The sequence below is a fragment of the Perca fluviatilis genome, chromosome 20 (assembly GCF_010015445.1).
Source record: "Perca fluviatilis chromosome 20, GENO_Pfluv_1.0, whole genome shotgun sequence".
Lineage (NCBI taxonomy): Eukaryota > Metazoa > Chordata > Actinopteri > Perciformes > Percidae > Perca > Perca fluviatilis.
Genome location: NC_053131.1, coordinates 3,406,989 through 3,551,167, shown reverse-complemented (window position 1 = coordinate 3,551,167; position 144,179 = coordinate 3,406,989). Strand labels below are relative to the sequence as shown.

The 144,179-nt window shown below is 42.5% G+C and overlaps 2 protein-coding genes across 5 annotated transcripts; one reads left to right on the top strand and one right to left on the bottom strand.

Annotated features, from left to right (window-relative positions):
* Nucleotides 1-28,335: 28,335 nt before the first annotated feature.
* On the bottom strand, nt 28,336-49,797 carry vrk1 (VRK serine/threonine kinase 1). Of its 2 annotated transcripts, none has more exons than XM_039786306.1 (13): nt 49,775-49,797; nt 48,599-48,758; nt 48,300-48,355; nt 47,014-47,083; nt 46,293-46,380; nt 43,234-43,342; nt 40,839-40,931; nt 39,563-39,695; nt 37,554-37,674; nt 35,837-35,895; nt 32,668-32,834; nt 28,771-28,864; nt 28,336-28,670 (listed from the first exon to the last, which is right to left on the bottom strand). In XM_039786306.1, the coding sequence occupies exons 2-13, from the start codon at nt 48,756-48,758 to the stop codon at nt 28,504-28,506; spliced, it is 1,317 nt and encodes a 438-aa protein (XP_039642240.1). In that variant the 5' UTR covers nt 49,775-49,797; the 3' UTR covers nt 28,336-28,503. The 2 variants fall into 2 exon arrangements, with proteins under 2 accessions (XP_039642240.1, XP_039642239.1); XM_039786305.1 differs by lacking the exon at nt 49,775-49,797 and adding an exon at nt 49,446-49,558.
* si:dkey-288a3.2 (protein phosphatase 1 regulatory subunit 37) lies at nt 49,532-138,087 on the top strand. 3 transcript variants are annotated; one of them, XM_039786303.1, is made up of 12 exons: nt 49,532-49,620; nt 51,581-51,762; nt 55,209-55,309; nt 76,149-76,191; nt 79,763-79,863; nt 80,054-80,173; nt 83,483-83,630; nt 87,894-88,049; nt 90,477-90,589; nt 93,259-93,400; nt 94,430-94,596; nt 137,495-138,087. In XM_039786303.1, the coding sequence occupies exons 2-12, from the start codon at nt 51,609-51,611 to the stop codon at nt 137,645-137,647; spliced, it is 1,398 nt and encodes a 465-aa protein (XP_039642237.1). In that variant the 5' UTR covers nt 49,532-49,620; nt 51,581-51,608; the 3' UTR covers nt 137,648-138,087. The 3 variants fall into 3 exon arrangements, with proteins under 3 accessions (XP_039642237.1, XP_039642236.1, XP_039642238.1); XM_039786302.1 differs by having other exon boundaries at nt 76,146-76,191; XM_039786304.1 differs by lacking the exon at nt 137,495-138,087 and adding an exon at nt 102,773-102,873 and having other exon boundaries at nt 76,146-76,191.
* The last annotated feature ends 6,092 nt before the right edge of the window (nt 138,088-144,179 follow it).

Below are 144,179 nucleotides of genomic sequence, written 5' to 3'. Positions count from 1 at the left end.
GGGCCTTAAAGAAGAATAATGTCATTTTGAACATGTGCAGTAAACATGTTTTAGTAGAAACCCAAAAATCTTCTCTTAAGGTCTAACATGTTAAATTTACTCCTGTTCCACTCACCCGGCTAAAGACCCGTGCTGATCGAACCTTTTAGTCAATGGCACCTAAACCATTGTATAGGTTTGCTTTGCCTCCACCCTTACAGTCTGCTGTTTCTGTGGACTCTTCTAAAAATCAGATAAAGACCTACCTGTTTAGATAGGAGTTTGGCAGACTACACCTGGTCTGCACTTTCAGTATGTTATCATAATTGTGTATCATGTTCTCATTATGTATCGTGCTGTATTGCTATTGCCCTCTAAAGTACTTTGTGACTTATGTCTGTGAAACGCATTAACACTTCTCGCAAACAACTTTTCAGTGGTTAATTTTGGACCTGCTCAACTTTACTCTGCAATATGGTGGGCCAGAGCAAAAATAACTTCATAAGATAAGATCCAACATATTGATTCCCTAAGGAAAGTTATATTAGCATTTCAACAGCACAAGAAACAAACCAAAGAGGTAGGTAGAGAACAAGATGCAGTTAAGTTTCAAAGAAAATACAAAAAATAATAATGAATAAACAATGAAAACATGATAGTGAGCTACAGTAATGACCTATAGAAATAGCAGTCAGACACTATTAGGGTGTAGCAGCAGGGATTGTGTTGAGTCCCCTTTAATCCCCCTCTCTGTGTGCTTTGTGTATGTAGTTCACATCAGGTACAGTGTGCAGTAAACCAGACATACTCCTATGGTTTTCTGTGTGTTGGTTAGTTTGATAACCTTTAATAACCTTCTGAAGAGCCTTCATTGGAATCTGATTGCAAAAAAACACCTAGCAGGTGATTGGATGAACCAGGGGCGATTCTAGGATCAGAGATTTTAGGGGTGCCTGGCACCCTATTTAACGTAATTTTTTTAAACGTAATTCTACTGTGCTAACTGTGCATTTTAACATAATTTTGAACCATCATGGTAGGGGAAACACTGAATTATGTAACTAGAAAGACACCAACATTTCAAAGAAAAAATACTTTAATGCAGTGAGGTGGGATTATATTGGATATGTATCCATGGAAAAGCAGACATTTCCAAAATGCAGTATCGATAACATTTGAAAATTTGAGATTTATGCAATTTTGACTAATGGCTCACAAGAATTATTTTCTTTTTCTTTTTTTGAAAATATTTTTTAGGGGTGCCCAGATCAAGTTTAGGGATGCTTCAGCACCACTAAAATTGGCACCGGAGCAATCCCGGAAGTGGAACGTCAAGGATATAGATTATTCAGGCTTAAGTCTTTTTTGCATTTGTCAAGCTGAGTCATCAAACTCAAAGTCTGCTGGCTTGTGACGGTAGCTACGAGTAGCAAGCTAGTTTTACAGCTAGTTTGCTCTGCTAATATTGGCAGAGTAATGAGGCATATCAGCCCTATTCCTGAAATGACAGGGAGGTGCTCCGTCATTGCGCCTGTTGTAATTGGATTACAATTAACCAGATTTAACCCTTGTTAATGAATTATTGGGATAGGCAACCCCATTCCATACCCTCCTAACCCCCACCCTCTTTCTCTGGCTCTATCTCCACACAGAGCGGGAACCAAGAGGGAAGTGACAGTGAAGAATCATCACTAAAACTGTGTTTATTACATCCTGGCTGGGCGAGAAGACGGGAGAGAGGAAGTGAAGAGGAAGAAAAGATAACAGGAAAAAAACAAAGATTCTTTTTATGGCATTTGTGCTTCTGAAGTCCCCACACTCCATTGCAACCATAGGCCCCTAGGGAATACTGCCTTTGATATCAAGGAAAGCTGTTCCACTGCGGCGCTGCGTTGGCAATGTGTTGGCGCTGAGTCCAGTGGAAGTGTCCAAGCTCAAAAATCACTGTCGTATTCATCCTAAAATAGTGCATTTGACTAAAGTTTTTACTTTAAAAGCAGATCATTGTTCCAGTGTCTAACTGTAGTTTGTTTCAGCTTTTCTTCACATCTGTGCACATCATATCAAACCTGCACTAATGTACAGTGATGGATCTGTTCCAGATGCTTTTCCCCTCTGTCGCTCTTTCAAAATTAAAGCCTAAAACGCTGATGATATGCTGGCTGCATTTTAATGCCTTTGCTGGAGTTGGATAAGTTACATGAAGTTACAGTTTGTTGTTAAATAGTTATTTTGACCATAAACTGTAGGGAGAACCAGGCCTGTAAAACTGACAGAGCCTAGTTTCCTCACGTTTTAAGTACACTTTAGTACAACTCTGTTTTCTGATCTGCTTCTGTTTTAATCTGCTGTTAATGCAAATGCCACACTTCTTCCATGTCTGCCATGTCTTGATACGTTCATGTAGTCCATTTACACAGCACTAATTCCATCAGTGCCACCACAGTCATCTCATACTCACACTCTGCTGCTCTCACTTCCTCCTCTTTACCAGAAACACTGCTATTGTCCAGCCAGTTCTCATGAACCATACGTTCGAAAAGCTACGAAAAGTTAAGAACCGTTATTCGTATGATTTCCACGGTTTATTTTGCTGTGTGACTGTCTTGCCACGTTGACTGCTGCTGTATAAGCATGTGGCTGGCCGCGTAGCGAGGAGTCCAGGGTGGATGTTGAAACACAGGACTTTCAAGCCAGGGTGCGGAGTTTGCTTCCCAGGGAAAACTAAACCCAGGAAATGCGTGTTTCTTGGGAGCGTTTTAATCCAAGCCACAATCTTTTTCCTAAACTTAACTTGTCGTTTCTGTGCCTAAACGCTGAATGACGCTCACATTTAGTCACCTAAATTTAACAGTAATCTCCGCCGAAATGACTGACAACTCGGTACCCGGCTCACAGTAACCTATTCTCGGGTAACTGAACCACCAACTACCGCTGACCTGACGGAGCACCATGTGGAGCACCATGCAGAGCACCGTAGCCGGTGTCGCAGAGCTCTGTAGCGGCTAAACACGTACTAACTGCTGCTGATACGACGAGCTGTGACGGAGGTCTGTAGCCAGCATCACGAAGCTCTGTAGCGGCTTAAACAACTAGCAACTGCAGCTCTAAACAACTAGCAACTGCAGCTCTAAACAACTAGCAACTGCAGCTCTAAACAACTAGCAACTGCAGCTCTAAACAACTAGCAACTGCAGCTCTGTAGCATGGAGCTCTGTAGGTGATGGCAAGTGACCAGCCGGCGGTCTCCTAGTTTTCGTAAGATATCATACGTTTTAGTGTGCAGAACTTTTCGTACAATATCATACGAACCCGTTCATAAGAATGCGTTGACCGTTCTCCTATTATTCACAATTGCTAAATTGTAAAACTCCCTGCAGATTTTTCACATTAAAAGCCTAGCTATTACCAAACTTTGTATTACGTTCAACTGCTGACCTTTTTGCTTTTTTTTTTTTTTTACAAAGCACATTTTCCTTAATTTCTCAATTACAGATGTTAATAAATGAATATTGACAGAAAGATTGTAGTTACATTCAATAAAAAGACTGGCTACAATGGCAATGGATGTAGATCGTGAGGTGTGGAATCATCCGATATGGACGGAATTCCTAGGCATACTGGGCCGGGAAAGAAAGGGATTTCAGCCACTGGGAAACTTTTATTGTGAAACTTCTGTTCAGGAAATAAATAGAAAGTATAGATAAAAGTAAAAGAAAAAAAGGAAAGTACAAGGGATTGGTAGTAATTAGTGAATGAAAAGAGTTGTTTCTGCTAAAACAAGAAACTGGGAGCAAACTGGGACAGGTGAGTATGACATGGTTGTTGTCTTGTTGGAATTCGTTCTGTAAAAAACAACATGTGAGCCATGAGAGACCAATAGAAGAATAGACTTTATAGTCATTGCACAAGCATGTGTATAATGAAATTTGCTGTGCTGTACCTGAATATAAAGTACTAAAAGTAATAAATACACAAATAAATACTCCATCATCCAACATACACTCTAACATGCGCTCGTGCCCAGTCATCCCAGTCAATAAATATATGAACAAGCATTTTAAAAGCATGGAAACAGTATTCCACGGCTTGTAATTCCACCACCTCGGTGATTTTGAGATTTTATGGTAAAAGAGGATGAAACATGACCATCATGACATGCCCTGGCTTTTAATAAGTCACAATTTAAAAGAATAAAAACGATGCTTGCTAGTGACCACGCTGCACTAAACCAAAATTTGGTAAAGTCGTTTGAGTCTAATAAGCGAGGAAGGCTCGCTCTCGTCTGTTGCGGCCCCCATGCTGTGATTTTGGCTGATGAGATGGCTGGATTTTTTACATGAGCCATTATTCCAATCCATCTTCCTCCTTATCTGCTGTCTGGAGCAGCAGAGTGCAGGTTAGCTGGGGAGAGGCCTGCTGCTTCCTGTCCTCTGACAGCCAGAGCCACAGAGGAGCACGCTGATGAGTGATCATCCAGAGAGCAACACACACTTGTAGCTCATTTTACTGTACATCATTCCCATACATCATAGTGAAACACTTCGTACAATTCCGACCACACACACACACACACACACACACACACACACGCATACAAATAAAAAAGCGTTTGTACGCTGAGGTTGCCCTGTAGTAAAATGAATAATTTGTTTACTGTTTTAGTTTGTTTTGCAACGTGAGGTTTGTAAAAAAAAAATCAACAGTACCTACGGTCATGAAGAACAGAAATCAACTTTGTATTATAAATTCACAGGCAATTTCTAGGTTCGTACCCTTCCTTCTCTTTTGGATAAATCCAAAAAGATGGAGTTTTTCACTTTATTTTTTATTTCTCCTTTCCTCTTCCTACACACACACACACACACACACACACACTGTTCTTACATTTCCCAAGACATTGAATTCAGGGGTCTTCAAGTGTTGTACAACAATTACACACACCATAATTTCTCTTGTAAAATGTCAGCTGTAAATTGTGTATTAAGCATTACACAGCCTACATCATTTAAGACACAGGTGCCTTTCTATAATTATGACTATAAAAATGTGACTCCATAGCAGAGGACTTGTTTAACTAAGGTCTTATTTGGGCTCATCCCTTTCATGACAAAAACAAGACATAATGTTGTTTTTTTATATTGTTATCAAAATGTACATGTAATGCTGTGGAAATAACGTTGTTACTTTTGTTATCCAGTTGTTTCAGGTAAGTGGCAACAAATGGCTGTAATAATGGTTAAAAGAGAATTTACAAATTATTCATAGATCAATTATAGTTGGTAATCCTCTATGGTAGTACATGCTTAACAAGTTGTTTTTGGTCCACATCCTCTGCAGGCCTGTTTTCCAGAAGGTAATTGATCATAGGTCTAACATGAACTAATTGAATAACGGTGTTTATAAAAATGATTGGTGGTTCTTTTGGCTGAAGGTCTGACCGTTTGGGAAGAACCGTGGTAAACCTTTTATTTTTTGTCCCTCTAGGTTTATTTTTTTCACTACCCTACCCTGCGAAAGTGAAAATGTTGTAAAAAGAAAATGATGCAGTCTTGCAAACTTGGCAACAACAGTTTTTGAAATAACCAAATCCCCTTTGACACTTAACAGACTAAACAATTATTGATTTACCAAAAGAAAAGAAAAAAAATCATTTGATACTGAAAATAATAGTTGCTGCCAGAATTAAAGCTTCAGTGGATAGAGAATGCAGAAAAAAACGCCAGGATTTGTTGCAGAGTGAGCTCTCATCCTGCAGCTCTCCCTCTCCCGTCTCTGTCACACGGGCAGTGCATGAACAGCCAATAGCCAAATCTCTCTGAAACGACCTGTGATTGGCCACCGTCTCTCGTCCCCATAGATTTTCTAAAGCCTGAAAACAGAGCCAGAAGAAGGTGCAGAAGTCTAGTTTTATCTCAGACCACTTGACTTACAATATGCTGAAACATTATTATGGAATTTTTGCACGACGACGCCAAAACAAATGGCCTACCCCAGCTTTGATATTAAAGTACTATTACTACTGTACCGGATCAGAACATCTCTTCTATTCCCGGCCCGCTTACAGATCATGACCACCATGACATGGAGCAAAGTAGAAGCTATCGTCACCCGAGAAGGCCGCTATTGTTGCAGCTAATTACCACCAGCAGAGACCAACTAACTTAACCGCTAACTTCAGATGGGCCAGCGGCTGGCTATGCTAGCGGCGCTGACAAGCCTTTTTCCACGCTTGCCGTTAAAGCAGAGGCACAAATTATTCTTGTTCTACCCAGCTGAGATAAGCTATTGTGGGACAGTCTCGGATTCTGGAACCGGACTTGTTTGAGACAATTAACAACAGGTGAGCCGAGTCATGTTAGACTCGGTGCTAACTAGCAGGCTAACGGACTGAGGCCCAGGGGATTATAATACTCAATGATTTTGGGGGCCAAATCGCCAAAGATGGTTGACCACCAGGTATTTAGACTCTATTGTACAGCACTGATCAATTTGTCCACTGCAAGAACAACCTGTTCTCACTCCCAACTCGTGGTCAGTGGCTCTCAGCGTCAGATACCGACGCAATAAGCTCTCTCAAAAAAAAGCCCAAAATACCACGTAGGGAGATTGGTTGGGGTGGTGGATGGGTCAAACAACCAAGGACTTTCATTCAGGAGAACGGGGTTCACGCGTGTCACTGAAACGTTCATTTTAAAACCCTACCCACCATCTTGTCCTGAACCTAACTGCGTCAAAAGTGAGGCGAAGAAGGAGACTTTTAGCGTCAATGCACCTGACCAAGCGTCCATATTTTACGCGATGGGAGTGAGAATGTGTTGGCAAGAACCAGTCTGTGGCCCTTTGACAGGCTACCAGCTGTATATCTGTTTACACTGGATATCTGTTTATTTTAGAATTCATTTTAACATTACTATGGCTACATTTAGTCTCAGATCCTCTACAATTGGCCTCTCAGCCACCCCAGGCTGAAGACTAGGGCTGACCAAGTTTATTTTTTCTTCGGGGCCCTGAAGCTCTGAAAATGATCTGTCTGGGGACATGGCCACTTAGCTCAGTCAGTTTCCTGCATTAATTTACTTTTTAATCATTTTACTTTTATCATAAAGCTTATCCTGACTTTAATTAATTCCCCCTAATAATCCGAAATAACTACTTGGATTGTCCTCAATTTTTTCACCAAATCCGTTTTACTCAGACACCCAGACACATCTTGTCCATTAGCTTCTGTCCTCACTCTCGTCTCCTGTGACTTTCACTCTGTGCTGGACTATTTCAGTACATCACCATGCCCTGGTCCTGCGCTCTCACACAGTCAAACAGGAATTCTAAAACATGGACGTCTATTTGAATGGCCCTCTCCCTAACTCTTGCGGCTGCTTGTGACCTCCGCTAACACTATGCAGCCCAGCGATTGAATCTATTGCCTAATCTAGACTCCACTCTCTGGGCCTCACTCCCACCTCTGCCCCTGACACCTTTGCATGCCGCTCGCCATGTATGTAAGTGGGTTAGCGCTCGGCTAAGGCTACCTGCCTCTAACTTCCATCAGGCTGCGAGGGGTCAGCTGCAGCAGCGGTCTTAGGGAATGTCCTTTTTTTGAATGACATCCATATTGTCAGCAGCGTGGGAGAGGAAGGAAAAGGGGAGGGGGACTTGGGGATCAAGGGGGTTAAAAGAGGCAGAGAAACAGCACTCCTTTGGATTTGAACTTCAACTTGACCTCTGACCTCCCTCTCCCTGGCTCGGATATCAAAACCCAGAGCCATCTGCCTCTTACTGCAGGGCGAGTGGGGAGCGCGGGGTTAATATCATACACTTAGGGAGCAGAATACAGACTGCAATTATCTTCTATTCTCACACAGAATCCTATTATTTGATCCTGGAGTCGCAACAGATGGAAGGGGGCCAGTCACATCCTCTCTCTCTCTCTCTATCTCTCTCTCTCTCTTTGCTGCCATTCCTGTGCAAAGCCAATCTGGAGGGCAGGGCGAGCGAGCATGAGGACATAATGGTGAGAGAGGGCAAGGGGAGGGTGAGAAAGGGCGTGGGGTGAGGCGAGGTTGCAGGGTTGCGGCAGAAAAAAGAGGTGGAGGAGGGAAACCTGAGCCTTGAAGGGCTGGCTTCCTCCCTCCTTCATCTATTCATCCATCACAATGGGGAGAGGGAGCATTTGAAGGCGATAGATAAAAACATGCAGTTTGTAGTAAGAGGAGGAGGAGGAGAGAGGAGCAGGAAACAGCTGGTGAAGTGAGGCACATTCACTTTCTTTTACCTGATTACGATCCTTTGTGAACTATCAGTATCAGGCCATATCTCCTGAAATCATCTTGAAGCTGCACTAAATATATCCATCTTAGCAACGGATCAAATCACTGTGTAATGTAAGAGGAGAGGCCTGTTCTGCAGTTGCCCTCAGCTCTATGAAGTGATTTAGCCTCTTTCAGCTCCTTGTTTTGGTTTTTAAGGCCAATAACTTTACTGTTTGGGTTCACTCTCGCAGCTTTCATCATCTTGGTTTCCAGCAGCAGCAGCAGCAGCTGTTTTCAGTAAAATAAAGCTCGGATAAAGTCACCGTACACTTCTCAGCAGCAAACAGACTCAGTAAGAGACTAACTAATGAACACTGTGGAGCATTGAGCAGCTAAAGAGCCAGATATTTTCCTTAGGAGTTGGTGGAGACAGAGAAAAGGAGTATGAATATAAGATAATATAAGCTTTTTTTTTTTTATTCCGAGTGGAAAAATTCAGGTGTTGCAGCAGCACAAGGGATGATTATCTCTAAATCACGTCCGGACCCGACCCAGCCTGACACGTAAATAGAAGCCTCATGAACCGACCAGCAGGCTAATCGAATATGCTCAGCTGCTGCTGCTGAGCAGTAAAGACAAAAACGGCTGCAGGTGCTATTGTTGATGCATAGACTGTATTAGTTATTTGATATAAAAACGGGCTGAAACGTCATGATTGACAGCTGGGATTGACTCGTGATTGGTCAGGTAGGTGTACGGGCGGGATTTTAATACCGCGGCTCCACCGCCCTGGCTGCAAAATGACAAGATGCAAGTGCCAGTAGTCAAAATACTGTGGCTTTGCTTTGTACAGCGGGAGGAGGTGGAGACGTGTCGTCCATTTTCTTTACCGTCTATGGGGCGCACGTCAAGGTCGAGGGTGGCTAGGCGTCCAGCCAGCGTGCGTACCCAAACATGCGTCTTGCCCACCAAATCCAAAGTAAAGAAAATGTGTTCAGCCAATGGAAAAAATAATCCAGGCTAGCTGTTCCCCCTGCTTCCAGTCTTTATGCTAAGCTAAGCTAACCACGTCCTGACGCCAGCTCTGTACTTAACACACACACATTAAGAGGTATCAACATTCACTCGCTTGTGTAAAATGCAAATTTCCATTTCAATGCAAATCCTATTGATTAATCTAAGGTAATTTTAAGTTATCAATGTATTATTGATTGTAATGCAACTCTTTAAAAGTCTATAAATATTTGCAAAGTATGTCTCCTGAAATAATCCTAAAGCCACAAGACATTTTTCAATGTTTTTCCCTCGACGAATGCCCAGATGTTTTCATTTCAGATAAATAAATCATGAATATCAGACCAGCGTCTCAAATACAGATACGCATACATTCTCGGGAGAAAGGATTGAGGTTAAAAGATTCATTAAATGTATTCCCTAAATACGCCGCTTCCATGTACAAGTGCGCACACACACAGACACACACACACACACACACAGTGAGGGCTATGGGCAGGCATGGTTTCCAGGCAGACATCTGAAAGTGGATCCTTAGAGCTGAATTTCCATGTAGTATCGGGCCCAGGAGAGCTGGTTTACAGGGCAAAGAACCAGCCTCGCTCATTTAATTACCGCCTATCAGTGGCATCAGAGTGTGTAGCTACCAGTTTAAATGGAAAGTGGGATGCAGCGGGCGCAGGCATCGAGGGCAGAGAGCGAGCACGTCGAGTTGCTGTAACAGTTTCATGAATACATTTGAAAGTTTCCTCTCTGTAGCTGTTGTTTATCCCATGGCCCTCCATGCAAATGTGAAACATGGAGTGATTTGGGAAATAAGGCAGGCCACACATGAAATCCACTCTGATGTCCTCTTATGATAACACAGTGCAATGCTTTGTTATGCACTCATAAGTAGAATATTGGTTGGTTTGAAAGCAATATGAATCATAACATAATTAAGATCAGTTATGAGATCTGTTTCTCTAAAAGAAAATGTTTAATACATTCCCCAAGGAAGACGTCTGGGTCGCCAGGCTTTCCACTCACTCAATTCAAACTGTAAACAGAGACGGTAATTTTCATAATAGTGGAGGTAATTTAGTTTTACGACTAGGAACCATAGTGTTTTACAGTGAAGTCTTCAAGGGAAACTTTGCCTTACAACTCAATGAAGTCACCGATCAGTGTTTCAGTGCTTCAGTACAGGCAGCCCAGGGATTCAGCATCTTCCAGAAGGGCACTTCAGCAGGGCTGAGGCCTCCTGACACATGAACCACTACACTGTCAGAAATGAAAGTACATTGAGGTCCATTTATGTTCTCTGAGGTACAACTGCTGGTGATGTACCCCCAAAGGGTCATAGTCACATTTGTACTTTTTCTAGGTTGAAAGGGTACATATAAGTTCTAATGTGAGAAAGGGTCCATGTCTGTACCATGTTTCAAACATGTAGACGAGCTGTTGGACCCCTTGCATTTTGCACATTATTTCTGACAGTGTAGGACACTGCACTGCCCCAAAAATGGACCTCCATATAACATGCATTTTATTAATAGCTATTTCCCTCCTGGCGGCCGGCCGACATCACTCACAGAGGGTGATGTTGCTCCGTCAGCCCATATGCCTACAGAGTATGACATCTCAGTAGATTACCATTACATTTGGTTTTCATAATCATGGACCACAGATCCAATGATCCTTTACACTTCCTATCCGATTTATTCCTATTCCCATGATACCTTTGTGAATAATGGGAGCATCCGCCATGTCATTCCTTTCACTGACCCGGTGTCTGTGAGAGATAGTGGTGTGCTACAGGTGTCGTCTCTTTCCTTAGAGATTTCTGGGAAATAAATGATGTGGGAAAACAGCCTGTCACACCTCAAAGGAAGATTTTGACATTTCGGGAAATATGCTCCAACGCTTTCTTGCTGAGAGTTAGATGGGAAGATCTATATCTAGCAGTCAGCTAACTTAGCTTAGCACAAAGACCTCTAAACCTAATTAGCATATCTATAGTTTGTTTACTCTGTATGCCATTGGCAGAGGCAGAGGTATGATCGAGTTGTCCTGTTCCCACATCATGTATTCCTCCAAATCTCTATGAAAAATGAAGACACCTAGCACACCACCAACTTTCTCAGAGTTAAGTGAAAGGAAGAACCAGAAATCCCTCCCATAATTCACACAAGCTCCATCAAATCTCCACCTAGTCTATAGCTGCTTACACACCAGCCAACGACCGTTGACAGAAAAGCCAGTCGAAATGATCAGTCTCCCCGTGTTGGTCCAAAAAGTGCCACAGAACACACCAAAGAGACGAGATGTAATACGTCTCCATAGCAGCAGGCGGCGCTAATCTGTATTGTTGCCCAAAAAATGAAAACTGGCAGCTGATTGGACGAACGCGTCACATGGGTTTGTTTTCTCCGGAAATTCAAAGCCAGACTGTTATGGCGGCCGTTCAGAATACGATCTCATATTGTACTAAAATAGTTCACTGAAACATGTTTCTGAAAACATTTTAAGCGAAAAATAGGCCGTGCAGTCTTCATTTCAGATCAACAAAGGTCAGTTTAAAAGATTTTACTCAGATTTTGAGAGACTCTAGTCACCTCATTCCGCTCGCCATTTCCGGGTGAGTCCCGACTGTCCTGTCTCCGACTGAACATGTCAGGTCGGCCAAAATGAAGGCCGACAGCCCCCCAGACTGACGACGGCACGGGACACACCGAACAGACTCGAGTCACTGACCTCGCCAGACTGTCCAACGGCCGATAATCTCCTTATAGGTGCTGACACACCAAGGAGATTATCATGACAAGGCACAACTTCATCTACATATAAAGTAAATTGGTCCCAGAAATATGTTTGAAGGATTTAAAGCAACACTTGTTGTTAGGAAGTTTTATTATTCGAGTGACGGGCCTGACTTTTGATCTTTCAAGGTATCATAAAAAGTAATGGCCAGATTTTCCATTAAAGAGTGTGATACACAACATCAACCAGAAGCTATGGCGCCATGGATGCATATTTTGTCAGATTTTCAATTGCAGTACTTAGACCAGCTGGGAAAATGTAAGTGGTCAAAGCACTTTACACAATTCCTTAATCAACTACCCCATAACATAGACACCATTTGAAAAAACTAAAGCCAACTCTATAAGAGACAGGCTCAACCTGAGGACAAAAGGGAAGTCATGCAGGATCTGTTCTCCAGCTGACCGCAACTCTAATGTTTCACCACAACATTGTTCTGTGGCCCCCGGTCTGGGACATTGCCCGGGGCTCCCCACCGGCCCTCAGTGTTCGCTGAATGAGCATGACTTCCCCACGGACCACTGACAAGCTCAACCAGCTCCCAGCCCCGGTCAAAGAGAGCGCTGCCTGGGGCCAGTCTACCAGCCGGACCCTGTCGCCCCCCCTTCCAGACATCTAGGGCAAATAGAACAGGCTCCCCCAGGACTGACTGCCCCTCCCTCATCACACACACATTGTCTCTGGGTCTGAAGAAAGTGGTGTTGCCTCAGAAGGAACCTTTATGAAGGCCTTGTGTGATGTATGAAGGAAAGAGCATCCAGAAAGATTAAAGGGAAAGTCTTACTTTTCAACCTTGATTGGTTTTCTCTTACAGTTATGAAACATATGACACAATACGCTTAAGTCATGATTAGACTTTAGTCACTGGGTGCTGGATCCTTGATATGGATAATAAAAAGGAGAAACTAGGACAGCGCTCCAATTTAACTTTGTAATATCGCCACATGGGCGTTTCTGGCAAGACGACCTTCTTCATCGTGTATAATGGCAATTCCACAATGAATAATTATATAACAATAATAACAGGTGGGGTTAATTAAAGGTGACCCCAACCAGCACAACACATTTTTGTGATTATTCCGAGACCACATATATGCAGCACAAATGCCCGATCTCGCAATGTTAACAAAAAAAGATAAATAATTTGTATAGCCGCCCCATGATTTGGATCAGCTCCAAAATATAATGTGTTCTTCCTTGGCCCGTGCTTCACCCTTTCACCAAGTTTCATAAAAATTGGGCAAGTAGTAATTCTGTAATCCTGCTGACAGACAGATAGAAAAAAAGGAAACAAAAACATTTATTTCCTTTATAAGAAATAAGCAAATTAAATCTCTTCATTCATTCCATTGGGAATGATATCAAGGAAGTATATCAAATACACCTCACATACCACCCCTCTCTCGCTCTCTCTCTCTCACTCTCTCTCTCTCTCTCCATTCTGACTTGAAGAAATATATAAACCGTTTTGCACACTGAGGTTGCTCTTCAGTAAAATGAACGAGTCGTTTTTGCATTTTAGTTTGTTTTGGAGCCACACTATAACATAACAGGTTTGTAAAATAAAATCAACACGCACACACACACGCACGAACACACACACACACACACACACACACACACAAACACACACACACACAGGCCCTCTTGATCCCGTTCTTAAACCTTTCTACCACCGATGTGTTGCCCTTTTGATGTAAAACCTCCTGTTTTTACCTCTTATGAGTTTCTCCTAATGTCAGCAATTGATTTTTAATTACTAAGGGCCCTATTTTAACGATCTGAGCGCGCGGTGTGAGGTGTGAGGCGCTTTTGCTAGTTTGACGGCAGAAGAAAGGGTCTGTGCGCCGGGCGCGTGGTTCTAAAGGGTTGTACTTATTGTCTTCATTAATCAGAGGTGTGTTTTGGGCGTAACATGCAATCAACCAATCAGAGATCATCTCCCATTCCCTTTAAAAGGCGCGTTTTTACCTTGGCACATTGCTATTATGATGGCGCGATCACTTTCCACTGCCTCAAGATAGCACTACGCCCAGAATGCACATGATGGGCGCAGGTGCATTTACTATTTAAACAACTTGGTCTTAAAATAGCAAGACACTTGCGTCGGGCTTTGCGTCAGGCTTTGCGTCAGGCTTTGCGTCGGGCTTTGCGTCAGGATTTGCACCACGCTGCGCCGGGTGCGAGATAGGACCCCAAGACTTCGCACATTCACACACATTACTTTTTTTGTCCAGCTTTCATGTTTTGTTAAAAACCCTGTTCATTTCTGACTCCCATTAGTTGTTTGTCATAATCAGCTGAAGTATGCAGTGTACAGATCATATTAAGCAGAGATAACTAAGGATGTTAAGTTTCTGTATGGGAGGGGCGGGGTTATTTGAACTGGCTCATGGGAAAAAAATGTCTGAACAATTTCTGTCCTAGTTAACAGAAACCTGTTAAGTAGGGTGTCCTAGGGTGTCCTAGTCACCCTGACTGAAAGTCTGTAACGTTTCCTTAGTGATACGTTCCGTGCAGAATATATTGGATATTATAATCTCTGTATTGTTAACCTAGCTGTTGCAATGGAACTAATGTGTAGAATACATTGTTCTTAAAACTACACTGTCCCAAAGAAACATATTTATAAAAACAACTTCTTATTTACTTTTTATAAGTAAAGCCACATTTTTTTGTATTTGTTGTATTTCAACATGACTTCATAAAAAAGTAACTTATGTTGGTCTTATAATGGTCTACTGTATCAACTTACCACTCGGTGCAGTAATTCAACTTGACCTGTTGAAGCTGTAGTGCGTAGTTTCTGTCTCCCCCATGAGGAATTCTAAGTAATGACAACAACACTGCCGGTGCGTCCACATGATACAAGCTTCAGAAGAGGTAATTAGATTCACTCGAGTTTCTGCGTGCAAAAGTCACCGGACGCCCCAATCTTCTGAACATAGTCCTACTGAGAAATCCAGAGAGAGTTGTGTGGAGCTGATAGTCTTAATTAGCTTTGTAGCAACTCATTTGGCAATGGCGTGAATGTAACGGTTGTTAATATCAAAAAGTTAGACACTAAAGCTTTAACAGTTTAAGGCAACGGGTTTCCATGCAAATTTCTAGTAAAGTCAACTAATTTGGGATAATAGTGTAGTATTCTATTGTGTAGTTATTATGATTATAAATCTTTATTGAAGGTTCTAAAAACAACAATGATCCATAGTCTGACACATTTACACAATTAGGCATTCACAGATGAATAGGCAGCTATGGTTCTGGTAGCCGGCACATTCCCCAAATACAGATTCCTATGCAGTTAGCCACAATAGCCCTATGTTGTGCTGCTATAGGGTTAGACTGCCAGGGGACGTCCTATGAGACACTGAGCTCCTCTCTCATGTAAAGGTAAAGTACTAAGTTAGCAAATTTAGCTTCTTCCCCGGAGTCCTTGTGCTTTCTCGCCTTGAACATTTCTTGGTGATTGGTTTGGTAAAAAACAGCATAACCATAATGTGTTTGATTTGGTTGAATCACTGTAAGACATCCTACAGTATGATATTCACTAAGCAGTCATTCGGAAACAGTACAGTCAACAAGCTCCTCTGATTAGCCTCTTATTGATGTCCCATGGCCCTAAGTGCAAATTCCTTAATAATATGTCTACATAGGTTTATTTCCTCCTAATGTCACTCTCAGCATGGTATCCATTAGTCGCTGTGACCAAATTTAGGAGCCATCGCTCACACAGCCAAACCAGAGAGGCATATCTCGCTGCCAGTACTTTACCTTCTTGCCGAACACGTCGGCACATAGCAATCCATGATCGGACTGCGGCGAACAGCGCCATGCTTTGGTCTGTGTGTAGTGAAGTTTTGTCTGGGTGTGAGGTGGGTAATGGGGCAAGACTAAAGTCTAAGTATCATCATGAGGGAGCCACTTGAGTGGTAGGTAATGTCAGAGTGTGTATAGGTTTGCCTAGACAGCATGGGACAATGAAGGTGGTCTTATTACAGCCATGTGAAGGCTCTTGACACTGGACCATCACTGATGCTAATATACGCACACTTTTACTAGGCTACTAGATTTGAACTGCTCCTCAGATCTCTGCAGGGTAAATCCAGACAGCTAGCTAGACTATCTGTCCAATCGGAGTTTTCTGTTGCACGACTAAAACTACTTTTAAACGTTTACACGTTCCACCAAAACAGGTTCCAAGGCTATTTTGCTACTTAGCTCTGTCCGGCGTTTAGCACCGCCCATGACGATTGTGATTGGTTTAAAGAAATGCCAATAGACCAGAGCACATTTTCCTCCCATTCCAGAATGCTGTGTGGACTAGCCAGACACTCCTCCACAGCGCTGTGGAGGAAGGTCTGGCAAAGCGAGACTAGTGTTTCACTAACCTCCTACCGACTTCTGATCATTTACCCGTGACGTAAATTCTATTCCTACAATATCCTTGAAAAAATAGTTTTGGGAATTTGGTCCAAATTTGATCATGTTATGCAATGTCTGACAGGAACACTGGAAGCAATCATCTCTATATCTGCCTCATATCTATGGTAACAACCTATAACGCCCAATGTCACCAAGCTTGCAACTCACTTACTAATTGTTTTTGTTACCATTGACTCCTGTCCCATGACTGGCTGCCACCAGGCCTGTTTTGTAAGTACGAGTATATTGGAAAATCTATTTGTGCACATTATGTCCATAAGAGGGCAAACCAATACAAGGGGAGACATAACAACTTGTATTCAGTGTTGCCAACTTGGCGACTTTCTCACTATATTTAGCGACTTTATTTCTAAAAAGTGATTAGCGACAAATTTAGTGACTTTAGACCATTGACCACACTTAGACCACAAAAGCAAATATATTGTATTTGATTCCCATGCATGCTGCTCAGAGTGATCCCAGTCCACAGCCCAACAGCACGTGTCTCTCTCTCCCTCTCTTGCGTGCAGCAGACAGCCAGCTGACACAACCACGAAGCTTAATGCAAACGATTCGTGATGGTGACCTCACAAATATGCAAATGAGCGACTTTTTGCGACTTTTGGAGCTAGTGCTAGCTACTTTCATTGGAAAAGAGTTGGCAACACTGCTTGTCTACATAAACATTAAAAAACAAATTAATAAAATAATGTCCTATATATAACGTAAAACTTAATTTAAACACCATAGACCTCTCTCTCTTCCTCTCTCTGGAGCGTGCAGCAGGCAGGACATGACGTGGGCCGCGACCACATATCCCGTTTGTAATTTGGTCATATACAAATGAGTCTCTCGCCGTTCCTTGAAATTGTTCGACAATTTTGCCGTCTGAGTCTGAGTGCCCGGATCCCGTCTTTTCTCCAGTAAGACATTTTCATTGCCGTCTTTGTGGCGTCTTCTTCTTCACCCTCGTTGTTTGTTTACTTCCGTTAGTGCCCGCCCGCATGATAGAAACGTCATCAACCCGCCCACTCGCTGTGAACTCTCTGGACGAGCAGCTGGGCTCCATCGGACATGTGCCCAGGCCACACTAGAATATGCGAGGCAGACAGCCATGGTGGCAAAGGCGGGTCTAGAAGGAGGGCATGGGGTGGCTCTGGCCCCCTCCTGAAATATGATTGCTTCCCCCCAATCCATTGGCCTAGAGTGCTGTCAATCTGACAGCACTATATTTCCATTGGATCAAAGTACTGTCACTTTACTGCCTGTTCTGCCAATCTTCCCAGCTCTTGTCACATGACCAATTAATGTTTCCATGGTGACTATCCAAAATTCTGATACCATGGAACCAGCACAGGAACTGATTACTGGTCCCCAGTGTGCCATGCCAATTTAAAAATCCTGAAATCTCCCCAGCGCAGTAGTGCTGTTTTTTTTTTTTTTTTCGCAATTGAATATTAATTTTCACATTCAAATGTCTTGTTTTTTAACAATTTGAATATACTTGAATTTAGAATATTTGGTTGACAGCTGTGTTTAGTATTGGTCAGTGGCATGGATCTACATTGGATCTGATTGTCGAAATTTAATTTCAATGAAAAGATTTTGCTCTGAAACGTTGCTGTTCTAGTTGGGGTGTGATGGGCATTTCCATTTTCCTTCACACTGCTTCTCCATTCACATCACTTTATTTAATCATTTAATCACGTTAGCTTCTGTCTCCCAACCTTCATCAGAGTGATAAGAATCATCCCAAAGGTGAGAAAATAAACTGACAGGTGAGAACTTGCAGCTCGATGCCGAGATGGTTCATTTTGATGACGGGCGGAAACATGTTACTTTGGTTTATTTGGTGGATTGGTAAAATAGACATAAAGAAATGTTTTTGCACTGTTGATTTCAAAATCACACTCAGTAAAGATATAAACTAAGATTTAGATTTTTGATCCCAATCCTTTCGAGATATTGAGTAAGGTGACAAAAGGGCCAAATCCCTCAAAATGTCATGTAATACAAGTCAGTTCAAGACAATTTTATTTATACAGCTCAAAATCACGAATTTACCTCAAAGGGCTTTACAATCTGTACAGCATACAACACTCTATCCTTTATACCTTTATACCTTTATACATTAAACTATAAAACTCTCCGTCAGAGTGTGTGAGGTTATAGTGCTTGTGTTGTATTTAAATGCAATACTTATCACACAGGACTTCAGGACTTTGCTTCAGGAGACTCTCAATTTAGGTTGCTTTCACACAGAACCAGGTGGTGGTGTGAAAGCTCATTCGGATTTGAAAATGTGGGTCTCGGTTCGCTTCCACGTGCACTAGACTTTGGTTGACTTTAGGGGCCCTATGTTAACGATCTAAGGGCACGGCGTGAAGCGCCTGGCGCAGGTGCGTTTAGGGCGTGTACCACTAAAGGGTACGTGTGCCGGGCGCCTGGTCCTAAAGGGTTGTACTTAGTGTCTTCATTAATCAGAGGTGTGTTTTGGGCGTAACATGCAATCAACCAATCAGAGATCATCTCCCATTCCCTTTAAAAGCCAGGCGCGTTTGGACCTTGGAGCATTGCTGTTATGATGGAGGATTTGCTGAGCAGGAAGGAGATATTTTCCATTATCTCTCAATCCTCTGTCCCAAGAAGTATTCCATGTATGTATAGATATACACAATAATACTATTTCACATTGTAAAATTTTAATTTGTAATCTTCTGCATGTGTGTGTGCTGCTGTGCATCCCTGTGTGTGTGTAACAAGCATACTGTGCGCGCGCTGTGCACAAGCTTAGGAGCATTTTACTAATGCTTTGTTAACATAACAATGAAATGCTGCGTTATTGACTTTAGACCAGGTTTTTGTTGGTCAATGGCGCGATCACTTCCCGCTACCTCAAGATAGCAATACGCCCAGAATGCACCTGAACACACCTCCCTGTAAGACCAGCATGCCCAGAATACACCTGAACACACCTCCCTGTAAGACCAGCACGCCCAGAATACACCTGAACACACCTCCCTGTAAGACCAGCACGCCCAGAATGCACCTGAACACACCTCCCTGTAAGACCAGCACACCCAGAATACACCTGAACACACCTCCCTGTAAGACCAGCATGCCCAGAATACACCTGAACACACCTCCCTGTTAGACCAGCACGCCCAGAATACACCTGAACACACCTCCCTGTAAGACCAGCACACCCAGAATACACCTGAACACACCTCCCTGTAAGACCAGCACACCCATGGGCCACAGATGGGCGCAAGTGCATTTGCTATTTAAACGACGCGGGCGCTGGACGGGAAACTAGCAAAGACACTTGCGTCGGGCTTTGCTCTGCGCCGCGCCGGGTGCAAGATAGGACCCTAGGTAAAAACCCGATCCGACCCAAATACAGGAAGTGAACCAAAGAACAGGACAACACTCATCACGGACTGCTTTCTCCTTCGGTACCGTCTCTCTTGTCTCATTCGAAGAATGAAATGCTCGACAACTTGCTACTTCTAAAATATTTGATTGATAGAAAGACCAAAGCAAAACCAGAAATCCCAAGACGTTATTATTTCCGAGACCAGGAAGTAACATTGAGTTTCACTTGGATATTCTGTCAGTTTGGACCTCGTGCCATTTGTTTACAATGTTCAGTGTCTGACAAAGTGCAGTGTGATCGCTAACTGAACCAAATAAAAAAATGCAACAATGTTGCAACTTCACCAGGGGCGATTCCAAGTGGGGTGGCACAGTGGGGACCATTAATCAGTCAGGGGGGGACCAGGTGATTTAATCAGAAAAATCTGCTTAGAAATATAGGAAATATTGGATAGGATAGAACCACACAATGTAGTTTTGCTAATTAAATAAAATAAATAAATATTTATTAATAATTTTGCTTGTTTTTATTTGCACCAAATTGTGTATCCAAATACAATAGCCATTTTGGCCTCTTAAGGCAAACATTTGGATAGTCATCATGGACACGTGTGACAAGGGCTGGTAAGATTTTTTTCATAGAACCGTATAAAAATAGTGCAATACACTTTATTTCCTACAGCAGCAAGTGCTCTACAGTGAGTTCAATGTGTTTCTACTTCTAAACTGGCCTCAACATTTCAACTGTGAAAAGTAGAAACTTCCTGTTGTAGACTTTGGTCACGGGGGAGGCAGCGTTGGGTAACGTTGTTGCTCAGTAAAGTGCATCCTGGTCTTTCTTCCAGTTTTCGTGCAGACAATCCTGGAGCCTTGCATGGTCATGTAAAGTAGTAGATAAATACACACATATCTTGTTGAACGTTTGAGAACCACTGGACGAGACCATGTTATTTTGCTTTGTTACGAGACAAGTGGTACCGGCTTTTGATTGATTTCAACTCCGTTTTCAAGGTCTCGGACAGTGGGTTGGGTTGTGCAATCTCCAAGACGTCCCACGTGTAGAATTCCAGATGTTTGTGGCTTTATGTATGTTAATATGTATTTATTTTCTTTTATTTAGTGTTTTTAGTCAGCCCACATCATGTTTTTCATGTGTGTGTGTGTGTGTTTGGTACTAAGCGCTGATGAACGGATGACCGCCGCGCCCAGCCAACGCCACGGCCAACGCCACGGCCAACGCCACGGCCAACGCCACGGCCAACGCCACGGCCAACGCCACGGCCAACGCCACGGCCAGCAATAATTCAAATAAAGCTCCCATTGGGCCTGCTGTGGGCCAGCTCTGGCACTCTGCTTCTCTTGGAAGAGTTGTTGACACTCCGTCCTGCTCTTCCTCACCGAACACATGCAGCCACTCACAGACACACATGTAATTACAACAAGGAGAATCAACAACTGCGAGACTTGAAGAAACTGTTCACTTTTCCCCCCCCAAGTTCCCATTTCTCTGCTGCTTCTCCTTCCCCTGAAAAAAAAAGAAAAAAAGAAAGAAAAGAAAACATGAAATTAAATGTGTGTGTACATTTTTATCATGTCTGCTATCGCCTTTTGAAAATTGCAGGTAGCGGAGTGTTTAACATTCTCTTGTCAAGCGTCCTCCTGCTGGGACAATAAATGCCTGTCCAGTTTTGCTCACAGCGGCGGCTGCAGATTACAAACAGCAGGAGCACGCCGGAGTCTGAACACAATACCGATAAGGACGCCTGTCTTAGTGCCGCCGCTTTGGCTGGCTTCTCCTCACGCCAGGAACCTGCTGCTTTCTAATATTTACACACAACTACAATGGCAAATGTACCGTAACTTCACCCACACACTCCCCCCCACACCTGGAATCAGTGTGCATATTGTTTTGTTTTTGTCTTTTGGGAGACAGGGTCTTTTTTTTTTTTTTTTTACGAAAAGTGGAGAGGGAGGGCTAAATTACAGCACCGAGTGAATTTTACATTGCATCTTTTCATCCAGGAGTTTCAGGAGAAATGGGTGTGGAGGATTGGAACTGCGTTTTGATGCTACTTTTTTTTAGGTGGTCTAAGGGAAAGACAGAGTTTCTGTTTGACTTTTTTTTAGGTGGCGGTGGAGGGTGAAATGCAGATTTACTGTCTAAGCTGTGACAATTGAAGAGCCAGGGAATGTAGAGGGAAGACACAGGAGGCAACTGACACAGCATATTATTCACAACGGCAAGACAAAGAAGTCCATATGATTTAGATTAAAACACAATGAAAAGAAAAATAACTTTTTTTTTACCTTTTTGTTACCAGTTCTCTGTCATAAATAAAATACATGTCTTCTTTTTTTTTAAATGTCAATACTTTAACATCCTAGAAAAGGAAAATATAATGATACTAAGGATGCTATATCTCCCCAAATATAAAAAAAATGATAATAAAAAACTGTTACGTAGGATTGGGTATTGTTTGGATTTGAACGATTCTTGATTCCGATTCTTTGAGGGCAGATTAGATAAGATAGGACTTCAGACAGAAGTTTCTGTAATAAGGCCGCTGGGCCTCTGCAAGATGTGGGCGCAACAGTCTCTGATAAGGTTGTCACAATACCAGAATTTTAAACTTTGATAAAATACTATTATACAAATACGATACTCGATACCATGGCAATAAGGGGGGAACAAAGTCAGAGGCACACTAAATGTGTTAAAGACCTGCACACCATGCTAGTACAAAGATGGCAGAAGGGTACTTTACAACAACAGTTAAGAGTTTCGGTGAGTTTACGAGGCGCACCTGAATGCACCATGAGTTTACGGGGTGCACCTGAATGCACCATGAGGTCCTGTGTGTTTCCATAACTCACTCACTCACGGGGAAGGCCAAATGTTGCCACACTGCTGACTTCAGGAAAGCAGGAGGATTTAACAGTTCTCTCCGTCTCCGGCGTTGGCCACGGGGTCCAGAAAGGTGCAGCCGCTGCGCTACAGGTACGCTGTTAACATTAACCTGTGTCTTTAGCTGCATGCTACCAGCCAGTTAGCTACGCTGTGTCATATGTGATGTTTTTCTCTAGCTTCAGTACTTTCACTATAAAATGTATAATTAACCAAAATCCTGTAAAACTCATGGTGTTGAAAAAGTATAGAAGTATCAATACTTTTGACAACTCCGCCAGCCAGGAGTAGGTCCAGGCTGGGCCAACTGAGACCTCTTTCACATTACACATCGATCCATTGTTAATATATAAAAAAAAACTACTAGTGCAGGTTTCAAAATCTGAGTAGGGGTATGAAACAGTGGTGAAATTTGCTTTTCCTGAGATACCACAACGTAGTGGCTGGAAGTTAACATTTTGAAGAATACCAAAAGTTCAGCATAATAACCAAAGAGTTATGGAGCAGAGGCACCATCAAAACACTTAGTCCTTCTGACTATAATTCTTTTTGCAAAGAGTCACCCAGCAACCTCTCAACTCAGGCAGTGAAAATGTGCATGCACTTCAGTGTAGGTGACATTCTCTCTTGTGTTTTCGGTATTGTGACCTCAACAGAAACTTCCGTAGGAACAGGAATTGCATCTTGTGGACACACGATTCTCTGTACACCCACATATCCCAAACACAAAAACAAACGGAAAAGGGAATAACAGTTTGACGGCTGCTGAGTTGCGAGGCAGAACACACCCCAGCAGCTGTTCAGGCTACATCAGAACTCACAATGACAACAGATACAACCTCCACACACTGCAGCATTGTGAAAGTTTTCGCAGAGCCACATCTCCTTCAAAACGCCTCCGCTGTCTTTAAAACGATAGTTTGGTTGTATGAGCTACTTGTCCAGAGTCAGTGTGTTAGCTCCAGTAGACGGCAGTCTGGTGACATGCCCCCAGTTTGGAGAAAACAGGCAGGAGTACAGACACAGAAGCTAAGCAGCGTCCTGCTGTGGACGGGGGGGCAGCAGCTAAACACATTTCAGACACCTAAAAAAATGGCAGACAGCTCTTTCCAAGAGGGAACTGCACCGCCGTTTCAGTTTAAATAAACAAGTTGCTACGTTTTGTCGGGGCTGAACATGTCCCGAATTCCATTCTCAAATTTAACACTTGAAATTTTCTCTAAAAATTTATCAGTTACTTACTTTTGGAAATCCACCTGAACGACATGAGCATCCATTTGATCCACTACACAGCACTTAAAGAAAACTCTCTTTTAAAGCTGGTCTGCCTGATGCTCTTTGAAACTTTGGGAATGCAAAGAACACATTAGGATGGAATTTTGGAAATGGTATGTAGCCTACATTTCTGTATTATTAATGCACTAAGCCTAATTAAATCAATCTGACTGATAAATACCTGATACCTGCTGATAACGTTGTGTACTAAAAAGACTTATCTGTGAATCGATGTTCAATTATTGTCTATTTACAAGAATATTATATGTAAATCAAAATATAAATTACATGATTTTCTTTTGCTTGAATTGCATGCTGAGGAAGGTAAAGTTGTGTGTTACCCTGAGCAGTGTCTGCGGGGCTTCCTCTACAGAAGTGTAAGTCCCCGAACAAGCTTCCCCAATTAGTGCTAAAACCCAGGGCAGTAAAAGTCCACAAAGCACTGGCTACTGCTCCTTTAGCTTATTGCTGTGAACACACAGCAATTAAGTACTGAAGGCATTTTAGATGAGCTTCCTTCCCTCATCTATTTTGGCAGATGGACAGTCAGAGGACACAGTTTAAAGTAAATCAATCTGAAACTGTAAAGTGTAACTTTGGTTCTTTTCAACCCTATTTCCCTATGTTTTTGTGTCTAAGTGACTGATGGGAACAACCATCTTTGACATTGGTCCATTATTAAGCGAGATCGCTGCAGTCGGCAGCGGTGAAACAAGCTACAATGTAAGTTAACAGGACAATTGAAAGAAGAAAGGTCAACCTTTCTGTTAAAGAGTAAGATCCTTTTTTAAAACATAAAACATCCACAAAATTGCATTCTTTGCGTATGAAAAGACGTTTTGGGTCATCTTTCCACTTTTCCAACCATCACAACTCTAGTTTTGGTTGAAATAATCACATAATTTACCGATTTACTTGTGAAAATATGTTGGCTCTATACACCCTAAAAGTATTGCTTTTTTAAATGGAGTCTGGTGGGTTTAGAGCTAGCGACCTCAGAGCTGTTTCTGGTTAAACAGAAAGGTCTCAAAGAGGTTTTTAAAAGTATATATCTGTAGGGATCCTTTCCATGATGTTGTCACACACTTAGAATATTAATCTGAGCCTGTCAGCGGCAAAATAAAGAACTTTTAGTGGACCGACATTGACGATGCACATTTGCCCCATAGAGTTACATTGCAGCCCGGTCTGTGGCTGCCGGTTACAGGGTTCACGTTTAATACTGGACCAATGTCAAAGATTGTTGTTCCAATCACACACTTACACACAAAAACATAGGAACATAGGGTCCAGGTTGAAAAAAAAAAAGTAAGTCTCAAGACTTGACTATATGAGGTCCTGAGTCAGGTCATGTCTTCTTTGTGTTTCAAGTCCCTAAAAATGTATTTTCCTTACCGCTTCTGCAATGCAGTTGGTTGCTGTTGGATTGATTCAAAATGTGTCCATGGTCAGAAAGAATGAAAAGTTCATTTGTTGCACACTTTCTTAAAACATACATAGTAATCTTTGGGCTTGCGGAGGATATCACATCATTCCAAGTCAAAAGGCTAAAGTCAAAGCGAGTTGCAAGTCCTTTTTGATTGTCAAGTCTAAAGTCACTAGATTTGTCATTCAAGTCACGTGAGTGTAGCCCACACCTCTGCACTGTACATCTCCAGTCTTGTCTGGGCTCTCATGTTCTTTAATATATCTACTACATGTATTGGAACATGTAACATATAAAATGCCAACCTGATATCAGCATTCTGATGCATAAACCTGAGTGTTGTCGTGTCGGTCACATCCATGACTTTTAAAACGTCGGCTGCAAGAATGGAAAACATCCCAAAACATTCTTGCCTTAGCTGTACCTTACATTTGAGTTTGAACACTTTGGCTCCCCTCCCGCCCCACCCAACCAAAATACCGACAATTGTCACAAACACAGGAAACCCAGCGGCCGGGGGAAACTGTTATCGAGTTATTGGCGCGTGGGCCCGGGGAGGGATGACCTCCATATTATAAGGGTGGTGGTTAGGCCACTGCTGCGAGGCTTTCACGCTCCGCTGGCTCTCCGATCGGAGGCCAACCACAGCAAACACACGGGCATCAGCCGGAGAACACATCCCTGCTACACAGCCTCACCCTGCAAGCACAAAACATGCTAGTGTTAGGTTTAAGTGCTGTCCCTTCTCACCCCCCCCCTCCCAACCATCTCTCCAACCTGCCCGCCCACGCCAACTACATCCATTTGCTATCATTATGTACTACTGCCACCTACTGAGGGACCGGGGCTGTGGCGCCCCAGAGGTCAGTGTCTGTGAGGGGGTGGGGGGTGGGGGGGTGAGGGGGGCTCTTTACTCCTGGAGAGGCTGGAACAATCGATGGCAAGCCACCAGTCGCCACAGGGACCCCCGAGGGCCCTCACAACACTGACATTAGTGGAGATGTTTTCCTCCATGGGGAGGGAGGGGCGGTGGTCGGGAGTTAATGAGGGAGGTGGGGGGCTCCCATCGGGGACGGCAAGAAGCTGGAGGACAGGAGTGGATGGAGGGAAAATGGACAGCTTGTCAGCAGCTTCTCATGTGTGAAATGTTCTCCTGTACCCTCATTTTGAGAGAAATATAACGATGATGATTTGACACAGGTTTCATAACAACTTGGAAAAATGTCTGTCATAGCTGGATGCTCAAAATGGGACATTTCAGAGACGGACAGGAGGACAAAGACGTGCACTTTGTTAATGCAAGCCGATGACTCAGATTTGACCACATGTGTTCAGGAAATGAGATTAGCGTCCTGTCTGCTCTTAAACATATGCTTTAGCATTAGCACCACTGAGCTCAGCAGTGGTGCAGCTGTTCTCTCAAAGGTTTGGCAAAGGCAAAGTGACATTCACACGTATACTGCTCGAGCGTTACAAGTTCTTGCATCTTCAAAAATCCTTCCCTTTTCCACGGTCTCCCAACTCAAGTAATTGTACCACAACTGGGATTGGTCCTGATTGGCTTTCACTTCAGAAAACCACTAAAATCCTTGTCATCAGCTTCAATTGCTACAACTGATTCTTCATTCAAATAGAGGAACTGCCATTCTCGGGACATACTCCTCTAATTCATTCAAATGCTAAGGGAGACATTATTGGCTAATAAATAACTTAACATGCTTATTAGAAAGTCTGAAGCCCAAAATAATTTAGTAATGGATTACCAACATGCATAATGTTTACAATTACAAAAAAGAAAAATACCAATCAAAGGGACTCTTCACACCCTCGCAAGTTCTTTTTAATAGCATGTAACTCTTCTATAAGTGATTCACAAAGCATCAGTACATGATTAACTATTTTTATAAAGCCATTAGTTACAACTCCTTAACCTTTTTATAGAAAGGGCTGGTACCATAAAGTGCTCATGGAGACCTTCTTTTCACTGGAGCATTCACACATGGCTACACCTATCATTAAACTACTACTCAAAACCACACACACACACACACACACACACACACACACACACACACACACACACACACACACACACACACACACACACACACACACACACACACACACACACACACACACACACACACACACACACACACACACACACACACACACACACACACACACACACACACACACACACACCAGTTAATAAAGACAATGGTCTCGTCAAGAGAAACAAATGTGCAGAGAGTTGGACTCATAGTCACCTGACCCCTCCCAAACCTAGCTTATGGGCCGTGTCCCGGTCTGTATTAAGTTCAGAATCTACCAGCCATCAGGCTTGTGTTTCTAAACTGATTTTATAGTGACTATAATAACTGAATTTATCCTCAAACACCTGTGTGATGGTAACGCTGAATGAAAAGTGAAAACTTTCTTTGCATTGACCCTGAAACCTTTAATTAAAACCAAAAGATGGACAATTTAATTTCCTCTTTATTCCAATGGACGTGGCTTCAACCACGCCAAATACAATCAAACATCAACATCTAGCAAGTGCCTAACAGACAGAAGTCATATAAAACTTGAAAGGTTTAAAGTAAACTAAAATAAAGTGAAAAACATATTTGAAAACCAAATCATAAAAACGGAATCATGCTGGAATCAGAGCTGAATGCCAGATGTATTAGGACATGAAATACACACACCCACCCACCCACAGGCAGACACACACACACCAACCCACCCACCCACCCACACACACACCCACCCACCCACCCACTATAAAAACTCAAATACCTGTGTGATGGTAACGTTAAATAAAAAGTGAAAACTTTCTTTCCATTGACCCTGAAACCTTTAATTAAAACCAAAAGATGGACAATTTAATTTCCTCTTTATTCCAATGGACGTGGCTTCAACCACGCCAAATACAATCAAACATCAACATCTAGCAAGTGCGTAACAGATAGAAATCATATAAAACTTGAAAAAGTGACTCTTAAGAGGCAGAGGATGGAGGGAGGAGTGTAGACAGACGTGGATGTTTAGGCGCTGGCTTTTTTGGGTCTGCCTCTGGGTTTCTTGGCAAGTCCGGGTGAAGTCTGGGTGCCCATCTCCACCAGTCTGGATTTGGGGTCACCCAGTTTTCCAGTGCTGGGTACCTTCTTTGGTGTAGGAGTTTTTTTGGGACTTTTCTTCACTCCATTCACTTCTGCAGGGGGAAATTCATCATGGGTAAGCACAATGATGACCTTGACCTCAGAGATATCTGATCTCAGACAAAAATAAAAATAAAAAAAATAAATACCTACCTCTTTTCTTTGTGACTCTTTTTTTCTTGATGGGTCCTCCATCAGTCTCACTCTCTTCTGCTGCATTTGCTGCTTTCTTTCTCTTGGTGGCCCTCTGGAAGGAGAAGAGGAGAAAATGAAGAGAGGGGACATCAACTCGGTGACAACTGGAAGGTGGGTGAACATGTATCCAGCGGTGTAGTCTAATGTACTGTAGTAGGTATACTGTACTGTATATGTATGGGCCAGGATGGGGGGGGCATATCATAGTGGGGGGTCTGGGTGTCCTCCCGCAGGGAAATTTTGAGCGTCAAAGACTTCATTTCCTGCATTCTGACACTTTAATGCGTATACCTGCGTATCACGTAGACTACACCACTGCATGTATATGTAGATGTTACATTCAATTTGTTACCCGGCTGAGACAAAATACATGGAGGATCTCATGGAGGAAATATCTTGTTGGACATTAAACACTCCACTAGGGCTGAACGATTAAACGCATTTGCAATATCTCGATATGTTAAAATGCAATTTCCTAATCAAATCGCAAAGGCTGCGATTTGGTCACATGACTCGCGAGAGCCAAGCAGTCTGCACTCGGCAGAGAAAGCATCAACTTGGCACGCTACCGCTACGCCGTACCTTGACCTGTTGTACAATTAATCAAGGTCCCCCAGTGGCTAGAAATGGTGATAGGTGTAGACCGAGCCCTGGGTATCCTGCTCTGCCTTTGAGAAAATGAAAGCTCAGAGGGGCCATTTTGGAATCTGCTTGTTATGAAGTCATAACAAGCAAGGTTACCTCCCCTTTCTCTGCTTTGCCCGCCCAGAGAATTTGGCCCACCCATGAGAGAGAGACATCATGGCTTTCAAACAAGCAAAGTGGCAGTTGGTCAAGGCCACACCCCCACCCTCCACCTTGCCCCCCCTCTCTCCTCCTCAATAGCTACAGACACAGAAATGGCAAATACTAAGGAAAGCTCATTGTGGGACTGGCTCTAGTGGCTGTAATTCTGCACCAAGGCTGGATTTCAGGAAAGAGACTTCAGATACAGTATTAGGGGACCACTAAGGTCTATATAAAAGAGACTTCAGATACAGTATTAGGGGACCACTAAGGTCTATATAAAAGAGACTTCAGATACAGTATTAGGGGACCACTAAGGTCTATATAAAAGAGACTTCAGATACAGTATTAGGGGACCACTAAGGTCTATATAAAAGAAACTTCAGATACAGTATTAGGGGACCACTAAGGTCTATATAAAAGAGACTTCAGATACAGTATTAGGGGACCACTAAGGTCTATATAAAAGAAACTTCAGATACAGTATTAGGGGACCACTAAGGTCTATATAAAAGAGACTTCAGATACAGTATTAGGGGACCACTAAGGTCTATATAAAAAGAGACTTCAGATACAGTATTAGGGGACCACTAAGGTCTATATAAAAGAAACTTCAGATACAGTATTAGGGGACCACTAAGGTCTATATAAAAGAGACTTCAGATACAGTATTAGGGGACCACTAAGGTCTATATAAAAGCATCCAAAGAGCACCATGTCATGGGACCTTTAAAACGTCTGATTATGGGCTCCACTGTTCTGACCACAGAGCATAAAACAGAAACACTTCCTCCCGTGTGCTTGTAACGCCAAAAACACACCGGCTGAGGAAGCGCCGTGAAGCAGAGCTATTTTCAGTTTGGAGCCCATCTTATCCAGTCTTTTTTTAGGAGCGGAGCGGCTGCGCGCTGCAGCGATCGTTTCTGCGTCTCCTCTATTTCTTCCACGAGCCAGGTAGGTACAGTAAATACATACAGGAAGGCCACAGTGCAGCCACATACAAATAAAACACATTTCAAAATTAAACCCAGGTTTATGGTGACTTCGGCTGTCTTGACTTCTCAGCTGTGTCTAGAGCGAGACACGCGAACAGGCACACGGAGAGAGAGACCGACAGAGAGACAGGCAGAGAGTGGCGCACACACACACACACACACACACACACAGGTAGGGAGAGGGAGAGGGAGAGGGGGAGGGAGAGAGAGAGAGAGAGAGAGAGAGAGAGAGAGAGAGAGAGAGAGAGAGAGAGAGCGCGCTGTGTTCCTGGTGTAAAGTGCGTTTAAACAGTGGAGTCAACAAAGATCAAGGTTTCTCAGAATCACTGCTAATACAGTGCACTTTCCCAAAAACTGACTTCATTACCTCTGTCCTCTCTACAGAAATCAAGGCGACTGTGGCGTCTGCTGAGATAAGAGAAAGAAGAAGTGGCCTCCGAGAGAGTCATGCACTTAATGAAGGCAATCAACTCCTCCGTCCGTCCTCCTCCTCCTCCTCCTCCCTGGGCCTCTATAATGAAGCTACACTCTCAGCCTGAACTATCACTCACACCCTGCCCCCCCTTTTCATTTTTGCCTCCATTTTGACAATTGCTACCTCATGATCACCACACGGCGCCCGCTGAGGTGAACAGATTGGAGGGATAATTACATACAATAACCAGCACCGGGGCCCGGTAACCTTTCGGCTGGCAACTCCATGTCCCCGGTGGCATCTTCCATATGCACAGAGATTGAGAGAGCAAGAGAGAGAGAGACAGAGAGAGTGAGAGAGAGAGACAGAGCGAGAGAGTCACTGGAGATGAAGAACAAATAGGAAGGAATCACTTCCCACTGACAGTTGCAGTTAAGAATGGGTAAGGCACTGGCCCCTATATGTAGGCCTGTAACAATTATTACATCGTTGTCTAATTGCAATTTTTTTTACATAATCGCCATTTCTTTGTTTAGCTAAGGTCCTAAGGGGTATGACTGGTCAAGGTAATTGTTGATTTTGTTTAGATATGCCAAATTGTAATTACAAAGCGATTATTGGCTGGACTGTTGAGGTAAAGCTGTCATTTCTGCCATAGCAATTCCAAACATCCTGGGCTGTTGGCTGACAAATTTTTTTGCCGCTTCAAAAACACCTCATTATCTGGGTCACTTAACAGTGATACAACCAAAAGATGTATCCTGGGATTCATTCAAAACTTTAATTTGTTTGAAAAAGTGACACATAAATGAAGAAATATTCTTAAAAATTTGACTGAAAGACAATTACATTGTTAATCGCAATTATTTCTGAGACAACTAATTGTACAGCAACATTTGGCATGGTTACAGCTCTACCTATATGCAGCAGTGACTAATACAGCCAATGCCTTTTCAGTAGCCTAGTTAGCCAGCCATAGCTCAATACTACAGTAGCCTTCAGGGCTACATGTAGCGCTGGGCGGTACGGCCTATATTGTATATCACTGTATAAATTGAAGCACAAGACGGTCACTGTATATCACGGTATATGCGTTTTTCAATATAATATATAAATTCTTCTGAAGGGGTAAAACAATGGTATGGCACCTGCATGGTGGCTAATACTGTAGCCTACTATGAACCGTATTACCAGGACATATTTTACAAAGTACAGAGTAGGGTTGGACGTGAATATTCAACAATTATTTTGTAGGGTAGGTATTACATTCTTCAATACTGTAGAATAACAGAATCCTTAAAAATAAATTAAACCGAAAGATGCGTGTTGCAGCACAGTGTTTCCATTTCAGCTCAGTGTGTCTTTACTGCATTAGGCTGTTATTCTCACTCACACACACACACACACACACACACACACACACACACACACACACACACACACACACACACACACACACACACACACACACACACACACACACACACACACACACCTTCCCGACGCAACCCCAACGTACCCCTAACTACATGTTCCACGCACTGATAAGCTATATAATAATAATCATATAATAAATCAAGCAGAGAATTCCAATAAAGGAGTATTATTATTATTACTAGCATTACTAAAGTTGTTGCTTGTTTCAGTGTGTGTGCTGACCTGGGCAGGGGGTGATACGGGTGTGGCGGGAGTGAAATTCAGCTTGCCGTCATCTTTAGCCTGGATGGCCTTCAGTCCGGCCTGCAGGATGGATCGGAACTTCTCGTATGGTGGTTTGTCTTGGTATCCCAGAGATCTGACCTCCTCCATGAACCTCTGGATCTCATCTGCAACACAACAGAGAGACAACAGGACACACCAGCTCATCATAAACTCAAACTACTTGCCTCTATGCCAGTATTAGTGGTCCCAGAAAAGGTAGACAGGTGAGGTGTGTCCGTTACATCTTCTTGTTGCTACGGTATACCAAGGGGTGTGCTGCATTTGCCCTGGTCTTTATTTTGTTTGTATGCTGCATATCACCTTTGCTGACCCCGTTAAGTTCGCTCTAGAAAGGCTGGTGCCCGTGAAGTGCTTTGGTCCACGTTTTGTGATGAGGGACTACATAAATTACACTGACTGGACTTCTCTCTCTTCTCCAACACACTGTCGTCACCATAATGTTCTGCTCTGGTCGCAGCGTCCTGCCTAATCCGGTTTGGTGTGACTTTCCTCAGACTTGACTCACAGTCACAAACGCACTCACAGATGGAGTTGTAAACAACACTTTGGTTGTGCTCAGCTGAGCAGAAAGAAGGAGGTGCGACGCTTCGTGTTAGTCTCCTCTGCCTAAGCCGAACACACTGCCTCCAGGTCAAAGTGCCAACATTAAAATGGCAACAAATGTCGCCATTTATAGGCCGAACTAAAAATGTTTACTGCAGCGTGTGTCATTGGACTTCTATCTAATGAGAAGCAAATAGCTCTCCGTTTACAAGGCTATAAATAGTTGGGAATGAACACAAGTGAAAGATGTAATTCACTGAGGTAGCTAGGAATGGGCGGTATTAGTAAAGTCTTTTTTAATGATGCAAGGAACTTTATAGCTATATAGCAATATATATTGTGATACAGCACATGTTTGAGGGGTGTCTGTCTGAAGCAGCATATGGCCGCAATCAGACCAGAGTTCCTTAAAAATTCCATAGTTTTTCAAACCATATTTGCGTGCGTGCGTGTGAGGTCTTTAAGCCCATCAGGACTAGGGTTGGGTACCGTTTGGATTTTTACGATTCCGATGCCGAACCGGTACTTTTAAAACGATTCTGATTCCTAAACCGATTCTTTAAAAACTGAAATATTACATAAAAGAAAGGCTTTTTTATGGAGTTTATTTTTTTTTCAATTGAAAATTATTTTAACAATATATATTAACGTTTTAAAGTACTTAAATATATAATAAGTAAACCTAAGTCACCTAACACACAACTACAATAATTTAACAAATAAAAGTTACACTATTAACAAGTAACAACAAAATAAATGTTGAGTTGGTATGCCAACCAGCTTCAAACTTTAGCAGTTCTTTTGCAGAAAAATATTCCATATTTGCCTTCTCTGGCAAGATACTACACCTCTCCTGACTTATGGCATGTCCTGCACAGGAGAAACCTCTCAGACGGTGTCCAAGAGGTCTGTACACACAGGTAGGAGTTTGAAAGGGCAGACAATTTGGAGAGGCTGTCCTGCCTCCCCCACCACCAGGCTACAGGGTCTCGTCCTGAACGATAGACTAGCAGAGCAAGTGTAATATGTTTTTATTATATTATTATATTTCTTTATTTGATCAGGGACAATGCACAAAAAACAGTCTATAAAAGAAGAGATGTCATGTGCCAGGTTATAGCAGAAAATGCTAATTTCCACCCGCAGTCCCTAGTTACTTTACTAGTGATCACGTGCAGTGAATGGTTAATATGCTTTCACATCTGTTTTGGTGAGCCCAGAGGGAAAATATGGCATTTTAAAAATAGCCTTCATTTACGGTAGCTAGCTAACGGTAGACTACAGAGAAAGTGTGATATTTTTACGTCCGTTTCAGAGCGTGTACAGAAAGCCGTCTATCAGCAGTGATTGTAGAGTGCATGTCGGGGGAATAGCGCAGACACGCACTTCACACCGCAAGCGGGCACGTGCGCCACTCGGCAGAAAAGGGAGAAAGGAAAAAAAAATAAAAATAAAAAGTCTGCCGCTGTCCGGAGCGACAGAGGGAAAATATTTCAGTCGGAACCGAAATTTGCGTTCTAATCCGGTCCAAATACTACCGTTTGCAAAGGTTTCGGTACCCAACCCTAATCAGGACCCAGGACTGGGCTCGGGTCAGATTCATGTAACTTCTCTCCTTTCATTGTGCCATTGTTAGGGTTGTGTGATTGGACGAATATATCTGCTACTAGCGGTTGTTTGTTTGTTTTGGACAATTTTATTTTGCAAATTTAAGAACGAGAGAGAGACAGCGGGGAGAGACAGTGGGGAGAGAGAGCGCGTAGCCGAAATATTTTCACATCTAACTTGGTGAATTAAGGGTTTATTTCAAACCTAACCAGAGCTGGTGATTGTTGAAACAGTGGAAAGACTTACCAAGAGGCATTTGGTGAAGTGTGGTTATTGATAAGTTACAGGCCCTGAACAGCCACACAGGTGTTTGCAGTTAATCTGGCTGTTTAGACCTCTTCCCAGGACTGTGTGGGTGTGTCTAGACATCTAGACATCTACCAGAGTCTCCTGTTAGCTCGGTTTGCACCTGTTAGGGTAGTAGCAAATTACACCTTTATCATTCTTATTGGTAGTAAAAATTTGTGACCTAATAAATTCCCATCTGAGAGCCAGAGCTCCCATCTGAGAGCCAGAGCTCCCATCTGAGCTCTGGCCCACCATCATCCTGAGCAGAGGTCTAATCAGCCAGAATGACTAAAAGGACCTGTGTGGGTGTTCAGCGGCGTTAACAAGGCATTTAAGCTAGTCTTAGTTCGCTGAAAGAGTGAAACTTGAATTCAGAAGGTCTAAGGTTGTATTTTCTGTTCAAAAAGGAACATAGGTGTCAGAAAAACTTCCTTTCATGACATTTTGGTGTGTTTTTGCATGTATTAGAGAGAGCGTGCATCACAAAGAGCCTTAAAGTTATTGATGTCGGCCTCGGGCCGGAGCTGGGCTGAAAAATGGCATACTTTGTCGGGCTGGTGTCGGGGTAGGGCAGGAACTTTAGGCCTGTGGAGGGCTCTAGTGTGCGTATGTCTGTGCATGCGTTGATTGAGTAATGTGTGTGTAGGTATGCGTGCGTCTGTCTTACCTGGCTTGTCTCCTGAGGAGAAACACTTGGTCATAAATTCAGAGATGTTTTCTTGGCTCCTGTAAGGGAAAAAATACAAGCAGCATGATTTCCCCCCGAAAGTTTGAAAATTCTCAGTACTTCAGTCAGGAACACTCTCGTCGTAGATTTAACCATTTCTTGCAACAAATGGAAATACAGTTATGCTTGGCACTGAAGACTCTGCTCTAGTAATGCTTCCTGGATCAGCCAAGCAGCAAGCTAAGCTGAAACAGGGAGCGCCATGCTCAAAAACCACCTGTATGCAAGAGTGGGCCATAATCAAGAAATTAAAAACCATTTTAAACTTTGAGTCATGTTTAGACTCTAAACTAGGAAGGTGGAGGCTGGGGTGGTGGAGGCAAGCGCTACCAGCAGCAGCAGCAGTAGTGTGGGGCAGCGTTGGTGTAGCAAGGATCAGTGATGAGTAGGAAAACACTTAAATGGCCCACCTTGATGTGAGAATGGCTGTGATTGGTTTGTGACTGGTAGAAATGATAATTCTATTAGTGGGCGTATGACTCCCGGTCCTGCATGAACTAACGCAAAGCTTAATTTAAAGGTCCCATGGCATGAAAATTTCACTTTATGAGGTTTTTTAACATTAATATGAGTTCCCCCAGCCTGCCTATGGTCCCCCAGTGGCTAGAAATGGTGATAGGTGTAGACCGAGCCCTGGGTATCCTGCTCTGCCTTTGAGAAAATGAAAGCTCAGAGGGGCCATTTTGGAATCTGCTTGTTATGAAGTCATAACAAGCAAGGTTACCTCCCCTTTCTCTGCTTTGCCCGCCCAGAGAATTTGGCCCACCCATGAGAGAGAGACATCATGGCTTTCAAACGAGAAAAGTGGCAGTTGGTCAAGGCCACACCCCCACCATCCACCTTGCCACTCCCACTCTCCTCCTCAATAGCTTCAGACACAGAAATGGCACATCCTAAGGAAAGCTCATTGTAGGACTGGCCTCTAGTGGCTGTAATTCTGCACCAAAGCTGAATTTCGGGAAAGGTCTATATAAAAGAAACTTCAGATACAGTATTAGGGGACCACTAAGGTCTATATAAAAGAGACTTCAGATACAGTATTAGGGGACCACTAAGGTCTATATAAAAGAGACTCCAGATACAGTATTAGGGGACCACTAAGGTCTATATAAAAGCATCCAAAGAGCACCATGTCATGGGACCTTTAAAAGATAAAACGTTCTACATTGCTTTGTATAATAAAACATTTTCCAAATGTACAAAACCTTTGCCTGCCTACATAAAGCAGTAGAGCTGGGCAATATGGAGAAAATCAAATATCCCGATGTTTTTTTACCAAATACCTTGATATCGATATTGTAGGGTTGACAATTGGTGATTCCACAAAACAAGCACACAATGAGATTTTTGATAAACAATCATCAGTTATGTTGATGATGAACTAAGTGGGTAAAGGCAAATAACAGCTAGAACAGTCTGGTGTGTTCAGAAAATTGCATCACTCTACTGTAATGCCACCTTTAAAACCAGGAAAAGACAACACTTGTGTCACATCAGGATATTTCGATATCCAAAATTTAACACGATATCTAGCCTCATATCGATATCGATATAATATCGATATATTGCCCAGCCCTATAAAGCAGAAAACCTCATGCATTCACTGAAAGACCTCTGTCAGAGATGTGTGCACAGTATGCAGGTGTGCCTCTCCCACCTGATTTTGGAGTCTCGGACATAGAGGGGGTCCTGCAGCTTGTCCTCCCAGGGCAGGCGTCCACACAGCCACTGTACCATGCAGTAGCACAGGATCTCCAGGTCGCTCCGCCTGCATGCAGCTGGAGCCAAACAACCACATCAGCGGAAGCAAATGCTGTCAGCAGCCACGTTAAGCACTGCCATTAACAGCAATACCAGCATTAAAAGAAATCCGGTTGTGAACACAATACCCATTCCAAGAATAACTTATAACAATGTTTCTATCTTACAACAAACCCAGTATAGGACTAGTTCCACATTTTTGGAAATGCATTTGTTTTCCGTCTTTCTTTTGAAATGGAAAGATGAATAGCAATCTCATGTCTATGTGTTCCAAGCATAAAATGCAAACACTGTGCTGCAACATGGGTCTTTTGGTTTAATAAAAGGCATTCTTTTTTGAGGATTCTGTTACAACAGTATTGAAGAAAAAATATATATATATTTCAATCCCAAATTTGAAACGCTAGCCCTAGAGAGTTGGGCATTGTTGGGCAGCAAGTTCAGCTCAGACTAAGAGGCAAGAGACTAACGGGCTGGCTACATTGCATGCATAACGTACGCTTTCGCTATGATCAATCAAACTGGAGACACCGGTGGGTATGCTCCGTGGATATGCGCTCTACAAGCGTAAAAAGTCTTCCATTTATATATTTTTTCTATATTAGAAGAAACGACTTGAGAGTATTGGCAGTTTCGTTTTGAGAGTTTCTGTTTTCATTACTTGTTTCCCTCACCTGCGTCCTCTGATAACAGCTAACCGTAGATTGATGGTTTTGCAGCACTCCAAAAAAACTGAAGAAACAACAATAATCCCCAAAGCAAAAGCTCAGTCTCTCGCCTGTGACTCACACAATCCTACGCCGTGTGTGCGTAGCTGGTGTAGCCGGTTAAAACATATATTCCGCGGCACATACGCTCCGGTAACGATCCGCAGACGTTAACGCGTTCAATGTAGCCAAAGCGTAAGATTTGCTTTCAAGTGTGTATTCACTTTACATGTTATTCCAATTAATACAGCAGAGTTGTGCATAGTTTACATTGTGCCGCAAGTTCAGCTGAGGCACGGCACAGATGTGCATTTACATGTGTATGCACTTTACATTTTATTCCAATGCATTACAGCATACAGCACTGTGAGTGGTTTATTCTTTCTTAACAAAGAGTAATAAAATGGCGAAATACGTTTTGGGTTCAATTTGTTCTAAACCATATCAATAATGCAGACAATTTCACAAATATCAGAAGGCACTTTTATGAACTCAGTGGGTATTTCAGTCACCTACGTGTAGGAATATTGATTTTATGTTAAGTATTGAATCAATATCAAATCGAATTGTGACCCAAAGCATCAAAATCGAATCGAGAGTTCCTTGACAATACCCAGCCTCAATTCTTTATCTTGCAGTTAAGTAGTTGGAAGCAAGTTTTATAAGAGATGACCTAAATGTGAGCAGACACAGCTGCTATGTGCTACAGGAATCAGTTTCTATGTAGCAGCCAATAATGTACATCCAATATGGCCTTCTCTTCTCTTTGCTTCAATAACAAAACAAACTTATTTTTAGGACACATTAATTAGCACATTAATCAACATTTCTATAAATGCACCAGTGTTCGCCAGTCGCCTAATTTTCAACCCTAGTTGCATGCATGTCTTTATGGTGGGAAGAAACCGGAGGAAACCCACACAGAAAGGCCTGAGACGACCTGGGTTCGAACCCAGAACCTTCTTGCTGTGAGGTAGAAGTGCTAACCACTGAGCCACCGTGCTGCCTTATATGAAGCCTGTCAACTGCACAAGTATCCCCCATGAATAATAGAGGTAATGTTTATGTCTCTAGGTTCAATATACGTTTATCCTAGTTGTGTTGCTAGCGTGACCAGTGGCAAAACATTAAGAAAATTGTTACACATATTAGCCATTTTTTAGGGTTATAGAACTACCAGTAGTGTACTTATACCTACTTGCTCCTTTGTGGGCGTCGATGCTTGTGAACTCAATGGTGCCGTCATGACATCTCTTGGGGTCTTCCTTGTACTCCTTTAGCACACTGTCGGGTGCGTACCTATATGCCAGCCCATAATCTACTAAGTAAACCTACAAAAAGACACTGATTCAGACATGCAAACTAGAGATGTTCCGATACCGATACCAGTATCGGTATCGGCGCCGATACTGCCTAAAATGCTGGTATCGGTATCGGGAAGTACTGGAGTTCATGCACCGATCCGATACCACGTAATAAAGCCCTAAAGAAAATCTACATTAAAGTAGTTTATTTATGTTCTTTTCCGTTATAACTGACTGTCAAACTGGAGAATAAAAGAAAGTTCTGGGGCATTCATTGTTTGTGTTTGTTCATGTTTCACAAAGAGTTTAACCTGATAGAAATAATATCACATCCATACAGGGATACAGCTGTTAAAACATAAAATATATGACACACTGGTATCGGATCGGTACTCGGTATCGGCCGATACACAAGTTCAAGTATCGGAATCGGTATCGGGAAGCAAAAAAGTGGTATCGGGCCATCTCTAATGCAAACAGACCTAGCTCAAATTTAACAAGTTATACATTTATACAAAAGCAAGTGTAATGTTTCCAGGAATTGTACTGAAAGCATGGACAGCAGATGATTCCGTCCTTTTGGAATTTAAAATTGTAATTCCACCTACACAAGCTTCATTATTATTATTTTGTTTGCATTGTGTTTATATACTACAGTTGGGTATTGGCTTTAATAAAGAAACACAGAGCAATAAGACCAAAGCTATACCCCAGTAACTCCAGGGGAAAAAACTAAAACAAATAGCACAGCTGCAAATTAAAAAAAACAACCTTACCTAATAAAATCCTGAGGGGCCGATTTTTAAATTGTCATTTATAAATAGCTCTTTAATAACACCACCAATGATACATTATTAATCTTCAAATTAAATATTTTCCCCTGCCTTGTTTGCTAGAAAAAAGCTCTTAGCTGCTGCCATCTAATCTTCCTGTTTGGAACACACACACACACATACACACACACACACACACACACACATCTAATGAAGCAGTGTTGTGTTATGACCAAAAATACAACGACCTACCAGTAGCACCTCAGGTTTCCGAACATTCACAAATGCAGTGCTGAAACGTTTACGGTTGTGGAAGCACATTTCCTTTTCATTTACCCAAGATACAATGTGATGATTTTAGTCATGGGACGCTTTAACCTCATAGGATGCTACTGACCTGGTTGGGATCACTGTGGCTCAACATGAGGTTGGATGCCTTGATGTCAGCATGCACATACTCGTGATCGTGGATGAACTCCAGAATATCCAGCTATGCGAGCAAAGAAGAAGAAAAGAAAAACTTTTAATATTAGTTTTGAAAAAGAGAAACTGCATTGTAATCAGAATGCAACTGCCAGACCATGTCTTGAGGTGGTCATAGCCAAGTGTGAAGGATATTGGTATTACAAAAAAATACCCAAGAGACATTCTACATTATAAAAATGAAACTGTCCTATAGACCTAGTGGCTCAATTTGCATACTTACATCAAAAATTCTGATGGTTCAACAAGGCAGGCCTGCTTGGTTCTTTCGGGGAACGATTGTAAAGATTTACAAAGAATATGCTTAGGTCATTTCCTCTCTAACTGGGACGTTTTGGGACTGATTGGTGGGATTGCTGTGGAATAGCCGATGAGATTTAACTATGTATCAGCTAATTTAAATAGCTTACGTTACGGTATTGTGTCAACAGTTAAAGTGATGGTTCGGAGTAATTCACCCTAGGGTCCTTTGCACCATGACCTCGAGCCAAACACCCCCCAAGAAGCTTTTTTCACCTGGGTCTAACATTGGGAGAGTTAGCGTAGAGTAGCGTTATCAGCTGAATAGCTTAGCGCAGGGGCTAATGGACCCACGTTTGTATCTCGTAAATACCACTAATAATGCCGAAATGATACCAAAACGTCTACACTAGTACATATAGGTTATGTACTCAAAACGATGGATTGTAAAGTTTGTAAGTACACCAGAAGTTTATGTAAATAACACTTGCCTGCTGGCTTCTGCTCTCTGCTGTTGTTGTTGCTGTTAGACAAGTGCTTAGGGACATCTACAAATTACAACACCGAATATATTTTTTTATTTAACTTTTTTTTTTTTTTAAAGTAAGCGCTGTAGTATAACTAGCAGGAGACAAGTAATAATTGAGGTAAGTTTGGAGACTTATTTAATCATTAAATTAATAAATATTTTTGTTGTATCTCTTTTCTGTGTAGTAATTTGTAGACGGCCCTAAGCACTCGTCTAACTGCAGGTAGCAGCAGCAGCAGCAGCAACAACAACAGAGAGCTGAAGAGAGCAGGCAAGTATTCATAAACTTCTGGTGTACTTACAAACTTTCCAATCCATCGTTTTATGAGAGCATAACCTATTTGTACTAGTGTAGACGTTTGGTATCATTTCGGGCATTATTAGTGGGGTCATTTACGAGATACAAACGTGGTTCCATTAGCCCCTGCGCTAAGCTATTCAGCTGATAACGCTACTCTACGCTAACTCTCCCAATGTTAGACCCAGGTGAAAAAAGCGTCGAGGTGTTTGGCTCAAGGTCATGGTGCAAAGGACCCTAGGGTGAAATTACTCCGAACCATCACTTTAACTTCATTTAATATTGTACGAGTTTTCAAATGTTAAACCAAAACAAGTTCCTTCCCAAGACTATTTAGCAGAGCCACCGTCCCTGTGTTCGGAGCTTAGCACTGCCCAAGACTGTGATTGGTTCAAAGAAATGCAAACAACCCAGACCGTCTTTTTCTATCCTGGAATGGATGTGTGGTGTAGCCAGACCTTCCTCCACAGCGCTGTGGAGATAGAGCTGGCTATGTGAGACTAACCCATGCTAGACACATCAGATGAGTCAGCCATCACAGTCTGCAGTGTAGTTCATCCACTCCACTGATAAACCAGAGAATTGTTCAGTAACTTTGACTTCGTTGTTGAAAACAGCTGAAGGAGCATTCTCAGAGATAGGCCTTTAGGTTTTTATTTAATATAGGCTACTGATTTTAGATATGTTTTTCATTTACATGTGTTGCAGCTGTATATTTTTCAACAGGGAAGGAAACCCTGTCTTTGGATTTTATTTTGATTTGTTTTGCTTGTGCTTGGGATATCTCACACGTGGCTTTGACTTACAACTGAACATTTGGCCCACTTTGTAGAAAATACAGAGATATACTTTAATGGCGTATCGTCATGAAGATAGATATGAATTTTGGTCCCCATCGCCCAGCCCTACTTCCAACCCCCATTAATACTGGACAATGCAAGTGATGTGTACATGTAAAAAGTTGTAGGAACATAACCTACTTTGGGGTTTTCCATATAAAGGGAAGATTTTAGATCTAAAAAAAGTGTCACTGTATGGTGTCACTCAAAGTCAGCATATAATTATTATGAAACAGGACATTGATGGTTTCCCCTGAGGCTCTCTGTCTCCAACACATTGCCTCAAAATGGCACATTCAATGACACGACATTCTTGAAATTCCATTGTTGTTTACCACTTCATTGCAATCCAGTGAAAAAACACGAAAGTGACACTAAGCTATTTGATCATGGAATAACCAACCAGTCGAAGGCCGAGCTGCAGGACCAGTTTTCTGGGGAACCGCCTTCCACATTCTTCAAACTTCTTCTGCAGGTCTGTGCCAAGCCTGTCAATGACCATGAACCTATACCTGGAACGTACAAAGAATATTACTTTTAGTACTTCTGAAGTGTCACACAAGCCCCACTTCTAAATTGTTGGCGTAACCGTGTTGAGGCCTCACGGTCAGTTTGATAGTTTATACACATTTTAGTGCTTAGCTGTTTTTCTGCAGGGAAATCAGCCACAGTCTCATTTTAGTATAACCTGTAACTGACAGAGTGATGCCGCAAAAATGCACTCCCATCATCTGTTTAACAGGTGGGAAATTATGCAAATGTTTCCGTTACAATTCTCTCTGGTACATCGTGCCTTCTCTGTTGTGGCCCCGAGACTCTGGAACAAACTTCCCATTAGGTCCTCCTCTACTGCCAAGATCTTTAAGTCTCGTCTTAAAACGCAGTTTTATTCTTCGGCGTAGGATTTAGTTTAGGGACATTTGTATAGAAGTGTGTTGTTTGTACGGTATTCATTGTGTCTATATTTTTATTGTCTTCCTTTGTTTTTATAACATAACTTTGTACCGCACTTTGTTCAGCCTAGGTTGGTTTTAAATGTGCTCTATAAATAAATTGACTTGACATGTAACAATGGGTATTAATATTTTGTATTGTATTTTGTAATATCCCTCTCTTAGTCAAGTGCATACTCCTTTAGGAAACGTAAAATGTTTTTTCTTTATCGCAACAATAACAATCAACCAATAACTCTTCATACTCGCATACAGAAATAGATTGGGCAATTTGTAGTAGAAACTTTTCTAGAGTAATCTTTGTGCCCATATCAGCAGCCATATTGAAGAAACTATTATTTGGCAAACTGTTTTGTAACCTACAAGATAAGAGATACGAGTTCTCAGTTGAATTTTTTTTTTAAATTACAATGGCTAAATGTAGGGCTGCAACAACGAATCGATAAAATTTGATTATTAAAAAAGTTAGCAACGAATTTCATTATCGATTCGTTTTTACGCCATTACACCACTCCCCTGACCCAGAGCTGGTGCTCTTTGGGTGCTCGGAGAATGCTCTCAGGTACTCGCCTGAGATACAACAAGCATTAATGCTTTGCATGGTTGCTGCAAAGTAAAATGATTCTCCTGGACTGGAAGTCCCCCACCTCCCCTTGCTTTTGAAAATGGCTCAACGAAATGACTGAGAAAATCCAGATGGAAAGGATACGCTTCCACAACTCTAAAACACTAAACCGCTTTCTGAGAATTTGGGACCATTCATTGACTATCTTAAAGACATGTAATCCTTTTCTGTAGACATGTGCTCTTGACTGTATTGCAACTTGTATTTTGTAACACCTGGCCATGTAGGTAACGGCAATATTACATTCATTCAAGACATGCTTTTAATTTATCTGGCAGCTGTTTTTTTTGTTGTTTTTTTTTTGTTATTTTGTTGTTTTTTTCTTTTCTGTCACTGTGCTTTGTTTATATAAAACTTGAAAATTAGAAAATAAAATATATATATATATTAAAAAAAAAACTATTACGCCACTCAGTCGCGGAGATAAAAAAAAAAAAAAATTGAGTTGAGCGCAGCGCGGAGCGGCGCGAAAGGAAAGAAAAAAGAGCAGAGAGGGGGTAGAGGAAATACGGAGAGAGACCGGAGAGACCCGTAACGTTGTTCTGAAACACATGGTGGAGGCAGAGAAATCAGTACGACCTAAGTCATCCAAGGTCTGGGAGCATTTCACACAAAATAAATAGAAAACGTGTTAATTGCAAGATAAGCAAAAGCGACACGGCATGGCACGGGCGCACCACGGTGATGAGTCAGCACCTAAAACGTAAACATGTTGGAGTCCTTGATGAGGAGGAAGAGAGTTCAACAGCAGGGTGAGGTCATTGACATATATAAAATGGACCAATAGACCCCGTTGCTCTGGACGGAGACCAGTGAAGGCTATTAGAAGCACTTTTCCGGTGATGGCCAGCATTACTGAGCAGCCTCCAACTGAGAGAGACAACATAATGTGACGTGAGCAACCTGTTTGAAAGTGTGAAGTCTTCTGGTAGCTGTGCCAAGAGAAATCTCAATCATTCCCAATCTTACAGAGACAGAGAGTGTAGGTATATGTAAGGAGATAACATAAGCACAGGCTAATTATTGATCACTAAAATGCTAGTTAACATTAGTAATTAAACCTAAACAGCTAACATAAGTCGAAACTGCCTGTGAGCTTCTCCTGTACTATACGGTAATTCCTCTACTGTGCGACAGTAAGTCGCGTGGTTATGACACAATCGTTAGCCTATTTTTACAAAAACGTCTGCTACGGAGCCATAACGTGAGGTACAAGGTAATGGAGCCTTTATACATTGTCGTGTTTTTTTAGAAATAAATAATGGACAAATAGAGTCTTTAAATGCTTCAGATGTAAAGTTATTCGCTGTCAAAGTGACGTAAAAAAAAAAGAAATGGCGGTCAGCGGAATGCTAACAGGAGGTGATGGCCAGGTAGCAACAAAATGGCGCCATAGATGGCTCGAGTTCTGAAGCGAAGCTTACCCCCTTGGGTAAAGTCACTACACTATCCTACTTCTGTTCCGTTCTGAAGTGAGGAACGTAACGTCCCTCCAGTAGCTCCTCTGGTGCTGGTGCTTACTCGTTATCCAGCTGACTAGCATGACAAGCTAGCGTTAGCTCGTTAATAACAGTAGTAAAGCAGGGGTGGTATAGTTTGCAAGACTAAAGATACGGTTTTATTTATTATGGCCCATTCATTTTTTAATCTGTTGTCATGTATATATTCTGTGCTTTGTCCCGTATCAGTTATTGTTGACAAATATATTTGTGTGTGTTGTATATAAATAAAATCTGGAATTAAAACAGTGGCACAGTACAAGGTTCATTTACACCTGGAAAAAGCCCTCATCAGGCGTTGTTTTCGTCTTTTGTTTTATGTAAGATTAAAGTTAAACTGAAATTGTACGTTTCTCTCTGGGAGCAGCCCTGGCCAAAGACTTACCTTTTCCCATCTTTCTCGTGCAGGCCTGAGCCCCAGTACCTGGGAACACCCAGACTTTTCAACTTGTTAGACTTCATCCAGCTCTGAACTGCAGGACAAGAGGCAATTCATCAGAAATGTTTCAACTTTTTCTAAGAACTTTTTCTGGCCAAAATGTCTCAAAAGTGTATAAATCTCTGAAATGCACACCATGTTAATCAAAGACAGTTTGGTTACTTGAGCTGGTGTATGTAGGTGATGGCTGTGATGCTCAAAGTAATAAGAGTATTATTCTGTGGGGGGAGCCGGGCAGCAAGGCCGCAAGCTAATCTGCCGCTGGGACAAATATTTACCAACAACGTGAGATTCTGGCATGAATAAAATATGAGCCTTTGGTTCCTTAGTAATATAACAGTTAATTGTCAGGGGAGATTGACATTTGGATTGTTATTATATAAAATGCAAAGCTGTGGCCTGGGGGCCAACGGCGCTGCCACCAAAAAGCTCCCCTCCCTCTGTGCCTCAGCTACAAGATTGTCTTTTTTAATTAAGAAAGTTGGCTCTCTTTTATTTGTTTGCCCTGGTGGTGAGGGAGTATGTTGTGTTATGATCACAAGGCTAACTTTAGTTCAGCTTAGTGTCATACTTCGAGCCGTGTGTGTGTGTGTGTGTGTGTGTGTGTGTGTGTGTGTGTGTGTGTGTGTGTGTGTGTGTGTGTTTTAGGAATGATAAGTAGGCTTACTCAGGTCAGGCTTAGCAGCTCTCATGTAAAACTTGAGCTCAGAGAACAGTGGTCCATTGTCACTGGGCTCCTGCAGACAAAACAACAAGCACATTTATGTCTAGATTCGATTTAACGTTTTTCGACCAAAAATAGCACTACAAAAACAAGGGACTGTTGCTACAGGTGCAGGTAAAAAAAAAAAAAATAATGAAATGTGTATGACTGCTGATGGGTCCCTGATGAGTTTGAAGTTTGATAAACATCAGTAGTTTAATTAGGGAGTGCCAGTAGGGAGTTGGGTTGGGAACCTGAGGGTCGCTGATTCAAGTCCCCGTACGGACCGAAGTACGGGCAATTAGATCAAACGATGTGAACGCACTGTATACAACTACAGGCAATAGTTAGCCAGACACGGGGCCTGTTGGCTTGGTGTGTAAGAGCAGTGACACACGGACAGCAGGGCCTGCTGTTATGGAGACATATTACACACTCAAGTCGGCATCGCTTCAGTGTGTTCTGAGGCACTTTTTGGACCTCGGGGAGCCGACTGATCAGTCCGACTGCCTTTTCTGCCGACGGTCGGCCATCGGGTTGGTGTGTCAGGGTCCTGACAGATGATTACATTGAGGAGTATTTCTGTATAAAATTTCTTTCACTTGATTTGGCCATTTATTGTCATTTTTGTAAAGTTAGGCATCTACAGATATTATAAATCCAATGCGTTATTTTTATATATATTATATATATATATATATATATATATATATATATATATATATATATATATATATATAAATAACTTGATTGTCAGTTATAAAATGGGATTTCTCTTCCGACTCGTTGACACGTTGTTGAATTCAAGTCAGATTTCACTCCAGTACGTTTTGATCCTTCCAGTAGATGAGCCAGCCACACTGGTTTAACTTGGTCAGAACTTGAAATGATGTCAGGGTTTGACTGGTCTTAACTCATTCCATATAAATAATGTACTTGGGGTTGCCAGGTAGCAGAAGAACAACACAACTACATGTTGGGCCTTGTGCTAACCCCCTGTATCTATTGTCCACTCAGACTATGATTAGACATACATTTATGCAAACTGGGTAATTCTTGCTGTGTCATCTTACTGCAAAGAGCAGAACTGATTTGGCAACTAAGTTGCACTCAAGGAAGTCGGCTGTGATCGTATCTAGGAGGTAGTATATTGCTCTTTAGGGGAAGTGCACATGTGATGTATATGAAAGAAAAGAAAAAAATGTACACAAGAAAATATCAGTTCATTTTTCAAGATTGTTTAGTCTTACCACTTTGATGACATAATTAGCATCAGCACCCACAGATTTTGCAGAATTCTCATCAGCTGGGAACAGGAAAAGGAATAATTTCACTACTTAGCAGAATTTAAAATACATTTCTGCAATGTCAGACTTTGCAGGTTATATCTTGCACAGTACAAAGTTGTATTTAAATACATGAAATGGCTTAGCATTACAAATGTTGGTGTCTTGAGTGCGAGTTCAGGCATTACGTTTAGTGTGAGAAAAAGGGTTAGGTTGAACTGGTTCACCAGACAGAAATGGGATTTAGCCGAATCTATTCTTACCCAAATATATGAGACCAAATCCCCCTTGGCCGATTGGAGCCCCCAGCTTCCAGGCCTTCTTCCCAGTGTCTATTAGGACTTCACCGGGGGGGAACTCCTCTGCCAGCTTCCTCTTAGCTGGACCTCTGCCTTTGCCTGCCGCCTTGGCTTTAGGAGGCATCTGAAACGCACGTCATCTAAGTTAGCGTTACATGTTAAGGTTAACGTTACTCCAAGCTTTCTAGCCTAATGCATCTTGGGCGTAACGTTAGGTTTTAAGTGTAACGTTAACGTTAGTTACATGCCGCTAACTTGACGGTGTGGGCAGACCAACGAGTTCTCCTATGACGCATGTGACCTAACTCTAACTTATCAAAACCGTAATAACAAATAATAAGTTTCACCTTCAATGCTACATGGATGTCATTTTCTTCTATTTAGTAACAAAGTAACTAACTAGCTAGCTAACCACACCATGACTTCGCCCGTTAACGTTAATAACGTCAACGTTATCTGCGACTTTTACTTTCGACAAACATAGCTAGCTTTAACATGTTAAGGTTAACGAACGTTAGTTAAGGCTAGCTAGTTGTCACTTCCCAGTAACGGTATGTGTAACGTTAGTGGAAAGATAACAGCCCCCTGCCTAATGAAAAAAAAGTGTTTACGGTCGAGAAACGAGTAACTTCAACGTATAGCTAAATGTCGGTTCACGTTAGCTGTTATGCTAACTGCGCTGTCTCGTTAGCATCGATAGCTAACGTCAGCTGCTACATAGCGTTTAATAAGAGAAGCTCCTGGATATCTGCGATGTTGTCAGTTAAACAGACACTTGCACATTGTATTAAATTACAAGATGAATACACACCTTCGTTGTTTATCGTACGTTAAGCCGTATGAGCATGAGGAACAAACTTCCCGCAAAACCACCCGTCAGGAAGTGGCGTCACGACGCTTTGCTATTCTATTGGTCGAGTGCGCCAGAGAGTCTTCGTAAAGTGAACGAGATTAAACACTTGGAAATGTTTGTGTTTACTGAACAGGTAAGGAACAAGTCTCTACTCTAATGTATAGTTACATCTTCGACTACAAATATCACGTGACGTCAAAGTCAGTCGTAGAGCAAGTACAAGATAACACTACATTATACATTATTTGACTGCAGCAATGCCTTTTAAACATGCAAACGTGACTTACTGTTGGGTGTGGGTCTTCGTGCAAAATGCTCTTGAATTTAGCAGTCCACTTTGCGTCGATTTTGCATTGCTCTATCTTTTGCTGTTAACCCGTCCTTCATGCTTCAAGAGTTTTTTATAAATGTGATTGTAGCCTCAGGTTCTTCTCTTCGCTGTGTCAACAGCTGATAAAAAAAAAGAAGAGAAATATGACGTTAGTGGAATTAGGAAACACTCAGGATGCAGCTCCATCTGTGACCTCAGCACTCTGATTCTGACACATAACATTCCCAATTTAAACCTTATAGGGAACGATAAACATCATTATTGGCGTACCTGTATCAGGCAGGCATCAGGTTGCATCTTTATTGTACTCTTCTGATCTCCCAGATGTGGACATTCTGCCAGCAATAATACAATTACAGACTTGAAACCAATGTTTAACCCGTTTATAGTCCCCCTCATTAAAAAAAATCTATCAAATGATTGTTATTGTTATTAGTGCATTCCTTATTTTGATATGCGAGACAACCACACACAATGTTTTTTTTTTCTTCAAATAATTATGTTTTAGCTTTTTTTGGATTATGAACCTCTACCACTAGGTTGACATGTCAGTTTTGAAGGTAGACATGGATACGGTTCAATTTTATTTATAGTATCAGATCATAACAACAGTTATCTCAGGACACTTTACAGATAGAGTAGGTCTAGACCCCACTCAAAGACCCAACAATTTCAGTAATTCCCCCAAGAGCAAACTCCTTTTAGGACGAAACCTCGGTGATGAGGAAAACTCCCTTTAAGGGAGAAACCTGGGACAGACCCAGGCTCTTGGTAGGTGGTGTCTGACGGTGCCGGTTGGGGGTGTGATGAACAGTGGCAATAATAGTCACAATTAAGATAATGGAGCAATGACCAGAAATAGTAGTTGTAGTAGTTCATGGCCTAGCAGGGCACTGCAGGGTGTTACAGGATGTAGCAGGGCACAGCAGAGCGTGGCAGGGCGTAGCAGGCGGAGTCCGACCACCGGGACAGCTGCAACCATGATTTAGATGCCACCCTATTCCAAGGAAACATGCTGGGAGAAAAAAAAAAAACGGTTGAATGTGGATTGACAGCCAAATGGCATTTTCAACAATCTGCACAATTGGGTAATAATTATCTCTTAGTTTGTCACCATGAGTGACCCATTTCACATTACACATATATTGTTAATATGAAAATATTGAGCGGTGCAGCTTTAAACTATGAAAATAACAAAAAGTCAGGTTAATTATACAATGTGTTTTAAACAAGATATCACACCTCAAAATTCTGTTTATGCTCCATAGCACTTATGCCACTTTGGGCCCTCACGCTTCTGCGAATGACCTGCCTCATTTTGAAGCAGAAAAAAATCCCTGGTTAAACATATACTTTCCGTTACCATACCTGGCCATCTCTTTGCATATATTATCTCGAGTCTTGCTGTAAATGCTGAATTTAGATGGGCATGTAAATGTGCAGAGCCTTACCTATTTTGAATTTGTGTCACTTGATACAAACATATAGGGTTTCACTTGAAACCCCATGCTCAACTCATGAATAAGAAATTGATTCTTTAGTGTCTTTTCTTTCCAAGTGATCACAGAGTGGAGAGAGCAGCACTTTACATACATAGAGGGAAGGTGGTACAACTGTTTGCACGTCAACTGTTGCATGCATTTCTGCTGCCTCTTTATTTCTTTTAGTATTAGGTTACTTCAGTGTCGTATGGTGGTGGTTGACATGTTGAGTCTTCGCTGCTTGAAATGAACTGAACCTTTTTTAAATTCCATTTTAAAAGCTCCAGGGTGGAGTCCTAAAGCGAGGGGATGACCCACTGCAGTGACCGTGATGAGCAGAGTGATGATGGAGAAGAAAAACCCACCAAGAACCAGAAGAAGAAAGGAGGAAAGCATGTGTCTTTCCCCCCTGATGAACAGATAGTATCAGGCTTTGCTGAGCACAGGGACGATGGCAGAAAGGGTAAGCTGCTGTTTATCTCTGTACCAAGTAGTGCTGAACAATTTGGGAAACAAATCTAATTGCGATTCTGCCAGATATTGCATTTACGATGCAATTTTTTTGAGCTAGATAGTGCACCTTCTATCATCATGTTAAATAAAGTAATACAAAATAAATGAAAGATCCACTGAAAATGGGACATTTTGTCAAACAATCTGTGATATGTAAAATTATTCCAGCATGTATCTTATGAAAATACAGTTAATATAATAATGAAAAGAGGAATAAAAAATTGATATGTTACACCAAACATTCAACTAAATAATTCACATTTGATTAATCGCGGTCTTCACGATTACCCAATCGCAATCTTTTAAATCATGATTTTGATTTGAAAACGATTCATCGTTCAGCCCTAGTTCTGTGTATCAAACCATCTGGCTCTAGGTTAACCCTAGAACTATTAATATTACACAATATTGAATTGATACCTATCTCCTCATCTGATTGGCTGAAATAACTAACAAGCACATCTACCAAATACTGATCGTCTTTCTAAAGGCGCTGATACACCAACCCGATTATCGGCCGTCGGACAGTCTGGCGAGGTCAGTCTGGCTTTAATTTGTGCCGATTTGCCAGTTTGAAACGGCCAACGGGCAGTCAGACTCAATGACCAATCTGATTGGTGGAGTGCTAGCCCTTGACTAGCGAATCAGTGCACTTATGTTAAAACACTTAATGACGAGTGGGATGAGCGTGACGAACGGCTCTCAAAATCTGACAAAAATCTTTCAAACTGACCTTTGTCGATCAAAAAAACAGATTAAGCAACTGCATGGCCTATTTCTCGCTTAAAATGTTTTCAGAAACACGTTTCAGTGAACTATTTTCGTAAAATACGAGATCGTATTCCGAACGAGCCGCCATTATGGTCGGCTTTGAAATTCGGGAGAAGCCAGACCCACGTGCCCCGCTATGTCCTGTTATGCCCTGCAGTGCCCTGCTACGCCATGAACTACTACAACTACTATTATTTCTAGTCACTGTTCCATTATCTTTATTGTGACTATTTTTGCCATTGTTCATCACACCTCCAACCGGCACCGTCAGACACCGTCTACCAAGAGCATGGGTCTGTCCCAGGTTTCTCCCTAAAAAGAAGTTTTATCTCTCCACTGTTGCACTAAATGCTTGCTCTTGGGGGAATTACTGGAATTGTTGGGTCTTTGTAAATGATAGTGTGGTCTAGACCTACTCTACCTGTAAAGTGTCTTGAGATAACTCTTGTTATGATTTAATGCTATAAATAAATTGAATTTAGACATCTTACCTGGCTCTGTCCAAAGCTAATAATGGACATGATATATCATTTGTTTATCATGTACACAAACGACACTAAGTACATAGTACAAGCATTTTGTGAGAAAAAAGGCGTGAAGAGATCCAAGTATTGAAAAGTATTAAAATCTCTGATGCTATAATTTCCCACTGCAGCCCATGTTAAAGGAGAATTCTGACCAACTTTTACGTTAATCTTGATCGCTATAAATATGCACGTTCTTTCGATTGAAAAAGTACTGACCCGAATCAGTGCAGGCAACATGGAGTAGATGCAGCACAGGTACGAGCTAAAACGGCAGTGGTCGGGGCAGGTTTTAGAGTGCCTTTGTGCCTCTTAACAGACACAAAATGCAATTAAAATGTCTGTGCAACATGAACAGGGCCCTTACGTAACAACATGATGCGTTTTCAACTCAGACATTGTTTAAATTCAACTACCCTGTCTCGATCCTGCCGGTAGGTAGCTCGCCCTGTTAGCTGGTAGCTGCCGTCTGTGACAATTATCACGCAGCAGTTCCGTGTGTATTTGTAGCTCATCCATTTTGTGTGTGATCGATCTGGTGTTGGTGAGTAGGAGGCTTGGCAGTGTCGATCGGTGTGGTAGTTCCCTTAGCCGGGCTAGCAGGCCGACCAGCATCCTTCTTGCTTCTCGGAGCGATCTGCACACTGTTTACCTTTTCCTGCTACACCGGGACTTCAGCGCGAGACTACAGCTAGCCCTCTCTAACGCTATCACTGTACAAGCCACAGACATCATTTGGCCCGTTTCCATGTAGTTACATGATACATTATATGGTCATAACCACTACAGTGCTCAATTACCAATTTTTGAGGGGGAATAAACTTCAAGTCTTCATCACGAAGGCATGACCTGTCCTCTGGAGGACATAGCCAGTCAACTGGGCGCTCACTGGATTGTTTTTGGGAGCGGGAGGCGACGAAGGCGGCAGGATTGAGACAGGGTAGGCGAATTTAAACAATGTCTTGTTGAGTTGAAAATGCATCTTGTTGTCACGTAAGGGCCCTGTTCATGTAGAGACATTTTAATTGCATTTTGTGTCTGTTAAGAGGCACAAAGGCACTCTTTATCTTATGCCCCCAAAACTGCTGTTTTAGCTAAGTGGAAGCGCGTACACATAGCTGCAGCTACTCCGTGTTGCCTGCACCGATTCGGGCCGGTTTTTTTCAATAAAAAATACATGCATATTTATAGCGATCAAGATTAACATAAAAATTGGCCGAAATTCTCCTTTAAGGGGAGGCCCTACAGGTGAATTGATGAGCTTTCGATTTCGAGATCCCCCTGAAGAAAAAAAAAAAGCTTACTGGCTGGTAGCATGCCGCCAAAGACACAACATTAGCCTACCGGTAGCCTGGAGGTTGACTTTCCCAGACACCATGGCCACTTTTGTTACAAACTATCTTTCTGACATCTAGTGGCTCTTATTGTAGCATTGCTGTCAGTGTTGAAAAAGAAAATGTTTAAATCAACAATTGAATCAAATTGTGCCGTTAAAATCAAAAGTCAAATCAAATCGTGGATTTGGAGATTGCGGCACCCATAACATTAACTTGCATTAATAAATATAAAATACTCTGATCTACTGTTCATTTAGTCCTTTAATGTACTGCAGCCTATAATTTCAACAACAGTTTTTTCTGACCTAGACTCACAGCTAAAATCGATCGTCCAGCCCTTAATTTATCTTTGTTTTATCTTCCCTAAAATGTATTAAACTGAAAAGGTTTCAAATGTAATCCAGCTTTTGAAGGATACACAAGGATCAAAAATGTTTAAGTGTTTCCATCATAAAATCCTCTGTAGTCTCTCGCATCTGGAATTTCCCATCCCATAAGGCTGTGGTTGATAAACTGAGATGCCTGATTGGTTGATTTATTGTTCAGACAGACATTCATGTCCTTCTCACTTCACAACACACACACACACACACACACACACACACACACACACACACACACACACACACACACACACACACAGAGAACAGCACAGTTTACCGTATGGCATTTCTTATCCCCTTAAGCACTTTTGAATGGTTGCTGGTGGCTCACTGGGATGCAGAGACATTAAAGCAGTGAATGACTGTATTCTTCTATTTTAGTTGACAGCTGCCTCACCTTGACAGAGGTAATGGTGGCGTACCAGCAGAGCTGCAGCAGACACCAGGTCCAACCCAGAGAGCACATCCTGCAGCAGCTCCAGGTACACAGCTTCACACATCACTGTTAGTCTCTGTACACGTCAGTCAAACAGCACGAGGCCAGTCTTTTTGTTGGGTGCACTGTTAAAGGTTGAGTTCCTGTGGGTGGTGCTGTTTTCAGTGGCTATCACTGCTCATTCTGCAACGCCCTAGTTAATGTATTTCCCAAAATTGTTCCAAACTGAGTATCGCTGAAGTAGTACGGTAATTGCATGGGTAATATTTTAACTACATCATGTGGACAAGATCTAGAGACCTTTTTAAATAAAAAAAAATAAATAGTACTGCTGTGTAAAGTTTGTACTACAAGACTTCAGTCTGTTGTCATGATGACTTGGGGGTGCACAGCTTACATAACTTATCTCAGACAAGGTGTAGTCCAGGGGTTGGCAATCTTTTTAATATGAAGTGCCATTTTAAAATGTTCTTGTTAATCAGTGTTCCATCTCAGCATTAAGCCAGCATCTACAGAGCCCGCTCAGGCAGTGGGTTTTTTTCCCCGTCTGCTCCGCATTCTGTGATTAAGGCAACGAATACTAGCCAATCAGAGAGTAGAGTAGGGCGGGTCATCATGGGAAGCGGATGGGGAAAAAGTCAATCAAACTACTGTAAATAACTTGGGCTGTGCTCTTGCCAATGGCTGTGAAAAAGGTAATTTTGCGTGTGTACGTGCGCAAGGGCGTAGGTTTAATTTCAACATTGGGGGGGACACATTATAACCGTGGGGTCTGGGGGAACACAGCCGAGTCAGCGGACACTTACTGCAATCGGGCCTGGGCTATCACTCATGGAGATATGGTAAGCATTATGGTAAAATTACCGGTATAAAAACCTACTCAAGTAAAAGTAGCTTATGTAAAATTAGTCAAGAGTAAAAGTTACTTTTTAATATCGGGGGGAGATATACTTTTTTATATTTAGACTTATTTATTTTCTTATGTACTGTATACTTATTATACTTTTCTAATCAAATCAAGTCTTCTGTGATTGGATAAGGGCACCAAGCCGCTTTCGATTTACAGTGAAGTTGCTGTATTTCCAAATCTCAGCTATCAACATTGTGAGCAAAATGTTATCATAGCTGGTAGAAACAATGGCTGAATCTGCAAAAACACAACCATAGCAGTAATAAACCATATTTTCCCTCTAAGTCATTCACAATATGATTTGCCCTATTCTAGTCTCATTTAGTTTCCACCAGTTTGATTCTACTGAACATGATTTTTCCCATTAAACCTGAACCCAAAACCATTAAAAAAAGTACTTTGAATTAGTGACAACAGATCCTCATGCAAATCGTCTAAACTCCAACAGAGATGAAACCTGTTAAGTGAAATATTGTGTTAAAAGAAGTGTGTGTAACCCTGTTCGTCTATGCAACATCAGCAACTCTGCTCATGAAATGACTGTAGCGTGCAGTGATATTACAGCACTCCAGAAAGGATCAATAATAACTCTATAACCTGGTGCAACTCAAGCCTTGTGCGCTTTCAGAGCATATCCGGCTGCAAACTTGAGCTGTAATTAAAACATAGGCACCTTCATGCAATAGCACAAGCTTGCAGACGCACATAAATACTGATTTTGGAACACATACTGTACGTAGTGGGTGTGTATACACACATACTAAAATCCCTTGGATAATTTGAATCATTTGGTTCCATCAGCCCTAATCAGGCTTATTGCTGGAGAGCGCTAACAGCATCTCCACTCCAAACAAGAGGCTAAGAGCAGGTTAACTGCAGGGCTCAAGTTAGTGCCATTGCAAATAACACAGCTGCAACGACACACGCAGAATGCCGTACCACTCTTTATGTAAGTTGATATTGAGGGTGAGGCGATTATTGATTAACAAAAATCTATTGTAGCTGGGGATTACCTGATGATCTATGTTCTTTCTTTCTGTGGTTCATCATTTTTGTCTTTCTTTTCCAATTGGTCTGTCATTCATTTTCCAGGAACACGTCTACATTGTGTGTATGTGTGCTGTGTAACGTCAAAGTGCTTGTTTTGATAGAAAAGACTGAATCGTTTTGTAAGAGTTCTTGTTCTAAATCAGGGCAAGACACCACATCATGTAATTCCAAGATTAAAGGTGCCTGTGGAGTTTTCTTGTAAATTAAGAAAGTTTCTGTTTACATTGAGTGCATATCGTTGAGCTCTAACAGACAGTGTTCAAACTATACCGTGGCCTTCGGGGGAGCCCACTTTCTTTCCACGCGGGGGGGGTCATGCGCTTGCAACTTACAATGACTTACAAAGATACATAACAGCTACAATTGTATGCACTACAGGATTTACCCTATTATACTTTATCGACAGGAATAGATAGGGCAAACAGCCAGCCACAAATAGTCTATAAACAAAGCATCAGGCTGTCTTTGAGCTTTCACATGAACAACGGTTAAAGTTACTCAGGCTACTGAAGAATACCAGAATTCCTCCGTTCAATTAGACCCACGGCATCCCCAAGCTTCCATCCTTAACAAACAGCCATGTTATATATGGGCTCTTCCAGTCTCTCCACTGCTGGCTGTTCCAATTTAACGGGGAGAGGACGCGAGAGGGGTTAGGATCATCTTCAGCCAGAGAGGACATTATTTCTTCAGCTTCTTCTTGCGTTGTCACCCCGGGGGGAGGTGTGCTAACAGGGCTTGCAGCAGGTGAATTAGTCGTGCTATTAACGTCATCGCTACACAATTTCTTAGTAAAACCAAAATGAATTAAACTGCCTTGTTTTCTTTTTGCCATGGCTATATGATGCTTACTGCAGAATGGATTTCAAGGATTTTGGCGCTACGATTAATGGCCTCCAACGTTTATATTTTCTACGAATCTTTGAGTTAACATCTTCTTATATACTGTCTATGGTTAACATGAGTTGAATTTGCACCACAGCCCCACGCCCTTGATGCTCATAACAAGAATAGCATGTATAGTTATCTTTATTGAAGTGAATTAGGTTCAAATCACGCAACGCATGAATGATATTTTTGCAGTTTTACACATAATAATCCACGATGATCACATTACACAAAACTGAAATTGCACGTCAGAATGACACATTGTCAATATTTTTAGAGACCCCCCAAAATTTCACAAATCACGTTTTCAGGGGAGCCCATGTCTTATTAAGGGGAGCCGAGCTCCCCCTAGCTCCCCCGTAGTTCGCACCCTGCTAACAGATGTGATGAATGTCTTTTTTTTTTGTGTGCTCCTAAAACATTTACAAAGCCTGAGTCCCCCTACAGACAGATTTTAAAGTGTGTAAAAAAAAAAAAAAAAAAAAAAAAGGCCACAGTATTATCGGACCACTAAGGTCTATATAAAAAAAACTTCAAATAAAATAACACCCCCCAAAGAGCCTATATAAAAGAGACTTCAGATACAGTATTAGGGGACCACTAAGGTCTATATAAAAGAGACTTCAGATACAGTATTAGGGGACCACTAAGGCCTATATAAAAGCATCCAAAAAAAGAAAAAGGATAATTTCCTCCAATATTGTGAATCATATCGCACTCACAATATCAGTCAAAGTAATCGCAATAAGATATTTTCCTCATTTCGTGCAGCTCTAGGGTGAGCCTCACGCCCCCAAAGCACTGCCTGCTTTCTTCCAGGCCCACGTTAATCAATTGGCTTTTGTTTGAAACATACTGTATTTCTGTATTGTTATTTTTGCTAATCACATTTCTCCATATCTGTATACCTGTATCAGTGTCTCTGTGTCCCAAATGGCAGCCCCACCAATAGCCTGGGTCTGTCTGAGGTTCCTGCTTGTAAAAAGTCCATAGTCGCACCAAATGCTTGCTCTTGGGGGGAATTGTTGGGTCTCTGTAAGTTATAGAGTGTGGTCTAGACCTACTCTATCTGTAAAGTGTCCTGAGATAACTGCTGTTATGATTTGACACTATAAATAAAATGTAATTGAATTGGGCTGCAGAAGCAGTGGATCTTTAGCCCGCGGTCTGCAGCCATAGTTTTGTAGTTTTTTTGCAAATGTGACTGACAGTTGGGTCTGGGTCTTTGTGCAAAATGCTCTCGAACTTACTGTAGGAGTCCACTTTGTGCGGCCCACGGTCTGCAGCCATAGTTTCGTCATTCTGTCTAAACCCGGCGTGAGTCACACCCAGACTCAGATGAGGAGTCTGTTGTGCACCAACATCATTTGTTTATGTTGTTGATTAGCTTGTAGCCAGCGGTGGCTGACAGCTACGATGACAGTGTTTTTTTTCCGGTCTCTGTAGTGACAGCCCACTCTGCACTGAAGGTTTCTGTGGTGGAATTTCCAGAAAGACCATGTTGTGTTATGATGAGACTAAAGGGAAAGCTTAGACAACATCAGGTCATTGTTAGGTCACAGGTCAGGGGACGAGAATATCCGGCCAGTCACCTGTTCATATATAATTATTTAGATCTCTACAGATCCAAGGTGTGTAGACAGCTGCATGATAAGGGAGGGTTTTGTTTCAGGAGTGTCTCCTTTTGGAGGTCGGTGGGCCTGCAACACTTTAGCATACTTCCCAGAGAGAGAGAGAAATAGGCTGAACTTAGTCTATATCCACCACGTTCCACTTCCGGGATTGCTCCGTTGGCCCCGGATGTCACTGTTTTTGGCCGGATGTCTGTCCCCTTCCTCTGTCTCTGTGTTGGCGTTCTAACCTCCGGTGGATTTGTGAGGACTATGGTGAACTGCTCCTCAGATCTCTGCAGGGTAAATCCAGACAGCTAGCTAGACTATCTGTCCAATCTGAGTTTTCTGTTGCACGACTAAAACTACTTTTGAACGTTCACATGTTCCACCAAAACAAGTTCCTTCCTGAGGCTATTTTGCAGAGGCACCGGGCCTGCTGCCGATTGTGATTGGTTTAAGGAAATGCCATTAAACCAGAGAATGTTTCTCTCCCATCCCGTAATGCTGTGTGGACTAGTCACACCCTCCTCCGCAGCGCTGTGGAGGAAGGTCTGGGAACTAGGGTTCAGCATCTGTGTTTTAGGCAAATTTGTTTACCTTAAGGGTTCAGTAACGCCTCCAGCATGAGTGTAAATACTCCTTCAGGAAGACAGGAACTTCAGAGAGTTGGGACGGCACTGCACAATAACCCATCGTGGTTAAACTGTGCTTTCTCCTTAAATGTCTCCTCAAGTGAGTGTTCATTAAATGCTCCTGTGTAAGTCGTCAAAATCTCCAGAATCTTCTTCACGTATGTGAAATAAGCGACGCTGCTCCTGAGTCTTTCCTTAACAGTTTCAGGTTTCTTCTCAAGCTTTTGCTTATTAGACGGCGATCCAGAAAGAGCGGCAATGTGGGGTTGGAACCAAGGAACCGATAAGCAGAAATAAAAAATTTTTTAATGCTTCCTCAGGAATCTGAATTTTGGAAACCGATTTTAATTTGGAACTGGAAATTGGAGGGAAAGAAAATCGAGGAACATTCCAAACATTGTGCTACAACACAATGGGCCCTATTTTAACGATCTGAAACGCAAGTATGAAACGCCAAACGCAAGTAGCTTTGTGGGCGGATCTCTGGCGCTGTTGCTATGATACCGGCGGGATAAATGACTCTTGCGCCCGACGCAAATCTAAAATGGGTTGGTCTGAAGTAGCTAGGTGTGGTTTGGGCGTAACGTGAAAATAACCAATCAGAGCGTCATCTCACATTCCCTTTAAGAGCAGGCGTATTGTTCCGTGGCGGATTGCTATTATGACGGCGGATTTGCCTGGCGCACGCCAGCGGGAGCTGTCCGGGATGCGGCAAAGTAATAAATGCCCGTCTTGGCCGGGTGGCGATGTTGCTGCGGCCTCTCGGGCGCATCTCCTCAAGTCTGGAGAGGATTCTGCAGCCATGGAGCGTGGGCCTCCAAACGCACCACCTGCTCCTGTTGTGCCTCTTCCTCTTCCCCCCACTCCATCTCCGTCCACCCGCTCCACCAGGACCACATCGCGCATTACTCCCGGACCAGATTCCGCCGGAGTCTCCAATCCCGCCGTAGTTCAACATCACGTCTCCTTAAGTCCTCTAATATTTCCTCATTTATGTCATCAACACATCCGTGATTCATGGAAATGTGTAAAACACAACAAGCCACAAAGAATGCTGGGGCCTTTTGAGGACTGTAAGTGCCTCCTGATCTATCCAAACACATGAAGCGCATTTTCAGTAATATTTTTCTTTGTAATTATGTATGGTTTGCAAAAATGGGAACTGCTGCATCCATTTAGATGAGAGAAGTGTATGCGCGTTGTGCACACGCTACATTATGGCCAAGCATGCGCCCCTAAAATAGCATCTGAATAACGCGCTACTGACTTTAGACTAGCGCCACTGACTTTAGACCAGGTTTTTCCTGGTCAGTGGCGGAATTGTTTTCTGAAACTGCAAAATAGGACTACGTAACGTTTGCGCTGGAACACGCCTCCTCTTTTCGCTGAACCCCCCCCGGGAGCGCAAATACATTCCCTAATTTACCGACGTGCGTCTGTGGAGGGAAAAGTCCGCTGTGCATCGGGTGCAAAATAGGAATGAGACATGCGTCGGTGTACAAAGGCAATTGCGCTGAGTGCAAGATAGGGCCCAATGTGTCTGTACATACCTTTAGAAAAATAGCCTTTTGACAGTCTGTATTGCTTATTCTCTTTTGAAATATAATACATTAAATTAAAAGTAAAATATGTGTCTGTATTTGCAGATGTATTGCTCTCAGAATGTTTAATTCTACATAAGTGGGACTGATATCAGAGATCCCATATTGGTAAATTTGCACACATATATCACAATCACACTTGCATACACTCTAGTGCAAGCAACAATAAAAAAACCTTCTCACATGCACACATTCTCTCCCTCTCCAAATAAAATCAACTCGCTTATTCTCTTTTTAGCCACACTTGAAACCCACAGTCTGCCATTTATAATTCATTTTATGTACACACTTACTTTACTTGGACCAGCCATGTTAAAGCATGCTGCTCTCTACCCCCCCTTGCATAAATTTGACTTGAGATCAAGGAGAATTATTTGTGGAAAATTAGAGACTTAGCAGTGCTTACATAAAGCATACAGCCGCTGTATTATCTCTGAGGTGCTAATGAACCCAGATGCATTGGAAACGAATGTAGGTGGTCCTCCTGAAAGAGTAAAATATGTATGGTTAAGCATAAGCTAAGAGGGGAAATATTTAGACCAAAAGGGCTGCATGCAAATTAATCCATAATAAGACGATGCAAAACGAAAAGATGAACGCCTAAAGAGCAAATTTATTAAATGAGGTCTTTTCAGGCGAGGGGCGATTCCCCCGAGGACCAGTGTTGAAGACTATTTAAAGCTTTTTTTTTATTGCACCCTTGGGCCCCTTTGCACCCCTTTGAAATATTGTAAGTGGATAAAACAGTGTGCCATGCTTGCTTTTTTTTGGTAATTTAGGGAAGAGCTTAACTGCAGTTATTCATATTCAAATGAAGAAATAACTGAAACACATTAGGAGCCAATACAGCTGGTACTGTAAGGTTGGTCTCCTAGTGCAAGTTTCCCCATTCCATTGACTGATCGATCAGTATGGTGGTATTTAAGTTCAAATGAATAGCAACTGAAAACCGATGAGATTAACTGAGATTAGAGCAGTGACTGACAGGGTGTAGACTTAAACTGGAGCTTATTACGCCTACCCTTCCCATAATCCAAAATGTGCAAGATTCTGTCCAGGCAATAAATACATGCACATTGATATACATATATTTACTGGTACTTTGCAGTAGTAGTTGTAGTTTATTGTGTCATGTGCATACAATTGCCTGGCCCATATGGACTTACTGTATAAGACACCAAAAACACTGCAGTGGTGACACATGTGTGAAAAGAACAGAACGTCTTATGTTTGCATAACATTACATTGCAAATGTTGTCTTCTATTCTGGACACTACAGGAACAATCTGCCACAAAAATGACTCCCTTCCTAAAGCACAGCTCATCATCCTTTCAAGAACAAGAAGTCAGCTGAAATGAAGGGCATTTTACTAAAAAGTATAGCTCTTAAATAATCATAGGGTACAAAATACATAATTGACTTCTTTAGTCTCCCCTACCACATAACAAACAAAGCCTTTCCTGGTTTCTTTAGCTAATGCCAATGTAACTGAACATAACGGTAGACACATAACTTTGACTTTTGGTTAAATTCTGCTTCTAAACTATAGTTATTTTTTTATCAGACAATATTTTTGTTTAGGTTTATATACCATCTTTAAGAAATAATTTCACCTCACTAAACTAGGGATGTCCATGCAAAAAGTCCTAAAGAAAAAAGATAAAAGGTATTTGTAGTGGGTGAAGGCTAGCTGTTTAGGCATATTGACAAGTCTGTTTAAAAGATGAGCATTCTGACAGTTGTGTCCCAAATGTCCCAGAAATGGTCAAATTGCTTTTGTTCATTAAACTAACTAATAAATAAATGGATTTATCATGGGCCGGCTTGGGCCCTTCTGTGTGTTGTTTGTATGTTCTCCTGTGTTAAGGCTCTGACACACAAACCCAATGGCCAACCGTCGGCAGAAAAGCCAGTCGGACTGATCAGTCGGTTCCCCGAGGTCAAAAAAGTGCCGGAACACACCGAAGCGACGCCAACTTGAGCGTACGTTCTGCAGCAGGTGGCGCTAATCTGGATCGTCGCTAAAAAAAATTTTAACTGGAAATGAGGGAACATCTCTTTAGACCTCGTAAACACAGAGCACGCTGTCGTCAGTCATTGTTTTCATCAGAGTGTTGATAGTAGTCAAGAAGGATCGTTGTTGTCATGACTCGCTGTAGGGAAGAAAATACAATGCCTAGTAATAAGAAGATACTGGCATTGTCTGCTCCGGTTTTCTCGTGCACTGATTCAACAAGTCAAATTGGCCAAAATGAACGCCGACGGCTCCTCAGACTGACGACGGCACGGAACACACCGAACACACTCGAGTCACCGACCTCGCCAGACTATCCATAATCGGGTTAGAGTGTCATCGCCTTTAGCGTGGATTTTCTGCAGCTTCCTCCCATGGTCCAAAACCTCAGGTTAGGTCAATTGTTTTACTCTGAATTGCCCGTAGGTGTGAATCAGGCCTCCAGGAAGTGCACCGGGCTTTGGAGCAAATTGAACATAGCGGCCAAATGGTGGAATTACAACTTCCGTGTCCGTCACGTAATGCCATGAGTCGCACAAAGACTTTTCTTATAGACTTACATGGCAAAAGAAATGTCTGTAAATCATTGGATACTTTTTTTTATTTTTTTGTGTCTCGAAATTATTCATTTCTCTATCAGAATGTGATCCATTCGGTCCAATAACATTTGGAAAGTTTAGAAGAGCCGCTCAATTAAATCATTTAATCCCCTTCCAAGTTAGCGAAGCGCTAAACCGGAAGTAGTCGGCTCGGCTGGCAGAGGTCTCTAGTGCGCCTGCTCTGTGGGCCGCACAGTGAGGAAGCAGTGCTGGTCATCTGGGGCATTTTTGGCTCCATGATGGCTCTTATGCACCACTGAGCAACTCTCATGAATGGGGCTCTGCCTTAAACGTTGTGTCCAGTTCTTACAATACATGCATGATGCCCATGTATAACAATTAAAGGTCCCATGGCATGAAAATGTCACTTTATGAGGTTTTTTAACATTAATATGCATTCCCCCAGCCTGCCTATGGTCCCCCAGTGGCTAGAAATGGTGATAGGTGTAAACCGAGCCCTGGGTATCCTGCTCTGCCTTTGAGAAAATGAAAGCTCAGATGGGCCAATCAGGAATCTTCTCCTTATGAGGTCATAAGGGGCAAGGTTACCTCCCCTTTCTCTGCTTTGCCCACCCAGAGAATTTGGCCTGCCCATGAGAGAGAGAGAGAGAGAGAGAGAGAGAGAGAGAGAGAGAGAGAGAGAGAGAGAGAGAGAGAGAGAGAGAGAGAGAGAGAGATCATGGCTTTAAAATGAGTGAAGTGGCGGTTGGTCAAGGCCACACCCCCAGCCTCCACCTTGCCCCCCCTCTCTCCTCCTCAATAGCTACAGACACAGAAATGGCACATCCTAAGGAAAGCTCATTGTGGGACTATCTCTAGTGGACTACTACTGTAATTCTGCACCCAGGCTGATCAAAAAAAACAAACTTCAGATACAGTATTAGGGGACCACTAAGGCCTATATAAAAGAGACTTCAGATACAGTATTAGGGGACCACTAAGGTCTATATAAAAGAGACTTCAGATACAGTATTAGGGGACCACTAAGGCCTATATAAAAGAGACTTCAGATACAGTATTAGGGGACCACTAAGGCCTATATAAAAGAGACTTCAGATACAGTATTAGGGGACCACTAAGGCCTATATAAAAGAGACTTTAGATACAGTATTAGGGGACCACTAAGGTCTATATAAAAGAGACTTCAGATACAGTATTAGGGGACCACTAAGGCCTATATAAAAGAGACTTCAGATACAGTATTAGGGGACCACTAAGGCCTATATAAAAGCATCCAAAGAGCACCATGTCATGGGACCTTTAAAGAATGACTAACTAAAGGCCAATACTGATGTTGTTGCCTATATATGCATCCCTAGTGTCAAGGATAAGTGGTTACGGATAATGGATGGATGGATGGATGGATTGGATGGGTGGATTAATCATGTAAACGAAGCATGATGCGATATCAAACCTTTAGTCATTTGACAACAGTCTCTTTTTATTTAAAGAAATCATATAGCCAAAATACTATATATTTTTAACAGATATCTCCTTTTTTTCATGAAATCACAGCAAAAATATTATTTTATGAGACAGAATGTTTACCCAGACATGGTCAAATAATAGTGTACTCTTCCCCTTCACAAATTCATAGAAATAAATGATTCTGCCAGACTTTAGATCTTACATCAGTTTGTGTGAACTTAAATACTCAATTGTAGATGTGGTTTAGTCCTACTCTGGGAAGTGTCCTGAGAGAACTTCTGTTATGATTTGACACTCTAAATAAAAATTGATTTGATTTGGCTCAATATTCCCTCTTCCCCCATGTGCTAAGGGTTATTTATTGAGGGATTTATTTTAGTTTACAAAGGACAAAAAAACTGTGGTTTCTAGGGTTTATGGGAAGTATTCTCCAACATTCCAAACACAAAAGGATTGTAAATCAAGCAAGCTCCGACTGTGAGTTTGTATTCTTTCCATGATGTTTGGAGAATAAGCTCAGAATTAGTTGCATGTTGGCAAATCTTCTAATGAATAGCTTAGTGGTTGTTTCCCTTGCAGATTATTCAGTTGAGTGGACTGAAGAGAAATCAATTACCACAACTTAACTTTCATTATTTATCCCACAACTAAGGAAAAAAAAAACCCGCCAGAGCCTACATGACAACGTGCCTCTATTAAATTCATAGGGTCAGATTCAATTCCCAGAAATAAATCCGGCTGGGGGGGGGGGTGAAGAATCCCTCCATAAATGAAAAGACAAGAGAAAATCTGTTTTTACAGACCACCGCTGCTTTCTCAGCTCTTTTGATTAGCATTAATGTTGCACTGCGGAAGTCTGCCGGCACAACTGTTATAGCTCTTTCCACACACACACACACACACACACACACACACACACACACACACACACAAAGCTATATTTCTCCCTGCCTGTGGAATTCTAAAGGGAACATTTTTTTCTTTTAAATTAAATGCATGCTGATTGTTATTGCGCCCCCCTCCCTGTGTGGAATAGTCGGCAGCGAGGTAAATGTCACTAACTAAGTGCCACACTTTTTCCTTGGTGGTTGTTAGCAGGTTTTGCATGCAAAATAAAAACGCCCAGAGAGGAGGAGGAGGAGGAGGAGGAGGAGGAGGAGGAGGTGGTGGTGGTGGTGGAGTGGTGTTCCTGCATGCATCTGAATGCGAGCGCTTATCAGTGAACAGCAGGGGGACCGGACATGTGTCGCTCCTCTCATTACAGGCCGAGACGGCGATAACGGGGCGGTTAGTGGCGCATTTGAAATGGCATACAGCGGCAGCCGCGGCGATCACACGGCAGAAAGAGAAGCGGGGAGGATGGGTCAGGATGAGCTAACACACTCCAGTCTGTCAATCAGATGGCATCCACAGACACACACACACACACACATACACACACACACACACACACACACACACACACACACTGGCAGCCACCACATGCTTTATTTAAAACACACCGACTCCACAGCCTTTCCATTGTAGTTTTACACCATTTTGCTTTAATGCCACTTGGGAAACAGCGTGCATAACTGAAAAAGGATAAAACCTTGTCTACGTGTAAAAGAGTCTATTTTGCATTCTCTGCCTCTAATTGAATTCGGAGCAGTTGCAGTTAAACTGAATGGCATGTGTGATGCACTATTGGTGGTGCACTATTAGGCTGAATTGAATTTGCATGGTCGGGTGGTCGCACAAGTAATATGAGTGCTTTTGTAAGTAGGATAATATTACAGGCCTGAACTCACTTGAGTTCACACAGGGGCGACGCTCTGTCACCAAAATGACCGAAAAAAGCCCAAATCATACAGGTCAACAGGTGAAGAATCTTAACAAAGTTCATGCATATGTAAACAATTTGTTAATCATTTGACTGATAATTGCTGTAGATTGGCCATCTTGACTTCATACAGCCAATCCCCCAAAAGGACTGCATTTGTAGAATATTCAGTGTAGCTGTCATTGGCGGTTTAAAGGGTTAGTTCACCAACATCCTAAAAAACTGTATTTTTCCACTTTGTGGAATCTAGTCATACCGATAGTTTTGTTATTTGTCCATGTTTTCAGACGTCTGCCTCCATCCTAATACAGGGTTTCCGCAGGATCTTAACAAGCCTTAAAAAGTCTAGAATTTCAAAATTGTAGGCCTTAAAAAGTAGTCCAAATACAATAACTTATATTGCAGCCAATCAGCTTTTGCGTTGTTGCCGCAAGTGTCTTTCTGATTGTACCACAGACATCAAATGTGTTTGTATGTTTTTTATCTGCACTTCAACAATGCATCTAACCTGTGTTCAGTACACAACAATGTTCAATTCATTTACTTTGCAAGTCATTTTGTGACTTAGCTTTTTTTTGGGTGTCGTGAGATCTTGATTGAAAAGTTTTAAATTTGACTTGGCAAAACCTGCAGAAATCCTGTCATACATTGGAGGAGGGTGGACTTCAGTTTGTGGTGCTCCCGGTCCTCAATATCCTAATATGTTTCTTGGAATTGTGGGGAGAGTTTACATTCTAAACTACAACTATAACTACAACACACACATTTGGACATGGAAGTTGATTCTTGACTGGGGAACTGTATGTGTGACCAACGCATGCCCAAAGTGACCTAGGTCACGTGATGCCACTTTTAGTCTTTTTGTGGCTTCTGTTAGAAATCAAAAAGAATGTAGAATACCTTCAGACTTGTGCTTTAAAAGCAGGAAGAACTTGAGTGCACACATTGTCTGGGAGGATGCTTGTTAAAAGGTATCTATCCCAAACGAGCAGCATTGAATATTTTAGTATGGATCTGTCCATCATGGAAAAAAGAGACTTAAGAAAAATGTAGGCAGAGAAGGAGACGGCAGTGTGTGAAGGAAGGATGTCATGTGAAGACTTAAACGTATGGTATACTAGCCGCATCCAAGGTGGCCGATTTATGGCGCACACGCAGAGGTCGCGCACGGCTCTTTTTTTTTTCAGCAGCGCGCGACAAAGCGAAAACAGGAGGCCTGAACGAGTTCGCCAACAATGTGATGCCAGGACTCTGAGTGACTGCAAGTCTCTCTTGTAAATTTACTGGGTTAAGTTGACTTCTTTTTATGGTGAATGAAAGGCTTGATCCCACCAAGTAGCTCATCCAATCAAATCGAAGCATTGACGGCAAGCAATGCTGATGCCAGTTATGCCGTTGTTTTTCTTCTTCTTCTAGTCCGTAGAAAGAGCAACGTCGGTAGCCTTTGCTCATTAGCGCCACCGCTGTTCAGGAGAAGACTGCAACTAGTGTCACGACCACCGGCGCAGGTATAAATAGTCACGGCGATCCCATGACGTCACATTTGCACGCGCCAGCTGGGCTGCGTCTAGTATATAATAGCCTTTAAGAGCTCAGAGTTTGGGTGTTATCTGCTAATAAAGGCCTGCTGACCACTTTGTGGTCCTGAGAGGCCTTTGAAAAGAGCACTCCAGTAAAAGATCCTTCATCACCAACTCAAGTGCAAACTACTTTGATTTTAAGATCAACCACCTTCCCTGTAGGACATCAGATTCAAAATGTCCAAATTCTTTGAGCGCAACCCCAAAGCCATGACATGTGTTTGACTTTCTTTTTTATTCTATACCAGGGGTCTTTGATGTTTTTTAAGCCAAGGACCCCTTAACTAATAATGTAGAAAATGAAGTTGCATATTAAACTGGGCCTACAGTAACATGTAGGGCAGCCTCAAGCCTTTATACATAAATGAGAATAGAATACTAAGCTATTAAAATACTAATTGTTGGCATAATTTTATAAATCATGTTTTAATGTTAAACATATGTGTGGCACAGTGAATCCTCAGGATGATCTGGATCTGTGGATGGCTACCTTAGTGACTACTTTACCTTTTTTTCCATGTGTCCAAATGTAAATCTATCCATTGTGAAATAATGTGATTAACTGGGAATGTGTTGCATGATATAATAAATTCACATGCTTTTTTTGTCAAGCTTAATATGTTATATTTGGTATACATTTCTTTTTTTACTTGTGCAATGTATCTTCTGGGGGGAGGGGGGGTGGATACAGCACAGTATTGCGTTATTTTCCGTGGCAGTACTGTATGGATACACAGACGCCGAGTATGGATCTGTTGTTATATATGTGTTGGTCAGTTGGTCTGCTTGACATTCCCATTTTTCAGCAATGAAACTGAAGTGAGATGAACAAACAGATGAAATAAAACAGATGTTGACAAAAGTTTCCTTTTGGGGGACATCATTTTAAAATTGGGAAAAATTTGAAGTTGGGGGGAAAAAAAAGGTAATAACTTGCAATATATCACAGAATATAGCAATATGTTTAAAAATCGCAATAATACCGTACGGTGACATAAGTATGGTGATGATGTCGTGTCGTGATTCCCACCCCTAGTATCTTCCCACATATGGCCCCAAAATTCCCCCAAAAGTACAGCAGACTGTGCATGTACATGTCTGCAGATGCATAACCCACTTGTCTTTCTTGTCTGGACTGCACAGCTTGTTTAGATACTGTAATGCATGTATTGTAAGAAGGGTAGGAGTAATCAGCTACATCTTCAGCACAACACCTTTCTCGTCACTGCTATCGCGTTTTGTTTTTAACATTTTGTTGCCGTGTAAGCACTTACTCTAATTGATTTCATCCGAAAGACCAAGGTAAAGATCACATCAAACCAAATGTTTGTGCCACGGAACAGACCCAGTTTCCCTGAACACAAGCGTCATCCATCACATTAGATTTCATTTTTTTGAAATGTTATTGTATTGTATTTTTATTGTAGTGGCTAGCTTGTTATTGTATTGACTTCTTCCTTTTCAGCGATGATGTCTTGAAAAATGCGGTCATTAATAGTTCTCGTAAGCAATCTGTGTCACATTTCAAATTGATCTCCATTGGCTGTGTTCTCTGTGTTTGCCGATATTAATGCTGATAGGATCACATAGTGAGAAACTTAAGAGAGAACTAAATGTAAAATTCAGCAGAGAGTTAAATGTACAACACACAGATCCGGCTGCTGAAGCTGTACGCCGTGACGTTCACACACTCTGAGACACACACACACACACACACACACACACACACACACACACACACACACACACACACACACACACACACCCTTCCAACCAAGCACTCGCCACTCAGCCTTGAATGTGTACATTATTTTTGACATCAACCGTTTAAGGCGACAGTATATTTTACACAAAGTGGCATTAATGAAGTCGCTAAAGGCACGCTATCATATATTTCAAAAGCAGTGCGGACGCACAAAGGCAGTGACAGTGGGAAATACTGGGGAAGTCAATTAGAATTTTATGTACGTTTTTAGATCTCTCTTTTTTTTTTTAAATGATAAATGAAGTTTACTAATTTGGTCTGTGCTCTTTCTAGACACTGCAGCTTTAATTGCTAATTGTTAACAGCGAACGAATACATTTGCATATTAATTAGCTCCCAATTTACATTTTTAATTTGCTGCCTTCAAAGGGTGTGAGATAAAAGGTCGTGTTATTTTAAATAATTTATCCGTTATTGCGAGAAAGGATGCTGAAAGGAAAACGTGGCGGTGATTTTTAACCCCTAAGAGCTCTGAAAATGCACGTTAAAAAAATACCTACAATATATATTTATTAATAGTTTTTTTTTTGTCAGTTAATTAAATGGGCTGAGGAGAAAAGCGGTGCACTCAAACAGTTTTTTAATACAAAGCCACGTAGAGAGGCAGCGCCGCTCTGGACCGTTGAGAGAAGAATATAGAGAATGCACCAGAGATGACTTCTGTGGAAGTCAAGTTTGGGAAACCAGATCTCTGTCTTCTCCTGCTGTGTGTGTGTGTGTGTGTGTGTGTGTGTGTGTGTGTGTGTGTGTGTGTGTGTGTGTGTGTGTGTGTGTGTGTGTGTGTGTGTGTGTGTGTGTGTGTGTGTGTGTGTGTGTGTGTGTGTGTGTGTGAGAGAGAGAGAGGGTGTGTGAGGGAGGGAACGCTTTTCTTTTTATCACTGCATTTTGTCCTCTCTCCCTCCTGACACATCAATTGATTTGGCAGCCGGCGCCTTCGGTTTCCGTCTTTCACCATGAGGCAGTGGCGAGCGGAGAGGGAGCGAACAAGTTCAGAAATTCATTAAGATGAAAAACAGCCGCCACTGTATTTCTTGCGAGGAGGAAGTGCTGTGTGTGTGTGTGTGTGTGTGTGTGTGTGTGTGTGTGTGTGTGTGTGTGTGTGTGTGTGTGTGTGTGTGTGTGTGTGTGTGTGTGTGTGTGTGTGTGTGTGTGTGTGTGTTATGGGTAGCCAGCCAGTTGCCTGCACATTGTTGCTGAGCATCGTTCATTGGCTCAGTGCCACAAACGGAGCGTTTGTTTCACAAGCAGTCGCTAGCCGGACGCCAGCACACAGTGACACTTTTTTTTTTTTGCGGCTGCGACAGACCAAACAAAAATTCTGAGGTGACAGCAATGCATGCAAAGTACATAACATTTCTTTTTTTTTAAAAGAGAGATGAATGGAGCAAGCTGGACACCTGAAACCTTTACTCCTGCTGGAGATTTCTGAAACTTTTCTTGTCCCCATGCTCAAAGCCAACCAGCTTGAGGCGGTTCTGAAAACGCCCCGCCTACCCAGGTGTACAGGGAGAGAGAGCAACAATCCTGGGCAGTGTGTGTGCCCAGCAACACTCACCACTGACAAGTCTGTAAAAACAGGACTCCTAAAACGTTACAATAAACCCAATAAAATAGCCCTCGGGCGCATATTGTTTTCCTGAGGCAGTTTAAATCAGTCATGTGTGAAGACACGTATCTGATGATGTGTTTCTCATGAAGCAAAATAAGGAGCCGTAATGTTGCATTTGGGGGTGGGACGCAGAGCCATGCATGGCACAGAGCCAGGAAAACATCACATACATTTGACTATTTCACAGCTTTTAATCAGGATAAGGTGTTGGGGGGGAGACACGCATCTGCATGAATCTCTAAAGAAGCCCCTTTATTTTCATACTGTGTGTATTCCTAAACGGATTTTAAATGTGTTGTCTGAAGGCAATGTTGTGCAGTCACAGTAGGATAACAATGAAGGAGATATATGATGTAAAACAGTGCCCCTGGTCAATGGTTTTTGCTTTTTTTATATATAGGCTATATATATATATATATTATAGCACTAACTAGAGCCACCTAACAGAATATAATTCCCTATCCCTTACCTCCCGGAGGTAAGGAATAGGACAGAATAACATCTTGTAGCCACACAAAGACGTTGTATGTCTTATGCAAAGGCAGAGTGATGCATATCTCTGTTGTACAGTGTTGAACTGTAGTGTTGTACTCTGTTGTTTAGAACTGTAGTGTTGTACTCTGTGTTGAACAGCTTCCCAGAAATGACTCGGTCATAGTTGTTGAATTGAATTGTTTTTTTCTCTCCTACATGGCACATTTATGACATGTTTTTGGAAGACTCCAATCTTCATAAAAGGGTGAAATAAAAAAACAAAAAAACAATTCACGCAGTAAACGGATAGAATACAACTGTGAAATAAGGCTGTCAAAGAGACCCGCGAATTATTTTATTGGGGATCAAATCAACAACAGACAAACAATCAATCAATAGCGTGATCTGCACTCCTCTCCTGTGTGAGCTCACAGTGACAAAAATCCTGCTCTGTTTATATCAAAGTACCGCATGTTAAAGCACATACACATATACACACATTCTTTTTCTGTACAACTGTGTATACGTGTGTGTGCGTTTGTGTGTGTACGTGCGCGCCGTGCGTGCGTGCGCATGTGTGTACGTGTGTGTGTACGCGTGTACATGCGTGTGTGCGTGTCTCTGTTAAGATGATTACGGGGGGAAATTCAACCACCTCTACCAATTACACACCAGCCTCTTGTATACATAAACAGTGCAATTTATGTCCCATTGATCTGTCTAATTCTTTCAACAGGAGCACATTATGGCCGCCGTCTTTTTGTCATGTGCCTTGCTCTCCTCTCTGCAGCACGAGAGCCGAGCAAAGGAAAGCCTTCCAAGTCCTTTGTACTCGGCGTGTCCCTTTGAACAATGAATCATATTTAGCAAGGAGAGAGGAAACGAGGCGCTGCTCGCAAATAAGAAGGCGGCAATCCAGAGCGCCAGCCAGGACGAGTGGGTGTAGGGAGGCAGTCAGGAGCCAGGCTTCCACTGACACGGAGCCGGTCACAGGGCTGAGACCAGAGGTTCTGGGGCCCTGAGTAGAATCGGGCACCCCATTTACTTTTTGTTATCAATCAGTCTAACAACTTTTAATATTATTAAGCAACACTGAAAGCTAATGTGGCTTGGGAATGGGAATAGGTCATTATTTTTTTGGGAGTATTTATAGTATGAGTGATGTGTTTGTGGTGATGAGTGAGGCGTGTGCATATATTTTATATTTTATAGTGTATTTTAATGCTGCAAACTGGATTGCTACAACTAAGTGTTGTTGTGTAAATATATGCAAATATCTATCTGTCTGTCTGTCTGTCTGTCTGTCTGTCTGTCTATATCTATTCTATCTATCTATCTATCTATCTATCTATCTATCTATCTATCTATCTATCTATCTATCTATCTATCTATCTATCTATCTATCTATCTATCTATCTATCTATCTACCAGTGTACAAGATATTTATAGTTCCTGAAAACGTGCTTTTAAACCTTTGGTTTTTCTTTATAATATTAGCCTAAATGTTCATGTCTAAATCAGCAACAGTCAAAACAAATATTTGTCATTATTTATTAAGAGTTTAACGATCATAAACTCAGCTAATCTGCTTCATCCTGACTGCGTGGAGTCCTGCAGCTTGGTCACGTATGATTGGCAGGCGCCTGGCAACAGAACAAACAGAAGCTCACAACTGTCAGATCCGATCACACTTTGATTTAAATGTTTTAATTCTAACTGATGCACAGAAAAAAAAAAAAAGAGACCATTTTTACTTTCCTTCAGCTGAGCAAAAATGATTTTGTGTTGACATAAGACCCCATCGCTCAGAGTAAGGAGCTGACCGAATGGTTTACCATCTTTAAAGATGTGCATCGTGATGCATACATGTGCAAAACAACAACCCTACTCGAATAAAAAGCATTCAAATAAAAACAAATAAACTCAATAAAATCCTGAAAACAATATGCTGGGTACAATTTCCTTCCTGTGAAAATACAAATGAACACACAGGAAACCACAGAGACTTCATGTTCTTAATCTGCTCACTTTTGGGGCCCCCTGGTGGTTGTGGATGGCTTGATATTCTCTTCTTAGTCTCCGCTAAGGATTTTAGAAATTAATATTCATTTTCACATTTAACAGTTGTCATGCTAAACATATCTTCCAGAACTGTGATCTTATGGGATCATTCTTTGATAACAGAATTTGATATCAGGCATCAGTCTTAACCCAGACGCAGAGGTGGGCATCCGCTCCCCTAATGAATGCTCAGGTACATGTCTGATACATAACAAATATCGACATGAATAACGTTTGGGTTGCAGTAAGGGTCTGGGGTGAAACATGCTTATATTTAAAAAAGAAAAAAAAGAAAAACCGGACTCCTCCCATGTGACAGAATCTGTTTTTGCCATCATCTATAAAAGGAGGCTTTCAACAAAAAACCCCAAAAATCCAGTTTTTTTTGTCAGTAGAAAAAAAAACCAATCTGTGTTTTCCACCATCCGCACAAATCTGCCACCTCCGGTGATTGATGCAGTCAAATTAGATGTATGTGGAACACTGGCTCTGGCAAATGAACACATCAACTGATGACCAGCTGTTTCTAATTATTATACACTGGTTAATTAGGACTCCGTGTCACCATCAACGGCGGCGGTAAACTGTGTGAAATTCATAATTCATGCGCTGGCGTCCAATGAGCCTCCCTGATCAAACCGGTACAGTGTGGCATGGATGGAGAGGCCGTGCGGAAAGAGACTGGGGAGGGAGGACGCTGCCAAATATCTGTGTGTGCGTGTGTGTGTGTGTGTGTGTGTGTGTGTGTGTGTGTGTGTGTGTGTGTGTGTGTGTTCGCGTGTTCGCGCCTCTCCCTCACACCTCCTGCCTCTCCCCCCCCCTGTCTCTCTCTCAGCAGGGGGTGTGTGTAGGTGGCGGTGTGAAATGTCTGGATCTCAAAGGTAAGCTGAACGCCTCGCTCCGTCATTATTAAATATGATTGAGGACTTTATGTGACACTCGTGATACAATGAATGATTTTGCAATGTTTTACATATTCAATCAAAGTGTAATTATAGAAAAGAAATGTTATAACAGACCAAAAATATATATATTTTGAATACTTTTATATTTATCAAATTGACAGACAAGACATTTTTGATGTATACATTTCTATTTTTTATACGTTATCTCCATATACGTCACACAAAGAGTTGTAGCAAGCAGTGTGTTGGTTTATTGAAATGAGTGAGTGCATATCGCAGTTATTTACTTATTTTCATGTGTTTATCAAAAACCCTAAATGGGGCTTTTGGGTTGCTGGGTTGTCACCATCGCTAGACTCTATGGGGTGGATCATTCTACGTCTTCCTGATGCAGTTTCACATTTTCAAGACTTTTCTAGAAATGGACAGTATACTGTATGATTGTGATCATATGGTAACATATAAAACAACACAGAATAAGGCAGATCACTAGGAAGAAAATAACACCAAGAAAATCCTTCAAAGTCTTTGATTTTCTAACCCAAATTGTAAACCTAATGCATATTCTGGCCTTCATCCTATATTAATCTCAACCCATTACTCTAACTCAGATACTAACCCTAAACCCAACCTACAGTAGATGTGATCGTATCCTGTACATTCAATCTAAATATGAATCCTAAACCACAAACTTGAATGTAAGCCTTACATTGAACTAACCCTGATCCTAAACAAAATGTAATTTGTAGCTCTCACATTAAATAAACCTAATCTTAGTTTAAATCTGTAACCTAAACTAAATTTGATTCTAGTTCTTAAAACTAGAACTCATCCCAGCTGGAATCCTAAATCCCAGTCTCCGAACGCCGGACAAAGGGCTGCATGATATGAGGAAAATATGCCGATGAATATCGCGATAACGATATTATTTGCGATAAATAAACCGATGTTAAAGTGTACTCACTTCTGCAGTTCTGCTGCTTTCAGTATTCTGCTAAAACACAACACATTGCTTGTTGAATTTAAAACAAATGAAAGGAAATCATTTCCAACTTTCTTTTATTGAGTAAAAAAAGTCTCAGAGTGTCTTTCGCGATGTGTCGCAGCCTTTTGCGAGGTGTTGATCGCGCCAGTTGATATCGCGATGACGATAGACAAGCGATATATTGTGCAGCCCTAGCTGGACAGAATGTCCTCGCTTTGAAGGTGGAAGGGCTGTGCCAGTTGTCGAGAAGTGCAGCAGCAGACACGTGTGCGTGCAGCAGCAGTGGAAAGTTGTGTGCGATGCCATGATGGGCGCCACCGTTGTCACGCACTGATGACATCTGACTGCGGGTGTCGCTGCCTTATTATCTTCCCGACGCAGGGCGGATTAGAAAAATGGGATTTCAGATGGCACTCCCTTGCACCCCACACGCCCTCTGCCATCACTCAGTTAAGTGATTATTGTTAAAACACAGGGAAAAAAATCATTTTGGAAATAATTATGATAGTAATTATCATATCCCCCTTCTTGGCCGGGGAGATAAGAATGTGTGTGAGAGAGAGAGAGAAAAAAAAAAAAAAAAAAAAAAAAAAGTCCCGTGGATGTGTTTGAGCAGTCACAGTTTGAAGTCGCAGGAGTGTGACTCCCTGATCAGGGTTGGAGTAAGAGTAATCAGATTACCAAGTCTGAACTGTGATTCCTTAAATGCATTAACGGGCACACATCAAAGATAAAATTACTTCAAAAAGACATGGGGCATGAAGAGCGGCACATCACAGTAATCTGATTACAGCATGTTCCCAGTGATCCCGGGTAATCACTCCTGAAAACACAAAAGTGACTTAACAACAAAAGGATTAGTAGCCTGATTACAAAAATAAAAAGTAATGTTCAGATGACAGACGAAAATGAATGACCTAACATTGGCATATTTTTACTGTAACCATTCAAACGCTGACATATGGTTATGGGTATTTGTGCCCGCCTTAACAACAACAACAACAACATTGGCTATATGAGTTAACCAGGAGCTAACCTGACGGTCCAGTACAGCTAACCGACAGCTGGCCCACTGCCAAAGCTTTCTGGGTGAACTCATGCTTTAGAATGTATGGTAAGACAGTGACCTAACGAGATTAATTAAAGGTTTGTAGGTAGGATTGTGAAGATCCAGGACTTAGCCCAAAGAATTTGAACATCAACAACTTCTCAGTCCCTCCCCCCTTTCCACTAAAGCCCAAAACGGTTTCCTAAGCCCCTCCCACCACAAGGGACAATGAATGCGTGTGCATGAGCAGTGATTGGCACGCAGTTAGACACCGGCCCTGATTGGTACGTCTGATCAGGAAGCGGTGGATTTTAACAAATCACATTACAGGCTGTAGGTGGAGCCAGAGGAGCTGGATATTTTTTAAATGACCTGCTTCATGTAGTTCTACTGGAACTACAGTTTCAGCAAATATGACAGAAAGTTAGTTTTATAAGGCTTACCTACTGCACCTTTTAAGCTATTGCGTCAGTAATTTGTTTGGGTTTCCGGCAAACCGAACCAGAGAGAGCCACTCGCCCAAATGAATGTCCCGTATGATATGGTTCGGGACAAATAGACAAACCCTTACACCGCTAACATACACATACATGGCAAAATACAATATACAGGCATACTAAAATAAAACAGAAACATGAAGAAAAGAGAAGGGTTAGGTTAGGGGACTATAATCCTGACTGGTAGCATCATGGATTTGCACCTTGTTATATATTAGAGTAGTATTATAATACGTAATGCATTAGTCCAAGTATATAGTAAATATGCTATCAAAAGTAAAAATCCACATCATGCTGAATGGTTCTGTATAGTATTACTGTATATATTGTCTCATTGTTATTTCTGATCCATTAACATGGAAGCAGCCTTCTAACGGTGTAGCCTGTCAAGGCGGAGCCTTTGACTACTTCATATACTTTTTTGGGTTGTTTAATCAATACCAATTTTTCACATTTTACAAACGTTTCAATTGTAGCATCAAACATAAATACTGAAGTAAACTGCACCTACAAAGTAACTGCACCTAAGTAAATGTACTGGAATTCCACCTCTGGGTTCGAGTAAATAAGACTACAGTGTTTATACATTGTCATACATTATACATACGTGTATTGTGCATTTCATACTCAATGTGACTTTGGAGGTAAAGTTGGATTTCAGTTGCTGCATAGAAATGTGTTGTTTTGTAAGATTGTACATCTTCTGCAGGCCGTCAGTAATCAATGATTAAAGCATTCACATGTTGGAGGTCCAATCACGAAAGCCTGCCCGATGTTCCTCTAACTGGAGCCGCCATTATTTCTGTTTCTCATCAAGTCTCAGAACTGTATTAAAAGAAAAACACATGCACACAGATAAACTTTGCCCATCAAGGAAGCTGTTTTGTCGTGTTTTATTTTTTTTTGCGAAAATGTTCATTTCAGAAAAAGGATAAAGCGCATTTAGAGCCGTGCAATTTTGCCTGTTAGCAAACAGCCTCCCAATTATCTTCCGTTTGATTGCTTGCCTCTATCAAGGTGAGCGATTAGACCACCGCTCCTGTGAAGCTCTGGAAGTCGTTCTGAAATCGCTGCACTTTGATTTCATCAATCTGCAGGCAGCCCAACTGGAAGAAAATGTGAGTTTTATGAGCAAAACTTATTTTCCTCATCTTCGCATCTTCCAATACAGTTTCATATTCAGGCCTATCCCCTGTATCAGATTAGAGGCAATTTTTTTTCCTTCCAAAAGAACTTCATAACATTCCTGTCATATTTGGGCCTTGCTTTCTTCATTTTTTCTCCTTCACTGTTTTTTTTCTCTTCCAGGGAGCATCGTCCTTGCTGGATATGATTTTGTACTATGAATCTACAACCCATCTTGACATTTCTGACAACAGCAGTATGGGAACATTGTGTTGGAGGGCCCTCGCTCATTTGATAAAGCAGGTTGGCTGACGCAGTGGAATAGTAATCTTTTCTTGTAGGCTTTCTCTGGGCCATAATGTACATCCTAGAAAGTGAGTTTGTCGCACATTACATGGTTTGAAGATGCAGGGCAGAGCAAACGGGGTGAGAAGTTCTCCCACTGTGAACGCCGGCATAGACACATCAAAACACACGCGCAGCATTACTGCAGCATCGCAGATAGCATTAGCAGGCATAACTGATTAGCTGTGGGGTGAGAAACAATCGGGCCAAATGTTACCGCTGACTGACTTCCGTGTCTGTGCGATCAAAGCGGGACAGGATGAGGGAACACAGTGTCCCACAATGACTTTGAGCATGACTTTGAGTTAAGATTATTTCGTCAAATATGTGAGGGCTCTGGCGTGGAGTTCTTGAAACAGTTTTCACTTCACTTCTTTGGTATCTTCAGTCTAGGGATCGACCAATTATCGGCCTGGCTGATTATCGAGGCAGTTAATTGGCAATTTGCAGATTATCTGTATTGGTGTTTTATTTTACCGATAAAATTCATTGTTATAAAGTCTGCAACACTACAAACTGTAAGCATGTTTAGACTTCAGGAAGCTCTTTTTGTTTTTATTCATCATTTAAAGGTGCAGTAGGTAAGACTTATAAAACTAACTTTCTGTCATATTTGCTGAAACTGGCCCTATGTTCCAGTTACACAGTTCATACGTTTTGAAAAAACCTGGAAAAGTTATGGAATTTGAAAAATGCAAATTCCAGGCCTGGAAAGGTTTTTATAATATAAAAATACCCAGAAAGTTTTGGAAAAATCATGGAATTTCTTTTAACACAGCATAATAATACGCGATTAATTAAAACAAATCATTGAATAAAAAATGTATTTCATGTCTTCTTAACCTTAACGTTCTATTCGGGGCGCGATATTACAAATTCCACTATGAACCACATAAATTGTTATTAATTTTATTGTTAAACCTCTGAGGGTAAACTTTAACACAGATTTGTATTCTTATTGTATAATGTCGACTGAGATTTTCAGGAATACATAGTCATCAAAATTTGCCAAAAAGTCATGGAAAAGTATTGGTTAAAATGCGTATGAACCCTGCCAGTAGAACTACATGAAGCAGGTCATAAAAATAAAAAAAAATCCACCTCTGTCACCACCTACAGCCTGTAGTGTGATTTGCAAAAATCCACCGCTCCCAGTTCAGATGCACCAATCAGGGCCAGGGGGGGAGGTGTCTAACTGCGTGTCAACCACTGCTCATGCACACGCATTCATTCTCCCTTGTGGGGGGAGGGGCTTAGGAGACCATTTTGGGCTTTAGCGGAAAGGGGGGAGGGACTGAGAAGTTGTCGATGTTCAAATTTCAAAGTCCTGGATCTTCACAATCCCTACAGCACCATTAATTGACTGTGGGCTAGATTTATCAAGCCGTTTGCGCCTGTTTCCAGGCGCTAATTGGTCGCAAAGACGGACGTAACCGATGCGGGCTATTTACAAACAGGGCGCACTTGGGTAAAATCGCAGATTGCCTGCCACATGAGCGAGAAGAGACAAGTTGCGCTTTCAATACGCGTTCGTGGGAGGGTCGTGGGGAAAGTGGGAGTTCCACCCAAAAAGGTGGGAGGATAAGCGTAAAGTGCCCCTAATTATATATTCCGTGGTATTTACAAAGACTGTCAGTAAGAGCGCGCCTCTATTCTGCGGGGAAATTCTCCGCCTCTTAAAAGCAGGTCTAAACCAGCCGCAGTCCAGTTTCTTCGTAGACCTTTGTGCCGCTGGTGAAATGGCAACAGTAATTTGAGCAAGACGAAGACATAAATGAAAATATTTAGTAGTGTAAAATATTTTTAACACAAGAATCACACTTTGTCAGTGAACACAACATCATTTAGCGTTACAGATCAAGCAGCCATGCAATATTAGAGTTACTGGAAGAAATCAAAGATGACATTGAATCTCCCACTCAGCGTTCACATCCCATTGCAGCAGTTGTTAAACTCCTCGCTAAATTACAAATATTGGCATCAGGATCATTTCAAACAGTCATAGCATCAGCAGTGGGAATATCGCAGCAGCACTCAGCCATATCATAGCACCAGTACCGCTTTGCTACAGCGCAATTTACGGTGTAGTGGGCGGAGAAAGACGCTGATTGCCTGATGGGTGTCAGGGTTGATAAATACTACGCAAAATGTGGAAGCATAGCGTGCGCTATTACCGAACTCGCATAAACAGACGCAGCGCAAACTGCGCTAGTGTTAGTAAATCAGGCCCTGTGTGTTATGTTTAGAGTTTCAGTTGTATTACATATTTGCTTAAAGCATTTAAACCAACTTTTGGGTTGGAGTTTGACTGAAAGATTTTAGGTTAGTAGTAGGGTTAATTGTGTCGTGAATATTTGTCCTTGACCTTGACGTTTTATTTCTCTGATTCTCTGCTTTGTTTTAACGACGCTCGCTCTCTTCAGTCAGTCTCTAGCTAGCTCGACCATATAGGCCTACTGTGCTTGCGGGCGCTCGTTGAGCCTCTGGGCCGGCTCAGACCGCTGTAACTTTTCCCTGTAAATAGGTTTCATCTCGTCGCAAGTCTTTGAAGCTTTTAATAAATCTTTTTAAAGTGGTAAATAAATCCATCCGCCCCATGAACATTCTTAGTAGGGGACACCCCTAGAGTGTAATGGCCTACTCACTACCTTCTGCACTTTTCTTTTTCGACGAGCCTGAGTGATAGCGAAGCCCTAGCCTGGGTAAACCCTGACGAACTTCCCGCAAATGTGAGATTTGCTCTGCAAGTCAGTCTGGCCAAGAGCCCATTCAAGCCCATTTCCAATTTTTACAAATCGAGGCACCAATCACAACCGTTGAGGCGGGCTTTACACCAATCACAACCGTTGAGGCAGGGTTTACACGATGACGATAGCGCAGCGACGGCGAGCAGCTTTTTGTTTACATTCAACCGTCATGGTCACCGAAGCGCAGCAACCCGTTGATGCCGCGGTCGCTGCTACGTCACCCGGATCATTGCTCTGATTGGTTGAAGGACTATCCAATTGCGCCCAGAGGCATTTGAAATAGAAATGAACTGTGAATTAACCTTCCCTAGACCCACTCTCAGTTACAGCTGAGAAGGGTCTGGTGTCAACCAGGCTAGCGAAGCCCTGTCTTCCACTAAACATTGTTCTTTCTCTTCTTTTGGGCAGATATGACATTCTGGTTTTGAACTGTTTCTTTGTGCAATTGTCTGTATTCATTGTATACCTGCACTTTGTGTGTGTGTGTGTGTGTGTGTGTGTGTGTGTGTGTTTGTTTCAGAGTGTGCGTCTGTCCAGACTGGATGTGTGTAACGTGCCCATGGTTGACTACTCGGCCCAGGCTCTGTCTAAAGCTCTGCTGACAAGCCGGCTCACAGTGCTGCACCTTCACAATGCCCAGCTCAGCGGCATGCCTCTATACACACTGGGTATGACGCACACACACACACACACACACACACACACACACACACACAAGCAATTTTCCTTACTGAACACTTTTGAGTTTGTTAAATAATTTGTGTGTGGACTGTGAGTGTAAATTCATGCGTGCCTATGCAATAGTAAGTGTGTTTGGGTTGTGTGTGTGTGGGTGGGTGGGTGTGTCCTCCGGCCAGCAGGACCAGATTTTGACCTGTGACCCTCTCTGCAGGTCTGGACCCGGATTACAGGCCTAATCTCTTACCTGTCACTTTACACACCGCTGCACACATCTATAAAGGCTCTGGCAGCCAGGACACGCACACACGCGCGCACGCACACATACACACACACATATATATTCACTATACACAACATTTAAAACTGAGATACACATTCATTTATTTTTTTTTCATTTTACATTTGATCTCGACACCACACACTTGTACACACGCACTTTATTTGTTACCCACATATACACAATAAGTGGATGAGTACACACATATACTGTAAATACACTCACCACAGGTGAACACAACACTAGCAGCGGATTTGAGTGCTGTACATGGACACATACACACACACAAACACACACACACACGGACAGTCATGTGCAACAGGGGTAGTTAATACTGATCCCCGTTTACACGTACATGGTTATTTTGTAGTGCTGTCAAACGATTAAAATATTTAATCGCGATTAATCACATGAATGTCATAGTTAACTCGCAATTAATTGCACATTTTTATCTATTCTAAATGTCCCTTGATTTCTTTTTGTCCCATTATTTTTTCTCATTTTAATGCTCTTATCAACATGGAAAAGTGGATCGGCTTGCTTTGTGCTTTTGTTGCCTTGTGCTTTAAACCCCCCCGCTTGTTGTTCTGGGCTATCAGCTGTGTGCTCGGCCATCAGCTGTGTGCTCGGCCATCAGCTGTGTGCTCGGTCATCAGCTGTGTGCTCGGCCATCAGCTGTGTGCTCGGCCATCAGCTGTGTGCTCGGCCATCAGCTGTGTGCTCGGCCATCAAGTGGTATTTCAGACTGGACGTGCTGCGATGATAGCTCAGTTCACAACAACAAAACACACACAGATCCCTTTGGTCTTGTCTGTTAATGGAACCATTTGGCAACTTTTTAAAAGTAAACTTTCCATTCAGAATCTTATTGGCATCCATTTCGGCGTCGCGCGCTCGCCATCCACTCAAAACGTAACGTTAGCCTACTACTCTTTGGCCAGCTCGCGAGCCCAAACAAGTGTGTGTGGCGTGCCTGTTGTTGTGTTTCCGGTCTAGCTAGATCCGGTGTGGTGTTTTAGTTTTTCTAACGTTACTAGTTGTTGCAACAGCATGTGAAAAAAACTACAACGTTTGCTAGGCCAAAAGAACATTAATCTCGCGATAAAAAAATGTACGCTTTTAAAATGGGTTTGCGTTAATGCTGTTAATAACGCGTTTAACTGACAGCACTATTATTTTGAAAACCTGAGACATTTCCCTTCGTTTGTGCCCTTCGTTTACACGCAAATGGAGAATTCGCCTCTGAAAACGATTCTTTCTAAAACCTCTGGCCAGAGTGGAGATTTTGGAAAACTTTTTTTCCACGTTTGCACGTAAACTGAGACAAACGGAGGTTTAGGCATAGACAGTATATAAACTGGACCACCAGAGCCCGTGTCTCTGGACGGAGACCAGTGAAGGATATTAGAAGCACTTTTTTCCGGTGCTGGCTGAGCGTTACTGAGCAGCCTCCAACTGAGCTTGAAGACGTAGATGTGACGTGAGCAACCTGTCTGAAAGTTGTAAGTCTTCTTACAGTAATTAAACTTAAACAGCTAATGTCAGTCCAAACTGCCTGCGAGCTTCTCCTGTACTATACGGTAATTCCTCTACTATGCGACAGTAAGTCACATGGTTATGACACAATCGTTAGCCTATTTTTACAAAAACATCTGCTACGGGGCCATCACGTGAGATACAAGGTAATGGAGCCTTTTATACATTGTCGTGTTTCTTTAGAAATAAACAACGGACAAATAGAGTCTTTAAACGCTTCAGATGTAAAGTTATTCGCTGTCAAAGTGACGTCAAAATGAATGGCAGTCGGCGGGTGAGTGCTTGTTAGCATCAAAATGGCGCCATAGGAGTTACGCATTGTGAGGAGAGGCTTACCCCCTTAGGTTTAGGCAGCTGAGGAAGTGAGGAAGAGAAGAGAGAGGAAGTGATTGGTTGCTGTTGTTGCTATTTTGGGGATTCTGATTGGCTAACGTGGGCTTGAGCTTCTCGTTACACCGCCACCAACAGGTCTGGCATGCTCTTGACGGCATATATACACGGCGGGACACTTTTCTGGAAACTGACAGCTGTGCACGATGTTGTTTTTGAAAACGGAGAGGTTGAAATGTCCGTTTATAAAAGTAGCCGGCCACGTGTAAACGTAGCACTAGACTTCAGGTGCTGAGCTAGATAGGGATGTAGCAATAATAATCATTATGAGGCCCAAACATTTTTTTCAGAAAGTCTTTTTCATTAGATAATCAAATAAAACCCCAATACAATGTATTTTATTTTCTTTTTTTTATTGTAATAGCTGATTGGATGTCATGGTAAAATAACCCCTGTTTCTGACTCTGCTTTGGGACAAAAAAAATCTGAGAACACAGCCTGTCATCTCCTCTCAGCTGGGAGCAGAAAAAGAACCAAATGGACGCAGTATGCTGCCCACTCTTCCCAACAGCAACTTGTTCCTCCAACATTTTCAGCCATTTCCTGGATCTCTTTGATATTTGAGGGTCTCACAGCCCACCTCGTCCTCCCGTGCTCATCTCTCATCCCACCCCATCCTCTCTGCCTTAACCGAGCACACCGCCGCCTCCCCTTTTTCCCTCCCGGTGGGGGGTCCCAGCTGAGGATCATTGCCTTCGATCGGAGGGGCCTCTGATTGCGGGATTGGGTGCTCGTGGTGGACTCGACCGGATCAATCCCACCGATTCAACCATTTGGTTCCCACTGTGCCTGATGACAATGTTGGCATTCCACATGCAGCCCAACAGGCTTGATCAAATCTGCGGCATCGATCTGGATGCAAGGGCAGCGAGGGCCCAGGCAACACGGGCCACATGTGTACCGCAGTAGACTGCACATTACACAGCTACACAGAGAATGCCCAAAACACGCACATGAATACAAGATATATCTCCAAACACCCATCAAAGATTTGATGCCGTGCACACTAACATTTTGGAGAGAGGGCCTGAAAGTTGTCAGGTGTTTTGTAACACACCCTGTGCTGAGGAGACACAACTCTGGCTTCAACAATTGCTGCTTCATGATAGAATGGTGGGAATGCCACTTGATCTTTACTGCAGTAATTGCAGGAGGCGGCAAGTCCTGCTGTGCTCTCGTTTTCATGCTCAAGTTCACTTGCCATCAATCAGTCTATCACAGTTACAACCTGGAGGCCCCGTGTTTGGCACTCATACTTGTACGATGGACCATGTTTAATATAAATTTAAAACAATCTATATGTCTTAATTTGGGGAGGGGGAGTTGTTCCCTACAAAGTTAGAAGAGCTAATTTCCGTCCACTCCAGTCCTCATCATATGCCTCTGATCAGTTTACCTTCTAGCGAGGAGCTTCTACATTTGGGTGTGATGTTATCCCTGTGAGGAAAAAGGACCTGATCCCCAACGGGCTTCCCACCAACGACCACTGCCCTGTTGTATGTTAATTAACATCAGTGGAAGAAGCTTACAACTCAGGATACTAACTCAGCTCAGAATAACTTTCAAACATCGCTTGTCTCTTATACTGTTAATAAAATAATTTAGATTAGATAGATTTTGGTATTTTTCTTATTCTCATAATTGTGAGCCATGAGCCCTGCTAACTTACAGTTTTAAAAGTTTATTTCTGAGTCCAACCAAAAGTTAAGGAATACATTGGGTTTCACAGGGCCACCCTAGTAACCTAATGGTTAACGCCCACGGTTAGATTCCCAGCAGGGGGACATTTGTTGACAACCTTACCTGCCTGGTACCACCTAGAATCTTCCTTGAATATTGATTTTCTAAATAAGTGACAAAGTTTACTTAGTACTTTTAAATCAGAGACATTTAACAAATGTTAAAGTCACGCTACATGTTTTCTAGTATTTGTTTTGCAGCTTTCAAACTAATTCAGAAGTTTGAGGAGTATAATTGTCCTTTTAAGTTAACGTACATTCTGGATCCTATTTCTTTTTGTAATCTTTTCTTTTGTTGCTGCTTGTAGTTGGTGCACTGAAGTCAAACAAGAATTTGCAAGAGCTCCACCTTACCAACAACCTGCTAAACAGCTACCAGGACGCCCTGCATCTAGGAGACCTAATCCGCTACAACACAACTTTACAGACACTGGAGCTCAGCAGCAATGCTGTAGCAGATGCTGGTAGGATGTTCATCTTTGCTACAGAGATTGTGCAGGGCAAAATCGATTTGTAAAATGTCTGGGTCGGCAAGACCACTCACTCTTTTCTAACTGAGAACCCATGGATCTGCTATCTATCTATCTATCTATCTAGCTATGCATTAAGGAATCTCTGAGAGTATATTTGTATATGTCTGTCCTTCACATATTTCAAGAACCATTTATTTGATCGACTTCACACTTGGCAGGTGTATTGCTAGAAACCCAACGGAGTGCAGTGTCGAATGTGGTGGAATTTGGCCAGATAGTTTTACTATAACAATGTTTTTGCCTGTGACTTTGGACCCTAAGTCCGAGAAACAAAGTTATTTGTGTTCCGTATTCTTTGAGTCCAGACAAATCTATCCATAAAAGCCCTACCCATTTGCCTTTAGATCAGTTTAAAATTGTGTCAAAATCTGGGTTATTTTTGTCGCTAATTCTCCTACACATTTGAGCAACCGTCACCAAATTTAGTACAGAAGATCCCTGGATAATTTTCCTCTGCATATCTTAAGTACCGTTCATCCAATAAACTTCCAGCCCACTGGAAACAGGCACACCCAGAACGTGCACTGCACTATTATTTACTGGAGAACATACATTATTTGGTGTGGTGAGTGCTGAATGATGTGGACATAACTGTTCGTTATTTATATAAAGGGCCACTGGAGGAGTTTTGGGATCTTTAGTAAAAATGGACTTCACCCTCCTTTTTGCAAAAAGAGGCATGACCCTCCCCATCAATTTATGGATGCCTTCTGTACTGGTCAGCACTTGGTAAAGATGTGCAGATGCCACTTATTTTTTACAGCCATGAAATACATGATTTAACCTCTGCATTCTCATCTTATACATCCCACTCCTCTGTTATGGTATGGTGGGGCCGAGACTAAGAGCTACATGGATAAATATGCACCAAACAAGCCATTTAGAAATTTTGCTGTTTCATGAATACAAAAGTTGTGTGATCCCTCCTCCTAGACTATAACATTTTGGGTGACCCTCCCCCTCAACAAAGAATAAAAAGACATGACCCTCCTCTATTTTCCTCCGGTGTTCCATTCCATAAATACCGAACGGTATTTATGCTAAGCTAAGCTAACCACGTCCTGACAGCTCTGTACTTAATGCACGGATATGAGGTTGAAATCAGTCTTCCTCTCTCACCTCTCTCTTCCTATGTGATTATTTCTTAAAGGATTAGTTCAACATTTTGGAAATAAATATTGGTAAATTATGTTTGGGTAAGGTAATGTTTGGGGGAAAAAACAGAAATGTAAATATGACAATTTGTGGTTTTAGAAGGAGTTACACGGTAAAACTTGTTTTCTTGATAATCTAGAAAGCAAATTAGTTTAATTCCCAGAATGTTGCACTAGTCCTTAAAACCTTAGGCAACGTAGTTTCGTTGCAAAATGCTTTCACAAATTTAAATAATTAACATTGTGTGAACAAGGGGCAGATGTTTGCACAAGTTGTTTGCAAATGTGACACATAATCTTATTAATTATAAGTAACCCTTTGGCAGCCCTTGTTCAGTGTTTGCTAATTAAAGAATGACCCAGCTAACTTTGCTTGCCAGTAGCTTACCAGGCAAAACAGCAAAGCAACAGGAAAGGTAAATACAGTGGGAGTGGTCCGTACACCATCATTTTACAAATTAGCACAGTCCAGCTACCTAATTAATTATGTGCAAAGGTTAAGCACATAGCAAACCTTCTTTATAGCTGCTCATGTAATGGGAAAATTACATTTAAGCCTAATTCCTTATATTTTTATGTTTAATTCGTACTTTACTTCTCTTACAAATGCTGAAAGAGTTGATCTCATTTCCCACATGCAGATTTTGATTCTAACTGCTGAGACGTCCAGTCTGGAACATAATGTGAGCACTGTTTGTCTGAACAGATAGGGGCTACAAGGTCACCTTAAAACTATCGTACAGGGAGGAGGAGGCGAAATGGCTCCGAGATGTCGCTTGTATTTCTCTGATTGTCTTCATGTGTATCAGATTGCCTGTAAGAATTGTAGCGTCATAATAATCCAAGTGCGTGTGTGCTGTCACTCTGAAGATGCATATAAGCCTGGTGTTCTTGTTCACTCATTTGAGAAACTGACTCCACACTGGGCTGTGGCCTTTTGTGAAATCATGTTGCTCCTATTTGCAAATATATCTTTAATAAAATACAAAAACCCAACTTGGTTCTAGTCTCAGACTGTCTTATTTGTTTCATTTTACTAAACTTTGAAAACTTCCCCCCTGCTGCAAAGGAAACTTCCACTACACTCACTCCCACTAAACGTCTGTCAGTGCCATTTAGCCTATTTATACAAAGCATTTCAGTTGAACCCGTTTAGACAATTGCCATAATTGAATGTTTTTTGTTGTTTTTTTGAACTCTGCAGGTTTGGAGGAGCTGTGTGATGGGCTGCGGTGGCAGACGGTGGGTGTAAGGATCTTACTGCTGAGGAACAACCAGATCACTGCATGTGGCATGGTCCATCTGGCCAAGGCTCTGGTGAGGAACTTAGTACCAGCTTTGAGTGTGGAACCAAATCAATTAATGCCAACAGTCTATCTATTCTCATGTAAGTCCATAGCCCTCATTCCATGCTAAATTCATTCCAAAGTTGATCTGAAGTTAACATGAGGCTTCAGCAGTTTGAGTTAGACAATTAATTTGACAGAGGTGTTTAGAGGGGTTGGAAGCCATGTTTATCAGCTTGGACAGAGCCAGGCTAGCTGTATCCCCCTGCTTCCAGTATTTATGCTACGCTAAGCTAAGCTAACCGTGTCCTGACAACTCTGTAACTAATGCACATACGTGAGATTGATATCAGTCTTCTCCTCTCACTCAGAAAAAAAGGCGGAATAAGCATATATTAAAATGTCCAACTCTTCCTTTAAGCTGTTCATAGGTCACTTCACACATGTTTACATTCAGCCAATGGAATTACAGAGACAGGTCCACAGCTCTCATTCCATTCTAAATTCATTCCAAAGTGTATCTGCAGTTAACATGAGTCTTCAGCAGTCTGAGTTAGACAAGTCAGTGCAGAATCCCCACTTTGTGTTACTGTCCCTCCTCCACAGCTCAGGGAGGAAAGAAAGAGGAAACAGAAAGAGGGAATGTCATGCTTAAAATACTGTTAACTTTGACAGATATCCACTTGATTCTATCTCTGACCATGAAGTGATCACAACAGCCGTATCAGCTTTGTTAAACGGAGTTAAACTGTCCAGCTGATACCTGCTTTCCTTTATACGGTATTGAGGAAATGAAAAGCGTTGGCCCCATCCAGAGAGTCCCCCTCTGACAAAGTCCCTCCTCCACACGTTTCATTGTACACTCCTAATAACATGCATTCCTTCCGCCTGATTGGCAGCATAAACTGCACCTTCCTGTCATGTGAGTGGCGATTGTGGAAGTCAAAAGGCTAGAAATTAAAGGCCTGCCACATACGCTAGCCCTGTCTCCTCCAGCGCTACCAAAAGAAGGAACGGTTTGATTAAATAATAGATGTGTGTTAAGGAGGGCCACTCATCCTGCCTGCCAGTCATGGGGATAAGTAGATGTCCTTGCAGGCCATAATGATGATAATTAGACCCGTAGCTGGTCGTGTCGAATATGATGACGAGGAGAGCTGTTATTAACCTTTCTGGTTGGTGTGTGTGCTTCTCCTCTCTGTCCTCGTGGCTTCTCGGCTTGTCTTTTGAAGGACTAAGACAAGGGGAGCAGATGTGGGCCAAAATCCACTTGACTTCCAGTTTTAGAATGTGGCTAATGATGTCTAAATTTACTCTGTTAAAAAAAAAAAAAAAACATTCTGAGGTGAATATGTCATGCAGGGCTCTCGTTGTTTTCTACTTTGTGTGTTCCGCTGTTTTTAGTTTTTTTGTTTAAAGCCAGCATGTCATGTGTGAAAGCATACTGTGTTTTTGGTGCTTTCACACTCGTACCCCCCTCAAACTTCTCACTCCAACCCTCCTGTGGGTTACGTTTGACAGGCTTCAACCATGCTCGACTCTCGCACACTCTCAACCACGCAGTCGCCTCTTTAATTGTCTGCTATTATCCCTCGTGAATATCCATTTGAGATGCTCTTCCTCCCTCTCCTCCTCCCCTCTTCACCGGAGAAGCTTCTCGCCACGCGTTTGGATGTGGCGGTGCCTCTGTGTGCCGCGACTCAGTGAGGAAAAAAGAGGGGGGACCCTCTCAAGTGTGTTTGTTGTCACCGTGGTGCAAATTAACTCCGAAGAAGACGCTCTCCGGGCCTGTCTGTTGCCTTCTTGGCTTGCTTTCCGCCCCCGCGCTCCCTCTCCCTCTTCAGAGCAGTGACCAGAGGAGTTTAACAAGGGTGGCGAGGCGAGGGGGCAACCGAGGAGTGGGTGGCGTGTTCCTCTTCAAGCTGTTGGGCAACATGGGCCTCTTGTGCCCCAGACGCCCCCAGCTTCATGCGCCAGCTAATCAACCTTCAATGCTAATGTGGCTCTGGAGAGTGGAGACAGAAGTTCTGAGCATTTAACAAGAGAGGAACATTCAGAAAAGGATTCATAATCACCACAAAATAATAATGATGATTAAAAAAATCTCAGCCTTTTAACACTGATAGTAGCACATTACACAGAGTCTAAAGCAACGCTGCATTGTCGAGTAAAGTCATACTTTACTTTTAATAACAGGGATTAAAAGTCTTCAGTTTTTGTTGGTACCTGGGTCCAATGAGAACAATGTTTCCACTTCCACGATTGTTCATGTGCCGCCGGAAATTCCGCCTGATGTCCGTCCCCTTCCACTTTCTCTGTGTTGGGGTTCTAACCTCCGGTGGATTTGTGAGGACTATAGTTAACTGCTCCTCAGATCTCTGCAGGGTAAATCTAGACAGCTAGCTAGACTATCTGTCCAATCTGAGTTTTCTCTCGCACAACTGAAACTACTTTTGAACGTCCACATGTTCCACCAAAACAAGTTCCTTCCTGAGACTATTTAGCAGAGGCACCGTGGCTCCGTCCGGTGCTTAGCTCCGCCCAACACGATTGTGATTGGCTTAAAGAAATGCCAATAAACCAGAGCACGTTTTTCTCCCATCCCGGAAAGCTGTGTGGACTAGTCAGACCCTCCTCCGCAGCGCTGTGTAGGAAGGTCTGGCAATGCGAGACTAAGCGAAGATGAATGCTGTCTTTCAGCCCATGCTGAAGGTCCTGCAGGTCCTGGATTTGGGTGAGAACCTCCTGGGAGACGAGGGGATCCAGGTGATCAGGGAGCCTCTGATGATGAACTGCTCGGTGCTGCAGCTCGGCCTGGCCCAAGCCAACATCACATGTGAAGGTACAACAATACATGTGCAGTACTCTTCTTTTCCACAACCAGTCCTCCAAACCATACGACGATGTAGGACGTTTATTCCTCCCCTCCAATCTGACCCACAGGAGGGGTCTCCCGCTCGCGGTTTTAAACACGTCGTTAACGTTGTGAAATGGTCGCAGTTTGGTTAGATTCAAACCCCCCCCGCTACATGTCAACCACTTGCATGTCCTATTAGTTCTAAATACAGATAGGAACACAACTAACAATCATTTTAAATGAAATAATCTGCAGATTATTTTCCAGATTAAATGTTTTATAATACGTCAAACAAAAGAGTGGAAGATGCCCACCGCAGTGTCCCAGACCCCAAGGTGACATTTATAAGTGGCTTGTTTTGTCCAGCCAACCGTCCGAAACTCGAAGAGTGTTGTAGAACACTAAGTAGGTTTGAGAAGGTGGAACAAATGCTTTGAATTTGTGCTTAATCGTTTATCAATAGAATTGCCAATTATATCAATTAATGAACTAATCCTTTCAGCTCTAAAACAGATCATTCATTTTGTGTTTTTGAACTAGTAATTTGGATAAGTGGCGTTTTAAAACTACCTTTAGCCTGCTGAGATTTTGCACTAAAATTGTTTTGTCCATAAATAAAGCTGTGTTAGTAGTAAACAGACTACTGCATAAGCATTTTCTTTTGATACTGTATCTTATAATGACTCCCTGATCCATCATCTAAACTCATCACCTCCCTGTAATGTTCTAATCTGTAGCTAAACTACATTAAGAGACAAGCAGCATGCTTACCTAATTAAAATGTCGAGGCAGAGCTGCTGTGGATGCAGAATGTATGTGTGAGCCAGTGTCTGAAGCCAAAACATAGATGCTTTTAGTTAAGTTTGGAGTCCTACCTAGGCTAAAGACTGCAGTCTGGACAAAGTCGATTATTTAGGGAAGCTAGCCAAGAGAGGTTTTTTAAGGTCAAACTAGCCTTGCAACTACCTAGGCAAGCTTGCCTTCTCTAACATTTCACCGTTTTCTTTGGTGAAGGTGCTGTGGCGTTGGCAGAGTTCCTTGCAGAGAGTCGTCAGATTCAGGGGCTGGACCTCCGTCAGAACGAGGTGAAGGTTGGAGGCCTGATGGCCTTGTGTCTGGCCCTGAGGATCAACCGTTCTCTCGCTAGCCTGGATTTGGACCACATACCCCCGCAGGAGCAGGTAGGTGCAGCTATGTGGTCACAGATCTGAATCGCCTGCTGTTGCAACACAGCAAATGCCGGCTACACACCACACAAGAATCAAGCCTAAATTTTGGGCCTGATTCCCGTCTCCCGACTTGCCAGTTCTTCATGCTGTGAAGTATGTTAAGAATGTTTTTTACATCCCCCGATCTACTCGGAAGTCCATCCTGACCGCACTGATTTCAAGTCGTAAATATTAAATGTGTTCAGTATTTACGATCCCGTTATGAGTGGGGAACGCCGAGGACAGCCGCGGACGCTGTCTACTCCTGTTGAACCCAGCCGGGCTTCTGTGGGAGATCGGTTCTCAAACAGAGCTCATACCGCAGATCAGCGGATCACAAAGGGAGAAAGAGGGTGGAGGAAGCTAAGACCGCTAACAGAGCTAATGGCTTCAGTGCAAACAGAGTATGAGTTAGCTTCATGGTTAGTTAAAACTCACAGGGGCAACCTGGCTTCCGGTGGAGAGCAGTGCTCATCATTAACCGTCCCGGCTGGGACGCCGGCGTTATCAGCGGGGAACCTCTGTGTGAGGACATATCTCCCACAGAAGCCCGGCCCGGGCATGGCTGTTCTTCCTGGCTGTCGTCCGCCACGTTTGTATACTCTAAAGTCACGTTTCATCGCGTGATGTTTAAATTTTTTTGAGTCAGGACTCTGGTTGTTTGTGAATGGAACAGTGTGCTGTTCTGGCCAAATCATTGCTCTTCACACACTATAGAAACAAAACGGTTAATTTATCATTACATCTGTTAGTGTGCGCCGGCCATAAGACGCCACTGGCTGTTTCACTGGAACACTGCACAAGTTTGGCATGTTCTCGGTCAATGTTAGCCGTTATACAATGATTTAGCGGAAATGTTGGGTACTGGTTAGTTCTATGAGCTTAGACATGCTTTCTTGTATTGCAGTTAGCTATCAACAATATGATGAAGCCACAGTGGACACAGTGATCACCAAAAGATTATTTAATTGAGATTAACGTTCATTCTTGATGTTGGAAATAGCAGTGGGCAAAACAAGCTCACCATCCATTGGCAGCTGTTCTGAAGCTTTCCATCGTATCACACGATCTTCATTAGTTTGCCCAGTTGTCAGGGACTGGACTGGGTAAACTATTTATCAAAAACGGCAAATGGACTGCACTTATATATCCTTCATATGGACAAACGGACTAAACGCTTTTGCAATTTTCCTTTCATTCTCATTGTTTTTCTCACACACACACACACACAAACGCACACAGATCTGGCCAGCGCTTTGGAGTAACGTGGGGTTCAGTGTCTTGCTTATGTGATGACAGGAGGAGCCAGTTATAGAACTACCAACCCTGCGTTAGTGGACAACCCACTGTGCCTCCTGACCATGGCCAAAATCATAGATGTTGTTTGGAAGCTTAAGAATGAACTTCCAGTCTCAACTTTGAAACCAGCATGGAGGGGAAGTCCTTGAAAGACTCAGAAAAATGGACATTTGAACATCTATGCCATCAATTGTTAAGCTTGGTGGGGACTCAGGCGCAGAGACGGACACACGGACAAAGAGGGTGATTAACGATGTTGTTTATTCTGCGTGTTTTGGCAGAGAGAAAACAGTTCAGGGTGGAGCAGCTTCAGACCGGAATAGGAGCTGAGTGGGGTGGAGAGCTAGTAGCACTGAGAGCTGGATGACGAGGATATCAGACAACAGATGAGCAGGTTGCGGCGTGGAAGTGGCAGGCAGGCAGGCAGCAGGAACAGACGGGATCTGATAGAAGGAGAGACAGGTTACAAACGTGGCAGAGACAACTACAATGTTGAGAGGGTAACAACTGAACTGAGATCGCAGTACGGAGCCAAGTTACCACAGGTGGTGTAGGAACGAACTGGCGCTGGAGAGGTGGCCAGCCCGGGTAGATAACTGCTGGTTGATTGGTGACAATGAGCTGCAGCTGGAGGTAATGGCCACGCCCCCTGACCTAGATCCTCTGACTGGGCTGCACAGCAGGAGGAGACAGACACAGACAACACACACAGGGAAAAAGGGAAAAGGAAAACAAACGGGGACAGGAACAACAGTGCCGGACCGTGAACAGTACCCCCTCAACGGAGCGCCACCCCGGCGACCCACCCGGCTTGTCAGGGTGGTCCCTATGGAAGTCAGCCACCAGCTGCGGGTCCAGTATAAACCGGGGAATCCAGGACCTCTCCTCGGACCGTATCCCTCCCAGTCCACCAGGTACTGAAGCTCTCCTCGCACCCTCCCGGACATCCAGCAGTCTCCCTCACCGTGTAGGCTGGATGGTCGACATATGCTGTGGCGGAGGGGGATCCACAGGCGGACACAAAGGGCTGGAGGAGACCAGCTTCAGCTGGGACACGTGAAATGTAGGATGGACTCTCATGGCCTGGGGAAGCTTCAACCGGACAGCCGAAGGGTTGATGATGGAGTCGATCTCGAAAGGACCCAAATACCGGGGCGACAGCTTACGGGAGTCAGTGCGCAGAGGGATGTTGCGGAAGAGAGCCAGACTCGCTGACCAGGCTGGAACTGGGGAGCGACTACCCTGTGCCTGTCTGCCACTCTCTTTGTTACGCTCTGCTGTCCGTAGAAGGGCCTCCCCGGGTGTCCAACCACACCTTGCGGCAGCGTTATCTGAACTGACGTGATGGCGTAACTCCTTTTCTGAAAACAAAAAAAAGGGGGTTTGCCCCCCCCCCCCCCAGGGGGGAGAGGGGGGGGAAAAAAAAAAAAAAAAAAGGGGGGGTTCGCCCCCCCCCCGGTGTTTTGCCCCCCGGTTGACGGGTTCTGAGATGTCACACAGCGTGAGCAGCCTCCAGGTCCGTCGTTGGTCCTCTGAGTCTGGCCATTGGACTGGGGATGGAAACCTGATGAGAGACTGACAGAGGCACCCAGAGCAGAACAAAACACCTTCCATACCCCGGAAATGAACTGTGGGCCTCTATCGGACACTATGTCCACAGGTATTCCATGGGGACGGAATACATGTAGGACAAAGAGGTCGGCCGTCTCACTGGCAGACGGTAATTTTGGTAATGCAACAAAATGGGCAGATTTAGAGAATCTGTCCACGATGGTGAGTATGGTGTCATTACCTTCAGACATAGGAAGTCCAGTGACGAAGTCCAAGGCCACGTGAGACCAAGGACGACTCGGGATTGGGAGAGGCTGCAGCAGGCCCGAAGGAGCCCGGTGGGAAGCCTTATTTTGGGCACAGATGGAACAGGCCGCCACGTATTCCCGGACGTCAGCCCGCGCGGATGGCCACCAAAAAATGCCTCTTCCGTACGCTTGTACAGTGTACGGTTCATACCAGGGTGGCAGGAGAAGCGAGAGGTGTGGATCCAGTTGAGCACTTGCGGCCGCACAGCTGCGGGAACATAGAGAAGGTCGGGGGGGCCATCGGCCGGTCCAGGTTCCGACTCTTGTGCCGATCGGACGAGGGACTCGATTTCCCAGTGAACAGCCGCCACCAAACAGGAAGCGGGCAGAACGGGTTCAGGATTGCTGGAGTCGTCATTGTCTGTAAACTGGCGAGAGAGAGCATCAGGCTTGACATTACGTGTGCCAGGACGATATGTTAAGATAAACTTGAACCTGCTGAAGAACAGAGCCCATCTGGCCTGACGGGAGTTTAGCCTCTTGGATGACTGGATGTAAGCCAGATTCTTGTGGTCTGTCCAGACTATGAAGGGTTGCTCTGCTCCATCTAGCCAGTGCCTCCACTCCTCCAACGCCAACTTGACAGCTAGCAACTCCCGGTTACCCACGTCATAGTTTTTCTCAGCAGGGGTCAATCTCCTGGAGAAAAAGGCCACAGGATGGAGCTTCTGGTCCGTGGGGGAACGTTGTGACAGGACAGCCCCCACCCCCGAATCAGAGGCGTCCACTTCCACAATAAACTGCAAACTGGAGTCTGGGTGAATAAGAACAGGTGAGGTGGAGAACAGTTCCTTCAGTATACTCACGGCTGACTCGGCCTCAGGCGACCACAGGAATGGCACCTTTGGGGAGGTGAGCTGTGCGGGGGCAACCACTTGACTGAAACCCCTGATGAAGCGGCGGTAGAAGTTGGCGAAGCCCAGGAAGCGTTGTAGCTGCTTCCGAGACGTGGGTGTGGGCCACTCCGCAACTGCTTTGATTTTGTCAGGGTCTGGTGACACCTGTCCCCGCTCGATAATAAAACCCAAAAAGGGGACGGACTGCCGGTGGAACTCACATTTTTCTGCTTTCACATACAGTTTATTTTCCATGAGGCGTTGGAGAACCAGACGGACGTGGGAGACGTGTTCATCCTGTGACTTAGAAAATATCAGAATGTCATCCAAATAAACAAACACAAAACGGTGAAGAAAATCCCTCAACACATCGTTGACCATGGCCTGAAAAACTGCTGGGGCGTTAGTGAGACCGAATGGCATGACTAGGTATTCGAAGTGTCCGAGAGGGGTATTGAACGCAGTTTTCCATTCGTCTCCCTGCCTGATCCTAACGAGGTGGTAAGCGTTACGCAGGTCGAGTTTGGTAAACACGGTGGCACCATGAAGGGGTTCAAATGCTGAGTTGATGAGAGGCAGGGGGTACGTATTTCTGACTGTGATGTTATTTAGTCCTCTGTAGTCAATGCAGGGGCGTAATGTTTTGTCCTTCTTCTCCACAAAAAAGAACCCAGCACCAACAGCGGAAGATGAGGGACGAATGATGCCAGAGGCTAGGGAGTCGCCTATGTAGGATTCCATAGCTTCTCTCTCAGTACGGGACAGATTGAAAAGCCGACTGGACGGCAAAGGGGCTCCAGGCAGCAATTCTATAGCGCAATCGTATGGCCTATGAGGTGGTAGTGAAAGTGCTTTGGACTTACTGAATACCTCGGCTAGGTCCAGATATTCTTCAGGGACTGAGGAGAGGTCTGGGGGTTTGACAGGGGAAGCAGGGGAACCTACAGAGGGCGGAATAGCCGACCCAAGGCAAGCAGAATGGCAGTGAGTGCTCCAACTGTGTATTTTGTGGTTTTGCCAGTCAATATGGGGGTTGTGAAGGCTAAGCCAAGGGAAACCGAGGATAAGAGGGGAGGCAGAGGAGGAGACTACCTTAAACTGGATGGTTTCTTTGTGATTGCCGGACAGCATGAGAGAAACGGGAACAGTTTGGTGGGTGATATTGGCAAACTGATGGCCGTCTATAGCGGTTACTGTTATAGGCTTAGGCAGGGGCTTAACAGGGATCTCAGCCTGTGTGACCAGGTTAACGTCAAGGAAACTATCCTCAGCACCAGAGTCAATGAGAGCAGCTAATGGGAGAGACAGATTCCTGAACTGGACTGTAGCTGGGATAACTAGACGGGGTGCTGTGGGCATTGAGTCAGGTGTAGCACTCGCAAGTACGCCCACTTTTACCTGCGAGCTTTGTCTTTTGGGCGAACCGGACAGTTAACAAGGAAATGAGTGCGGTCCCCACAGTACATGCACTCACCAGCCCGCATGCGCCGTTCCTTTTCGGCAGGGGACAGACGGAGCACGGCCCAGCTGCATGGGCTCGCTCTAGTTCCGGTGGGGAACCGCTGAGGTGTGTGGGCGGTGTCCAGTGGTGGTGTTGCTCGGGTTGCAGAAAGTGAGGGGCCCCGCCTTGCGCGGACCCGACCGCCTCCTTCTCCTCTCTCCCCGTAGCCTGCTGTCTATTCGTGTAGCAAGGGAAACGAGAGAATGAAGGTTAGCAGGCTCATCACGAACAGCTAGTTCATCCTTAATCGTGTCACTCAAACCGTTAACAAACGCTCCCTGAAGAGCTTCGTCATTCCACTTGGAATCGGCTGCCAAGGTCCAAAAATCAATGGCGTATTCAGCCACGCTACCCGTGCCCTGTCGTAGCTTCAACAGTCTCTTTGTGGCGGTCCCGGCATGGTCCGGGTGATCAAACACAATTTCCAATTGAGAGGAAAAATCGTCAAACGACAGGCTGGCAATCTGCTGAGTAGAACAAGCCGCTTCTGCCCAAATCAACGCTTTGCCCCTCAGTTACCCCAGAGCGTAATGTACCTTTGAGGATTCCGTGGAGAAGGACAGGGGCTTCTGTTGGAACAACGCGGCACTGAAGCAGGAAACCACGGCATTTGTTCAGTTCCCCGGTGAAAGGTTCGGGTGAGGTTGTAGGGGGTTCCCGAAGGCAGGAGCGGCTGCAGAGCCTGGAGCAACTGTAGGAGGAACAGGCGGAGGAGAAGCAGAGGGAGGAAGAGTAGTGAGTGTTACCAGGTTAGCTACCTGAGAGGTGAGCTGAGATACTTGATCCAACAACCGCTGGTTGTTATCCAATAGAGACCGGATGTGTTGGTCGTGTTGTCCCAATAACATTCCCTGTGAGTGGAGGGCGCGTTGTACGCCATCACCCGTTGTTTCATGTGGCATCTCTGCTGAGTCCATGTATGGCCAGTTCGTTCTGTTAAGCTTGGTGGGGACTCAGGCGCAGAGACGGACACACGGACAAAGAGGGTGATTAACGATGTTGTTTATTCTGCATGTTTTGGCAGAGAGAAAACAGTTCAGGGTGGAGCAGCTTCAGACCGGAATAGGAGCTGAGTGGGGTGGAGAGCTAGTAGCACTGAGAGCTGGATGACGAGGATATCAGACAACAGATGAGCAGGTTGCGGCGTGGAAGTGGCAGGCAGGCGAGCCGCAGGAACAGACGGGATCTGATAGAAGGAGAGACAGGTTACAAACGTGGCAGAGACAACTACAATGTTGAGAGGGTAACAACTGAACTGAGATCGCAGTACGGAGCCAAGTTACCACAGGTGGTGTAGGAACGAACTGGCGCTGGAGAGGTGGCCAGCCCGGGTAGATAACTGCTGGTTGATTGGTGACAATGAGCTGCAGCTGGAGGTAATGGCCACGCCCCCTGACCTAGATCCTCTGACTGGGCTGCACAGCAGGAGGAGACAGACACAGACAACACACACAGGGAAAAAGGGAAAAGGAAAACAAACGGGGACAGGAACAACAGTGCCGGACCGTAACATCAATGACCACTCCACCTGCATCTGTGCGTGCAGCGTGATAGAACTGAGAGCTCCAGAGCCGTTTGCAGGGTTTTCCCTGCCATTTAGAGTCTTAAGGCTCTGACACACCAACCCGACGGCCGACCGTCGGACTGATCAATCTCCCCGAGTTGGTCAAAAAAGTGCCTCGGAACACACCGAAGCGACGCCGATTTGAGCGTACGTTCTGCGCATGCACAAGACATAATATGTCACTGGCCGATTCAACATGTCAAATCGGCCCAAATGAACGCCGACGGCTCCTCCGACTAACGACGGCACGGGACACACCGAACAGACTCGAGTCACTGACCTCACCAGATTGTCTGACGGCCGATAATCGGGTTGGTGTGTCAGCACCTTTAGGTGCAGCACCCGAGCCGTTTTTGGCAGCACCTAAGCTGAATGAATGTAAAATGTGGCAAAAAAGCACCAAAAACATTGAAAAAACATCAAACGAAATGAAAGACTATTCAGATGTAATGGTTGTAGTTGGTCCCCAGTGGACTTCTTAAGCAAGTTCTGTCATTAAGGTTTTTTGAGTGTTATTCATTTAATATCTGCTTTTGCTTTTCCAACGTTTAAGACACCGATTATGATAATTATAACTGTCCAAATTTATGTCAAATTGCACATTTCTTTTATTTAAAAACGTAAGATTTTCTTTAGGAAGGACCCCTCAACCCCTCCGCCAAATCTGTGCACCTAAGTCTTCCACAAACCGAGGGAAAACACTGGTATGGACCGTGTGGTGAGATAGTTTTGTCAGCAGGATTATTTAAGGCATAAAAACATGACCCGGGGTTATGAATTGTGATTTCTGTTGCTCCTCTGCTGTTCAGTGACTTCCACCCTGCCCGTTGTAAACAGTACATACCATAGTAAAATGGATACACTTTGTTTTTTCAGCTCTGTAGGAATTTCAATTATAAACTATTGGTGCTTTCATTTAAATTCCTGTCCTAATTTAGAATGAAGGGCTACTGGTGACTGAGGATTACTTCTCCTTAACGTCTTGTCTTTTGTGATGAATTCAGACTCACTGTGGTCACATTTGTCATTTGGAGACACGAGTAAGTCATTTGTGTCTCTTGTTTTCCCCCTCTACCATCCATGGCTGCAGAGGCCCGAGGAAAACGATGCCATAACTTTAATACATGCCCCTGCTGGATTCACAAAATAATTACCCACACTTGCCATCTGTTTGTCATGATTTTATCTCTGCTAACTTATTTGCATATTAAAGCATTAATTAAAATCTCCAAGGAACGGAATGCTTACTTTAAAATTAACTCTGAAGGCGATCCGTGCACAGCTTCCAGAGTTGTTTTATTTTTGTTTGCAGTGGTTTTCTGTTTGTCTGCGTGTTGTTTACACGATTAAGTCTGATTTTTATGAAATGTCTCCTCTGGCGAAAGTCAAGCGGCAAGATGCGCCAGATTTTGGAGAAGCAGCTTTTTTTAAGAGCCATGATGCTTCTGTGAATGTGTGTCATTAAAGCTGGGACTTCTTCGTCTTTTTCTTCTTCCTCACACACCAGAGCCTCCATATTGGCGGCTCTGTTTTCATGCTCCTCTAAGCCGCCAAGAGATATGATTAGCATTCCAACCATTGTTGGAGTTAGTGTGGCTGGATATTTTAGGGGAATGGTAATAAGGGAATTTTTAAGCTCTGTCAGGTTTTGGAGTCACACAGCTGGGATTTGTCTTGGCGTGGCATATCCAGGTGGGAGGAGTGACGATTGTATTAAAAAGCAAATCTTTCCATCAGAAAACAGCGGGTGGCCAGATCAAGTGTTCTCGCTCAGTCACATTCCCCGGGTCGCCAAGGAATACGTGAAAATCTCATTCTTCTGAAGGAAAATAAGTGTGGGTGTGAATGTGAGTGAGTGACGGAGGGGTTATGGCAGCACGTTGTGTGTGTTTGACAGAGTCGCTGATATGGAGTTCTTGTGTTCATACATGTGCCTTCTGCATGTGTGTGGTTTCACAACGATGTGGGGAGGGGGATTGAAGATGCGCATATTTAAAAGGCGAGAAAAGAAGGTGGCAAGAGGGGAGGAAATCTGGGTCCTCTTGTCTTTGTTTACAAGAGTCAGATTTTTCATGTCTGTTGCCACACTGCTCCATTTGATCACTGGCCTGTTTGCTGTTAATTATTAATTATTTACCCATCTAAAATATTCATGCACCCTGGCCCTAGTGGAAAGCAGTCTTTCTGAGGGGCAAGTTCTGTCTGTAGCCATAGCACGGTGGAGCCGTTACATCCTTATCGTGGGGACTCTGTCAGCCCAGCTAATGCAGTAAACTTCCCTGCCCGGCGCTCTGTTAATCGCGGGTCGGACGACGGAGCCTCGGCAGCCTGTTTACCTGTTTGATGCTTAAATATTTGGCTTTGGATTAAGCCGACGTGAGCGTCCTGTCAGCTGTTCTACAGCAGAGGAGTTGAGTGATAACGCTGGAGAGTGTCCTCTCCTGAATGTCGCATGTCAGCGAGGTGTAGCTGTTAGAGAGCTGTCTCACTGAGTGATAATTACAGCAGCATGGTGTGTGTGTGTGTGTGTGTGTGTGTGTGTGTGTGTGTGTGTGTGTGTGTGTGTGTGTGTGTGTGTGTGTGTGTGTGTGTGTGTGTGTGTGTGTGTGTGTGTGTGTGTGTGTGTGCGTGTGTGGTTCAGTAGTTTGTTTCAGTGGAGGGGGGGCGACCGGAGCATGTGGTTCTCTGAGAGCAAACCATAAGGACAACAAAGTAGTTTAATGCTTAAAGGATAAAGGGTTATTTTTTTATAAACTCTACTTGTATTCTGTTAAATAAAGCCTTTTGGAGGCCACTGTATTAGGTACACTTGTACAATCTGTTGCAATTCAGTTCAACAGCTCTGCCACAGATTCCACCATTACTAAGTTTATAATGTGGCGTTTTGTTGTCAGAAATGTGTAAATGCAAGTACGTGTGTTCATTACTGAGGTTGTAGTCAAAGGTGGTGTTTGTACTACATTATACTGAGAGGTGTTTCTGTTTTTTTGTCCTTCCTATTTACATACATGAGGGGGTCAGACTTTTAGAAACACCTCTGAATATAATGCAGTCCCATATAACACATCACTAACTATGACATCAGTGCTAAAACATGTAAATAAATCAAAGCCTGTATGACTGTAAAAAAAGATAGTAGTAGACTTTATGGCACATCACTTGTACTGGATTGCATTATATTGTGCAGGTGTACCATAAAGTGGCTACTGAGTGTAAATGACACCTTTTAAATTAGAAATCCCCCTCAAAGTGCCTGACTTTGATGCCTTTAAAAAAATGTTAAACCATGTTTCAAACTCTGTTTCATTCACATTACTGAAGTAGTAGTATCTAGTTTCTTTACTTTAATGAAACTGGGTCTTAAAAACAACAACCAGTCATGGTGTCAGGACAGTTGGTCTCAGGAGCAGGGCCGGACTAACCAACTTTGGGGCCCAGGGGCAAATTTAAGCTGCGGGCCCCTATTGAACCCCAAGTTGCCTTTAAGTACTCAAGAGGCTCCCCGGGGGAGCTATAAGGAAGAGCAAGATAACTTTTTCATTATTATTTTTATTATTATTGTTATTGTTTCAGAAGCTAAAGATTTAGTTCTGTCTCCTCTGTCACGTTTATAACTAGAGTTTTAAGTTTTGCTGCCTAAATGTCCCACGATATTAGCTGTAGTGACATTACTGCGTGTATGGAAACGATCATTCACTGAAAGCAGCCTCTCTAATCAGTAAAGTAAACCACTCATACAGCACTACAAAAACATCATTTTAAAAAGCAACGTAGCCTACAGGGACTGTAGAGGGGCAGTGAAATGTCCACGTGGGTCTCCAAATCCCCAAAAAATAATTAATTCAGGGCGGATGGTGGATGATTTTTAGCGAACATGCGGATTAGGATGAAGAGCGTTTTCATGCATCACTAATAAATAGTGTTTTTTTTACAGGCAAAATTCTTTGTTTGTCCTTTGTATTTTCTTTTACAAAGTTAGGAAAGCAGTATTTAAATCAAGCCTGATGTTGCCTTACTCATGAAAGAATGATCCCTGTCACTTCCACACAGCTTTTCAATTAAACATTGGTATCAGATCACTACTCGTTATTGCCGATACCAAAAGCCCAGATATCCGAATCGGTATTGGGACTGAAAAAGTTGGATCGGTGCATCCCAATACCTTCTTCTTTCTTTGTGTTGGCGTTCTAACCTCCGGTGGATTTGTGAGGACTATGGTTAACTGCTCCTCAGATCTCTGCAGGGTAAATCCAGACAGCTAGCTAGACTATCTGTCCAATCAGAGTTTTCTCTCGCACGACTAAAACTACTTTTGAACGTACACATGTTCCACCAAAACAAGTTCCTTCTCGAGGCTATTTAGCAGAGGCACCGTGGCTCCGTGCGGCGCTTAGCACCGGCCAAGACGATTGTGATTGGTTTAAAGAAATGCCAATAAACCAGAACACGTTTTTCTCCCATCCAGGAATGCTGTGTGGACTAGCCGCAGTGCTGTGGAGGAAGGTCTGGCAATGCGAGACTACTGTCAACCCCCAAAATGGATGCAACATTGTTTTTGTGATGTGTAATCTTTAGTACTTTTCCACATAAGAGTTTTATCGAGCGGTGAATATGTAGCCATAATGAAACAGGGTGATGGAAACCAGATTGGCTGATATCTGTTCATATCCATGAAAAGATCTGCTGTGGCTATTCCTTATTTCATCTAACAACCTTGACTGTTCACGCCTCAGTTTAGTTTACTGGCTTTAGATCACATTTCTGTGAATGTGAGAGGTACGGGAGTGATCCCAGAACAGATACATGTGTTTGTAGGGGTCTGTGGAGAAATTGCTGTGGGAAATGTACCGCACAGAGGGAACCATTTGAAGGAGTGTGGAGTCTTATTTTAGGAACAGCGTGAAACAAAGAGGTCTCTGGGTATGTTTTCGGGCACCCTCCCTGTCACGGTCAGTCCCAGTAGGGTGACTAGGTGACAGGACGGCCTGACCATGCATGTAGTCGGCACTCAGGTTTCAGTTGCATCATGATGACACTGGTGCTCTGGGGAACAGGGTGCGTAGGCAGACAACAGCAACCAGGCAGAACAAACCTCCCAGCAACGCCTCAGAGGGCAGTGGGGAACGGCTCCGAGAAGGGGGGGGGGGGGTCACACTGCTCCCAGATCAGTCAGTCACCTACTGGAACCACAGCACACAATACAGCTCACAGAGTTCAGAAAGCATAAAGGACTGTTTAAGACTGTTTTTAACAACTATTTAACCAAGTGAATCACCGGAGAACTACTCATTTCTAATGACCTAACAAAAGAAATTCACCCTTTAATGGAGAATAGGAAGAGAAGCAGAGTTTTCACTTCCAGTTTTTAATCCAGAATTAGAATATGTGCTCTTAGTAGTAATTAAACACACTTCAGTCAACAGTATCTAACATATACAAAATGTAACTGCAGCCAGAATGCATGACCAAGGGACACATGGGAGTTACTCTATATTAACCATAGTTAAAGTTTATTAATGTGTAAAAACTTTATTTTGGAATATGAAGGCTACCTTGTGAGCACAAAATACACTAAAATAATTCAGGTATTTAAACTACTTTTTGACACAGCACACCTCTTAAATTCATAAAGGATTTAGCAATTTTTGGGGGGGTCACAGGGCCGATGCATGCTTTGCGAGGTTTGTTATCCAGTGTTGCCTCCAGATTTGTAAAACCACAAATTTTCCAGAAAACATGACAGGAAGTCACTCTGAAAACTGTTGACAGGGAGGTCAATGGAACACCCAGGACCAGGAAGGAACCAGGATGCTTGTTTCTGAAAAGATAAACTGCTTCTGTTGATTTTTTTAAAATCAAATTTTTCAATGCTTTAAGCCCCCAAAAAACATTATATTCACTTCTGGGGCAGAAACCTCAGCCATATATTTTAAACCCTGAACAGATAAAACTGAAGCTATCTGCATGCATAGATAACACATTTTTTACTAGTGTTTTTGGGTAAACTGACCCTTTTAAAATGAAAAAAAGGTTATTGCTTTTGATTTTTTGAAGAAAGAAAATTACATTACATTGTGACCCATCTACCTAACCAGTGTTCAAGAGAAGCAGACTGGAAATTGTCCCAAAGACAGAATACATTTATGAAAACCATATTCGAACAATTTAATATGTAAACAAAATGTGACAAGAAAGTGACACGTCAGGTTTCCCACACTGTTTTCAGAGAGTTAGCTATCAAATCAAAGCTGGACTTCACAGACTAGTTGATGACATATTATCAGACTACAGAACATTCATTCTACAAAGCTACATAACTCCCGTCGTGTCCCTCACTAAAATGCAACATTACTTGTGCAGAGTCGACTTTTCCTCCTGATACCTTTGAAAGGGACAAAGCTGGATGAGTCTCTCCAGCAGATGAGGGAGGGGGCTTGGGTTGCTTAGAGGGAGTTGATGGGGGTTTGAGGAGGAGGAGGAGAGGGGGGGGGCAATCCCCTGTCTCTCTGCAAACACAACAACAACAGCAGCAACACACTCCTCGCTGCACTCCTGATGTATTTTCAGGCAAAAACAGGCATATTTGCCAGCTGTGTAATTTACTGCGGCTCTCATTTGCATATTAAAGCCTTAATTAGCCCCTCTGAGCGTGTGTGTGTGTGTGTGTGTGTGTGTGTTTGTGTACGAGTGAGGGGTTGGAGGGTGTAGTGTAATCACTTGGACGTGTAGTCAGGGGAAGGGTGGGAAGGGGGGATCAGCATTTCGGGGTCTGGATTGGGGCCGGAGGGGAGCAGATATACTTCCCGCCCCGGTTCCCCCTGTGGACCGGCTGGTTCTGATACGGAGCGAGGTGGAGCTCTTTGATTAATAAGACTTGACATGTCTCCTTGTCATTTTTAATCACTCCCACTCTTCCAAACCAAGAGGTGTGACCCGTGCAGTCACAGGAAGAAGGGATGTGTTATTTATCCCTTCAAGTAGCTCTAAAGTTACATAAAAAATGAACCTGTACGTCACACCTGTAAAGCTCACTAATTTGTACTGTCTTGTTTATTTTGTACACAAACCGAAATCTAGAAACAACTATTTGTGGTTTCAGCTGTGCGCAACATACGGTAATCTTAATAGAGATTATATAGTATTTATTCTTGCTCCATCTTTTTAGAATACATTTTATTGTACAATTGTCCATGTTAATATGTCCAACCCTCATTATGCCTTAAGGGCAGCTCTTTAGAGCTACAAACCAATGTGTTAATGAGCTCTGATGGGTGTAGACTGAAACACTGGTTTACCACTGACTCTTAATTAAAGGGTTGGTCCACCTAAAATATGGACCAAAAATCACACCTCAGTATTTTTCAGCTGATATATAGCTCTGTATTTTCCACAAAGTGGGCTAAATGTTCAGTTGTAACTCTAAGCCATATGTGGGATGTCACACACACTTTTATTAAAATAAAAAATGCAAAATAAAATCCCAAGACAGGGTTTCCTTCCCTGTTTAAAAAAATATATACAGCTGCAACACATGTAAATAAACAGTAGTAAATAAAAACTGATATATTAAATAAAACCAGGCCTATGTCTGGGAATGCTCCTTTAGCTGTTTTCTATAACAATAACTTCATAAGGTTTTCCTCTCCTGCCTAACAGTGAAACCTACTGTACAAGCTGTCAACTTGACTATTTACTGCTTGCTTGCTCACTCTTTCCAGCACTGGCCCGATCGGGCAACTGGCTGCTTGTATTTCCTGGCCCGATGTAACTTTTTACTGGCTGCGGGGTAGTCTCGCATTGCCAGACCTTCCTCCGCAGTGCTGCGGAGGAGGGCCTGGCGAGTCCACACAGCATTCTGGGATGGAAGAAAAACGTGCTCTGGTTTATTGGAATTTATTGGCTAAGCTCTGTAAGGAGCCACGGTGTCTCTGCAAAATAGCCTCAGGAAGGAACTTGTTTTGGTGGAACATGTGTACGTTCAAAAGTAGTTTTAGCCGTGCAACAGAAAACTCAGATTGGACAGATAGTCTAGCTAGCTGTCTGTCTTTACCCTGCAGAGATCTGAGGAGCAGTTAATCCTAAATCCACCGGAGTTTAAAATTCCAACACAAAGAAAGCCCAAGGTTGCGGCTATCCGGCCTAAATGAGTCAAATCTCGCGGGATTTCCATCTGCAACGGAGCAATCCTGGAAATGGAACGGAGTGGATATAGGCTGGCTGCGGGGCAATGGGCAATCCTTATTATTGGACCCTGTAGTGAGCAGGTGAGCTGGGCAGACACAGCGGGAGAGTGGGGACGGGGTTCGACGAGTGCGTGAGAGAGATGCCCAGGCACGGAATTGTCTCAGCACATATCTCATCTGAAAATATGTCAATTAAATAAAAAGTCGATATAGCGCCCAGCCCTCTCATCTGTATAGAAAGAAAACAAAAGCCATGTATCCTTACCTCTAGTGGTATTGAGCTATGCTATGCTAGTTTTGTGCTACATTATCTGTCTTTTAGATGTCTTTCTTCAATCCAATACAAAGGAGGCTAACAGGATTTCATTTGTGGTGATCACAGCATTGACAAAAATGACTATGTCTCTTTCCTGAAACAATACCCCGGTGAGAATAATCCACAGATCTCGCTGTGCACGGTTTTCATTGAAACTATTTTCAGCTTTTAAGGACTAAACTCCATCTATCTCCAATGTATTGGGGCTGAGCCAGAAATGTCGTAGACATATATCTTTAAACCTGGACATAAGTATCTGCACGGAAAGATACCATTTAGAGAGGAAACATGTTTTTGTAATTAGGGCGAACAGACATTTTTACTGCGTGTCAGACCTGCTCCTACTCCAGATATATAGTCATTGTCTGTTTGTATAATACTGCATAGTAATATTGTTTATTTTTCTCACATCCATAGAGTAAGCCCAGCCGACACAGGCCTTCAACATTTTCAGTGGTGAAATGAAGTTTCTTCGTCAAAACTTTATTCACTTTGCAGCTTTGCAGACACACAACACACAGTGCGATACAACATTTCCGAGGAGCCACAAGGTGGTTTTATGCAGAGGAGGCTTTTCTCAGTGGTCATAGCCCAGTAAGTCCACATTCCCCATTCAGACATGCAAGACGCTCGCTCAAACAACTTGGCATAATGACCAAAACACTGAAAGTTCTGCAATTGATATGGGCCTCCTCTGCATAAGGGGGCATATGTATATAAGCCCCGCATAAGTGGGGGTTGTCGCGCCCCCTTTTCCGGCCTCTTCTGCCGGTACCACGCTAAAAAATTAACCCATCAGCAACTGCCACCTTCTCATCTAAAAACCATAAAACCCCTTTTTTTTTTTCCCCCCCCCCCTCCCTCAACAAACAACCCCCTATCAATGCTTGTACTTCGTACGGGGGATTGTAGCAGAAGCGCCCCCCCAAACACCCCCCCCCCACCGCCCCCCCCCCTTTCTTCTCCCCCCCCCACCCCCCTCTCTTTTTTTTTTTTTTTTTCTCCCTTTCCCCCCCCCCCCCCTTTTTTTTTTTTTTTTGTGACCGGCGCCCATTGCCCCTGTCCACCATGCGCGCTGAATATTTAACTATGAATATGAAATATCTTGGCAAGACTTCAACCACCTTCAAAAGTGAGAGCCCCTCCAACTCTCTCAGCATACACACACCCTCACACTACGCCCTCCTTTTTTTTTTTTTTTTTGCACTCATGGATCGATCATCCCATCCCTGTATGGAGGGATGTCAGGTGAGGAAGTGGTGAATGATCTTCTCCGGTTGGGCACCAAAGTCACAGATTGAAGGCGGAACTCCCAACACTAAAGCTCTGTGGATGATAAGGTGAGGCTCCTTCAACCCAGCGCTGTGTTCTGGTGGAAAGAGGAGACTGACAGAGTGAGGGAAAACAGAACGGCTGAGGAGTTCTGCTTTGGCGAATTGCCTCCTTTTGCTTTTCTCTCCATTCAAGGCCCTCCCTGCATCCTCACTGCCAGACAAGTTCCCCCTCTCCTTCACCTTAATCCACAAAGGGGACAGCTGTGCCGATTGCAGATCAATACTGGCCTGCGATGATCAGCACTTAACATGTTCTGTCCCAGACCATCAGTAGGAACCAATTTGTTTATGGAGATTTAATTGAGTTAATGTTTAAAAGCAGCATTTGAAAACTAGGCCTGTGTCACCTCATTGGGTTTGTGTTTTACCAACCTTCACATCCTCCCTGCTTGGTATGGAAATAAAAGGGGGGCCTAAATGGAGGGAAAACAAGTTTTGGCACATTCAAGGCCACGTTCAAACCGTGCTGTCTGTGCTCTGGGCCAGCAATCCTCACCTGCTTTTATTTGACAGTGTCTTAGCAGTGACTTTCAAGAGATAGATAGTAGATAGATAGATAGATAGATAGATAGATAGATAGATAGATAGATACTTCATTCATCCCGAGGGAAATTTTAGATATTCAAATAGTAATGCATTTGTTTGATACTAGAGTCCTCTAGAATAACCTAGAGTCAAGCTTTGTCAATCGGAGTTAGAATAGTGTCAATTTTGTTTGAGAAAAGTAAAAAAAAAAATTGTGTTTCTTTATTTTTCCACACCAGCCATGTTGCAGAATGTGACACTGATCATTGTTAATGCTGGGAAATAGCACATTGGAATATCCTAAAACACTGGACTTGTGTATAAAACAATAGGCTCTTTGTCATGACAGACAGAGTATCAGGTTTCAGTTCAAGCTTGAGTCATTTTGCTGGGTAAAACTTGGGCTCTGTTTAGGTTCAGGTTTGCTTATATACAAATGTAATTTATTTAGAAATATTCCTATTTGTTTCTCGGACCGTGCCAATCATCTGCATCCATGGGTGTGATGTGCTGCAGGAACAAAATGCCCATGGAAAGGGAATGAGAGCGTGTGTAGCAAAGGCCTTGCATTTGCCTAGCAAGCTAATGGGCAGTAATGGTGGAAAAATGCAAAAATATTGCTTCTGGTCAGGTCCAGGTCTCAAATTTGGCAGTATCCATGAGATCTGGTCACAAAATAGCAGGTACAAGCCAGGTTCAGGTCTCAGTATTCAGCCCGTGCAGAACTCACACACTTTGGTCTATTACAGGATATCTTCAGGTGGGTTGCCTTACATTCAATGAGCACATTCATGCTCGAGAGAAGATGAACTCTTTTTACTGGAGACACTAATGAGACATTCTCTTGTCTGACCTTTGGAAACCAGACACTGTATCTAATGGCTTGATTTTCATTAAATGTATTGTTGATACTCATTGAGGAGATCGTTTGATCTTAAACCCAGTCTATACATACAGTAAATCTTTGAACATCATCAAGATGAGTTGCCATGATATAGTCAAGATGTCACAACTGCCGTGAATTTCTGACCACGTTCACGCTGCTCTGTTTAGGCTTTGGTAGTCTATGTTGACGATGTTTCATTTACGTTTTCTTCCATCCCAGAATGCTGTGTGGACTAGCCAAACCCTCCTCCGCAGCGCTGTGGAGTAAGGTCTGGCAAAGCGAGACTAAGGCTTTGTTGATGACATGGTCTGATCTGCATTGCAGTCCTTTCAGCCCACGTAGCTGAAAGCCTCTAATGCAGCAAGTCAGTCTTGACGTTTCTTTGTCCCGATGTCAGATGTGTCACAGCGTGAAAAATACAGTAACCCAGGTTTATCACCCAGAGGCCAAATTAAAAGGCTCTACAGAATACCACGTCTTTTGGTACCGTCCTGTCTTGCATGTCCCTCATCCCTTGTCCTAGCAACATCCTCCACTGTCCATTGCCCCCCCCCCTCCAAGTCTGGTGTGGGCACCATGGAGGGGAGGTAATTGGATTTGTTGTCACCTCCACTGGCTGGCAGGCCTGGCCCGTCTGCTCAGCTTAGTGATGAAGACATCAGTGTGACAGGGACCCTGGGAGAGGCTCAGCTGGTGTCCTGGACGCCACTAATAAAGCTGTGGTCATGCCACGGCCATGCCGCCACGGCTGCAGCCAGCTGTTACCTCTGCCACCTCTCCTCCAGTGCTAGAGCCCGTTCCACAGCTTGGGGAGTGTGTGTGTGTGTGTGTGTGTGTGTGTGGGGGGGGGGGTGACATGGGGAATGAAGAGTGGGCAGCCTTATTAAAGCAGATGTCAGTCCCCCCTTTGCTCTGTTGGAAAGGTCAGAGAAACAGTCCCCAAACACTCGTCTGTGGTTCCGGGCAATGCTGGCACAGGGCACCAGTGTCCTGGCATCCCCTGTTCTGTACTGTGTCGCTAGGCATCTTATTAAAGCACTGAGAGAAGGCTAGCCAAAGTCAAGGTCTGTAGTTTAGGCTTCACTGCAGTTGTCCCCTGGTTCACCCCATCAAGGATCAATGAGTTATGTCCCTTAGTGTCCTGCAAAATACACTAAAAACTGTAAACTGTGTACTCATTGATGCAAAAAGAAATTCTGCTTGATCTTCTTACACATGCTTGTACAGTTTTGAGAGTAAGTGTGGCTTAGATATAGAAATGGGAAATATTTCCCAGCTTATAAAAATGGATGTGGGTGTTAGTTACAATGGAAACTAGAACTGCAAGCAGTTATGACGGGGTCCAAGCCTCCCAGGCGCGAGTCTCCCTCGGCAACCTGCGTAGCATGCGAAACCGGAACCCAAGCCGTGACGCGGCGAGGCAAACATCAGGACATATCGCGAGGTGTGAGCTGCTGTAGTACATTGCAATTGCAAATTTACCATTTACATTAATTGAGTTATAGGCCAAACTGTGTCTACCTCGATTATAGCACCCCCTAAGAGCTGATCTTCACCAAATTAGGTTCAGAGCCTCAAATTGCCATGGTAAACCTGATTCTCAAGTTTTGCATTGATTGCGTTTGAGAAATTTTCCATTTACATTCATTGAGTTATTGGCCAAAACGCGTCTACCTTGATTAATACAATGGAAAATAGAGTCAATTTGAAGTACAAAACAGAAAGTAACCAACGTGCATGTCAGTGTTTGTGCATAGCAGTTCACAACATGTAGTATTATCACACTACGTGTCATATTGAAGCCTGAATGAATGGATATGAGGCTGATCTGGCACCTGTGCACAATACTGTTGGCTGTGCTCTGATTACGTGATGGCAGTGATGGCTGAAGTTAACACAGTGAGATGAAGTAATGATGATGATGTGGTTGTAGTGCAGCATTTCAGTATTGAGGCTGTGACGATGTTATGATAGCATGGTGGTGATGACAGTGTGATGTTGATGACTCGTGATTTCTTTTTCTACCATTTCCTATAAACCATGCATTCTTTAGATTGCCACAAGCCATGCTCCAAATATATATATATATTTTTTTTTTGCTAAAAGTTGGATTTTTCAGGTAAATCCAAAGCCGAGCTTCATGTAGAGGATGTATGAACGGTGATGTGTTCGCTTTCTGTTGGACGTACTGAAGTGATGTTGAACATGAGATTGATAATCACATTTTTGTATGACCCCTTCATGTGACCAGGTTGTTAAATGGAGTTTTCAGTTTGAAAGCATTACATGAAATCAACCAATAATAATCTATCACATTAAAGAATTGTCTGAAATGAATGTGTTATTGCTTTGGAAAGGATATACTCAAAACATATTAATGCAAACATGCTTGATCATAGCCAAAGTGCAGTTAGTGAAACCCTTTGATAAACTATTGCATGTGCTCCCAAAATCTCTGCCTTAGATCCAAGAAGTAAGCTGTGTTGCAAGTCATTTGCAGTCTATCTAATCCTTCCTTTCTCTTCCCTGGTCTGTTCTACCTGAAAACACGTATGAATAATCCAAGCTTTGAAAAAAAAATACAAATAAAACAAACACTCCATGAAAACCTAAATGGCCAATATAGGAATAGAAATGAACAAAATCTATATGAAAACCAGATGAGTGCTGCATAAGCAATGCGTGTGCCCTTAAGGACACAAAAGTGCGGAGTAGTCATTATTTCTTTATTTGCTGCATGTATTACTTTTGTCTGTACTATGAATTTAAATATGATTAATAAGGAGGAGACATTTTAGTGTGTTTCACATTTCATAAAGCTAGGAAAAGGCTGCTGTCCCTTGAATGTTATAGCTGCTTTATTTAGATGTAGAGTGGTGAGTACACAGTCCAATGAAGTAAAAAGTTTGTTCAATGTGCTACAAATATATTTGTTTATTTTATTGTACTTATTTATTTTATTTTATTTGACTTCTTAATTATTTTTTTTTACTATTATTATAAACAATTTAGATCATCCGCCTATCCATGGGATTTCAGTGTGGACACTGAAGACATTTTATTACCAGGTGTAAATGGAATCAGGTTAAATGACATCTATTCAATCTGGATACATGACACATCTTAATGCCAGGTGGAAATGGGGTCTATGTGTCAGCCCTGTGCTGAACTGGCGCCCATTGTCAGCTGGGATAAGCAGTTCCAGATAATGGATGGATGGATTTGACCTCTTCTTATGAAGATTTACTTGAACAGTGCCATTCACAGCCAAAACTCTGTCCACCTCATGCTAAGTGCTGTTCAACAACACAACCTAATAATGCAATATATAAATGCAATGCCATGAACCATTCAGACATATAAGCTACGAAAAGTAAAGCACTGTAATTTGTATCTATTCCACGTATTTTTTGCTGAATGCACCACAGTGACTGCTGCTGTATAAGACAGCTCTGGTCCGTGTAGGGATGAAGATTGGCGTGGATGGCTGGGACATAAAACACAGAGCTTTCAAGCAGGGAGCAGAGACTTTCACCCAGGAAATGGTTGTTTGTGTCTCTGGAGTACTACTTAAAGGTGCTCTACGCGATGTTGGGTGATGTCACTTCTTGTTGACGTTCAAAGTTTAATTTTTTTTTTTTTATTGTCAAACAAAACTGAGACTAGCTCGCCCCACCCTCGTCCTCATCCCGTCCCCTCCCTTCCGCGTATTAACCCCCAACCCCCACCCCAAAATCCTTCTTGTCGGTTATTGGCTGGAACGCTGGGACACTGTTTATGTTTTTTTTGTTACTGTTTGTGGAGCCTGGGCTGTCTACAGAGACCACGTTTTTTTACAGTGTGTTCAGGGGGCAGGCAGCTAGCAGATAGCGAGGAGATGTTTTTTACAGTGTGTTCAGGGGACAGACAGCTAGCAGATAGCGAGGAGATGTTTTTTACAGTGTGTTCAGGGGACAGACAGCTAGCAGATAGTGAGGAGATATTTTTTACAGTGTGTTCAGGGGGCAGGCAGCTAGTAGATAGTGAGGAGATGTTTTTTACAGTGTGTTCAGGGGACAGACAGCTAGCAGATAGTGAGGAGATGTTTTTTTACAGTGTGTTCAGGGGACAGGCAGCTAGCAGATATTGAGGAGATATTTTTTACAGTGTGTTCAGGGGACAGACAGCTAGCAGATAGTGAGGAGATGTCCACGTGATACAAGCCTTCCGTGATCGCGCACCTCCTAAGTTACCGTATGACCGGTTGCTGACAAGCATTTAAAAGGCTATTTTTTAAACAGAGTCTGACGCAGTCACTCCACATAAAACACACCGATTCACACAGAACAGCATCACCGATCCGTTTTAAACGAATATTCTCTTCTGGGCTCATCTAAAAACACTGGATCAGCAGCACGTTGCCGTGGCGATCACAACCCAGCCTGTTTGTAACCGGTAGGCTACCGACAACGTGATCTTCACCTGTTCAACTGACTTTTATTATTATTACAGACAGTTACCTTGTGCATGGACTAGGGGTGTGAGTCTTCACTGGTGTCACAATTTGAATTGACTCGATATCACGATGCGTCACCTCCTCAGTATTATTATATATGCTACACATGGTTTTCATCAACAAATTCAAGCAGTCTGATAGAAAATGAACTCCCCCTTTTATTGTATATGCTATTAAAAAAGACACTTCCTGAATGTAGCGGAGTCTAAACACAGCAGACAACAGAGAAAAGACAAAAAACGAAAAAAGCATCATTAGTTAGTTACATCATTAGGGTATATACGATTATGGTATGTCAATGCATTGATGCAGAATGGTCCAGGTCCGCATCGCGGTGCATCGCTGCAATGATTAGTTTTTAACACCCCTAGCATGGACTGGCTGTGTGCGCTGATGCATGAACAGGGGATATTTGCCATTATTTAAAACTGATGTGAAACACTGATATAGATTAGATTAATTTACCAGTTAATCGGAGGTGCTGGAACGCTGTTTCAGATCGTTCCAAACCACTTTAACCCCTGCACATGACTACTTTAAGGCTCGTTCTACCAGTTAGTGAGAGAACAGATGGCTTGGTGGTTATTAACGGTGATTAAGATGCTCTCTGACTGATGACCTGGCATGACTAAGGTGTTGGCGACCTATATTCTATCCACACATACACAAACACACCTCACCAACACGGTAACCTCGGAGAACATGTCGGGGGCCGACTGCTGTCACCTGAAACATTTGCGTACATATGGCAGCTCAGCTCAGGCGGAATCCGCTGAAATTAGCCCTTTCCTTTCTCCTCTGCCTGCTTCTTTACATTTCAAATACATTTGTATACATACACACTCTTACACAGTATACTATAAATGGTACCCATCAACATTCTTACATAAGCCACAAACACATGTATGACAAATATTTGCATATATTTACTGACTTTATCGGATAATTGCTGTGTGCTGATGAATAACAGCTGCCATCAGCTGATGACACAGATCCCTCACTTGTCATCTCCTCTTGCTCTGTCTAACAGTAGAAAACATACAAAAAAAGTCATTGGAAAAGACAACCTTCCGTATTCCAATTTTAGCGTGGAACTAAATGGCCACAGTGAACAAGACGTGGGGGGTGGTGCTCTGTTTTGCGTGACAAGTATGACTTTTAAAACAGTCTGTAATTCAGCCGCCGTCATAGACAACACCGAGACAAAACTGATGGAGAGGCAGTCGGCAGGGTCTGCCCTGAGGGAGTCCACTTGGGAAATGTCACAGACGGGAAGGCTTTTTTACCGAGCCCTGGATTTCAGATTGACCTGTGCAAAGACCCAATCACAGGCAGCGCCGCGGCCGCTGTGGACTCACACTTATTTCACAACTCCCGAATCTGCTGTGCAGTTTGTGTCAATTTGACCCTAGTCTGCATCAACGGAAGTACATTTCCAGGATAAAGCCTGGTATGTGAGCCACGATGTCCGGCTTTGCCCCTCACCTTCCGCTCTCTGTGTGTTGCCATTCTCAAAATCCCTTCGCTTGGAGAAACAACAACAAACTTTGAGCTAAACACTGAAAATGCCAAATTTTGAAGAACATTTGGATGGGTGCAACAGGGCAGACCTGCTTGGTTCTTTCAGGGAATGATTGAAAAGATTAACAATGAATATGTTTAGGGCATTTCCTCTCTAACTGGGACGTTTTGGGACTGATTGGTGGGATTGTTATGGACGAAGTACACACGGAGATACACTGGTAAGAGCCAATGAGGTTTAACTATGATGAGCTCAGTGTTTCCTTTAGGATTTCTTTTAGCAGTGGGGGCAGGTCTGTCCGAACAACAACCCAAGAATTTTTGCCATGGTGGGCCGCCACTATAAAATCAACATAGAGGAAACACTGCAGCTAATTTAAATAGCTCACGTTACTGTATTGTTTGAACCGTTGACTTCCTTTAATATTATATGTGGCGTTTTCTTTTGTGGGGGGAAAATGTTCCACCAAAACAAGTTCCTTCCCGAGACTATTCTGCAGAGCCACCCAGGGCAGTTTTTCCTCCTATCCCAGAATATACGTGTGGTGTAGCCAGACCTTCCTCCACAGCGCTGTGGAGATAGAGCTGGCAATGCGAGACTAATTTGACCCAAACAGCCAATGTACAACTGTACGGAGAGTAGCTGTAAACTAGCAAGAAACAGATGCAGTGTGTGAGAGTCTGCCTGTGTGTGTTTGTGTTCAGAGTTCCAGTTCTCAGTTGTCATTTCCCATCAGGCTCTCTTGTGTTTCCTCTGGCCCGTGTAACAATACATTGATGAAGCAGATTCATAGAGCCTCAGGATAAGTGGACATTTTACATGTTATAAATATTTGTACAAACGTCCATGTCAATACATGCATCAGTTCTTGAGATATTCCAGTGTGGACCACAGTGGAGGACCGACTGACCATAGAGCCACAACACTTAAAATATAATAAGAGTTTTTTTTTTTTTTTTTTTTTTTTTTCACAAAATCCTGCTTCCACATTTCAAGAGTTAGATTTAAATAAAGAAACAGAGCCACGACAAATGGAGCTCTACCTGTGTTGATTCAGGGAGGGAAAAAGTTATAAAGTGTGAAGATCAATTAGGAAGAATTAAAGTGGCGCTGGCTTGGAAGAGCATGGCCGGGGGTCTCTGCGGTGGTCTCTCCAGATAACCAGCAGCCCAGGGCCCTCCATAATCACATGGAGGAGTGTTAGCTTTCACACACCGCTGCTAAAGAGAGGGATTAGAAAGTCACACAGCCTGATAAATACAGGGTCGGATAGAGAGAGAGAGAGAGAGAGAACGAAAGAAAGAGAGAGCTGGTAGGTGTGTGTGTGTGTGTGTGTGTGTGTGTATGTATGTAGTTTAAGGTCATGGAGCAGCCTTGTCTGTTTTGTCGGAAAGAAATGAAACTATGCAAGACATAAGTTAGAAATTGAAATTTTAGGAGAACAGTTTGTGGCTTTGATAAGCATTCCCACGCAGTGCTAAACAATGACCATAGAGGAGATGCATTATTGTGAAACTCACATTGAAACAGATAACTCAGTATCACTAAGTCAAGCATTTGACCTGCTACTATCCACCTATTTAGGAGGATTTGCAAGGAGGACCCGGGCTGGATTACCAACCGGGCAAAGTGGGCAACTGTCTGGAGACCACAGAGTAGAAGAGTTCCTGGGTCCTTATGGTATCTGAGACCAGCCGTGGGTCCAAACTCAGGCCACATCCAAATGATATTCACTCTGATTGGAAATACTCCCACTCTATTGCTGCTTATCTTATTGATTTATTTGACTGTGTTAGATTTTATTAGAGATGTGCGGAGACCGATACCAGTGCTGGTATTGGAAAGTACTGGAGTTTATGCACTGATCAGATACCATGTAATTTAGCCCAGAAGAAAATCTACGTTAAAGTAGTTTATTTCTGTTATTTTTCCGTTATGACTGACTGTCAAACTGGATAATAATAAAATAAAGTTCTACAGCATGTATTGTTTCATGTTAAAAAAAAATATATACATTTTTTAACACGCTGGTATCAGATCGGTACTCAGTGTGGGCTGATATACAAGTTCACATATCGGAATCGGTATCGAAAAAAAAAAAAAAATGGTATCGGACCATCTCTAGATTTGATTAGATTTGATTTCTTGGACTGTGAAGCACTTTGTGACCGGTGCTATAGGAGTAGACGCTGCTTGCTGCAGGTCTTGGGCCTGCCTGTCAATAAGTCATGGAGCAGAGCACGCTTCTAGTTCTGATCATGTGCTGCATCATATACAAATGTGGGTTTTTTTTAGGCAAGATGGGGAGTGAGTGCTGGAAAAATATCAGGTGTGGCTATGCTTTTGAACTTCTTTTGTTGTTGTTGTTGTTTGTATCGGTGCTGATTGTCTTCAGTTTCCCATTTTGGATTGGATCTCTCTTTTTATTAGATTCTTTATTTATTAATATTTTTTACACCGTAGTGCCAGGGCCTTAGTGGTCCCATCCAAGAGACTTCTTCAGTTCTGAGTGAACACTACCCAGCTGGGTTTCTCTTGCCTTCAGCCAGAACTATGACCTCGATGACTGAGAACCTTTCCCAGACTTTCCCACAGTACTTTCTGACTCCCTGGCTGTGGCGCTCAGCTCCGAGCCCTTTAGTTTTCTACTGACTACTGAAGACGTAGCTCATATATACAGTAGCTTCATTTAAAAAAAAACAAAAAAACACTTAAAATTTCCTAAAACAGCTGCTCACTTTTTTATCAAACCAACAGGAGAAAATCATGCATTTGCTGGAGACCATTTCCCCCAACAGACAAATGAAAGCTTTCAAAATGGAATTGGATTTACTGCCCAGAGCATGTTTCATTCTCAGGTTCATTCATGAAAATAATAATTCCATATTTATTGTCATGTCACACTTACACAATTCTAGTCACGGTTTCATTTAAAGATGAACTTTGATTCAGTTTTGGGTCCTTGTGGGGAACTGTGGTTTTGTGACCAACATTTGAATATTTGTCTGTTAAATTCATATACTTATTTTCATTAAAATATCAATATTTATCAGTAATATTGTCCGGTTTTATCACTACCTCAATATTCCCTACAAGCCAAGTTGCTGTGGATCAATGCAAATGCTAGACTGGTTTAACCTTCTCCCTGAACAGCCTCAGATAAAGTCAAGTTCATGTAGAAAGCCATCAACCAAACTCCAATCCAAAAACAGAGCAATTTGACAAAAGACAAAGCACACCCAAAATCTCTCTGTAATGGTAATATAAAGCCTGTTGAATCTGTTACCCCACATAAAACAAATATCATTTCGACAGTGAAAGTAGTTTATTGCATGTGTGTATATTTTTGTTTATGCATACAGGGTCAGAAGAATGTTCTATGTTTTATTCAGGCGTCATCTTCGGAGCGTCTCGTGTTCAGCCTCTTGGTTTCATCCCTGTGACTTTTTTTTTGACTCTTTTTTTTTTTTTTTATCATCTCTCTGCCGGTGAACCTCCAGTATAATTATCAAATCATAACGTCCCAAATATGTTGGTGTTGTAATTACCGGAAGGAAAAAAATAACCCAACATGTAGAGTAGTGAAGCCGGATAACAATGTGTATGTTAAAACAGAGCGTGGCACCACCTCCCACTCCTTAAACACCCGGCGTCATTTTCATAATTGTTGTAATGAATACTTTAGCACTGGAATAATACTGGCATCATTATTTTTATATTTTCATAGGCCACGTTCAGTCTGTGTACTGCATGTGGCGTGGAAAATTAAAGTCATTCGCAGGATTTTAGGACTAAGTACGGTGCTAAAAATAAAAAAATAAAAAATGCTAAGATAATAAGAAAAGGGACAGTTTTCATACCTTAAAATTGCACTTTAAACCCAATTAATCTTTATTTGCTCAACAATCAAATAAAATAAAAAAGTAATGTAGTTGTATTGGGTTTACATTCATGTCTTTATCACTTATTTAAAGTTCACCCAGCTGGATAAATTCTAATGGATTTCTTTCTTTTGTCTGCATTGTCAAAACTTCACAGTCAAACGCCTTAAATACAACATAGCTTTGTTTCTTACTGATGAACATGAAAACACATTCTCTCATCTGAGACACACACACACACACACACACGCAACCTCAGGGAGCAGATATTTGGTATACAACAGTGACATCTTCTGTCGGAGTGATGGAAGGCTGCAGACAGAGCAGAGACGTGGAAGAGAAGAACAATAGAAAGGCATCTTAAAGCCGCGCCGTGTGTCTGTCTGTCGATGAAGGAACGGCTGGTAATTACTGCCATTTATAGAAAGAGAACATGGCTCTGTGAGTATGCTCCAAGTGCATTCATTACCATTTACTCAGCGTTATTCCACTTCCACTGAACAACGGCTAATAAATGAAGTCAATTCTCTCCGTTTGTCGTACAGTAAGAGCTGCTCAAGTTTCCTGGTGTAGAAAAAAGGAGCTGATGGACTTTAACGCTGTTCTGTACAGTCTGCTGTAACTGAAAGCATTTCACAGGATTCTCTGGTGTAGGGAAATTGCACTGCAGCTTTTTTTAAGCTGATATATAATATATATATATATATTAAATTATATTATATATATTTTATTTATATATATATAGTACAGGCCAAAAGTTTGGACACACCTTCTCATTCAAATGCGTTTCCGTTTTATTTTCATGACTATTTACATTGTAGATTCTCATTGAAGGCATCAAAACTATGAATGAACAGATATGGAATTATGTACTTAACAAAAAAGTGTGAAATAACTGAAAACATGTCTTATATTTTAGATTCTTCAAAGTAGCCACCCTTTGCTTTTTTATTAATAAGGGAAATAATTCCACTAATTAACCCTGACAAAGCACACCTGTGAAGGTAAAACCATTTCAGCTGACTACCTCATGAAGCTCATTGAGAGAACACCAAGGGTTTGCAGAGTTATCAAAAAAGCAAAGGGTGGCTACTTTGAAGAATCTAAAATATAAGACATGTTTTCAGTTATTTCACACTTTTTTGTTAAGTACATAATTCCATATGTGTTCATTCATAGTTTTGATGCCTTCAGTGAGACAACTCCATTGTCTGTATGAATATATTCACAGGTATGTACACGGAGACATGTTGAGAAACTGTGAAATTCAAAGCGTTTCTCTTCTTTCTTCTCCACTTTCCATTCGACGGAATTCCGACTCAAAGAAGTGGCGTGATGTGTGTGGCGCGTTGTGTCACTCTGGTGACGGAAACAAAGAGAACATCACTGCACAAAATCGGATTCTGTTCAGAGAGTATTATCTGCTCATATATCTCAATAATATACTTCCAAAAACAAGGTGAAAGGTCACGGACAAACACTCTCCGTAGTGACTGACAGCCCAAATACGGTTGTTATTGTGTTCAACATTCAGATTTGATCCAATGTGTTTCTCGGCTCTTTATGTTGCTCTGTCGGGGAATTGAATCCTCATTTTATTTTAACATTTACATGCAAACTCTTAAAAAACGGGTTTACAACTCCCTGTAATGTAGCAGTAAATGATGAAAATGAATTTGTCAGCACCTGTAAACATCTGGTGTAACATACAATGAATGCTGAAGAACAGAATACAGCATAGTTGTCATTATTTGTAATTATTATCATTAAGTAGGGATTTGGCTTCATAGTTCTAAGCTTGGCGGTGAATGATGTGTATGGTTAATAAATGCTTTATAAGGCAGGGTTGGGTTCTTGTGTAATCATATATAATGCCATACTGTGATACCAAGCTGTTATTTACTCTTTATACACCTGTTATGGATGCTTCATAGGAGGAGTTATAATCATTGACAAACATATGGATACACTCTTGTCCTTATATTTGCTCACATCTCTTATGTGGTATACATACTGCTTATAAATGCTAAATACAGCAGGAGTGTTTACTTTTTTCACAAAAATAGCTGTAAAAATGTAAATGTAAAATCAACCATATATTTATTATTATTTTTTTGCTGAATTAGATTTTAAAATCTACTGGGTTTTTTGTAGGACATTAGGGGTGTGCAAAAAAATCAATTCACATTCGAATCGCAATTCAAGCTCTACCTATTCAAAATCGATTAATAGAATTACAAAAATCTATTCATATTTTTTAATGTTTTTTATTATATTATAAGATTTTTCTTTTTTATTGTATGTCTACTGCAATCACATGGAAAAAGTAACTACGTTTACATACTGTCAATCGTTTTTTGAATCGAAAATCGATTTTGAATTGAATCTTGAGCCTAAAAATTGATATTGAATCGTGACGTTTTCTGAATCGTGCGTCCCTAGTGAATATGTGTCATTGTTAGTGCGATCAGTTTCTCAGACCATAAAGACAGAAAAACTGCTCTACAAAACATTGTTCCTTCCTTTAAAAACAAAAGTGCAATCATGAAATACATTTCTTCTTAGATATTATTGTAGCTGGGCTTGTGCTGAATACCAAACAGTCAGGGTACCTCGATAAGTTCAAATGCACAACAATATCAGAGCATGCTAAAAACATCTGTGTGTGTGAAAACACCCTCAGACCCCAGAGGGTTAATATGTACAAACTGTGCAATTATCTTTTGTGTGAATTCATATTTTATTTTAAGACTTTTTTTTTTTTTTCCTACCTTGACAAGAGACAAATTCAGGGGGGAAACCGAAAGACAAATCCTGAAATTCATTTTAAATGTATGATATGTGAGTCAGTAAATGTGTTTATGGGGAAACACTAGGCCAGGGGAGGAAATCAATAACTTACACACCTCCAAATTTAAAGCACTCGCATTGTTGATCAGCCTCAACAATATGACTTTAAAAAAAAGACACAATACGCCACTCGCATAACACTTGAAACTGGCATCTGAGATGTCATTTACATATATTAGCATATAAAGTAATTGGCACAGATGCCAAGGAAGCAGCCGCAAACAGATTAATTGTCATCGAGCAGTCGTGGTGACATAGTTAAAAATGAGCTCCTTTTAAGGCACCAATTATCAGAGAAATTCCAAAGTAACCCTTTTTTTTTTTTATCAGCGATTCCCTTCCCCACCGATCTAACACACACACACACACACACACACACACACACACACTCACACAGTGGAAGACAGACATGTAATATGCATAGTATCAGCATCCTAAATGTATAAATATTGTAAATAGCTGTCTGTCGTCTTTCAAGTTGTGCCTTTGAAATCATGCCGCACCACATCCCGCTCTGAAAATGAGCACATGTGCCTTTGTTTAGCCCAGACGAGAACAAACAGTGAATTCTCACACACACTCATTGTGAGAATCCGTAATGAATTTTCACAGATAGAAATAAGAATGCCTCTGCTGGGGCTTCCATATGCTGTTTTCTTCTCTTTTTTTCATTTTTTATGAACACATTTTAATGCTCGCTGAGCCCTGGTTTAGACACAGGTATTGTTATGCTTATACTCAAGTGTGTGTGCGTGCGTCCGTGCATGCGTGCGTGCGTGCGAGTGTGTGTGTGTGTGTATTCAAATTGATCTGCCTCTGAACCTGAACATGTTCACATTCGACAAACACCGTCTCCTTTCCTCTCTATCCCTATCTCTACACTGATTTCAAAATAAGACTTCATTCAACATGTACCACATTGAAAACCTCCCCATGTATCTGCTGTAGTGTGAGCCTGTTGACCCTTTAGTGTGTGTGTGTGTGTGTGTGTGTGTGTGTGTGTGTGTGTGTGCGTGCGTGCGTGCGTGCGTGCGTGCGTGCGTGCGTGCGTGCGTGCGTGCGTGCGCGCGCGCGTGTGTGTTTGAGTGTCCCGGTCGGTCCTGAGCCAGACTAACCGAGTGGAGCCGTTGTTTCTTTACCTCCCTGCTAATAATCAGTGGAAAGTGGCTCCATTTGTAAGGTTGTCTTTGGGAATGCAGAGCTAACAAATGAGCTAGTTTAAGCCCCCTGCACCTCAGAGAGCCTTAAATGCTCGTTCCCGGCAGCCACCGTGCAGCCATCTTAACTAATGTTGAGACGAAGGCAGACAGAGAGAGGGAGAGGGAGAGACTGTTCCCACGTGGAGACATCAGGCGAGGAGGAGGCGGCAGAGTTTTCAAATCCGAACCTCCCACATGTGTTGTTGTTGTTGAAATTAGGGTTCAGTATTGACCAGAGCGGCAGGAAACACCTGACATGTCTACTGAATATTCAAACATTAGGATACTAGTGGTCTTCTGCTGCCATCTTGCTGTCTGTCTGGATCAGTCCTCTGCTGTTTCTTTGCTTGCATTTCTCGGGTGTGGAATGATTCTGAAGTTTACTCATTTACCATTTCTCATTTTATCATTTTAAGTTAAGTACCATTTCCAGGTACTTGTACTTCTTTTTTGGATTTTCATTGTGTGCCACTTTAAACTTCCACTTTACTACATTTCAGGAAATGTACTTTTTACTCCACTACATGTATTTGACAGCTTTAGTTACTTTGCAGATTAAAAATGTACATGCACATGTGATATACTGTATGATCACCTTCTGAAATAGGACTTGTTGTTTTAAAACTATCAACCCAACTACAGTGCCTTGCGAAAGTATTCGGCCCCCTTGAACGTTTCGACCTTTTGCCACATTTCAGGCCTCAAACATAAAGATATAAAACTGTAATTTTTTGTGAAGAATCAACAACAAGTGGGACACAATCATGAAGTGGAACGAAATTTATTGGATATTTCAAACCTTTTAAACAAATAAAAAACTGAAATATTGGGCGTGCAAAATTATTCAGCCCCCTTAAGTTAATACTTTGTAGGCGCCACCTTTTGCTGCGCATTACAGCTGTAAGTCGCTTGGGGTATGTCTCTATCAGTTTTGCACATCGAGAGACTGAAATTTTGCCCATTCCTCCTTGCAAAACAGCTCGAGCTCAGTGAGGTTGGATGGAGAGCGTTTGTGAACAGCAGTTTTCAGTTCTTTCCACAGATTCTCGATTGGATTCAGGTCTGGACTTTGACTTGGCCATTCTAACACCTGGATATGTTTATTTGTGAACCATTCCATTGTAGATTTTGCTTTATGTTTTGGATCATTGTCTTGTTGGAAGACAAATCTCCGTCCCAGTCTCAGGTCTTTTGCAGACTCCATCAGGTTTTCTTCCAGAATGGTCCTGTATTTGGCTCCATCCATCTTCCCATCAATTTTAACCATCTTCCCTGTCCCTGCTGAAGAAAAGCAGGCCCAAACCATGATGCTGCCACCACCATGTTTGACAGTGGGGATGGTGTGTTCAGGGTGATGAGCTGTGTTGCTTTTACGCCAAACATAACGTTTTGCATTGTTGCCAAAAAGTTCGATTTTGGTTTCACCTGACCAGAGCACCTTCTTCCACATGTTTGGTGTGTCTCCCAGGTGGCTTTTGGCAAACTTTAAACGACACTTTTTATGGATATCTTTAAGAAATGGCTTTCTTCTTGCCACTCTTCCATAAAGGCCAGATTTGTGCAGTATACGACTGATTGTTGTCCTATGGACAGAGTCTCCCACCTCAGCTGTAGATCTCTGCAGTTCATCCAGAGTGATCATGGGCCTCTTGGCTGCATCTCTGATCAGTCTTCTCATTGTATGAGCTGAAAGTTTAGAGGGACGGCCGGGTCTTCGTAGATTTGCAGTGGTCTGACACTCCTTCCATTTCAATATTATCGCTTGCACAGTGCTCCTTGGGATGTTTAAAGCTTGGGAAATCTTTTTGTATTCAAATCCGGCTTTAAACTTCTCCACAACAGTATCTCGGACCTGCCTGGTGTGTTCCTTGTTCTTCATGATGCTCTCTGCGCTTTACACGGACCTCTGAGACTATCACAGAGCAGGTGCATTTATACGGAGACTTGATTACACACAGCTGGATTCTATTTATCATCATTAGTCATTTAGGTCAACATTGGATCATTCAGAGATCCTCACTGAACTTCTGGAGAGAGTTTGCTGCACTGAAAGTAAAGGGGCTGAATAATTTTGCACGCCCACTTTTTCAGTTTTTTATTTGTTAAAAAAGTTTGAAATAGCCAATGAATTTCGTTCCACTTCATAATTGGGACCCACTTGTTGTTGATTCTTCACAAAAAATTACAGTTTTATATCTTTATGTTTGAGGCCTGAAATGTGGCAAAAGGTCGAAACGTTCAAGGGGGCCAAATACTTTCGCAAGGCACTGTATAACATTAGCCCCACCACAACCACTTACAACATTAAAATGCTGCATAAATGCATCAGTAGTAATCCAGTAGTATTAATAATACTAATAATAACGTCAAAAATATCAATCCATATATACATACAGTAAATATTCTGTATATGTAATTTATAAATACATACAGTAGATACATACATACAGTACATACATGCATGCATACAGTAGATACATACATACAGTACATACATACATACAGTAGATACATACATACATACAGTACATACATACATACATACATACATACATACAGTACAGATATGCATGCATACAGTAGATACATACAGTACATACATACATACAGTACATACATGCATGCATACAGTAGAAACAGACATACATAAAGTACATACATGCATACAGTACATACATAAATACATACATAGATACATACATACATACATACATACATACATACATACATGCATACATACATAGATACATACATTCTATGATTTTCACCCATCTGACTTATTGTTTGACAAGCTGGTCCCAGGCCAACAATAGCACACTGAAACCACTTGAATCACTATACAAACAAGCCATAAAAACTTTAGATAAAAAAACTAAGCATTTCCATCTATGCTTAATTTTGAAGAAGTACCAGCTTTTAAGCTGGGAAGACCTAATGAAATATGTAAACATATGTTTGGTATATGAAGTCACGCATAACCTAGCTCCACCGCCACTTGTTGTCTATATCAACAGAAGATCAGATACTGTTCGAGTCACAAGAGGATCGCAAGAGGAGACTGTGTTATTCCGCTGCGGAAAAGTTCTTTTAGTCAGTCAGCCTGGTCCATCAGAGGGTCAAGAGAGTGGAACTCAATCCCAAACCACATCAGACAGTTCAACACATATAGACGTCTTTTACTAAGCAGCTAAAACACTGGATGGTCAATACATATACATGTCAGCACTAACACTATTTATGATACATATTATTCTGTTAGTTTGAGTCAACATACATGAATTTTACTTATTGTTTCTTTCTAGTTTAATACTGCTTCTATTGATCTTAATGGTTATGTCTGTTCTAATTTATATATATATATATATATATATATATATATATATATATGTGTGTGTGTTTTATTAATTTGCGCTGTCCCCTTTCATAAATAAACTCAAACTCAAACATACATACACACATACATACATACAAGGCTTGCAATTCAGAATTGAATTGAGAATGACTCCTACATTCCAATTCAATTCTTGAATTTGAATTGAATTTGACTAGATTTTTTTTCCTTTAATTTGAATTAAAGGAAGCAGAATTTCAATTCAATAAAAAGTCAAAGAAATTCATATACATAATTTAAGTGAAGTGTTTAACAATGCTTTACAATATAGAGTATGTCAGATATGATTGCATTACATATTCTATAAATGATATTAGTTTGAACTCCTTGTACAGATTACATTAACAGGAAATGTTTTCCCCCAGCAATGAATGTTAAAAGCTCTAGTCACAGAACAAATAATTCAGTTTGATTTATTGTAATTGTTATTTTGTGGAACATGATAGAACATGACTCCATTTCCCAGAATCCTTATCATTATCTATATTTTGGAAGAAAATGTATGCAGGGTTGAGGAGAGACTAGTTGCATGTAATGAAATTATGTTATTAAATTAAAAAATTAATGTAATTGTATTTAGTTGTATTACTGAGGTAAAATGTGTAATTCAATTAGTTACTAATCAAATTAAAAGGAATTTACTTTGCATTGATAATGTAATCCAAACCACATTTTTAATGGGTAACTTATAACAGTAAGCAATTACATTTCCAAAGTAACCTTCCTAACTCTGAATGCATGTGAGATTCAACACATTCTTTCTGTTGTGTGACTGTGTGGAATTTCTTTGAATTGCCATGAATTTAATTCCACTTCCTGTCATTCCAATTCAAATTCCTGTGGGGCGGATTCAAGTCACTTCAAAGAATAAGAAGAGAAGAAATCAGCAGTCATTGGTGAAAGAAGCTGGACGCTTAGCTTACATTTGCAGTGTCAAGTGCACAAAAGTGCAGCCTATATAACAAGCTGGAATTCATATTTAGCAAAGCTCCTCTTCAAACTTCACAATAGAAACAGCAGGTTAGTCTAAGGTCAGCACTGTTGGACTATCAGCTGAACATACTGTGCTATGGACTGACTAACCCCAGTTTCAACCAGATCAATCTGACCACTGAGCAGACTGCAGAGGGCCAAAAGAAACACGCCACACAACTCATTCAATATCCAAGTTCCAACAGTATTCTCCCATCATGCAACACTGTAAGGACATCCACTACATGAAAGATTGAAGCAAAAGGAAACAAGAGTTTCTTTGGGTTTTCAGCAGTGAAATAAACTGCGTGCGTGTGTGCAAGTGAGCGAGTGCAATTTTGAGTTGTATTCTGTACTGATGTTGCAGAAGCAGTCTTTAATATTTACATGTTACACGTAAGTGTGTGCATGTGCGTGTGCGTGTGTGTGTGTGTGTGTGTGTTTGTATTCCTTAATGATTTTCTAATTCGGGGCCAGCAGGAACCTGCCTTTATCTCTATTAGTTTAGTAGCCGGGCAAACAAAGAGAGTCTGTGGCCGTGGCACCGAGCCAGAGGAAGACTCGTAAAAGCACTTGTCCATCTGCGTCTCCTCCTCCCCCACTCTGATTCCTTCTCTCTGGGTGTGAAAGATGAGGGGGGGGGGGCATCTTGATACGAGGCTCAGCAGTCTACTTACTCAGTCTAGGTATTGATTGTTCCACTGCTGATCAAGTGCAAATAAATGTAGTGTAGATTTGTTGTGTGTGTGTGTGTGTGTGTGTGTGTGTGTGTGTGTGTGTGTGTGTGTGTGTGTGTGTGTGTGTGTGTGTGTGTGTGTGTGTGTGTGTGTGTGTGAGAAATCAGTAAATTAGTTTGGCTATGCTGAAAGTCTGGCACCTGGATCCTATGTAGGAAGATATTACAGCATGGCGTTCCCATGAGATGTACAGCGAAATGAACAAGTAAGGAATCCGACACTAAAATATTGTTAACAGCATGTCAAAGATTTTTAAGAAAATTAGAGAAAGTGGAAGATTCTGCACATAAACAATGACCAGACATTGTCAAAAAGGTTTCTTCGTGCAAACACCAATGTCATTTTGGGAAACTGCAAGAAGCACAGCTATGGGGAAATGGGTAAACATGCATTTAAAAAAAGAAAGCAGTGACACTGAAAGGCCAAATGAGTTCAGTTGAATGTCAGAATGTCAGGTGGATAGTTATTAATGTAATACAACACTATATAATTAGGAAAAACTAAATGGAGAAAAAAAAGATAAAACTGCACTATAGATATAAGGCCCAATAAATATGCATAGCCCCCTGACTCATTCTAAGCCCCACTGTGCCCTGTAGATATTAGGGGGCGTATTAGGGGCTGGCAGTAGCTCAGTCCGTAGGGACTTGGGTTGGGAACCGGAGGGTCGCTGATTCAAGTCCCAGTACGGACCAAAGTACAGAGTGTGGATTGGTAGCTGGAGAGATGGCACTGGCAGCCCACTCACTCTGACATCTCTCCATTTGTGCATGAATAGGTCCTGGGCATGTCTGTGTGTATTTCAGGTCTGTGTGTAGTGATTTCTAACAAACAGAGTGTAAATTGTAATTTCCCCACTGGGGATCAATAAAACAGTAAAATTATATAAGCACATTTTTAAAAAGACATATTTAACATGAAGCTGTCAGTTCAGTCTTGTCTTTGGGAACAGTAGTATGACAAAAGCATCTTAACTCAGGTCCAGTTACTAGTTCTTCTTTTCAAACAGGATAAGTCCTTACAAGCATGCAAAAACAAAGCTATTAGTGGCACTTGAGTTAAGATTATTGTGTCATCTGAGGTTTAAAGTTTAGTGACCTAAGAAACCGCACCTGTCCCAGGGCTTTCAATCATGTCCCATCGTCTACATCAGCAGATGTAGTTAACATACAGTATGTGTGATAGAATTGTAAAGGATCACAGACACAAAAAGTTGTCCGGCCCGCGATATTTATTTTCCCACTATGGCCATGCCAAGACCCGCCCTTCAATAGCTACTATTGGCCAGGTGTCCATGCTTACACAAGGTAACGTAACCCCATTTGTACAGGTCCTATCCCCTGACCAATCAGCTATCCTAACCTTAACCACTCCAGGTCAAATGCCTAACCCCAACCAATCGACCACTATGGCCACGCCAAGTGGGTCTTGGCGTGGCCATAGTGGGATTCGTAATTTTGCGTCCGGCCCCCAGTACTTTCTGACTTCCTGTCTGTGGCTTTCAGCTCCAAGCCCATTGCCTCCTACTGAAGACATACATCTTTAAAAAAAAATGTAAAGGCTCAGTAATTTTTAAACACAACTGGTCACAGCCGCGGATTAATCCACATTTGGTGCTGTAGTGAGTATTTGTGGAAGCAGGACTGTGTGTGTGTGTGTGTGTGTGTGTGTGTGTGTGTGTGTGTGTGTGTGTGTGTGTGTGTGTGTGTGTGTGTGTATCAGGCTGTGATACACACACAGAGAACTTGTTAGTAAAGACATTCACTGTTGGTTTGGATCTGTACATGGGATTGGTTGACAAGCGGACAAATATAGAATTTCACCAATCCTCTAAGTGCTATATCATAATCATCAACACACAGAGGATCATTTTACAATGTGACCTGTCATGCTTTACTCAGGTCAGATATATTGTCTGTAGCTACAGCTAAAGCCACGGGGTGTAGGGACGCTTGTCAGCCTCATTACATGGCATATGCTCCTCGCCGCTACACCAGCCGCTCACTATATGCTGACTGGGTGGTTGTTTTGTGCCAAAGCACTGCCAAAATGTTCCCATGTGACTGTGACAGGCTGGGGACACTCCGACATTTAACACTGTTCTCTAACGTATGCTCTAATGTAGGTGCAAAGTCCATCAGGGTGAACAGATAGAGTCAGAGTGCATGTTCCTCTCAGATAAATACATACAGTAATTACATCAAATACATCAAATTATGCGTGCAAAATAAGTTTCACTGCTTATGAATAGACCTTTTTTATTGTAAGAGAAAGCTTATCTGTTCTTTGTTCCTTTTTAAAACGTTCTTTTCAGTTTAAAGCTGTTATTTCTTGTTGATTACGGCCCAAAAAAATGCTGAACGTTGTTATGTATTGTTGTTATATATATACTTTTTTTTCTTCTATAAGAGCCATCTGGTGGTCATACTGTGCATTTGTTACCGGTGACTTTACAGGCTCCTTGCTCTGGTATTTGCAACCATATTTTATATTTTTATCATATTTTATCTGTGCTTGTGTGCTGTGATTTTAATGTACTAACAATTTTCATATGAAATAGCCATATAAATAAAAGCTTTAATAACTTTTTTTGCCAGAAGAGTGCCTTGGAGTGCCTTCTTTTTTGAACTTTTGTGTTCCCTTCCAAAAAAACACTTTAACATATTTTTTTATTATTTTTTTTTTTTTTTACTTCTGAGCATTTGTATGAAAATATAGTTATGGAAAATAGTTTGGTCACCTATGCACAGTGATAAATAACAAGAGATATTAGTCAGATAGTTAAAGAGGAGATGATTTATAACAGTCATACTGACACAACAGAGCCAACTCTATTACACAATATAAGTGAAGAGCCCGCTTAGACATTAAATTTAAAACAATGCAAATATAAAAAACAATTCAAATATAGTTCATCAGTTAAGAATAAAAGGCAAATCATAAGTAATGCATCTAGAAAAGTGACCAATAAAATAGGCTAAGCAATACATATGAAATGAAACCAGTGGGTAGAGCAGGCGCACATACTGAGAGGTTTATGCCTCGACCCAGAGGTCCAGGGTTCGAATCCGACCTGCGACAAATTTCCTTCATGTCTTCCCCCCCTCTCTCTCACCTAACTGTCCTGTCAAAAATGAAAGGCGGAAAAGCCCAAAAAATAATCTTTATTAATCTTCTTTTGTTACACTGAAGATATCTGACCAACCCAGAAGACTCCCCATTTCCACCCTAACCCTGCACACGTCACCACATCTCTGCTTGCTTGTGTGTGGTCTACAGATGGATTAAATGAACTCGGGGAAGGGTTTCAACATGGTGCTCTTTTTATTCCAGTCACAGTTACTCATTAAGCCACCCAAAAAAGGTTCATTGGCCTTCTGCATTTCTGGGCCAATAGAACATGAGCACTAGAGTCAGTCTTTCAAAGAGTCACGTCACAGTATTTGTGACGCTCCAAAAAAATGTATTCATTGTGTTACAGCTGCTTTTTTCATAATGATTGTGTATTAGAAACTTCATTTTGGTCTCCAGCAGGTGACATGGTCAGCAAATCCTACACCAAAACCACCTGACAGCTCCGAGCGATCCCCGGTGGTTTGGTGCTGAGAGACACAAATCCAACATTCCAACAAGCTTAGTTTGTGTTTGTCACCCAGGGGCAATAACCAGGGCACCTGTGTGTGCTGCTAGGATGGGAGTGTGTAAATCCACTGGATCCTGGGTTTATGTTGTATTATCTGTGTGTGTGTGTGTGTGTGTGTTGTGTGTGTGTGTGTGTGTGTGTGTGTGTGTGTGTGTGTGTGTTCCTGAGTCTCTTTTGATCCCTTTGGCTCCTGTGTATGGCGTCATTGGCATCCGTCTTTCTCTCTCTCCAGAAGGCAGTAGCTGTGAACCCTGACCCCCACACACCAACACACATACACACACACACACACACACACACACACTCACACTCACACTCACACACACACACTCCAACACACACAGACAAACCTTTCACCAGCAGAAGGTTGCATTGCTGTTCTCCACATGCCTGCCTCTCACCCATGCAGCCCCCCCCCCCCACATCCTCCTCCTCCACCACCTCACCTACCCCAGTGTTGGCAAAAGTATCTCTGTGTGTGTGTGTGTGTGTGTGTCAGGCGGGCGGGCTGCTGCGTGGTGAGCGTGCCCTCTGTCATTCACGCAGAGCAGCCCTGTCCAACTGTCACTTCCTGACAGGCCGATAATCAATCTCTTTATTAACTGCTCTGCTGCAGACCGCCGCCACTGAGGGGAGGAGGGAGAGGGGAGGGGGGGAGGTGAACTGAAAGGAGGGGAGAGAGGAGAACAGAGAAGAGCTCGCTGCAGATTAAAAGTTAAGAGTTTGTTTTTTGTTAAGGAAAAGGTTCCTTTTTAAGGCCTGGTTAAAAAAAATTGTCAATTTTTTCATTAATGACGGAAAGGCAATATGGCAGTGTTTCCTAACATGGGGGTGAGGACCCCACAGAGGTCACAACTCGACCTACTCTACCTGTAAACGGTCCTGAGATAACTTCTGTTATGCTTTTACACTATAAATAAAATGGAATACAATTGAATTGGATCCCTATTACTTGTTGCCTTTTAATTATGTCTTTGTGTTGTTGTGTAGGTTGTATATTTGTTTATTTGTCGCTGGTTAGTCTATATATCAGTGGCGTTTTCCCTCATTTTCGGCTGGATGTCCCTCACCTTCCTCAGGCTTCATTCCCTTTGCTAAGCCAGCATTTTCCTCATAAATTTGCATAAATAGATCTATTTTTTTGGAAAATAAAACGCTGGTTTTGGCATCATTGTCTATTTCCATGTGTTTAAATAGACCAAGCAGATAGTGGTGACAAGAGTAGAGAGGCTGCTGTTGGTTTTGGGATGCTGGGCTTTCCTGACATCATCACAGCCGTCGTCATAGCGATAATTTATGAGGCGGGAAAGTGCATCGGTGGTTGTGGCAATTAGCAGCAAGCCAGGAGTCAGCACACTACCTATCCTCTGCTCTGTCCTTTTTCTTCTCCACACTTTAATGTCTTCCTTCTGTTACTTCTCCACTCCTCTCTTCCTCCTGTCCTCCCATTCACGCTTAGTTTGTTAACTAAAAAACACAAGTTGTGCAGCGACCTTCTGATTTTGATGTTATTTGGAGGTACTCCTTTTTTTGTTCTTGTCTGGGAATAAGTGGGTGTAAGGTGTCATAAGGCACATTCTGTCAGCTCATGTATGAAATCACATAACTGAAGGGGAGCAAAAGTCGGTTGAGGTAAAGAAAGTATAAAAGTACACTGTTAGACATTTCAGAGGGTTTTACAATAACTTACAGGCTACACTGTTGATTCAGATTCACAGTGACATTACTGTAATAACTGTTACTGTATATAACAGAAATGTCACTGTAAAAACCTAGGTTAACTGTACAGTGTACAAGTTGGTGTGTACATGATGTTTTTTGGCATCATGCTAACCCTGTTCCATTTTGATGGATTGTATGTTTGTGTATGATCGACAGGATGAATTTCTGGTGGAGACTCGGACGAGGCTTCAGTCAGAGATCACCCAGCGCTGTCTGGCCAACGCCAGCCGCTCCCACCTCGCCCCGGACCCCTCTGAGACTTTACCCGCCGAGGCCCATGGACTGGCCGACAGCTTGACTCCCGCCTGAGCTCGCACGCGCAAACACGGCACACAGAGGAGGCAAAAAAATGGCTAACCTTGTACAGATCACCTCAGAAACCACTTATGGATTCAGTCATAGAGACGCTCAGTCCCAGTGTCCCAAACCCAAACAGCTGACTGCCAGATATATGCGAATAATAATTCTATCGCAAATAATGATCATCATAAAACTCCAAATCCGGGTAATAAAGGCACAGTAGAGCTCCCTAATGAAACGCCGGCCTCCCCACTGCTTCCCGCCTAATGTTCCCGCCGAGCCGCTCGCCACTTTCCATAAAGCAATTTTGCAGGCCCACTTCAAACGTGAATCACCTAGAAATGAAGATAACTGCCCTACCCACCCTCATCGTTCTGAACTCCCCCACCATCACCCTCTCCCCTTCCTACAACGCTCACACTGGAGCTCTGTGTGTGTGTGTGTGTGTGTGTGTGTGTGTGTGTGTGTGTGTGTGTGTGTGTGTGTGTGTGTGTGTGTGTGTGTGTGTGTGTGTGTGTGTGTGTGTGTGTGTGTGTGTGTGTGTGTGTGTGTCTGTGTCGCAAATCCCTGTTTGCTTGTGTTCCATCATCACTTAATGTTCACAGTGATGCATTGCGGGACACTCCTCGGTGTGTGTGTGTGTGTGTGTGTGTGTGTGTGTGTGTGTGTGTGTGTGGGGATGTAGCGTCATTACTCTGACAGAGTCAGCAGCCATGAACTCAGCCAAGTTCCATCTACATTAATCAACTGAGCAGCGCAGGCAGGCAGACGTTCAACAGCAATACAATGTGAAACAGTTGAGCACAGTGCGTACAGCTACAGTCAACAGAGAAAGGGGGGGAGGGGGGGGTGCAGGAGGTCTGCATGGCTGTACATGGCTGCGTTGTCCGCATGTGATGAGCTACAATATAACGGCTACAAGTCACGCTGAGATGATTAGACCATTAAACACACAACTGGTTGGATCCTTTACACTTTCTACAATGGGAGGAGAGTTCTGCATGGAGTACTTTTACTTTTGATATTTTAGGTACATATCCTGATGATACTTACATACTTTTACTTAAGTAACATTTTCAATGCAGGACTTTGACTTCGAATGAGTATTTTTACAGTGTCGTATTAGTACTTTTACTGAAGTAAATGATCTGAATACTTCTTCCACCACTGTTTGCTATCTATTAAACTTTCTCAAGACAGACAACACCAAACGTGAGTTCAGACTCCTGAGAAGGATGACGCAGCACTCTTGCTCAGGGTGAGAGTAGGGCTGGGCAATATATCGATATCATATCGATATAGCTATATGAGACTTGATATTGTCTTACATTTTGGATATGGTAATGTGATACAAGTTTTGTCTTTTCCTGGTTTAAAAGGCTGCACAACAATAAAGTGATGTCATTTTCTGAACTTGCCAGACTGTTCTAGCTGTTCTAGTTGTTGCCTTGACCCACCTAGTCATTACATTACTGATGATAATTTATCAAAAATCTCATTGTGTAAATATTTTATGAAAGCACTCCTTGTCAACCCTACAATATGGAAATCAATGTGTAGGGACCTACAAAAATACCGCTAAATAAATACAAAAGTGTTTGTCATACAGCTAAATACATGAATAAATCCTATTTCATTTCATATCTGGGTAAATACAATGAAAACTATTTTTCATTGCATTATTTAACATAATCTTTTGTTTTGATGTGACTTGTAATGTGTTTTCTGACTGGGTAATCTAAACCAATCAGAGATCAGTATGTTGGGAAGTAGAAAAAAAACGAGGAAGTCTGAGACGACATGTAGAGCACAAGAGAAAAACTAAGTTAATTGTTGAGGTGACCGATGTTTTCCAGACTAAAGTACTTCTAAAGTATTGGCACAAGTATCATTTTGCAGCTACCAGTCGTGTGCAACTGGCTGTTTGCTAACTTGTTATCCTGTAGTTTGTAAGTGAAGTTCTGGCAGGTTAGCCGCGTTTGTTGTTTTCACTAGCTTTGGAAAAGCGTTACGTGTCAACTGTAAAATGTGGAGTTTAAGCCAGCACCGCCAGGAGAGACAGTACGCTGTAAACGCCAGCCGCAGCTTTCACCGAGGACTGGGAGAGACGAGGACTTCGCTGGAGGACAGTGCTAATTAGCCGCTGTGGCTATTGCCTTGTCCGCCACCGGACCTGGTTGCCACACAGACGGGTTGCCTGCTGAATCTTGCCTGCAGCAGTCTCATCAGCCCAACTCGTTGACTCTGAGATGTGGAAATAAGTAAGAGAGTATCTCCCACTCAGTACACTGAGTAAAAATGACCATCCATCCCTGACTGTACTCCTGTAAAACAGAGTGGCTATTTTTCCATGGCCTGCTTAAATGGTTTTAATAAATGCAGATACCTCTTTAGACAGCTTCTGCTTCTCGTTTTCTCCCAAGGCCCTCCTTGAACTTGTGGTTCCTGTTGAAAATCACAGTGGCAATCGAGTTGGTCGTTGCATCCGAGATAGGGACAAACTCAAAGAAACATTCTTGCACAGCATGTTTCCCGTCAATGTACCTCAACACAAGCACCGAGCTTGGATTGCTACGAATCTTGATGACTTCACCTCCTCCATGATACGTTCCCTAATGACTGATAACATGCAATCCAGCAGCTCATTTTTGCACAGTCTTTGACATTCCCTTGAACACTGTGGCAGTTTTCAAATGCTCCTCAAACGCCTCGTCTAGCAACGCCACTAAGTTAACCAGTCCCCGAAAAATCCCAGAGTTGCTATAGCCCTCGCTTTCACCTTTGCCTCACAAGGCTAACTCAAACACCCCACAAAAATTCACACAGTCGAGAAGGCGGGCTAGAATGTAGCGGTTGTTGCTCATCGTTGTGCCGACGCACACAGCTACCCTGTTGCTCTCAACCAACTGTTTGGCAATGTTGACCCTCCCGAAAGCCAAAGGCTTCAGGCAACTGTCCATATGCATCTTCGATGTTTCATGCTTTTTTACCTTCTCCGAGAGATGATGCATGTCGGTGACACTTGTAGTTGTCCATGCGGTGTCTGTGCTGCCATCAGGATGGGACAGAATGCAGCAGTAGCAGAATTAAGCGTTAGTCCCTTCACATCCCGCTAGATACTTTTTCCGCTCAAACCCGCTCCGCGAAAATCCCCAGTCATACGATTCATACACTTGTATTTGATCAAAAATATCATGACATTTGATTTTCTCCATATTGCCCGGCTCTAGCTGAGAGCGATTACACTTCAACACAACTGTACAACTCGTATCTTCCCTGTAATGTAAATTTATGATCAAATTAAATCTCAGGTCACGCTACACTGCCATGTTTAATTTATATATGTATATTATGGTTTTTTTTGTGAGTTATATCTACAAATAGGGATGTGTACATATAAGGAGCTACTTAAATCTTTAGTGCCTAACCTTTTGATATTAATGAACGTCTGTTACATTCCAGCTCCAGCTCATATCAGCTCCACACAACTCTCTCTGGATTTCTCAGTAGGACTATGTTCAGAAGATTGGTGCGTCCAGCGACTTTTCCGCTCGAAGCTCGAGTCAAGATAATTACTCTTCTGAAGAGTCCATCATGTTTTTTTAATCCTCCGTGTCCTCCTTGGCTACTAGCAACTGCGTGGAGGATGGGTGGGGGATGCGTGCATGATCACGGAAGGCTTGTATCATGTGGACGCACCGACAGTTTTGTTGTCATTACTTAGAATTCCTCATGGGGAATACGCACTATAGGTTTAAGGAATTAACTGACCAAAAAAAAAATACAAAATCTTAACTTTATGTTCAGACGAACCAATTCGTCAGCAACAAATATTAAACTGACACTCTATGTTTGTCGTCCAAAATAAATAATATTAAGTTTCAAACACTACAATGACAACAGTGTTACTGCTAAATGACTAAAGGGCTTACTGAGAAGACGTGAACCTACTGTAGTAGGCCAGCTCCCTAGATGACCAACCCATCCAGCAAACATTAAAGTGCTCATATTATGCTTTATGGCGTTTTCCCTTTCCTTTATTGTGTTATGTATCTTTTTTGTGCATGTTATAGGTTCAAAATGTAAAAAAAAGCTCAAAGTCCACCCCAAAGGGACTCTCTCCAACAGAAAACATCTGAACAGCTCTGTTGAAGTCCAGTCCGTGACGAACGGAAGTAAAGGCGAACTTTGTAACACACGTTATAATGCTCGTCCAGCTGCTGGCCCTCAAACCAAGCTAGTTACAGGCGGAGGCCCGAAGATTTCAGATATTTGTATGGCCATGTCCAGGAGACAGTGCAGAATTAAAACGTTACATATGAAAGACTCATTTGTTAACATTTGAGTAACTTACCACTCTGAAACGTCTTGCTCCAGACGAGGTTGTATGGCTGAGCCGAAGCCATACGTTACCGGATGAATTCAATTCAATTTTATTTATAGTATCAAATCATAACAAGAGTTATCTCAAGACACTTTACAGATAGAGTAAGTCAAGACCACACTCTATTATATTATAATTTACAACGACCCAAAAATTCCAACAATTCCCCCAAGAGCAAGCATTTAGTGCGACAATGGCGAGGAAAAACTTCCTTTTAGGGAGAAACCTGGGACAGACTTTGACAGACAAGTTTGTTTTGGATCACACTAGCTTGCTGGTCAGGCCCCGCCCTACTCTGCTTCTGACTGGCTAGTAGTCCTTACCGAGGTACTGCACATGTGGGACTCCCAACAAAGATGGAACAGAAGTGAGATGCCTCACTCTGTAGCTAAAACAGAGAGCTCAACACACAGGGCGAAAAGAGGAGCTGCAGCAATGTGCACTACAACACAAATATGGTGTTTTTTGAAAATTAAACTATGTAACTCTATTCCGGTACAACCTCTGAATACAATTATGAACCTGAGCATAATATGAGATCATTAAAGTTGGGTTTATTATGATAAATCCACCACATATTTGAACTGATATTGTCCTTGCCTAAACCACCTCACCCAGAATAGATTATTATGTGAATGTTAGTCTGGATCAACGACTTCATTTTGACTCAGTCTGCAGTGTGTTGTGTGTTAGTTGTACATGCAGCCCAGGGGCACAAATACAGAAAGTGTAGGCAGTGTGGCTGCCCTGGGGCCTGTGGGGTGGGGGGCCCATAGTCAGACTGGGCCTTCCAACAATGTGTTGGGCAGAGAGTGAGAGTGATGTGAGTTATTCAGATTGCCACCTCAGAAATATACTTGTGTTCAAATAACTCATGGTGCAAGCTGTGTGTGTGTGTGTGTGTGTGTGTGTGTGTGTGTGTGTGTGTGTGTGTGTGTGTGTGTGTGTGTGTGTGTGTGTGTGTGTGTGTGTTTTTCATAACTAGTAACTAGCGTGCCGTGGGACCCATCTTAACTACCTTACCACGTTGCTGCAGCCCCTGCGGATCTGTACTTCCTGCTATGGCCTGAAGGCTGCAGGGCATCAAACTAAGAACTAAGGTGTGATCAGATAAAGTAGGCTTAAAGTGCTGCGATCTGCTGTGCTGGATGTAACAATATCAGTTTCATCCCTCTCATGACTAACACATCCACAGCTGCCTGCACCGCCTCCCCTTCACCAACACATCACTTGTGAAAGATCCAATGATTGACAGATGAGATCAGACAATTGGATTTAGCAGGGGAGATCTCTTCCTTTCCTCTATGGGATCGGAGATTCAAACCCCCCGCCACACACACACACACCACACACACACAAGCCACACATCCTCCGAGATGACACTCCACTGCCCCCGAGCCGGAATGGGAGGTGGATGTTATTTTTCTGTGTACCTGTGGAAGCAGCCTGACAGCAGCATGTTGCTGCCAACGTGACTCAAACCCACCACCCCCCCAACACCAACTTCACCTGATGTCTCAGCTCATTGCCTTCCTCCACCTCCTCCTCTTTCTCGACCTCCTCCATCATAACCCATGTGGGCATGGCGGCCTCCCAACCTCCATCTCCTCCAGCCAAAGTGGGCCCAGAACTGGTTTCACTCATTGGACCCCCACACACACACACACACACACACACACACACACACACACCAAACATCCCTGAAGCCCGGGCAATCTGAACCTGATCCAGTGCTGATGGCATGAGGCAGAGGAGGCAGATGCCTGGGCAGTGGGAGTAGGGCAGCGTCCATGACAGGACCGGGACTACTTTATCATAGTTAGGAAGGAGTGAGGGCAAGGCATGAATATCATTACACACAAACACACAAAATGCAGAATAAAGCAACCTTTTTAACTTCGAAAAATGGTTTTCAGTGAGTGACAGTGCTGATGCAGTCATGTAAATCCCCAGTGTAAGATGCAAATGTTGTATAATTCCTACAGTATTACTGTAAATTCATGCTGACAGCACAGCATATGATAGGACTAAAGGGAAAGATGCTTGAATGAAAACAGCAAGCAGCATGGTCTCATAAAATGTAATTTTAATGTATGTTTCCACTGAAATATAGGAAGAAGTCAAACAAAATTGTATACTGTTGTTTTCTGTGTTATA

Bases quoted from the DNA above. Each gene is read 5' to 3' on its own strand.
- si:dkey-288a3.2 (XM_039786302.1), top strand. From the start codon at position 51,609: ATGACCCACTGCAGTGACCGTGATGAGCAGAGTGATGATGGAGAAGAA. The intron at 55,310-76,145 runs GTACACAGCTTC...TCTCTCTCTCAG, and splicing joins ACATCCTGCAGCAGCTCCAG to CAGGGGGTGTGTGTAGGTGG. The intron at 90,590-93,258 runs GTGAGGAACTTA...GCTGTCTTTCAG, and splicing joins TCCATCTGGCCAAGGCTCTG to CCCATGCTGAAGGTCCTGCA.
- vrk1 (XM_039786306.1), bottom strand. From the start codon at position 48,758: ATGCCTCCTAAAGCCAAGGCGGCAGGCAAAGGCAGAGGTCCAGCTAAG. The intron at 43,343-46,292 runs GTAAGTCTTTGG...TGTACGTTCCAG, and splicing joins CACGAGAAAGATGGGAAAAG to GTATAGGTTCATGGTCATTG. The intron at 35,896-37,553 runs GTGGGAGAGGCA...TTTCCCTTACAG, and splicing joins GTCCGAGACTCCAAAATCAG to GAGCCAAGAAAACATCTCTG.